Below are 144,179 nucleotides of genomic sequence, written 5' to 3' on the forward strand. Positions count from 1 at the left end.
CATATTATAAGCAACAGCGTTCTCTTTGCTGATGATGTAAAACTATTCAACACCACCGACAATACTGCTACCCTACAAAAAGTCCTTGACTATCTGTCAGAATGGTCAAACAATTGGCAACTCCGAATCTCAACCAACAAATGCTCTGTCTTACACATTGGCAAAAAAAATCAAAACACAAAATACAAGCTGGGCGGATACGACCTTGTAGACAACCCTCACTCTGTCAAGGACCTTGGAGTATTCATCTCAAATGATCTAAGTGCCAGAGCTCACTGTAATAGCATTGCCAAAAAGGCATTAAAAGTTGTTAATCTAATCTTGCGAAGCTTCTTCTCTGGTAATATTATATTACTACCTAGAGCATACAAAACATTTGCTAGACCAATTCTCGAATACAGCTCATCTGTCTGGAACCCGCACTGCATATCAGACATTAATACAATTGAGAGAGTCTAGAGATATTTTACAAGAAGAGTCCTCCATTCTTCTACCCGCAATAGAATACCTTATGCCTTAGACAACTTAAAACTATGCTGCCTTCATTCTGATCTAAGCATAGTACATAAAATTATCTGCTACGATGTCCTACCTGTCAATGACTACTTCAACTTCAACCACAACAATACACGAGCAAACAATAGATACAAACTTAAAGTAAACCACTCCAAACTCGATTGCAGACAACAGAGTGGTCAATGCCTGGAATGCACTACCTGACTCTGTGGTTTCTTCCCCAAACCCCCAAAACTTTAACCTTAGACTGTCTACTGTTGACCTCACCCCATCCCTAAGAGGGATGGGGCGTGCATAAGTACACTAGTGTGCTTACCGTCCCTGTCCTAATGTTCCCTTTTATTTGTATCCATCTCATGTATTCATAATTATGTCTATACTTATATATGTTATCTAATACATGCTTGATGAAATAAATAAATAAATAAATATAAATAAATAAACTGATTCTCAGACCATGTGTGGATTCTGTTAATATTTTAAGGGAAGATGGAAACAGTATAAACAATAAAATATATATCTGGATATAAAACTTCTCACAAAAGAAAGCAACCGAAGGGGGACCAGACAAAGATATTATATGTGGCATGAGGAATGTGGGTTGACACCAATTCAATGGGATGGTTGCAGCCATCATCTTTAGAGGTATTTTTGTTCACCAGTTACAAGCAGTTGCTCATAAGACAAAACAGGATTTGATCTTTTTCCATTCCCTGTTTCCTAAACAAAATTTAACAACCTATTTGCATGAACTGGACCAAACCATCTAGACCCGTGATGGCGAACCTATGGCAGTGTGCCAGAAGTGGCACACAAAGCCATATCTCCGGGCATGCCAGCTGTCACCTGTTGCTGTTCCGGCTTCCGGCGCACCAAGTGCCGAAATGAGAGCATGCGCGCTGGAAACTGGAAGAGTAGCTTCCCGGTGCACATGTGCGGGAGTGCCAGAAACCGGAAGAGTAGCTTCCTGGTGTGCATGCGCAGGAGTGCCAGAAACCAGAAGCTCAGCTTCCCAGCGCGCACATGCACACCACAGAACCAGTTCACAGGTTTATCAACACTGATCTAGACAATGAGTCAGCAATAATACGGGTGCTACATATACCTTCAAAACAGAAACTGACTCAGAGAACTCTATAGACAGTGAATCTGAGGCCTGCTCTAGAATACATCCATTGTTATTTTCACAACAGTCAACTAGGAGGGCTGGCTTATAAAAAGCCTGATTAACCATAGAGTTCTCTTAAGAAAAACATGGATATAAATGTTAATGATCAGTCCAGGTGCTCTAAGCTACATTTGTTTTATGCTGTATATATACCTGGTTATTATTATTATTATTACATTATTTTATTCTATTTTATTCATTCAGGGAACCAGGTGAAATAGGGAAGAAAGAAAACAAAAAGGTACATCCATCTTAGGAAGGTTGGGTGCCTAATTCTTCAGGTGTTTTAGATTGTCTCATCTTTCTCCATAGGGATGCAGTGGCTCAGTGGCTAAGACGCCGAGCTTGTCGATTGAAACGTCGGCAGTTCAGTGGTTCAAATCCCTAGTGCCGCGTAATGGGGTGAGCTCCCATTACTTGTCCCAGCTTCTGCCAACCTAGCAGTTCGAAAGCACGTAAAAAATGCAAGTAGAAAAATAGGGACCACTTTGGTGGGAAGGTAACAGAGTTCCGTGCACCTTTGGCATTTAGTCATGCGAGTCACATGACCATGGAGATGTCTTCGGACAGCGCTGGCTCTTTGACTTTGAAACGGAGATGAGCACCGCCCCCTAGAGTCGGGAACAACTAGCACATGTGTGCGAGGGGGAACCTTTACCTTTACATCTTTCTCACCATTGTTACAAGTTTCATTTCAGGCTGTGGATCCTTATTCAAATTCCAGGAATTTGAAGTCATAAAATGGGGGAGAACTCACAACTGTCTCACTTAGTAACAGAAATGTTGGGTTCAATTGTGGTCATAAGTCAAGGACTACCTGTCCCAAATCATTTCAGGTTTCTGAAATAACATGAGAAGGAATATATCCAAGAAGCACAGGATTAAGCAATCTCTTGAGGACCATACATAATACAGGTAGTCCTTGGCTTCCAACAGTTCATTTAAGGACCGTTTGAAGTTACAACGGCACTGAAAAAAATGACTTATGACCATTTTTCAGACTTACGACCATTGCAGCATCCCCATGCTCATGTGATTTACATTTGGATGCTTGACAACTGACTCAGATTTATGACAGTTGCAGTGTCCCGAGGTCTTCTGATCCCTTTTTGCGACCTTCTGACAAGCAAAGTCAATGGGGAAGCCAGATTCCCTTAACAGCCATGTTACTAATTTAAGAACTGCAGTGATTCACGTAACAAATGTGGCAAAAACAGTCGTAAAATCGGGCAAAAAAACCTTTAACATATTTTCCACTTAACAACCTAAATTTTGGGGTCAATTGCAGTCGTAAGTTGAGGACTACCAGTATTTTTAATGGAATAAGGGCTGTACTGGTAAGACAATGATGCAAAATGGGAATACAAACCATAAAGGAGCCTCGGTGGTGCAGCGAACTAAAGTGCTGTTAAGTGCTAGCACTTAGCTGCCAGCTGCCTGCAATTAGTGCAAGTTCGAATCTCACCAGGCTCAAGGTTGACTCAGCCTTCCATCCTTTCGAGGTAGGTAAATTGAGGACCCGGATTGTGGGGGCAATAAGCCAGCTTTGAATAGAACAAAATCTACTAAAGCCCTACTAAGCAGGTATATTCAAAAAAGTATGCAGGCTATTGCTATAATGCATTGTAAGATGCCTGAGCCTACGGAGAAGGGCGGCATATAAATTGGACTAATAAATAAAAAAATAAATAAATAAATGTTCATTTGGCGACTTTGATTGATTGATTGATTGATTGGCGGCTCAGTGGCTAAGACACCGAGCTTGTCCATCAGAAAAGTGGGCAATTTGGCGGTTCGAATCCCTAGTACAGGTCTCCTGTGTGAGCAGGGGGTTGGACTAGATGACCTCCAAGGTTCCTTCTAACTCGGTTACTGTTACTGATTGAATTGTGTGACACCTAAAAATGGCCAACTTGTGACAATTGGACAGCTGACGTTTCACAATGTGGACAAAAAAGGGATTTCGCAAAAGGATTTTTAAAACTTGCTTTTCTAACAGCACTTGAATAACGGAGATGGGGGGAAAAATCTTTAAAACCCCAGGTGTCTTTTCTATCTGGTTTAGATCAAAAAGTCCTAAAATCTCACTCTGATCTTGTGGAATTCAAACATTAACATTTCTCTTATTAACAGGACATACAATCCTTTAAATATTTTAAAACCTTCCAAACTTAAGCATTGCGAACCCTTTTTTACATTTTTTTCCCCTTGATATACTGTATGGTAGCATCAAAGGAATATCCACTATAACCATCTTCCAGGGATTTGGGGATTTTTTAAGAATTTATTTATTTATTTTTGGTGCCTTTGAGTCACTGCTGACTTTTGGTGACTGCCTGGACTAGAACATAGAACACAAAACATAGAATAATAGAGTTGGAAGGGAACTTGGAGGTCTTCTAGTCCAACCCCGTGCTTGAACATGACACTCTATACCAGGGGTCTCCAACCTTGGCAACCTTAAGACTTATGGACTTCAACTCCCAGACTTCCTCAGCTAGCTTTGCTGTCTGAGGAACTCTGGGAGTTGAAGTCCACAAGTCTTAAAGTTGCCAAGGTTGGAGACCCCTGCTCTATACCGTTCCAAACAAATGGCTGGCCAATCTCTTTTTGAAAATCTCCACTGATGGAGCACCCCCCCCCAAATCTTGGGGGTGCCTTTCAAAGGCAAATAAGAGATTACTGTTCCTACAACGTGCTTGTGTAGAACATTATTGAGAGCCAGTTTGGTCTAGTGCAGTTATGGCTAACCTTTTTGCCGTCGCGTGCCAAAAACAGGGGGAGCACAGGGGGTCATGTGCACATGTGCCCACACTGATAATTCAATGCATCCCACGCATGTGCATGTGTTTCCCCCATGCTCCGCATGCTTTGGGCACGTGATGGCCCGGTGGGCCCGTTTTTCACCCTCCCCAGGCTCCGGAGGCTTTCTAGGAGCCCTGGGGAGGGTGAAAACTGCCTCCCCCCTCCCCCCCGGAGGCCAAAAACAGCCTGCTTTCTGACTTCCGGAAGGCCTGAAAATCAACTGGCCGGCACGCACATGTGCGCTGGAGCTGAGCTAGGGCAACGCTTGCATGCCCACAGATTTGGCTCCGTGTGCCACCTGTGGCACACGTGCCATAGGTTCGCCATCACGGGTCTAGAACCAGGTGAGTTCTAATCCCACCTTGGGCATGAAAGGTGGATGGATGACTGTGAGCTAATCACCAGGAGATTGTAAATTCTAGTCCTTCCTTAGGCCAGCTGATTGTCGGGTGCACATGCGCACCAGAACCTGGAAGTTCAGCTTTTCCAGAGCATGATCCCTTCGTGTGCGCAGAAGTGCCAAAAACCAGCCTGCACATCTGCACCGGCCAACTGATAGTCGGACGCGGTGGTGGGTTCCTCCCGGTTCCGCCCGGTTCTGCTGAGCCGGTAGCGGTGACGATATGACGTCACCGAACCGGTTCTCTTTGTTCGGGAGCTGGGCCCTCCTTCCCCGCTCGCGTTATTCTTACCTTTTATTTGGCCCCGCCCCCAATCTATTCGCTGCCTCCCGAGTCCCAGCTGATCGGCTAGAAGGAAAAAAACTGTTTAAACTCTTGCCGCAGGGCTTCAAAGGGCCGCCCTATAGCTGATCAGTGTTAAAAGGCAGTGTAGTGGTAGACCGGTGCCTCCAAAAACAAATGGGTAGACCAGGACACTCCAAGAACAAATGGGTAGACTGGTACAGCTCTGCAAGCAGTTAAAAGCCTGGTAGACCAGTAGCTCTGCTAAATCCTAAAGAATTGTCACATGACCATCAAACCACAATCACAAAATAAGCCACGCCCACAGAACCAGTAGTAAAAAATTTTAGAACCCACCCCTGGTCAGGCGCACATGTGCACTAGAATTCAGAAGTTCAGCTTTTCCAGAGCGCGGCGCCGACGAGCACACACACTTGCGACATTTCTGCACGACTTTTTCGGCACTCAGTGCCGAAAAGGTTCGCCATCGCTGGTATAGGGTCTCCTGCATGAGCAGGGAATTGGACTGGAAGACCTCCAAGGTTCCTTCAAACTCTATTATTCTACAGTATGTACTATGGTCTTCGGCTAAAGGCACCCTTCTCTTCCTCCTTCCAGAAAAAAACGTGGAAACAATTTATGTATGCAGATGGCAATGCGCCTTTATTTACTTCCCATATGGTTCCTTGTCCTTTTTAACACCCTTCCTCTTTTCAACAAGATATGTGATCAGCCAGCTTAATAAACCTCTTTCCCACTGTCAGACTCGATAAAAACCTGTGCTTGTTTTCTCTATTAGCACCCAGAAATTAACATTCGGTTAATTAATACCTTTCCATTTCAAAAGCTGCCTCCTACTTTAGAGCAGGTTACACTTTTTTCAGCATTGTGAAATTAATGCTTGATGGTTTGTCCCCCTCTAGCAGTAAACAGGCCCATTATATTCCAAATAGATTAACTTTCAAAGGAACTCTCGGAACAAAAGGGAGCACAACAATGAAAAGACGATTGTTCCATTACTTTCCTTCGTGCCCGAAAAATGTTCCGATCTATTTATTAGATGGAGTCTTGAGGATTCTTATTTAGTGTGGTCTTTTCCCTAGAGAGTGAAACCATTGCAGAGGTGTTATTTCTCCTATTTCTTGATAAAACAAGGTATCATGGCAACAAAGACTCATACAAGAATGGAAGGGGGGAAATGGAACGTAAGCACTGCTTTGAAGTATATTAAGAATATGAGAAGATTCGGATGGTGGACATCTACCCTAATTTGAGTTTTGTGCTTTCTGCCTTGTGAGAGAGAATGTTACTTGGAGGGGATATTTTCTTTTCATCAATTTAACGGTAACAGTATAACGGAGTTTGAAGGGATCTTGGAGGTCTTCTAGTCCAACCCCCTGCCTAGGCAGGAAACCCTACACCACTTCAGACAAATGGTTATCCAGTCTCTTCTTAAAAACTTCCAGTGTTGGAGCATTCACAACTTCTGCAGGCAAGTTGTTCCACTGATTAATTGTTCTCATATCAGGAAATTTCTCCTTAGTTCTAAATTGCTTCTCTCCTTGATTAGTTTCCACCCATTGCTTCTTGTCCTGCCTTCAGGTGCTTTGGAGAATAGCTTGACTCCCTCTTCTTTGTGGCAGCCCCTGAGATATTGGAAGACTGCTATCATTTCTCCCTTAGTCCTTCTTTTCATTAAACTAGACATACCCAGTTCCTGCAACCGGTTTTATCCTCCAGTCCCCTAATCATTTTTGTTGCTCTTCTCTGCACTCTTTCTAGAGTCTCCACGTCTTTTTTACATCGTGGTAACCAAAACTGGATGCAGTATTCCAAGTGTGACCTTACCAAGGTGGTATTAACACTTCACATGATCTTGATTCTATCCCTCTGTTTATGCAGCCTAGAACTGTGTTGGCTTTTTTGGCAGCTGCTGCACACTGCTGGCTCATATTTAAATGGTTGTCCACTAGGACTCCAAGATCCTAGACTTCTAGTTCCAACCCCCTGATAAAACAGAAGCTCTGACACCATTCTGGACAAATGGCTGTCCACTCTCTCCTTGAAAACCTCCAGTGATGTATGCATGTGACAGCCCCTGTAGTTGAGGATTTGTCACAGAGAAGAGGGGATGGTCCTATTCTCCAAAGCACCTGAGGGAAGGATAAGAAGTAATGGATGGAAGATCAGGAAAAAGAGATCCAACTTGGAAGTAAGGAAAAATTTCCTATCAGTGAGAACAATTAATCATTTTAACTGCTTGCCTCCAGAGATTGTGGGTGCTCCATCTCTGGATGTTTTCAAGAAGAGATTGGACAGTCATTTGTCCAAATGGTATGGGGCAGGGTGTCGAACTCAAGGCCCACAGGCCAAATACGTGTTCTGGTCCGTCAGCAGCCTGCGGAGCTGGCAGCAGAGTCGGACAGTGAGGAGGCTGAGGAAGAACATGGGCCAGTCCTGGAGGCTGGGGAAGGCCCGGATGAGGGCTCTGTGTTGGAGGCAGAGATGGGGCCAGGAGCATCAGGGAGTGATGTGCGGACTTTGGAGCCTCCAGAGGCTGACAGTAGAGAGGCAGAGGAACAGGAGAAGCCTGTTCCTAGTGCATGTATGAGAAGAGCTGCCAGAAGGCAGGAGCAGCTAAAGCAGAGAGGACGACTCGGGAGTAGGGCCAAGAGATGATTGGCCCCTCCCATAAGGCTTATAAAACCAGCAACAGCTCTTGGCCTCTTTGCTGGAAAACAACCGTTGAGAGATCTACTTCGTGTTTGGATGTATTTCTTTCTTGTCAGCGTCTTCTGTTCCTGAACTGTTGCCAAGAAAAGCCTTTGGCAGTTTGCCTAATTATCCCAAGGTCAGAGATAAACTGAAGAACGGTGTTTTGAGGACTTTGCTTTCATTTAATTTGGACTACAGTGAGAATGAGTTAATTCTCAGCTGTTTTAATAAAATCTGTTTGTTTTTTGGAACTGTTTTGCATTTAATACTAACTACATGGGCCTGGGTCACATTATGGCCCATGGAGTGCTTAGACCTGGCTCGCAGGGCCGCCCTGGAAACAGCGAAGGACCGGCCCCCAGTGCCTCTGCCAGCGAAAACGGTACTTGGGAGGCTCTCCCAGACTCCATTTTCAGCCTCAATGGCATCCTGCAGCCCTCTGCCAGCGAAAACGGAGCTCGGCTGCACATGAGGGTTGGACTAGACGACCTACAAGGTCTCTTCCAATCCTAATATTTTATGTTCTAAATCTCCAGAGCAGCGGTCACCAACCTCTGGTCCATGGACCACTGGTGGTCTGCGAGAAAATGTTGGTGGTCCGCAGAAAAATTATTTGCATTTTTTATATTGCACTAAATATTATTTATCTTTTTTAAAAATTCTTATTAGTGGTCCGTGGGATTTAAAATTATGAATTTAGTGGTCCCTGAGGTCCGAAAGGTTGGCAACCCCTGCTCCAGAGAATACCCGGTTAATAAAGGCTGAACTAGCAGATGGATGACTTCGCCTTAAATTACAATTTTATCCAGATGGGGAAAAAGATTTGCGTAGGCCAATCCATGGCTGGATTTAGACAACATGCTTAACTGATTTAGGAAAAGATCTTGCAGCTGCTTTTGCTACACAAATTAACCTTGGATATTTATTTTATGGCTTAGACTGATGTGTAAACCTAACAGATTTGATAGCCTGAAGATTCAGAATCATTATGTAAATTATTAATTCGGTAACCAAGACAAACATGTCTTGTCTTTAAAAAAAAACCCTTCCCAACAAGCTGATATTCACTTAATTACATTTCCCAAACAACATGCAAAGAAAGCCTCACCTTTTTTTGAACATATATTTATTAATAAATGTTGCTATTCTGTTCTCTGACTCCCCAGAATGTCTTGCCTTTAAAAAAATTAATAAAAAACCCACACAGTAAATAGTAAAAATAATAACATTTTTTTTATTTTAAAATCTTTCCTTTTTCTAGAAAAAGGGAGGAGATTACAGGAGTAATACTGCAGAAATTTTGAAAATCATCTAAAGCTCTATATCAATAAAGTTTGTGATTATCCTGTTTTAAATTGCCTGGCTTTATTGTGAAGAAAAATATGAAAAACATATGAAAACATATGAAGAACAGTTGCAGGATCTGGGTTTGGCTAGTCTAAAGAAAAGAAGGACTAGAGGGAACATGATAGCAGTCTTCCAGTATTTGAGAGGCTGTCAGAAAGAGGAGGGAGTGTTGGAAGAAATGTTCATCTGGGTTCCGTTCCAAGTGGGGGAAAAGACACTGAATTCAGGGAAGTTGCTTGGAAAGAAGGTTTATTGATGAACTTGGCTTGAGATCCTGGGCAGAAAAAGGGGCAGAGATGCTGAGTATGCCTGAGTTTTGTGCTCTCTGTTGGGCTTTGAATTTGAGCTTGTATTCTGATTGGTCGTCAGACTCCCATGGGGCCATGCAGGAGCAACTTTGTAGATTGTGTTTTGAGTCCCAGGCTTTTTTAGCTTACATCCAGTGGTGGGTTACCCCCGGTTCGGACCGGTTCGCAAGAACCGATAGTAAAACCGGCAGGAGGCTCCGCCCACTGACCCCAATGTCATCAGGAAGCTTCTGCGCATGCAGAATGCATGGCCCCATTGCGAACCGGTAGTAAATGTAAGTAGAACCCATCCCTGCTTACATCCCATCATCTGTAGCACTCCGCAGTTCTTAAGTATAGCCTCCAAATGCCACAAGGTTGGCTATCCCTTCCATATAGGAATAATGGGGGGGGGGGCAGTGTTTCCCCTCCAGTGCAACTTTCTCTTCTGTTTTTGAAAAACTGTAGCTTATTCAACAATACAAATTCTGCAAAAAAAAAAAATTGGATTTCTCTGCTCAGTATAACATCCTTACTTTTGATAATTGGGCTGATAGCACCACCTATTGGCAAATTGAAGAATTACAGGCATAAATATGAAGTGCCGTAAATATATATTTATATTGATTGTTTATTTATATATACATGTATTAAAAATGCAAAGTCCTACCCTGGGGGGAAAAGTGGCTACGTCCATACAAAATAAAGATCCTGTTTGTTTGTTTGTTTGGAATTTTGTGGCTTAATACGTTGTCTAAAGATGAGCCCTTTTTGTGGGTTGATGTACTGTGTGGTCGAGTAATTTAATAACCAGTGAAATGGCTACAGCCACTGTAACTAGCATTTACTAGTAATTAGTCCCTAGTAATTCTTGATATGTAATTGGCCAGTGATTGATTTGCTTTTAATGTTCAGCCTGTATTTGAGAATACTCCCTAGAGTACTAGGCAGAATAACAGAATAACAGAGTTGGAAGGGACCTTAGAGGTCTTCTAGTCCAACCCAACCCACTCAAGCAGGAGACATTTTCCATTTGAGACAAATGTCCATCCAGTCTCTTCTTAAAAACCTCCAGTGATGGAGCACCCACAACTTTGAAGGTAAGTTGTTCCACTAGTTAATTGTTCTTACAGTCAGGAAATTTCTTCTTGGTTCTAGGTTGCTCTTCATTCAGTTCCTATCAGTTGCTTTTTGTCTTGCCTTCTGGTGCCTTGGAAAATAGGTTGACCCCAGCGGTGAAATCCAGCAGGTTCTGACAGGTTCTGGAGAACTGGTAGTGGAAATTTTGAGCAGTTTGGAGAACTGGCAAATGCCACCTCTGGCTGGTCCCAGAGTGGGGTGGGAATGGGGATTTTGCAGTATCATTCCCCTGGAGTGGGATGGGAATGGAGATTTTGCAGTGTCCTTCCCCTGTCATGCCCACCAAGCCAGACCACACCAACCAAGCCACGCCCACAGAAAAAAAATGGATTTCACCACTGGTTGACTCACTCTTCTTTGTGGCAGCCCTTCAAATATTAGAACACTGCTATCATGTCGCCCCTAGTTCTCCTCTTCACTTAGACAATGCTCCTCAACCTTGACAACTTGAAGTTGTGTGGACTTCAACTCCTAGAATTCCCATGTTGGCTGTGGAATTCTGGGAGTTGAAGTCTACACATCTCCAGGCTGCCAAGACTGAGTGAGAAACACTGGCCTAAGAAGTCAACCCTGCAATCAGTCGTGGTCATTCCCCTCATCTAGCTTCTTGATTGATATCCACAGCTACAAGAAGTGGGTTGCTAAAGTCTGTTCAGCCCTAATTCTCTAGGGCTGTCTTATGCAATCTGGGAAGAGACGAGATGAACAGCAGGGTCATTTCATCTTCCTAGAGGAGAAATAATTTGTTTTGGACCAGAAGTGGTATTCAGCAGGTTCGTATCGGTTCAGGCAAAACGATAGTGGAGATCGTGGATGGGTCCACCCACCCCCACAGCTCTATGACGTCCTATTTAGGGACTTTTTCAAGGCCGGGCGCATGCATGGAAGGCTCTTGAGTGTTGGAAGCGAGCATGTGCACACAGCGAACCAGTGGTAAGAATATTCAAAACACTGCTGTTTTGAACTCTCCACTACTGTCATATCTATGGCTATTTTATGGGGCTAGTTAAACTGTTTTCATCCCAGCTGGGTGTGTTTAGGAATTGCTCCTTAAAAACAAACACCTGAGTTTGCTTCTTCTTTTTTTTCTCCCCTCTACTGTCCCAACAACTTTTCCTTCCATGCTTTGTCTTTATATGATTGTTCTCCGGGTTCATATTTGTCACTCACTGATTTCCTAGCTTGCTAAAAACTGAAAGAGTTCCAGTGCTTCAAATAAGCCAATGATAGCAATAATACCTATCTGTGCTTCAGCCCAAAACCAATGGCAACAATAATAGCTATCCATGCTTAACATGAAATAATCTGCAGGATGACCCCATCCTTCCATTTTTAAGTCTTTAATAGGGCACCTACTGTAGATGTGCAACATCAGAAAGAAAAGAAAGGAGAAAAGAGAAAGAGAGGGAGGAAGGGAGGGAGGAAGGAAGGAAGGGGAGGAGAGGAGAGGGAGGGAGGGAGGGAGAGAGGAAGGGAGGGAGGCAGGGAGGGAGGAAGGAAGACCATTGCATAGAAACAGGGGAAAGAGGAAAAAGAACAAGAACAAAACAGAAGACAGAAAGAGAAACAAAAGTCAAGAAATAAATTACTTCTGAACTTCTTCTCGATCGATTTTTATAAACTTTGTATTTTTCCTGCCTTCTTGGATGCTCCATAAATCCTTTCAAGCCCTTTATTTAATCCACATCTTTTCCAATCTTCAGATCCATAAATCAGTGTTTCATTTGTCTCTTCCTTCAGCAAAAAGTTCACGAAAGGTTTCCGGACTTTCAAAGAAATGGAAGATAAAGTCCCTCTTTCCATTGACCCGATTTTATTTCATTTTAATTGCGTAGGATACAGGTTGTAAAGACAAAGCCATAAATCCACTTCTGTTCAAAGTTAAATTATGTTCTTCTGGCTTCACAGAAACAGCACTGCCGTTTTCATGTCAGAAGTTTCCGATTTAGCCCATAGTACATAGATCCCTCTCACTGTTGCTATTTTGAGTCAGGAATCATCTATTCTAAACCTGAGCATATACCTCTTTACGTTGAACTCTACAACAGGTTTATTTTACTAATTGCTTCATTAAATGTTTAGTTCTTATTTATAGTTTTAATGTTCTGTATATCATTTTAATTGTATGACTGTAAGCCTACAGTCGCCTTGACTAAGTGGGCGGCACAGGACTTTAATAATTATTATATTAATAATTACTAATAATTGTAACTAAATAAATGTCCTTTCTTCTACCTTTGAAGCATAATGTTGGCTGGCGTGCAACATGAAGTTTGACATTTGTAATGGCTCTTTTGAATATTGGTATTATCTCTTCTAGCAATTCCACAGGGAGGATCTCTGGAGTTAAGATGACTGTCAGATGGAATGGGACTTTTAGGCTCCTACCCTTGGCCATGCCTTCTTCTCCACCAGGGTCCCACCTCTGTCCATTAACCTCTAGCTTTTCTCCTCGGCTGGCCCGCCCCTAGCTGTTTACTCTGGCCAATTGTGAGAGAAAAATTCCCTCACAGTCTTAGTGTTGCCAGGTGTCCACTATTTGAGCGGACAGTCCGCTTTTTTCACATTCTGTTCACTATTTTTTTTTTCACAAAATAGTGGACATTTTTTTTATTCAAAAGCTTTATGATGAAATTAAAATGTAATTTAATATTTTACATATTATTAAAATATGTTTGATGTTTTGAATTTTAAGTAAAGTTTTGAAGTGATTATTTTAATACGTGTTAAAATGTTTGTAAGAAAATATATAATTTAATTGTAAATTTTTTTTAAATTTTTTTACTACTTAACACACACACACACACACACCGCTTGTCCGCTATTTTTTGGAAGCAGACCTGGCAACCCTACTCACAGTTGCTGTGCCTATTAATGGCCTTTGGCTTAGACAATTAAATAAGCCAATCAGAGAGCAGCTCCTGGCTTTGAATCTCCCGGGCTTTTCTATGCCCTCTCCTAACTGCCAATGTGACAGTATAAAAGGAGATGCTTGCCAGCAGACGTTTTGGTTCGCGGTTCGGGATCAGAGGCAGAGCTGAAGTCACTAAAGCCTCTTCTTTCTGAGGAAGAAAAGCCAAAACTCTAATCGCATAGAGCGATTACACCAGAGAACTGACAGGACTCTTAAGAAAGAGAATGACATCTAATATTCTTTTTGAATAGACCTTGTTTTATTTTATGTAAATAAAAACAGTTTAGTGTAAACTACTTGTGAGGCTCATTTGTTCTAGTAGATTGTAAAAGAGATAAGGTTACAGTCCATTGAGGCCCCTTCCATCACACCAATGGGTTGCGGCCCCTCTGTCCCACACCCTTTGGCATCACCCATTCACCAAAATAGATTTTGTCCTGGGCTTTTGGCTGCCCGGGACAGTTAGCTGCCAGCTAACTAATTGGCTAATTGCTAATGTTGGCAGCCAGAAGCCACAGTGCGATTGATCACAGGAGCTGGGGGGGCTTTGGGTGTGGGACAGAGGGGCCATGGCTCATTGGCCTAGGCAAACAGTTATGGGCGGGCCAGCTGAGGAGAAAATGGAGGAAGGTTAATGCATGGAAGCAGGACCCTGGCGGAGAAGCCGCCAAGGGGAGGAGCATAAAAGTCCTAGACCCCTGCCAGAAAACAAACAAAGATGATTAGGGTACTGGAGGCTAAATAATAATAATAATAATAATAATAATAATAATAATAATAATAATAATAATAATAATAATAATAATAATAATAATAATAATTTTATTTCTATACCGCCCTTCTCCCGAAGGACTCAGGGCGGTGTACAGCCAATTTAAAAACACAAGATACAACAATAATTAAAAATTAAAATAATTAAATAGATTTGGCTGATTTAAAACTCTAAAAATTAAAATACCCCAATTTAAAATTATTATATTAACAGCCCTGCCTGGCGGAACAACAAGGTCTTCAATGCGCAGCGGAACACCCGGAGGTCGGAGATCTTGCGTATTTCCGGGGGCAGTTCATTCCACAGGGCTGGGGCTCCCACAGAGAAGGCCCTCCCCCTGGGTGTCGCCAGCCGACATAACTTGGCTGATGGCACCCTGAGGAGACCCTCTCTGTGGGAACGGACTGGTCGGTGGGAGGCTATTGGTGGCAGAAGACGGTCTCGAAAGTACCCGGGTCCTATGCCATGGAGCGCTTTAAAGGTGGTAACCAACACCTTGAATCGCACCCGGAAGACCACTGGGAGCCAGTGCAGCTCATGCAGGAGGGGTGTCACGCGGGCACAGCGGGTTGCGCCCATAACCACCCGCGCAGCCGCATTCTGGACCAGTTGGAGCCTCCGAGTGCTCTTCAAGGGGAGCCCCATGTAGAGAGCATTACAATAGTCCAGCCGGGAGGTGACAAGGGCATGAGTGACCGTGCGCAAGGCGTCCCGGTCCAGAAAGGGCTGCAACTGGCGGATCAGGCGAACCTGATAAAAGGCCCCCCTGGCCACGGCTGTCATGTGCTCTTCTAAAGACAGCTGTGCGTCCAGGAGGACACCCAGATTGCGAGCCCTCTCTGTGGGGGGCAAGGATTCACCCCCAATATTCAGCGATGGCACCTGCTGACTATATCGGGACGCCGGCAACCACAGACACTCGGTCTTGGATGGGTTGAGTCTGAGCCTGTTCCTCCCCATCCAGGCCCATATGGCCTCCAGGCAGCGAGACATCACATCAAGGGCATCGTTGGGGTGGTCTGGGGTGGAGATGTACAGCTGAGTATCATCAGCGTACAGGTGACACTTCACCCCAAAACCACGGATGATCTCACCCAGCGGCTTCACATAAATGTTGAACAGAAGAGGCGAGAGGACCGACCCTTGTGGCACTCCCCATGTGAGATGCCTCGAGGTCGACCTCTGCCCCCCTGCCAACACGAACTGCGAGCGGCCGGAGAGGAAGGAAGAGAACCACCGCAAAACGGTGCCCCCTACTCCTAACCCTCTCAACCGCTGCAGCATGATACCATGGTCGATGGTATCAAAAGCCGCTGAGAGATCTAATAGGACTAGGACAGAGGAGCAACCCCTGTCCCGGGTCCTCCAGAGATCATCCACCAACGTGACCAATGCCGTTTCTGTGCTGTGCCCCTGCCTGAAGCCCGACTGGTACGGGTCTAGATAGATAGCTTCATCCAGGTGCCTGGGCAGTTGTCGTGCCACCACACTCTCAACAACCTTCGCCACAAAACGAAGGTTGGAGACCGGACGGTAGTTAACTAATTCAGCCGGGTCCAGGGAAGGCTTCTTGAGGAGGGGCCTCACCACCGCCTCTTTCAAGGCGGCGGGAAAGGCACCCTCACTCAGAGAAGCAGTTATAATCCCTGGAGCCAGCCTCGTGTAACCTCCCGGGAGGCCAGTACCAACCAGGAGGGACATGGGTCCAATAAACATGTGGCGGCACTAATCCTACCCAGAACCCTGTCCACATCCTCGGGAGCCACAGGATCAAACTCCTCCCAGATAATATTCTCAAGACCTACCCTCGTCTCCTCCCCCGGACTCGCCCAGTCGGAGTCTAAGACTTCCCGAATCTGAGCGACTTTATCGTGCAGGAATTGCACAAAATCCTCAGCTCGACCCTGCAAGGGATCCTCCCGCACTCCCCCCCGAAGAAGGGAGTGGGTCACACTAAACAGGGCGGCTGGGCGGTTCTCTGCAGATGCGATAAGAGCGGAAAAATGGTTAGATTTCGCCGCTTTTATCGCCACTAGGTAGGTCTTGATATAAGACCTCACCTGTGTCCGGTCGGAATCAGAATGACTAGTCCTCCAAATGCTCTCTAGGCGTCTTTTCTGACGCTTCATCTCTCTCAGCTCCTCAGAGAACCAAGGAGCCAATTGAGATTGGCATGCATCGGGTCAGAGGCTGCAAAGGCACGACACGATCCAAAGCTCCGGCAGCCGCACTCTCCCAAGCAGCCACCAGCTCTTCAGTCGAGTCGTGTGTCAGGGTCTCAGGAAACGGCCCAAGCTCCATCAGGAACCTTTCTGGATCCATCAGGCACCTGAGACGGAACCATTTAGTTAGTTCCGTCTCCCTGCGGCGGGGGGAAGCGGTAGGAAAGTCCAAGTGAAGGAGCGAATGATCTGTCCATGACAAGGGTTTAATGTCTAAGTCCCCTCTACCAAGATCATTCAACCACTGACCAGAGATGAAAATCAAGTCCAGAGTGTGTCCTCCTATGTGAGTGGGGCCTTGAACTAACTGGGTCAGGTCCATGGCCGTCATGGAAGCCATGAACTCCCGAGCCACCTCTGACGCCTCACCCGCGGATGGAAGGTTGAAATCCCCCATGACAATAAGTCTGGGGGTATCCACCGCCACCCTGGCGATGACGTCGAGTAGCTCGGGTAGAGTCGCTGCCACGTGGCAGGGAGCCAGGTACGCAGTCAGCAAATCCATCTGCACCCCACGGCCCCACTTCACAAAGAGGGACTCACATCCGGCTATCTGAGGAACAGTGGTCTCCCTCGGACAAAGACTCTCCCTAATAATCACCGCCACTCCCCCACCCCTCCCCTGGGCCCTTGGCTGATGAAATGCACGAAAACCTGGTGGGCACATTTCAACGAGGGGGACACCCCCCTCTTGGCTCAAGCAGGTCTCCATAATACCTGCCAGGTCCACACACCCCTCCAATATAAGATCACAGATGAGGGGGGCTTTATTGACAACCGACCTGGCATTACATAACATCAGCCGTGGACCCTGGGCCTGAGACTCTGCACAACCCAGGCCACGAGATGCGCATTGGGGACCGGAGTGCGCAATTGCTCGTAAACAGCTTATGCGCACCCCCGGCACATGATATAGTCCCCTGCGCCCGTCATACCTGCCCCTCCCACTCATTATTTCAATTGCATTGCCCTTCTTGTTATCCCCCTGCTCCCCGGATAAATTTTCTTTCCTGACCCCTCTGCTGCAGCCAATCAACCTGTCACCCCTGCTCAGTAGCTATCTGGACCCCCCCCAGGTCCACTTTCACAACCCCCTCCCTTCCTCCCGGGTCCCCTTAAAATTTTCTTTAAAAATTTAAATAAAAAACCCCTCAACCCCTTCTTCGCTGCATGCCATCTCTCGGGATTCCAAAATCCGTCATCAAGATAGGCCCTCGATAGCGTGGAAGGCCAGACCTGCGAGAGGGGGGAGTCTCGCAGCGCAAGGAGTTTGGCGGCCGAGTGCATCAAGAACCGGGAAGGGTGAAATATCCTCTGGCTGAGGTTCCATAGAATAGTCTAATCGTCCTAGGGCATGGAGAGGCAGCAACTCAAGACATGGAAAAACTGGGATCCACTGTCCTCTCACGACAGTGGACGAAGTCTCGCGTGATTTTGACAAAACTCAGAAGGTGCTCTCTCCAGGCCATACATATGAGAGAACGGTTTCAGGAATTGGATATATCTAGTTTGGTGAAAAGAAGTAGGAGTGACATGACAGCAGTATTCCAATATCTTAAGGGGCTGCCACAAGGAAGAGAAGGTCAACCTATTCTCAAAAGCACTTGAAGGCAGGACAAGAAGCAATGGATGGAAATGAAATATTTAACCAGTTTTGGTTGCCATGATGTAAAAAAAGATGTTGAGACTCTAGAAAGAGTGTAGAGAGGAGCTACACCGGAGGCTAAAACATATGAAGAACGGTTGCAGGAACTGGGTATGTCTAGTTTAATGAAAAGAAGGACTAGGGGAGACATAATAGCAGTCTTCCAATATCTCAGGGGTTGCCACAAAGAAGAAGGAGTCAAACTATTCTCCAAAGCACCTGAAGGCAGGACAAGAAGCAATGGGTGGAAACTAATCAAGGAGAGAACCAACCTAGAACTAAGGAGAAATTTCTTGACAGTTAGAACAATTAATCAGTTGAACAACTTGCCTCCAGAAGTTGTAAATGCTCCAACACTGGAAGTTTTTAAGAAGAGATTGTCTGAAATATAGGGTTTCCTGTCTGAGCAGGGGGTTGGACTAGAAGATCTCCAAGGTCCTTTCCAATTTTCTCTTCTCTTCTCTTCTCTTCTCTTCTCTTCTCTTCTCTTCTCTTCTCTTCTCTTCTCTTCTCTTCTCTTCTCTTCTCTTCTTCTCTTCTCTTCTCTCTCTCTTCTCCTCTCCTCTCCTCTCCTCTCCTCTCCTCTCCTCTCCTCTCCTCTCCTCTCCTCTCCTCTTCTCTTCTCTTTTCTCTTCTCTCTCCTCTCCTCTCTCCTCTCCTCTCCTCTCCTCTCCTCTCCTCTCCTCTCCTCTCCTCTTCTCTGAAGTCTTCAAAGAGATACAATAGCTCTCTTCACCTAACTGAAGGGCGGCCAGGTAGGAGGTGGGGCAAACTTGTTCAAAGTTGTTCCAGAAGATTGGCTAAAGAAGCACAGGCTTAAATTTCAGGTAGTCCTCAATTTACAACCATTCGTTTAGCTGCCATTCAGAGTTACAACAGCACTAAAAGACCAGTGACTGATCCTTCAGCACTTACAACTTTTGCAGCATCTCCACCGACGTGTCATCAAAGTTTGGGTGCTTGGCAATTGGTCTGTATTTATGGTGGTTGCAGGTTCCCATGGTTATGTGCTCACCATTGGCAAATTTGCCAGCCAAGTTTTGCCGAGCAAATTCAAGGGAGAAGCTGGATTCCTCTAAAGACCCTGTGATTTACTTCACACCTGCAGTGATTTGTTTAACAACCATGGCCAAAAACAATTCGTAAAATGGAGCACAACTCACTTAAAAATCACCTTGCTTACCAACAGAAACTCTGGTCCCGATTGTGGTTGCAGGCTGAGGTCTACCTGTACAAGGGTGGAGAAATCAGTTGGACATTTTTAAAAAATTGTCATGGCGTGAGAACTGTTCAAAAACAGAAGAGACTTTTTTTCTGGACTCTGCTTGATGTGTTCAAGCCTAGGCTAGATGGGCATTTTTCAGGATATTGATGCAACATGGATTTCTGCCATGGGCAGTGAATTAAATTGGATTATTACCAAGAACCCTTTACATTCTGTGATATAATTCTGTAAGGACGCTATTACAGAGCATCCTACCTTTGGAATATACTTTCCCTATGATGTCCTTATTTACAGCAGATGGAATGACCATTGCATTTTTTTTTTTAATTTGATTTATATGCCGCCCTTCTCCGGAGACTCAGGGCGGCTTACAATGCGTTAAGCAATAGCCTTCATACTTTTGTATATTTATACAAAGTCAGCTTATTGCCCCCACAAACTGGGTCCTCAATTTACCTACCTTAGAAAGGATGGAAGGCTGAGTCAACCTTGAGCCTGGCGAGATTCAATCTTACTTTAATTGCAGACAGCTGGTGTTAAATTACAGAGTTCTGTCTGTTGAACTATCCAATTTGATGTTTCGCTTTGAGTTTTGTGCAGGGGTGGGCTTCAAAAATTTTAGCAAGGGGTTCTCTGCCTGGTTGCTGGGTGGGCGTGGCCATGGTGGGTGTGGCCTAGTCGGCCTCCTGCATCATGGGGGGGGGGGTGTTTGCCCTCCCCAGGCTCTGGAGGCTTTCCTCAAGCCTCCAGGAAGGTGAAAATGGTCTCCCCAGGCTCTGGAGTCCCGAAATGGGCCTGTTTCTGGCCTTCCCAAACTTCTGATAGGCCTGTTTTTTGCCCTCCCCGAGCCTCCACGCGCACCGCTGTACTTACCTGCATTCAAAATGGGCCACGTGGGGACTCCTGGGAGGAGCAGGGAGGGGTGGGCAGGGCTAGCCAGGAGTGGGATTTGGGAGTTCTCCGAACTGCACAGAATCTTAGCTAGAGGTTCTCCTAAACCCCCAGGAACCCTCAGCAGCCCACTATTAACACAGAATAACAGAGTGGGAAGGGACCTTGGAGGTCTTCTAGTCCAACCCCCCTGTTCAAGCATTTCAGACAGATGGTTGTCCAATCTCTTCTTAAAAACTTCCAAGGTTGGAGCACCCACAACTTCTGGACGCAAGCCATTCCACTGATGGATTGTTCTCACAGTCAGGAAGTTTCTCCTTAGTTCTAGATTCCTTCTATTTCCTGATAGTGAGAACAATTAATCAGTGGAATGACTTGCCTTCCAAAGTTGTGGATGCTCCAACACTGGAGGTTTTAAAAAAGAGATTGGACAACCATCTGTCTGAAATTAATTAGCTCCAACTTCTCTCTTTGATTAGCTTCCATCCATTGCTTCTTGTCCTGTCTTCAGGTGCTTTAGAAAATAGGTTGATCCCGTCTTCTTTGGGGCAGACCTTCAAAAATTGGAACACTGCTATCATGTCACCCTGGTCCTTTTCATTAACCAGACATAACCAATTCCTGCAACCGTTCTTCGTATGTTTTAGCCTTCAGTCCCCTAATCATCTCTGTTGCTCTTTTCTGTATGAGTCTCAACATCTTTTTTTATATCGTGGCAACCAAAACTGGATGCAGTATTCCTAGTCTTACTAGGGCATTATAAAGTGATATTAATGCTTCACATGATCTTGATTCCATCCCTCTATTAATGCAGTTTAGGAATGTGCTGGGTTTTTTTGGCAGCTGCAGCCAATCATCTTTAAGTGATTGTCCACTAGGACTCCAAGATCCCTCTCACAGTTACTACTGTTTAGCCAGGTACCACCTATTCCATAACTGTGCATTTGATAGGGGGTTTTTTTTGCTTAAATATAAAACCTTACTTTTCTCTACACTGAATTTTATTTTGTAGATACTAATATAGGAAAATAAGTTCAAAATGCTAAAATCTAGGGATGTTATTGCCGAGGGTTTTTTTCTAATGCAGAGTTTGTAAGCCTATAAAAACCACTCTTTCTAGTCCTTTTTAAAATCAATCTTACTGAAGTAAATAAAAGCCTAAACTATTAAAACCTGGATTTGTTTTTTTTTTAAATATTTATATAATTTTTATAAATAACTTAAAAGACGGCAAGCATACCTTCCTCCTCCTATTTTCTCCACAACCACCCTGTGAGATGGGTTGGTTGAGAGAATGACTGGCACAAGGTCACCCAATTGGCTTTCATGACTAAGGTGGGACTAGAACTCACAGTCTCCCAGATTTTAGCTTGCTGTATTAACCTATTGACAGGCTCTGTATAATAGCAAACTGGGATATTAGGTATTTTTCCTGTTCTACAAGTTTACAGAGGTTGACGTGGTACTTGTCTGTCTTCTCCTTCTCTGATGAATTTGAGTGAGGAACAATGTTTGGTCATAGCGATTCATTCATTCAAGAATGAATTAGAACTGCAAGCCAACCAAATTCACTAATTGCAATAGGCTATAGAGAATGCTACATCTTTTCTATCCTGCTCTACGGAGTGGAGAGTTGGTCTCTTGACAGAAAGCCCCTTGAAAAGACTAGAAGCATTTGAGATGTGGATTTACAGGCGGCTGTTATATAAGTTGGGTTGACAAAATCAGAAATAAAGGGGTGATAAGCTGCCTGGGAAAGCCACAAGGAAAATCATCAAAACCATAAAAAAGTGAAAGTTAGAATATTTTGGACATGTGATGCGACAGCCAGAAAAATACGGCATACTTCACTTAATCCTCCAAGGAAAGACTGAAGGCAAATGAGGTCCAGACAAAAGAAGAACATCATGGCTTCAAAATCTAAGGAACTGGTTTGGACAAAATTCAACAGCACTTTTTCGTGCAGCTGTTGATAGAATCACCAACATGATCGTCAATGTCCGATAACGGATATGGTACAAGAAGAAGATAATGGATGGATGGATGGATGGATGGATGGATGGATGGATGGATGGATGGATGGATGGAATGGAATCTCATCACAGATCTCTGTGAAATATGCCTAGCGTTCTAACCTAGGTATTTCTTGGACTGGGATACTCCATTCTCCCATACTTCAATTTCTTCCAAATTTCTACAGACTGTCAACTTATTATGGAATATTGGTAATGTCCAAGGGCTTTGAAAACTCAAGAGCAATCATTCGGAGTGCTGTCAACCACGTTCTAACCATTAAGTCATGCTGACTGGAGCAGAGATGCAAAAGGAACAGGGTGAAGTACATGTTGGAAGGTTTACACAACTGGTAAATTTATCCCATGTGCAGATGTTTCCTCAGTGCAGTTTGCGCAGGGCTCTCAAGCTGTGCTTGTTATATTCTTCTTTTAAAAAGTAGTAGTATTCTAGATTGTGCAGTGATGCCAAAAAAAAAAAGAAGGTAGGGTTTAAATAAATCCAGAGACAAAAAAATAGTTTATAGATCAAAAATACATAGTCAGATACAGATAAATTTGTTTTTAATAAAGGAGTTAATTTTCTTTCAATCCTATATAAAACAATAGCAATTAAAAACTTCATTTTTGAAAGTAAAATATTTACATATGAACAAGGGACTGTGCAAAATTTACATAAAAAAAATGGAAAGACAGGATTTCTCTTTTTTTTTTTCCCTAAAAGACAAATAAAAAGGTGTAACAGTTTGTTGGATGTTGATAAAAATACTGATCAGCATTCAGTTTTTACACACACACACACACACACACACAAAAGAATAAAAGGTTCAAATGCACTGGAAACTCTCCTTGCACAAGGCTCTGTTCAAATCAATGCCAGTTCGTGCACAGCAAACCTTCATTCCAATAGGATTTGCACAAGAAAAGTTCCCAGTCGCTTCTGCCCTTGAAAATCTAACATGAGAGTTCACACAAAGAAAACCGACATATTTACAGTCATAAAAGTACTATCAATAGACAATTTAATACAATAACCTCTGAAAATATAAAGAACCAATTAGTATATTTGTAATAAAAAAATAGGTAGAAACGGGGGAATTTTGCTCTGGACATCTTTAAAGTAAGCCCATAAGCTTTGCATACAGTCTTTTAGCAAAATAATTATAGTTTACATAGCCATTTTTTTTAATGTTATGTGCCAAAAATTATGTACAATTACTGACAAAATACACCAACCATTTTTTCAACACTTGATTTCACACTGAGAAAACTGCCTTTTTTGATGATTCCTCTTAACTCTGATTTTTTTTATTTAATCTAAGCTTTCACTTTCGCTAAAAAACACAGTGCAAGTAAAATATATTTATGCTGAAAAGGTATTTTTCTTTTTTTCCTTTTTTCTTTTTTTGTTTTAAACTTTACAGCTTTACAAACTATAGCAAATAAATGCATTTCTTTTTTTCCTTTTTTAATTTTTTTTTTTTACAGATGCTGATAAAAACATTCAGAAGGAACTCTCCTTTGTGAGTCTTCAGAGTTAGGGTGGGGGTGCCTCTAATAAGCAAAAAAAAATAACAAGATTAAAAAAGAATTTTTGAGGTTACGCTTAAAAATTAAATGTCTGTGTAGAATTTGAACCATCTCGGGCAGGAAGGAAAAAGATAAATATTTATTAAAATCAATTTATTTCCGCTGACTTCTTTTAAAAAGCTAAAGTAAAATGAGGTCACCTGCTGTAGGCATATATATATGTGTGTGTGTGTATATATTATATACCTAGATGATTTGAGTTAAAGTACAATTGAAATAAAATGCACAATTAATGTTGAATTGCTACAGGATCGTCTGACACAGAGTAGCTGGTTATTTGCTAATGGTTCCCTCAGTCTCTATAATATGGCTTGTTTGACAAGAAGGCCACTCAGAGAGATGAGTTAAACTTTCAACTGTCCGCATATTGTCTCCTTTAGGCCTTTCCACGTCTCCTCACTGTCAAAGAAAGGTATCTCTCACACACACATCAAAGGGTTAATGATCAATGGGAATAGAAAAACGGCTCCTTGCCAAGAGTTGGCTGCCTCAGGGCGGTGGCTGTTGATGGGGGGCTGTTCTGATTTGGATTTAGAACAATATCCCATAGGCTTGTTACAAAAAGGCGTAATCTGCAAATATATATAAAAAGTATCCCCAGGGTCTTCTTTTTTGCCAAAAAAATACCTTGATCTTCTCCACTTCTATTTAAGGAATGCTTTATAGAGCAATAGTGAATGGCTCGTCTCTCGCTCGTTTTCTAAACAAAATATTAGGTCCCTGAGGTTCACCCGCGTTATCCTTTGCCGTGTAAACTGTCTAGTTGTTCCGATTCCAGAGCATCCTGGTACTGCTACACTCGGACTGGATCCCTGGGGGAGGGGAAAAGAAAGAGAGAAAAGGATGAGTTTCTTTTTAATCCTTCAAGCAGAATCCCTTTTGCAAAATTGACCACAGGTAGTCCTTGACTTGCAACAGTTCACTTAGGGAACAAATGCCCTAATTAACTCATGAGCCTCAAGCCAAGTTTCAAAAGAAATCCAGTTATTTATTAGGAGCAACCTGTCGGCAGCTTCCCAAGTGTAGTCAACTCTGCCACATGTAATTTACGGCTCAATTAAGACCCTGTTTCTCCCCTCCTCTCAGGATGTGTCATAAATCACATTCTCCAACGAGGCACTTTCGCGGGCTGTAGAAAATTACGCCTCATAAACTTGCTCTGGTAATCTGAGTTCCAACCTTGGAGGAAGGTTTGCACGGAATGTGGCTGCTGAATTGCTCCGTCAGTTCTCCCTCCTTTCTGCCCATGGCAACTCGAGAGCAGATTAGAAATGCTTTGTGAGTTGACAAGTAACTGACTATCATTTTTTCACACTTACGACAACCGACTCATATTTGTGACGGTTGGAGTTGTCAACCCTGAAGCTGGCCTGGCTGAGGCCATTTTGAGACTTCAGTGCTGACACACTAGAGAAGAGGGACAAGGAAGAGGGAATATAGATAGATGGGGTGTTGTAGTCAAAACAAAATACTTTCCCTTGGGAACCAAGGACATTCCTGCAGGTGCTCGGAAGGAGGGGACTGGAGTCACCTAGCAACCGGACAGTATCCCGATTGGACCATGCGACTGATTGTTTTGAGAAAGTGACAAACTTTTACTTTTAATTAGGTGAAAACCATGGGAATAATCAGTTGGTTTTCACCAGCCTGTGCCAATATGACATATCCAATAAATTTATTCTTTGAGGAATCTACCTGCCTCAAGAGTTTTGTTTGCTACAGGTATGTTACTTGGAACCCTGACAGGAGTGTCCCTGGGTCATGTGATCCCCTTTGGTGACCTTCTGAAAAGCCAGATTCACTTAACAACCGTGTTACGAACTTATCAACTGCGGTGATTCACTTAACCACTGTGGCAAGGAAGTTCGTAAAATGGGGCAAAACCGACTTAAGAACTGTCTTGCTTACCAATGAAAATTTTGGACTCAATTGTGGTCGTACGTCGAGGGCTACTTGAGGTCCCAAATGAAGATAGAAACCCGCCCTTTTTCCATTCTTGTTGCCCGGCATTTAAAGGCATTCTGCCCCCAACCCAGAGTCACTCTGAATCTTTATGATCAATAGCCTTTGGCGGAGCTGAACACCGTGAGTTTATCCCATCTTCCTTTTTGCCATCCAAGTCAGAAGTCCTCACTATGAAGCTTACAGTTATGGCTTCCACGGGTCAATTGTGTGCTGCATGAATAATTCCCTTCTTTTAATGTTGAATAATCCCTGATCTTGGATCTTTTAACAGAGAAAAAACATCTTCCTTGTGCATCTTATTTATTTATTTACCAAATTTAGAGACAGTTCATCTCACTCAGAAAGCGACAGTTTTCTCCAAGTCATCTATGATTTTAAACACCTTGATTATGTAATTCCTCTGTCACCTTTCAACCTGTAAGAATCCCAAATGTTCTGGCTTTTCCTCATAGGGGATGTTTTTAAGCACCATTATTTTTTTACTGTCAGTTGTCTGTTTACTCTAGACCAGGGGTGTCAAACTCGTGGCGTCACGGCAGCATCACATGATGTATTGGGACTTTTTTCCCCCTTCGCTAAACCAGGCATGGCCATGGCCAGTGTGTGACGCATCCGGCCCGCGGCCCGTGAGTTTGACAGCCCTGCTGTAGAGTATCTGGATTTAATCTACTTCTATTTCATTCATGACACAGTGTTCTTAAAAAAAATATCTGCATAGTACAGGTGGTCCTTGACTTACGACCACAATTCAGCCAAAAAGTTTGGTTGCTAAGTGAGAACTTTTTGGAACTTTAGAAAAAACTTTATTGTCACTTTGAATGTACACTAATTGGCATACATTAAAATGAAATTTCGTTACATACAGTTCTCAAAGGGTCACCAGCTCCAACATACACTACATTAACAGGACTGACTGATTAAATAAACAAACAAATAAATAAATACAAAATTATGCATATACCCACATATATTATGACACAGGGAAACAACACAGTGTATACATGTACATGAGGCAGTTGTCCATTGAAAAAACACCTTTGGGACAACCAACACTTGGATGACTGAGAATCTCCATAGACAAGTGAGTTGTGCCTCATTTTATGACCTTTTTGGCACAGTTGTTAAGCGAATCATGCAGTCGTCAAGCAAAGTTGGCTTCCCACATGTTGGAAGTCAGCTGGGACGGTTAGAAATGGTGATCACATGACTTCAGGACACTGCAACCATCATAAACTTATGCCAGTTGCCAAGTGCCTGAATTTTGATCACATGACTGTTGGAATGTTGCAATGGCTGCGAGTATGAAAATCGGTCATAGGTCATTTTTTTTCCCAGTGATGTTGTAATTTCAAACAGTCACTAAACAAACGGTTGTAAGTCAAGGACTATCTGTATAGACTTCTAAAATTACATTACTTTAAAAAACATCTTTACTAATCTCTGAATACTAAAATGCAATGTGTCACCATGGCATTTTTTGATTCATACATCTACATATAGTATTTTATTACATCTACATATAGTATTTTATTAAAACACAGATACCATATAAAGAACAGTACTCTGCATAGTCAAGTGTGATACAGTTCCTAAAGTTTGTATCACAGACCACCTAAAAGTGCCTTTGTATATTAACCTTCTGTATAATTAAAATTATAATTATAAAATCTGAGTCCTTCGGGAGTAGGGCGGTATAGAAATTTGATTAAATAAATAAATAAATAAATAATAAAATTAAGGGAAAGTGGGATTTGTATAATAATGTCACAGATATAGAAGTCCTAGCTTTAAATCCTAATCAAGTCAATTCAGACTACAATTTTTATTTAGATGTTGAGATATTGTTGAGATATTGGCTCTTCTGGAATCAGATTTTCAACAATTCAGAAACTGCCCAATTAAATGTGTGTCACCGCACCAATGCAAAAGAAACAAACAAGCAAAAATTCCTCAAGAATAGGAGTGACTTATTATGAAAATATATGGAGAACAGTAAATAACTGTAACCAGCAGGTGGCACATAAAGACCAGAAAACTAATTTCTATTTCAACTTTTTAAAGAGTGGGAGTTAAAGATATTTAGAAGTAAAAAAACTTTTGAGAGTTTACGCATTCATTGTGCAAATACTTGGCCTCTTAAAATATTCAGTAAAAATCAGGAGGAGCAAGGTTAAGAAACTAGGACTGATTAGTACAGAGGTGAGGAATTATGGCCCCTTTATGACTTGTGGACTTCAACTCCCATGCTTGCTCAGGAATTCTGGGAGTTGAAGTCCACAAGTATAAAGGGACTATAATTTCCCGTCCCTGGGCTAGTGAAACTGAGATGGGGACATTTCTCTTATCTGAGATGGTGGGGCATTTCTCTTATCTGGAATAGAAATGAAAGGAACAGCATGTTCAAAATGAACATAAGCAATAAAAATCGAGATGGGATTACACAGCCTTTTTAAGAATAAACATATCTCCACAGAAATCCAAGGGAGTGACCTGGGTGATGCTGTTGAGACGGATCTGTTTAAAATAAGGGCAAGATGAAATTAAAAGCAGTCTGTAAACCATTATTGCTTTTGCCACCAACCACCCAACCAAGAAGGTGAGTGAGGATGGCTTCCTTAAAAGTAATCTACAGATCTTTCAAAATGGTATGAAGCAACAAAAATGGGAAACTGTGGAGTCCTTGGTGCTCTCTGAGCTTAGTTGTTTAGCTCAACTAAGTAATATCATCAGTATTAGGGCTCACTCTCCATTTATCTATTTACAATGAAGCAGAAAACAGTACTCTAATTAAGGAGCTACCAAGAAGAAAGCCACATCCCTACCAAAACTAGCAATGCAAGCTGCTGTACATAATCAGAAAGCAAATCCCACACTCACTCACACTGATTATGTTACCTAGTTGGGTAATGAAACATCTCCAAGCTCAGGGAGCATCAAGGACTCCATAGTTCAACCCTGTTACAATATTCTATTTTATTGGAATGATGGGAAACTCTAATTAACCCAACATATATTAGGATACAAATCCTAACAAGTATGTCCTCCTATGACTGTGATGGCGAACTGTGGCACACGTAGCCATATCAGTGGGCATGCCAGCTCAGCTCTGGTGCACATGCGCACGTTGGCCAGCTGATTTTCAGGCCTTCTGGGCCCACTAGAAGTAGGGAAACAGGCTGTTTCCTGCCTCCGAAGGGCTTGGGGTGGGGGGGGGGGGAATGCCCGTTTTTCTTTCTCACCTGGCTCCAGATCCTCTCTATGCATCTGGGGAGGGTGAAAACAGTCTTCCCCACTCCCTCGGAGGCCCTCTGGAGGCCTGAAACGTGGGACAGGAAGTGATATTTTTTGCTTTCCCCAGCCTCCAGAGACTCCTAGAGTCCTAGGCTCTGGACGCTGGGGACAGCAAAAAACATCACTTCCTGTCCCACCGGAAGTTGGGAAATGGGCCATTTCAGGCCTCCGGAGGGCCTCCGAGAGAGTGGGAAGGCTGTTTTCACCCTCCCCAGATGCATAGAGAGGATCTGGAGCCAGGTGAGAAAGAAAAACGGGCCTACCTGGCCATCGCGTGCCAGGAGCGGGGGGAAAGAGGGGGTTGCGTGCGCATGCAAATTATGGGTGTGGGCATGCGCACGAACTTCCTCCCCCCTCCTGGCACGCAATGGCAAAAAGGTTAGCCATCACTGTCCTATGACATTCATAACTTGTCTTCATTACCCCTTTTTCATTCTTAAAGTAGAAGACGGAAGGGGATCAATTATCCTAACTTAGTTTTAACCACAGAGATGCCTTACTAGATTAAGTGGATGTACCAAAGGTGCTTTTTCAAGAGGTGACTGGACTTTCTTTGTTTTTCCTTGAAGATGTTCCAAACAGAAGAGGTTTCTTGGATGAGAAGCGAAACGTCTTCCCAGGAAAAACAAAGGAAGTCCAGTTGCCTCTTGAAAAAGCACCTTTGAGACAACCATGACCTGGATGACTGAGCATCTCCACAGACACTAAATGGAAGTAGTAGGAAGACCGAAGAAGTGACTATATAATGCTGGAATTCTGGATTTCACAAGAAAGTATAATAAGATCATACCTTAAGACTTTTTTTTAAAAATGCCAGATTTTAATAAACTCAGAGTAAGAATTAGTAGGATGCCATGCCAAGAAAAACTAATGGAATGAATTAAATATTGGTAGAATTTCCAAAACTGCAAACATTTCTAATAAAGAAAAATGCAGATACACAGAAGAAGCCAATATCCTTACTGACAATCACAAAGAATATGTGTAAGGAAGAAACGGGTAACCAAGAGAGATTGCATATGGGTAGATTTCTTGTGCAGAGATGTGTTAACAGAAAAGTTATTAATTCAAGATGACTTTAGCAAAGGATGCTAAGAACTTTTGCTTTTAAAAAAAAGGTAGATTTGTTCAGAAGAACAAAAATCACTATACCAACTCTTGAGTAAGCAAAAGGTTGATCAAAAAAAGGCATACCGTATTTTTTGGAGTATAGGACGCACCTTTCCTTCCCCGCCCCCCAAAAAAAGGGTGAAAATCTGGGTGCATCTTATACTCGGAATATACCCCGCCCAGCTTCTCAAACGGAGGTTTTAGAGGCTGAAAAAAGCATCAGAAACGAAGCTTCAGAAAAAAAGCCCCCAAACAGAGCTTCTGAAAAAAAAGCCTCCAAACAGAGCTTCAGAAAAAAAGCCTCTAGAGCAGTGGTTCTCAACCTGTGGGTCGAACGACCCTTTCACAGGGGTCGCCTAAGACCATCTGAAAACACATATTTTCAATGGTTTTAGGAATAATTTTATGGTTGGGGGTCACCACAACATGAGGAACTATATTAAAGTTCGGAAGGTTTTAGGAAGGTTGAGAACCACTGCTCTTGAGCTTCAGGGGGAAAAAAGCCTCAGAAACAGAGCTTCAGAGGCTTTTTTTCTGAAGCTCTGTTTCAGAGGCTTTCAGAGGCAGGAAAATTTTTTTTCTGAAACAGAGTTTCAGAAGTTTCAGAGGCAGAAAAAAAAGCAAAAAAAAAAAAAAAAGCAAGGCACAGAACTCACAACCAATGAACCTGTTGCTAAAATTCACTTCTGGGAACAGCTGATTGGGAGTATTCCGGGGGGGGGGGGGGCGATCCACCCGCCAATCAGCTTTTTTCTTATTTTCCTTCCCAAAAACTAAGGTACTTATACTCCGGTGTGTCTTATACTTCGAAAAATAGGTAACTACTGGTAACCTTCGACTTACCACCATTTGGGCTCATTTATGGTCATAAGTCAAGGACTACCAGCATTCACTTCTATTGTAGCTTGGTCTTCTCCGAGAACGTAACTCTTTCATTTAGTAATTATTCTTTGCCATACATTCTTTTGCCCTTCTAAATCCATGTTTCTTTGATTCATGTTAGAGGGGTCATCTTGGCTTCCTTGCTTCTAACACTGGACTAGAACTGATATAATTCCACCTCACTTTTCCCTGAACTGACCTCCAAGGAGGAATAACTTCAACATCCTGTTCAGTCATGCTTTATCTGAAGTTATCTACCTCACGCCAAGATTTACCTCCTGCAGACAACAATCACATTGAGAAAGCCACTATCTGCAGGAGGCTGGTAGCAGATATCAGCAGGACTGAGTTTTATCCAGAGCACTTGAATGGTTCAAAGAACACCTAGAATTATAGAATAACAGAGTTGGAAGGGACCTTGGAGGTCTTCTAGTCCAACCCCCTGCTTAGGCAGGAAAATATACCACTTCAGACAAATGGTTATCCAATCTCTTCTTTAAAACTTCCAATGTTGTTCTAACTATCTTAGTTCTAGGTTGCTTCTCTTCTTGAGTAGCTTCCCCCCATTGCTTCTTGTCCTGCCCTCAGGTGCTTTGGAGAATAGCTTGACTCCTTCTTCTTTGTGGCAGCCTCTGAGGTATTGAAACACTGCTATCATATCACCCCGAGTCCTTCTAAATGTGGCTTAGTTCGCTCCTAAATCTATTTCGGAAGGATTCTGGAAAAAAGCTTGTGCTTCAAATTACTGCACCTTACTGCCTTAAAAAAAATCTTTCCTAGTCTTCAGTTATTGGCTAATTTTCACCAGCAATAGTGCTTGGCGGGCAGATTTTTAAAGAAAATTTTATATCTCAATTTTAAAACAGAAAGAGAAAAGTAAGTGGAAGGCAATCTGCTAAAAAGAAAGCAGAAAATATTTGAGGAACTTGGATAAGCCTTGAGATATGTAGAGCAATACATCTCAAGGCCCAACCAGGTTTTCCTCGTTTAGCAGGAAATTTTGGGCTCAGTTAAAACCAATTGGTAGATGTTGTGCCTGGAATGAATCTAAGAACAGCCATGCTGGATTGGGCCAAAGCTCAATTTAAACCCACCCTTTTTGTTATATGAGCCAAGCAAAGATGCCTGAAGTACGGATAGTCCTCGGCTTACAACAGTTCATTTAGTGACTGTTCGAAGTTACAACGACACTGTTTTTCATATTTACGACCTTTACGGCATCCCCGTGGTCACGCGATCAAGATTCACGTGCTTGGCAACTGACTCATATTTATGACAGTTGCTGTGTCCTGAGGTCATGTGATCCCATTTTGTCACCTTCTGACAAGCAAAGTCAATAGGAAAGCCAGATTCACTTAATCACCCTGTTACTAACTTAACAACTGAAGCGATTCACTTAACAACCGTGGCCATAAAGGTCATAAAATGGAGCAAATTTAGTTAACAAATGTCTCACTTAGCAACAGAAATGTTGGGCTCAATTGCAGTCGTAAGTCAAGGACTACCTATATAAATACAAGATTTACACAAGATGAATACAAGATAGGGAATTGGAGAGTCTAGCTTCCATAGAACAGTTTGAACATGCCTGAGGTGAAACTTGATCTAAAACGTGTCAAAACCTATCAATACTGCTCTTACAGTCTGCAGGTAATGTCACATATGACATGGGCATACTAAGGTAGTAACGTAAACCACAGGTAGTCCTCAATTTACGACCACAAATGGAGCCCAAAATTTCTGTTTTGCTAAGTAGAAATATTTGTTAAATGGATTTTGTCCCCATTTTACGACTTTTCTTGCCATGGTTGTTAAGTGAATCACTGCAGTTGTTAAGTTAGTAACATGGTTGTTAAGCGAATCTGGCTTCCCCATCGACTTTGCTTGTCAGAAGGTCACAAAAGGGGATCATAGGACCATGCAAAACTGCAACCGTCATAAATATGAGCCAGTTGTCAAGCATCCAAATTTTGATCCCGTGACTATGTGGATGTTGCAATGGTCGCAAGTGTGAAAAACAGCCAAAAGTCTCTAAATAAATTTTGAACAGTCACTAAATGAATGGTTGTAAGTCGAGGACTACCTGTACATCTTCTCTCCTGGAAAATGTTATTGGAAACCTTTTATTGGCCAGAGCCACGATGGGTGGCAGAGATCTATATCAATGTGCTCATCGGGGGACAATTATGCTGCATAGAAGCCAGCAATTTGGAATGCAAAGGAGTAATTATCACTAAATTAATGAGTGAAAAAAAGACCAAAATTTGAGATTGGCTTTTTAATTCAGTACAATCAATTAAATGCACTAAAGTAAAAGCAGAACGGGTGTAGGAAGAGAAAATAGAAACCCAGCATGAAAGAAAATTAACTAATCAGCCAAGAGAATGAACCAAGCACGAACATGTTGCTTGGATCAAAGGATTACATTACAAAACGCACCAAAAGTGTGTAGAGTTGCATTAATGGAGAGTAAGAAGAAGAAAAAGAGTGTTTCAAAGACTTAGACTAAGTGGAAATAGTAGAACACTGGGGAAGTGATTGTGTCATGCTGGAGTTCTGGATTTCATAAGAAACTATAATGATGGTTAAAATGGGCAGCATCGAAATTTAATAAATTAATCAATAATCTTATGCCTTCAACTAAAAAACTCAAATCAAAGAAATTCTGTTTAATAGGAAACAGAGAAATAATCATTGCAAGTTATACTGAAATTACAAAAATATTAAATACATGAATTTATGTACCTATGTAGAATATTTATTAAAGATAGCAATAGCAATAGCACTTAGACTTACATACCGCTTCACAGTGCTTTACAGCCCTCTCTAAGCGGTTTACAGAGTCAGCCTATTGCCCCCCCAACAGCCTGGGTCCTCATTTTTCCAACCTCAGAAGGATGGAAGGCTGAGTCAACCTTGAGCCAGTGAGAATCAAACTGCTGGCAGCTGGCAGTCAGCAGAATTAGCCTACAGTACTGCATTCTAACCACTGCGCCACCGCAGCTCAGAGTGGTGAGCCATGGGAAAAGATGGAAAAATAACATTTTAAAATGTTGGCAGATGCTGGCAGAGAGACAGTGGACAGCATATTTTTTGGTCACCATGATATTTAAAAAAAAACTGTTGAGATTCTAGAAAGAATTCAGGGAAGACTAACAAAGATGACTGGGGTCGGGATGCAGGCTAAAACATATGAAGAATGGTTGCAGGAATTGGGTATGTCTAGTTTCATGAAAAGAAGGAGCAGAGCAGGGGTGCTATTCAGCAGGTTCTGATAGGTTCTGGAGAACCAGTAGCGGAAATTTTGAGTAGTTCAGAGAAAGAGCAAATACCACCTCTGGCTGACCTCAGAGTGGGGAGGGAATGGAGATTTTGCAGTATCCTTCCCCTGCCACGCACACCAAGCTGCACCACGCACACCAAGCCATGCCCACAGAACCGGTAGTAAAAAAATTTGAATTCCACCACTGGAGCAGGGGTGACATGACAGCAGTGTTCCAGTATTTGAGGGGCTGCCACAAAGAAGAGAAGAAGAGGGGGTAAACTATTCTCCAAAGCACCTGAAGGCAGTGAATGGAAACTAATCAAGGAGAGATCCAACTTAGAACTAAGGAGAAATTTCTTGACAGTTAGAACAATTAACCCGTGGAACGACTTGCCTCCAGGAGCTGTGAGTGCTCCAACACTAGAAGTTTTTAAGAAGAGACTGGACAACCATTTGGACAACCAATTTTTTAATTTTTTAATTTTGGCTGTTCACCGCCCCGAGTCTTTCGGGAGAGGGGGCAGTATAAAAATTTAAAAAATAAATAAATAAATAAATAATAAAATAAATAAATAAAATGATATAGGGCTGTGATGGTGAACTTATGGCACGGGTGCCACAGGTGGCACACGGAGCCATATCAGTGGGCACGCGAGCATTGCTGTAGCTCAGCTCCAGTGCGCATGTGTGCACCGGCCAGCTGATTTTTGGGCCTTCCAATCCCACCAGAAGTTGGGAAATGGGCTGCTTCCGGCCTCCGAAGGGCCTCTGGGTGGGTGGGGAAGGCCATTTTCGCCCTCCCCAGGCTCCTAGAAAGCCTCTGGAGCCTGGGGAAGGTAAAAAACGGGCCTACTGGGCCCACCATGCCATCGCGTACTAAAAGAGGGGAATAGGGGGGTGCACGCGGATGCGCGGGGTGCATTGAATTATGGGTATGGGCACGCACGTGAGCGACCTCCCCACGCTCCCCATGCTTTTGACACGTGACGGCAAAAAGGTTAGCCACCACTGATATAGGATTTTCTGCCTGAGCAAGGGGTTGGACTCGAAGGCAGGGGTGAAATGCTACCGGTTCAGACCGGTTCGGCTGAACTGGTAGCGAAGGCGGCGGGTTCGGAGAACCGGTAGCAACGGCAGCGCAAGGCTCCGCCCACCCACCTGGTTGTTGTTACTTCCTGGTTTTAACTTGCACTTCTGAACCAGTAGGGAAGGTAAGTAGATTTCACCCCCTGCTCCAAGGTCCTATCCAACTGTTACTCTGTTATAAGGTCAGTGGGCATTTACATAAAAGAAATGATTCTGCCCACTTTGCTATATGTGACAGCAGTATATGCCAAGCCTGTAGACATTCTCCGCCATCCAGGTCATGGTTGTTCCAAAGGTGCTTTTTCAGGAGGCAACTGGGCTTTCTTATTTTTTTCTTTTGAAGACGTTTCGCTTCTCCTCTGAGAAGCTTCTTCAGCTCTTACAGGTTAGTGGGGATGAGAAGCAAAAGGTCTTCAAAGAAAAAACAAGAAAGTCCAGTGGCCTCCTGAAAAAGCACCTTTGGGACAGTATATGCCAAGAGACAAAAGAAATACAACGACAATGGAAGACACAGGGTTCAGAACAATTCAGTACTACATGAAGTACAAAAGTGAGTCATCAGTATGAAAAGAGTGTTTTGTGGTGCTTTTTCAGAAAGTGAGTAAGTGAATAAATTATACGTGGAAGAGTGAATGGGCCAAGAAGGGAAATACTGAGAAAGTTGGGATCGGATGGTGGTAAGATCTTCATGAGGTGATGAATTAATGAAAAATTAAAGGCACTGAATGTATGGAGCAAAACTCTTCTTCAATATAGAAAGGTATGAAAAGGAATACTGAACAATTTTGGTGCAAACTACTTTTATATTTTTGTTCTGTTCTTTTTTAAAAAAAAAATATTTATTTTATTAAATTTATTTGCTGCCCATCTCGCCATGAGGAGACTCTGGGTGACTTACAAAATTAAAACATTAAATTCTTCTTACTGGTGTCTTGTTGTGTGTGCTTCAGGGGTGGGTTCTACTTACCTTTACTACCAGTTCGCAACGGGAGTGCACGAACAGGAGAGCTTCTGCACATGTGCAGATCATAAATTATGGCGGGTGGGCGGAGCCTCCCAGTGCTTTTACTACCAGTTCTAAAGAACCGGACCGAACCAGGAGCAACCCACCACTGGTGTGTTTGTAGAGGGCCATGTGTCTTTTCTCTGCTCTGCCTAACATTCCTTATCCCAAAAGACATGATTGGATTATAGAGATATATATGCAGAAATGTTCAGACAACCAACTTTCTACAGTAAGAACAAGGAATTATTTTGCCAAGATAGAAAATCAGTATTTCATGTTCCCTCTGGTATTTGAAGTCTTGCCAATTTGTTAATTGTGTTAATAAAATGGATTCTCTCGTTCATGGCTGATTGGTTGGGATTCATTTAGTAGCTAAATAGATCCTGAATGGCCCTGCTTAAAGGTGATTTGTATATTCTTAACATTCTTTGGACATTAGCAAACCACTGGCAATACACTTTCTCTTCAAACAACAAACAAGAAACAAAAATGCACGGGCCCATTAAGATAGACAAGGGAAGCTCAGTGTGCAACAGCAGCCAGACAGCTGTGAGTTCATTAGAGCCAAAGCAGCTGGTTCTTAATTAAACAAACAAAAGTTTCAATTCAGGCAGCCTGCACTTCATTTGGCTATCCGGGAACTGATTAATTTAAAGAAACTCAATTAATCAGTTTGTTGAAGTGCAAGCAAGACTTTGGGGAGGGGGGGAATCAAAACCAGGTTTTAAAAATGGGATTTTAAAGTAAACACGTCCATGCGCAGACTTGCATAGGGTTGCATCCAAACTGAGCGGCACTTTGAACAAACCCTAATATTTGAAACCAGCCAGACAAATTTAAAGAACTTATCCTCTGCTTGAAGGACAGCTATCTTGAAGCCTGACTTAAGGGCAGGAGAATGCAAAACTTTTCCTCTGGAAAGAAACAATGATCAAAAATTCTGGAACTGTGTATATCGAGGTGAGCTACACACCAAAACAGTTCTCCCCAGACGTACTCTGGTGGTATCTGGAAACACAGTAATATTGTTTCTAAGATTATTCCAACTCTGAATTTAGAACAGATGGAAACTGCAAACTTCAATGGATTTAATGGGAAGGAACTGCTCCTTCTCCCATCTAACAATTGTTTTTGTTGTTCAGTTGCTAAGTCACGTCTGACTCTTCGCAACCCCCATGGACCATAGCACGCCAGCCCCGCCTATCTGCCACTATTTCCTGGAGTTTTCCCAAATCCATGTTGATTATATCAATGACACTAATCAACTCATCCTCTGCCGTCCCCTTCTCCTTTTGCCTTCAATCTTTCCCAACATCAAGGTCTTTTCCAAGGAGCCCTTTCGTCTCATTAGGTGGCCAAAGTATTTGAATTTCTGCTTCAGCAGCTGTCCTTCTAACAATGGGTGGCTCAAATTCCAGAAGTAAAGGAAAATAAATCCTCTCTATGAAAATGGGGCAGGAAACTATTTTATTAAGTAGAGGGGTGAGAATTAAACAGGAGTAGTGGATGCCTTCTTGCCTATGGCGCTGAAGGGAAGATAAACGGAAGGGGTAAGAGAACTGGTCCCATCTTTAATTCAAGTCCCACACACATATGCACACATAGGCACTGCAGAAATGATATCTAGCAAGCGTGACTCCAAACTTCGTTTCCTGTTACATTTTTTTTTAAAAGCTGGAAACTGCCAAAGGAATACAAACGAAGAAGCCATCTCAATGCCGATACACCTTGAAATTATCAAGGCCAGCTTCTATTCTATTCTTTGGACAACCTTATGGGTCAAAAACCCCTTAAAAGCTAAGCTTCTGCCTATCAAAACTTAAACCCACAGTTACCGAAAAGGAAACCGCCAGCCCTTAAAAGCCTGCAATAATTAATTTTGTTGGGAATAAAAAGTGTGTTTTCTGTTCAGTTGAAGGTAAGAAGACGGACTTGAACTCCTGAAAAGTAAGGTTTGGAAGAGTGCAGGTGTTTGCAAAGAGAATTCTTCTCTCCTACCTCTGTCCCTGATCCAGACCCTGGAGAATCCAGTTTCCTTTTCCTTCTGGGTCCTATTGCAGCCAATGCAGTCAAGTTAGCATCCCTCTGTCGCATTTGTGCTAGTTCCTGTTGTTGCATCTGGGTTTGGCAAAACAAAATTATCATTATTTCCTTGCAGTTTTTATTCTCACTTACCGTATTTTTCGGAGTATAAGATGCATCTTTCCCCCCCCCTAAAAGTGGGTGAAAATTTAGGTGCGTCTTATAGACTTAAACCCTCTGCAGGCAAAAAACGGGCCCGTTTTTGGCGAAAACAGGCTGTATGGAGCACTGCAGAGTGCTTCTTGGGGCCTGGGAGGGCAAAAATCCGACACGCGGAGGCCAAAACTATTTTTTTCTTGTTTTCCTTCTGTAAATTTAGGTGCGTCTTATAGTCTGAAAAATACAGTATATGCATTTTTTTTTAATGCAATCATTCTTACATAATTGAATGTATGTTCTGGTTCCAAAATGGTAAATATAGTTTAAACATACCTCCTTGGCCTTTTGTTTCAATCTAAGCTGCTCCGGATCTTCTTGTCTAGATCGAGACTGTGTTGATTTTAAAAAATGGAGAAGAGAAGAGGGGGGAGGGAAGAAAGAGAGTCTTTTAAAATAATGTTTAAAGTAATAGTCAGTACGTTTATAAACAACGTCCACTCACATCGTTACAAGTAATCCTCAATTTATAACCGTAATTGAGCCCAGAATTGCAATTATTAAGCTGTTGTGGTCATAAATTGAGATATCACATGGCCAGATTCGAAGTTACAACTGTATTTTATGATGGTCATTAAGCAATTGTGGTGATCATTAAGCAAATATAATGATTGTTAAGTGAATTCATTTTCCCCAATGGGCAATTTTTGCCAGAAGTAAATGCCAGAAACCAGCAAAAAAATGTTGCAAATCATTGCCACATGACCCGAGACATTGCAAATGGCCATAAAAGTGAGTCAGTTGCCAAAAACTCAAAATGTGATTATGTGACCACTGGGGGCGGGGGGGGAGGGAGATATTTGCAGCATTCGTAACTCCAAAAACTGGTTGTAAGTAACTCCGGAGTGTTTGGTTATAACTTCAATCATTAAGTGGCCAGTCGTAAGTTGAGGACTACTGTAAATGAAGTAGGACACCTTGAGCTTTAAGACTAGATTAATGGGGCATTTAAAAACAATTATGTCATTAATGACTAATCAGGAGAAGAAAGTTTGAATCCAATTGATTCAGATCCAGCCGTCCACCAACCCAGTCATAATTTGCCTCTTCTTCTTCCTCCTACTCCTTCCCAGATTAGCCCATATAAAATCATTCTTTTTTCTGCCATTCAGAATGCTTCAGAGTTTCATTTAACATACAACTGTAGTATTTCTTTTCGCCAAACACTTTTTAGAATGAATGTGACTCAATTTTGCCCAGTGCTTAAGGATGAGAACAGGTGCTACCGAGTCCATCAAATTCCTTTTCTGTCCTTCCAGCTAGGCGTTTAGGAAGGCCAGACGATTTTTCACAACAAGTCAATGGAACAAGGCTACAGACAAAATAACTGGAAGAAGGAATTTGTGGGATCCAATCATAGTGGAAAAAATTCTTTAAAGGGAAAACATTTCGCACGTGTTTTACATGGTGAGAACTGGACATGACTATTTTCAAGTTTCAGAATGCAAGCATGCGGAAAATGAAGGTATGTTTTTCCTAGGAGCATGAAGCAGTGAGGAGAGCCATATATTATTTTTTTCTTGGTAACAGATGGCTTATAATTTAAATAAATCAGTCTGAAATATCAGAAAACCGAATAAAGGAAAAAAATTAAATGCTAATGATTCATTAATGTTAGTATTTTTGTCATGATATTAAACTGAAAAAGGTAGAAAGATCAAACTTTCCTGCAAGGTAAGATTGTGAATAAAAGGTTACTAGTGTACTAGTATATCTAAATAAAAACAATATTGTAATACTTTTATTATGCTTATCCATGTTTAATCTGCAGCCATAATAAGAACCTTCAGACTGAATTTTATGTTACACAAAGATGATCAAAGAGATAGTAGAAGTACGGTATATATAGCAGAACACCTACAGCGTGGGCTAAGTTGCAATTTCCAAAGTGTAGATAATTTAAATTCAGAATTACGATAGGAATTTATGTTAATTCTGACTCATTAGACTATATAATCCTAATCTTTTTAGCCTTCTGAATTTTCAACTTTGATTTTTACTCGTAAATTTTAACTTGTTCTTAGATTTGTTTTTAATCTGTGCTTTTATTCAGGTGCTTATATTGTTTTAATATGTTGTTGTAAACCGCCCAGTGTCACTTAAGTGGCAGATGGGCAGCATAGAAATTTAATAAATAAATATAGATTTATTAATCTATATATTAAACCACCAGTTTCAAGATTCACCATTCACCATGTACCTGCACCTTGTTTGTATCTGTCTCCCTTTGTTCTCTTTCAATAAGACAGAGGCAACATATGAAATATAAAACAATTCCATAACCCTGTCCAAATATATAAGGTAAAGGTAAAGGTTCCCCTCGCACATATGTGTTAGTTGTTCCCAACTCTAGGGGGCGATGCTCATCTCCGTCTCAAAGCCAAAGAGCCAGCACTGTCCGAAAATGTCTCCGTGGTCATGTGGCCGGCATGACTAAACGCCAAAGGCGCACGGAACACTGTTACCTTCCCACCAAAGGTGGTCCCTATTTTTTCTACTTGCATTTTTTGCATGCGAGAAATACTAGCATTCGAACTGCTAGGTTGGCAGAAGCTGGGACAAGTAACAGGAGCTCATCCCGTTACGTTGGCACTAGGGATTCGAACCGCTGAACTGCCGACCTTTCGATCGACAAGCTCAGCGTCTTAGCCACTGAGCCATCACGTCCCTACAAAGTATATACAAACTTTGTATGTACAAAGTATATACAAACACTTAAATCCACCAGAGTGAGTAAGGGCCAGTTTGGTCTAATGGCTAAGGTACCAGGCTAGAAAGTGGAAGACTGAATTCCAATCTTGCCTTAGCCATGAAAGCCAGTTGGGTTACCTTAGACCAATCACCAAGAGGCCAACAGTTCTAGTCCCACCTTAGGCATGAAAGCCAGCTAAGTGATTTTGAGACAGTCACTCTCACTTTATTGTGGGGCTTTCTTAAAGTTGGACAACTCTCCATTGACATTGTCTAGCATTAGATGCTGCAGAAAGCAGTTTTCATTTGGAAATAACTTCCAGACTATCCAACAGCTACAGTAGTGGCCAAAATTGTGGAAACCTTTTGGGAAAAGTGCATTTTCTAAAACTAGCTAATAACACCACTTTTATTTGGAGTAGTACCATAAAATTATATTTAATGGAAAGATAATTTAATCAAGAATGTAATGCAATAACTTTTATGAAGGATTTGCTATTAGAATAGCAGTTACAGTATAAAGAAGAAAAGTGAAACATGTAGAAAAAATGAGATACACAAAAATTATCACCATAGAAAAAACGAGATATACAAAAGTTATCATGTCAGTTAATACTTAGTTGGGTAACCTTTAGCATGAATTACGGCCTTACAACGTCTTCCCATGGAGTGAACCAAGTCTTTTAGTTCTGCAGGTGTTATCATGTGAAACCAAGATTGAATGATTGCTTCTATTAACTGGGTTTTATTGCTGGGTCGCTTCTGACAAACAAGATTCTTTAGTTGGCTCCAAAGATTTTCAATTGGGTTAAGGTCTGGGCTATTCCCAGGCCATTCCAGCAGTGGAATAGGATTATCTTGAAACTCCAAAAAAAAGTGTTGTTATTAGCCATCAAATCTCAAAAATATACTTTTCCCAAAGGATTTCCACAATTTTGGCCACTATTATAGTCCCCAATTTATGGTCATAATTGAGCTAGGAATTATAATTGTTAAGTCATGCCAATCATTAAAGAAGTCACCATGTTATCACGCCTAATTTTTCAATCTTAACGCTAAGCGATTGGTTATATAAATCGAGGACATTTGTGCTTCTTATGAAGCACTTTCATGACATGGAATTGCAGGCGGCATCTCAACAGAAATTGCCGGTATCCAAGTTTTAAACAAACAAAGCTTCCTTGTCCTTTTTTCACATTCGGTACAAAAGAAGGACTTCTACTCTTCCAATGACAAATGTGACACTTGTTTCATCTATTAAGGATAACACCCAGGAGCACTTGCCTTTGCTGCGCGCATTAATATTTCCCTTTCTTGTTCATCTTTCCGTTGTTTTTCTATTTGATCAAGTTGTTCAAAGAATTTGAGTTGTGCCCGGACGTCGCTTGCCTGTTCGTATCTTTCATCATCCTGAAAACAAGGTGATTTGCAAAAAAAAATGAAATTGTGATTTCTCTTGCCCATCTTTTATTTTTAAATTGCACAGTTGGAAAAGAATGGAAGTTCTTTATTGACTGTGAATTCCCATTCTCCTCCAAAGTTGAGTCCAACCAACTGGGAATCCCCTGCCTTTAGATCAGGGGTGTCAAACTCAAGGCCCGGGGGCCGGATCCGGCCTGCAGGGTGCTTAGATCTGGTCCGCAGGGTGCTTAGATCTGGCCCGCTGGAGACAGTGAAGAACCAGCCCACAGTGCCTCTGCCAGTGAAAATGGAGCTCATGAGGACTACCCACGGCCCTCCCGAGCAGCTCGCGGTGCCTCTGCCGGTGAAAATGGAGCTCAGGAGGGCTGCAGGTGGTTGCAGGAGGCTGTCGCAGCCAAAAATGGAGCTTGGGAGTCCGTTTTCGCTGGCAGAGCACTTGGGCCACTACAGGCGCCCCCGATACAAGTGACAGCAAGCTGTCCATGCCCCCCTGAGGTCAAACACAACCCTGATGCGGACCTCAATGAAATTGAGTTTGACAACCCTGCTTTAGATCAAGATAATAGGCCCCTAGGTCTCCCTTGGGACACCAGCGCAAACTTTTAACCATTATGCTTATCCAGAGTGACCTGCTGTTGCTGGAAGAGCCACCCCCCATCATTGTGTGACTACCAGATTCCTCAGCTGGAACTCATAATTATAGATTAACAACTAATTCAAGTGCCCCCAGTAGAATATTTAAAGGAATCCTTCCTCCAGGGAACAGCTTTGACAGATCAGTGAGCCCACCTGACCACTACAGCTCAAAATATAAGAATTTCACAGGAATTAAAAAAAATAGCTATACAGTCTTCTCCTCACCTGTGCCCAAGGGGCCAGCTAACTAAACATATGCAAGAGCAGTAGATCCTGAGTGAGTTCATTATCATATTAGAGCTAAGGAACCTCTAGGGCAGTGTTGGAGAAACGGGAGCATGCGTACCGGAAACCGGAAGAGCAGAAGCCCGGTGCGCATGCGCGCGCTGGGAAGATTATCTTCTGGTTTCTGGCGTGTGCATGCGCACCGACCACCTGGTTTTACGGTTTCTGGCATGCATGCGCGCGCAAAGATCAACTGCCCAGTGCACATGCACACGCCAGAAATCAGAAGATCATTATCCCGGCACACGCATACAGCTGTTCTTCCGGTTTCTGGCGCTCCCATGCGCATGAAGACCAGCTGGCCGGCGTGCCAGAACCCGGAAGAGCAACAGGCGATGGCTCACATGCCCAGAGAAAAGGCTCTGTATGCCTCTTCCAGCACATGTGCCATAGGTTCGCCATCACGGCTCTAGGAGATTCACTTTTTGAAGCTCCTCTCAGTTTAAGAGAAAGCATTGACTTTATATTGATAAATAAAAGTATGAATAGAAAACTCGTTCTTGCTCTACAAATTTTTCCCAGGGAAACCAATGCAGCTGTTGAATGGCTTCCAGACTGTGGGACAAACATGCCAAAGTTGTATATTCTTTGATCTGATGAGACAGTAGACACCTTTTTGCCAAGTGCATGGTTTTCAAGGATACAAATAGTGAACAGTCCTGTTTGAATGGCCTCATTCTACAGGTTTGAGACCTGTAGAATGAGGCCATTCTACATTCTACATGAGGCCATTCGACCTCCTAGAGAGGTTTCTCCTCTCTAGGAGAAAGTGGAGCACATAGAAGTCATTATTAGTTCATGGACCTTGCAGAATCTGGAGTTCACTCTCAGGATGAGGGGCAGATCTGGGCTAAAGATTATCTTGTTCTTGAAAGCAAACAACGTTTGCCATGGATAGGACCCCCAACTTAAAACACTTTGAAGACAGAATTCTGTTAGAAGTTAACACCTTGAAAGAAGCCATCCCCAAAAACGTAATGGCCTCTTGAGTGTTAAGTTAAGAGAGGCACAGTACAGATCAGGAGGGTGTGCAGAAGTGTGAGGTTCCGGAAGAGTACGCAACAATGCACAAGTGGCCAGAGCTATGTGAAAGATTGAACTTGATAACAAATTTCAGCAATCCAAGGAAACAATTCCCTATTTGTTTGTGAAACTGATACACCCATTTTACAGGCAAAGAAATTCCTGACATATTGATTAAAATAAAATCATTCTTGTGGTTCAAGCTATTTTTTTTTTTAAATTGCTAGACAAGTTACTTTGAGATATATTACATATTAAGGACATTTATCGGCAATAAATTGTGCCTACAACAGAATCTAATTGCTTTGGGCCCACATTGCATTTAAAGCCATTACTCAAAGTGTTTTCGTTGTTGTTGTTGTTAAGGCATTGCCAATAGCTTCACAATAAAGAACACACCAGTTACCTTGTAAGAAATATTCCTTTGTTGGGCAGTCTCCGATACTTTCTCCACCAGGTTTTGTAACCTTTGTTGCGTCGCATGTGATACATAACTAGCTACGTCAGGATGGATTTCCGTTATCCCATGCTTTTTACCTGAGTTTCCAAGGGGGGAAAAATGGCATTGATGAATTAGAGCTAGCTCCTTTACCAGTGGTTGCATGAACTGGTTTTTCTTTCCATGAGTTGCAGATGAGCTGCTACTTTCCATGAGTTTGGGAGCTGCTACTCCCAAAGTACACTGCCATTCATGCGAATATTCTATTTGGAATGATTGATAGAAGAACTATGGAGGAAATTATAGCTGAGGTTTGTACACCAATGCAATGGCAAGTGAAAAGAAGGCTTCTTCCAAGCACCTAAGTCAGGGGTGTCAAACTGGATTTCTTCGAGAGCTGGATCAGCATTGTAGTTCTCCTCCCGAGGCTGGCGGGGGGAGGGGGGAAGACGAGGGAGAAGGAACGGACGCCTCCTGCAGCACCCTGCTGGCCAAAATAGGGCATGGGGGGGGTACACACAGCCCCATGCACCCATTTTCGATCTGGTCGACCTCCTGCAGCACTCTGCCAGCCAAATTGGGGCAAACGGGGACCGCACGTGCCCCCACAACCAGTTTTGGCCAGCAGAGTGCTGCAGGAGGCCGACCAGGTTGAAAACAGGGTGCGGGGGCCACACACGGGCCCCCCACGCCCCGGTTTGGCTGCCAGAGGCACTCCAGGCTGGTCCTTTGCTATTTCCAGGTCAGCCCCACAGGCCAGATTTAAGCATCTCATGAGCCAGATCCTCCCCGCGAGCCATGAGTTTGACACCCCTGATCTAAGTGTACCAGAAGAATTTCCTTGCAGGTGCAGAAATCCCATATCTGTGATGCCCAGCGACCACTGAGAATAAGTGACATATGAAAGGTTCTTTTATTCACTGAAATATACACAGCCCAGAGCTCCCTCTCTGAGGGAGATAAATGGTTATGAAGTGTGAAATGTAAACATAAAATATAAATCAATAGCTGAATAAATACATGCAGGAATAGGAAAACCTATTCCAATTTCATTCACACCACAGTAAATCCCATTCTTTGGCCCTTACTGCTATCCACACCAATGTTGAGCCTATTAACATGATGCCTGTGGAACATCATCCCTGTTTAAGTAAGACTGGCCTCCAGCTTGATACACTTTCAAAAGGCCCTGGAGACCTGGTTTTGCCTGGGGACCCCAGGGTGATATGGAGCCCATCACATGGTTATTACGACTGTTGCTGCGAGGGGTGTGGCGGTATATTGGGTTTTATTTCTGTAAGCCATCCATGGTCACCATCAGTCAGTTGGGCAACCATGTAAATTTTCTTAATTAATAAATAAACCAATTAAAAAATTAATGTTCACAGTTGTTTCCCAAAGCAGTAGGACATGCAATCATAACTAGGGTAAAGTTCTAGATCAAGGGTCTCCAACCAGTGGTGGGTTCCAAATTTTTTACCTCCGGGTGTGGCTTGGTGAGCATTGCATGGCTTGGTGGGTATGGCATGGTGGGTGTGACAGGGGAAGGCTATTGCAAAATCCCCATTTCCTCCCGATCAGCTGGGACTCAGGAGGCAGAGAATAGATGGGGGTGGGGCCAGTCAGAGGTGGTATTTACCGGATCTCCGAACTACTCAAAATTTACACTACCGGTTCTCCAGAACTGGTCATAACCTGCTGAAACCCACCTCTGTCTCCAACCTTGGCAACTTTAAGACTTATGGACTTCAACTCCCAGACTTCCTCAGCCAGATGGGAGTTGAAATCCACAAGTATTTATAAGTTCACACGGTTGGAGACCCCGTTCTAGCTCATTCAAATCTTCATTTCGGTCCACATGTTGGTAGAAATATTTACAACTTCAAAACAAATCATTTATCTGATGTTTTATAATTAGTATGAGCTACAGGATTATTATCCAGGGAAGGAAATGGCCACTTCATCAGGTCTGTTGTTAATTCAGCCTGCTTTTTTTAAGAGTAATTTCTAAGGCATCATAACATTTCAAAAATTCTTGTTCAATTGAAAAACAACCAATTAAAGAGATTTTAATGTCTGCAACCTTGAGTTATACTCACCAGACAGTAAAGACTGACTTCAGCTTCTTAGCAAGGAAGCCCATTGTCAAAATCATGTTTGTTTTGGGGTAATACGTGGAGCAGCCTTCCAAGTCAATAAATGATACAGTGCTAAATACATTTCCTATTAAAAAACACAGGTTGCTACAAACTACTAAATCACACTTTTGGTGGAAACCCACCTATTTCTAATATTCTTCTTTGCAAGGGTGTTGAGAGAAGAAAAGTTTCATCTTTACACGACCTTGTTAAAGTGCCTACCAATTCAGAATTGGTGGCCAATATACGTGCGCTTTCTTCCGATAGATTGACTCCTGCCATCGAGGCAACGTCATTAATATCATCGTCATCCCTTCAGAGAAAAAAAAAACATCTTATTAACATCTGCAAAAAAAAAAATGCTATTCATAGGCCAAGAATTTATAAAGTGTTTGGTGAGGCTAAATTAAAACAAAAACACTTTTTTAAAGGACACGAAGTGAAAAGTACTCCTGGTGTACACAGGACCTCTCCTCTGGCTGGAACGACGCTTGTCAAAGTGTCTGGCGTGTGGGAAATGGTAAAGTGTGGTCCAAGGCAGATGGGGAGTGGGAGGGAAATTCAGCTCACTAAAGCAGGGATCTCCAACCTTGGCAACTTTTAGATTTGTGAACTTCAACTCCCAGAATTCCTCAGCCAGCAAAGCTTGTGGACTTCAACTCCCAGTCAGCAAAGCTGGCTGAGGAACTCTGGGAGTTGAAGTCCACAAGTCTTAAAGTTGCCAAGGTTGGAGACCCCTGCACTAAAGTATTCAATGGCCAGCAAGGGGTGCTATTTCCTAACATGAAAAGTAAAAAAATAAAAGAGAAACTATCTGGTCCTTTTCTAGTTAATTGGCATTAGTAATAGTGTTTAAGACTTACATACCGTTTCATAGTGCTTTACAGCACTCTCTAAGCCAGTGATTCTCAATCTTGGCAAATTTAAGTTGTGTGGACATCAACTCCCAGAATTTTCCAGTCAGCATAGCTAGCTGGGGAATTCTGGGAGTTGAAATCCACCCAATTTAAAACTTCCCAAGGTTGAGAAACGCTGCTCTAAGCGGTTTACAGAGTCAGCCTATTGCCCCCAACAATCTGGGTCCTCATTTTACTGACCTCAGAAGGATGGTAGGCTGAGCAGGTCAAGATCGAACTCCTGGCAGTGGAATGCAAAGTTAACCTGAAAGACTGCGTTCTAACCACTGCATTAATTAGTATTTATTTTATTATGTTTTCATTTATTAAATTTATCTTGTCGTGGGGATACGAGTATGATCTTTTCCTCTTCCTTTCCCTTCCCACTGGCAAAAACCATCAAATATACTCCGGTGGACTATCCTATAGCCAAAACATGTAAATTTTATTTCAAATGAAACTGACAAGGGAGGTCTTTATGAGTGGAAGAGAAGACAAGAGAGAAAGCACCTGTTTGCTACTGGGAAACTCCATTTCTGGTGGCCGGAGTTGGGAAAAGTTTCCCAAGTTTTGTCATATTTATACAAAAATGAATAAACGAGATAAAAATAAAGAGGAACAAGAATTCCTTGGGATAACAGTAGCCCAGATTCATTACACATCCTGAACAGTATATCAGTATTGATCTCCCTCAGCTTGGAGATCCCTTACTAAAAGTATGTAAAAAGAGACCACTTGATATATGACTTTTTCCTACTCTCCTTTCCAGAGTTACACAATTTTAACATTATTTTTAAAATCAGAAAGCATTTAGGCAATGTCACTTAAAACACTTCCCCGTCTTTATTTTTTAGTACACATGCTTATGCCCACATCTTCTCCCTCCAAAGTATTCAATGCATCCCTTAAGTGTTTTAATTCCCAGATGTGGGAATGGAGGATTTTAACATCCTTTTGCTCTAATCTCCAGGCCCTTATGTAAAATCACAGATAGCATGAATTAACCCAGCTTTCTCCAAACTGGCACTTTCCAAGTACATTGGACTACAACTTCCATAATTACCAATCAACATAGCCAGTTTATCTTGGAAAAACCAGAATAACAGAATTACACAGTTGAAAGGGATCTTGGAGGTCTTCTAGTCCAACCCCCTGCTCAAGCAGTAGACCCTGTTCTATTTCAGACAAATGGCTATCAGATCTCTTCTTAAAAATCTTGTGATGGAGCACCCACAACTTCTGGAGATATGCGGTTCCATTGATTGATTGTTCAAACTGTCAGGAAATTTCTCTTTGGTTTTAGGTTGTTCCACTTTGTTGACAATAGCCCCAATTCCACATAATCAGAGGAAGACAAGTTAAATTAAATGTTGAAAAATGGAGCTGAAGGTAAGCCGAGTAACCTTATCTTTTTATGAGAAATCATCAGAGTCAAGAATTTACTCCCTAGCATTACAAATTCTCTTTTGCTGAGGAAGCAAAATAAATCAGGAAAAGGGAATACACCTCACGGTTTTTCTTCAAGAACAAATAAGATCACTTACCGAAAAGAGCCTCCCCCAGGTTCTTTGAGTTTATTTTTTTGAGCAATTGCAGCTTGGGTTGAAAGAGTAGAAAGAGCTTTGGTTCCTGGTAATACTGTTTGCTTTACCACGGGGACTGTAAGAAAAGGAAACCAGCATGGGTGCTCCGTAGGCGAGATTAGCACACCAAAAACTGCAGAAAAATCTATGCAAATTGAAGGCGAGGGATGTAAACTTGTTTATTGCTCATGATTTTAGGTAGCTCACAAATTCTGTACAGAAATGTATATATCTGTACAGAAATGATGATGGAGAAAATACAAAGAATAATGAAATAAGAGCTATAATCAGAGCTTACAATGATCCTAATTCTAAGTTTATTCAGGATAGAGGAGGGGAGGGGAGGGGAGGGGAGGGGAGGGGAGGGGAGGGGAGAGGAGAGGAGAGGAGAGGAGAGGAGAGGAGGGGAGGGGAGGGGAGGAGAGGAGAGGAGAGGAGAGGAGAGGAGAGGAGAGGAGAGGAGGAGAGCAGAGGAGGGGAGGGGAGAGGAGGGGAGGGGAGGGGAGGGGAGGAGAGGAGAGGAGGGGGGAAGAGGAAAGGATTAAAATACACAATTCAGAATTTGATCGGGTCAGTAAAATAGCAGATAATTCATTCTGTTCATCAATAGCCCAGACCATCTCTCTCAGCAGCATATTTTGATTTATTCCAGGTCAAAAAAAAAAAAATCAATCCTACAAGGGGCTTATTATAGAAGATGAGGAGGCTAAGCCTAAGGGCAAAGTTAAATGTATCAAAAGTTTGGAGTCATTATGTTCCCACAAGAGACCCAGGTTCAGCCTCCTTACCCTCCCATGAATTCTGTTGACCCTTATATAGCACCAATTTGGCTTGAGCAATAGAAGATCAGATTCTCGTGTATAGATAGGGGTGTAATAAACTTCTGCTGCTCTGGACTCAACTCTCGTTCCTGGTTACTTGTGCCTGACATTTGATGAATCAAACACTATTTCCAGGCGCAGTTTTACCAGCGAACACCAGATGTCACACTGAGAACGCCTAGCTCTTACCTGTCTGAAGTGCATTCAGCTGAATTTGTTGAGGAGCGGTCAGCATAATACGGTTGTGGGGTGGCCGCAAAGCCACCATGGGCGTCTGGGTCAACGTCACCTGCGGAGGCCTAATTAATGTGCCTTGTTTTTGAGACTGCTGAATAACCTGCAAAAAGTTTTGGAGAAACAACCATGGCATTATTCCATTATACCAGGACAAGTTTGCTTCTCAAAAGATTCAACAATGGCTGTTCCTCCACTAGCTTCTTTGACTAAGCCTGGCGCTAATCAGGGTTGTTTTGTTGTTGTTGTTTGAACAAGGATGGCGCAGTAGCTCAGTTATTAAGACACTGTACTTGTTAGGTAGAAAGCCCGCAGCCTAGGTTCGAGACTTGAGCACCACATGAACGGGGTGAGCTCCCGTCCTCGCCCCAGCTGCCAACCTAGCAGTTCGAACGCATGCAAACTCTAATATGTATCCAATCATTCTCTAATATGTGTCTTAGACTGGTACCAGCGTTCTGCTAACGTTGTTTGTTTTTAACTTTTCTATCAAGAAGCTAGATCAGTGATGGTTAACCTTCTTGTTGCCGAGTGCCCAAAGTGCACGAGTGCGCATGCAAATACATGTGCGCATGCCTGGACCCCCAAAATGCAATGCGAGAGCCCCGCGCATGCGCCCCGCCCCTCATGCCCCATTTTGGCTTCCAGGTTGGTGTAGGAAGCCTTCTAGGCCTAAAATGGGGTGCGGGAGGGCGTGCACACGAACCCCCAAAATGCAATGCAAGCATCCCCCAAGCATGCATCCCACCCCCCATGCATGTGCGCACATCCCCCGTATGCGTTCTGCCCCCCACGCATGCGCAGCAGAGACCTGGAGACTAGCTGGCCAGTGGGAGGCATGCACGCATGCGCAGTGGAACTGGGCTGGGATGATGGCTGGCGTGCCAGGCGACATGGCTCTGCATGCCATTTCGGGCAAGCATGCCGTAGGTTCACCATCACAGAGCTAGATTCTCAAGTAAAAGCAGACAACTGTGAAAATGTAGTTTAAATCAAGGCAAAGAAACTACACAAGTGGCATGGATATTCCTTATGTGATTAGCAGAACGGTGGTACGAGTCTAAGACACATATTAGAGAACGAATGGATAAATATTAGAGTTTGCATGCTTTCGAACTGCTAGGTTGGCAGGAGCTGGGGTGAGGAGGGGAGCTCACCCCGTCGTGTGGTGCTCGAGTCTCGAACCTGGGCTGCGGGCTTTCTACCTAACAAGTACAGTGTCTTAACAACTGAGCCACCGTGCCATCCTTGTTCATATGGAGCAAATTGTAAAAGAAGCATAGAGTGAATGGAAGATCAGTCAATGGAGCTGATGAAATCTCTTAAAACGAAAACGGTACAGATTTTAAAGAATAAGAGGCAATGTATGAACTGGTATCCAGAAACAAGAATGATCTGCAAAGTCACACGCTTGTGAAGAAATACAGTGAGCGATGTTCAGCTATAATCATTCTTTTTTCTTTTCTTTTTTCTTTTCTTTTCTTTTCTTTTCTTTTCTTTTCTTTCCTGACATGTTTCATTCACTTGGCTTGCTTTCACTTATGCCTTTTCTGCGCTCTACATAATGATGCAGGGTCCTATTATGCCGTTCCCTCCCAGCTCAACATAATAATGTTGAGCTGGGAGGGAACGGCATAATAGGTTTGTATGAATGAATGGACCACTCTTTCCCCCTTATTGGTAAGCGTCTGCAACACAGCCAGGATAACTTTTTTCAGCAAAAATACGGCAGGGGCGAAAAGATTAAAATGCGAACCGTTTGCATCTTTGCTGACGATGCGCTTTGCATGGGTGGGGGGGGGGGGAGCTAAGCAGGACCGCAGCCAAAAGAATGAAACATCCATCATGTCTAATTTGATACTAAATGGGCAGAATACAAGGATGTGTAGCTTTCGTATGGTAGATAAATTGTTGTTTATACATGTGTTACTGGTTTAGGTTTATAGGAAGGAAACAGCTGGTATGTGCTGGGAGACCAAAGAGAGACAGGAATCCAGTTCGATTTACACACCACCTGCGTGGGCTGTCCCTGCTTGCCAACTCCCACTTGGGTTGGCTGCGTTAGGCTGATGACCGGCTGCTGCAAGGTACTCGTGGCTGTGGCGGTGGTCTTTCCCGCCGTACGCTGGACCGAGCTGCTCAACATCACGGCGGTCAGAGCGGTCGTGGGCTGCGTCAAGGGCTGCTGCTGCTGCTGCTGGCTTTGCTGAATGAAAGCGGCCGAGTCAGGAGTCAGGTGTCTCAAGGCAGGTAAGCTCCGCTGTAAAAGAGACGGGATGCAAAAGCTCTTAGCAACTTAAGAGAACCATTCAAATCACAACCCAGCCCAAAAGAAATTCCCCTTCTTGCATTGTTTGTGCCAACTGGCAGGGGAGGTAGTACCTAAAGGTGTGGTACAGATAGTCCTCGACTTACAACAGTTCATTTAGTGACCGTTCAATGTTACAATGGCACTTTTAAAAAATGTGAGTTGTGACTGTTTTTCATACGATCATTACAGCTAATGTGATCAAAATTCATACACTTGGCAACTGGCTCATATTTATGACGGCTGCAGTGTCCCAGGGTCATGTGTGCACCTTTTGCGACCTTCTGATAAGCAGAGTCAATGGGGAAGCCAGATTCACTTAACAACTGTGTTACTGACTTAACTGCAGGGATTCACTTAACAAGTGTGGCAAGAGAGGATGTAAAATGGGGCAAAACTCACTTAACAAATTGTTCACTTAGCAGTAGAAAGTTTGGGCTCAATTGTGGTCATAAGTCAAGGACTACCTGTAGATTCAAATAACAAAAACTAAGATAAATGGCACTTTAATGCACTATATTGTTATGCAGGGAATATAAAGTCTGCTATACACAAGTAGTCCTTGACTTATGACCAAAATCGAGCTTGGAATTTTGGTTGGTTGGTGAGTAGTTGCAATCGTTAAGCTGTTCACCACATGACCTGAATTGATTTTATGACTACTTTTCCAAGGGACATAAGTCACTGTAGCTGTTGAGTGAATCATGTGGTCATATCCAATATCCATTTTTTTTTTCCTATTTTTCTGCCAGAAAATGGCGGGGGTGGGGGGAATCACAAATTGTGGTCCCAGATCGTGGGATGCCGCAACTGGTCATAAATGCAAGCCAGTGGCCAAGCGCCCAAATGCAAACACATGATAGTGGTGCGAGAGAGGCAGCCGTAACTTTGAGGATGTATTGTAAGTAGCTTTTCTGAAATCCAGTGCAACTTCGACCAGTAGTTAAGTTGTCATAAATTGAGAACTTGATCTCTAATCTTAAGTTAATTTTAGGCTGTTATTTGAAAGGGAGGGTGGGGGAGAGAACTGCATATAAATGAACAAATAACAGAATCCTTCCTGAACTTAATAATTCACAGGATAGGCAATCCTCAATCGATTGCAAATGAAACCAGAATTTCCTTCGTAAGTTGCTGTGGTCATAAGTTCTTATGACAATTTTTACGGTGTGTTAAGCAAATCACTGAGATCATTAAGCAAATCTACTTTCCCAATGCACTGTTTTGTTTTGTTTTGTTTTGTTTTGTTTTGTTTTGTTTTGTTTTGTTTTGTTTTGTTTTGTTTTGTTTTGTTTGTTTTGTGAGATCAGCAAAAAAAAGGTTGAAATCATCACCACGTGACTGCAGGATGCTGCAACCGGTCATAAATGCAAGCTGGGTTGCTAATGTCCAAATTGTAACCACGTGGCAGCGAGGGTGGTATATTGGCCATAAGTATTATTAGTAGAAGTGGGAAGTCACTTCCATAGCCATTGTAACTTTGAGCTATCATTAAACAAAGATTGTAAGTCGAGGACTACCTGTAGAATTTTTCTCTAGAGCAGTGGTCCCCAACCCCCGGTCCGCGGACCGGTGCCGGGCCGTGGAGTACCTGGCACCGGGCCGCGCAGCGGCCGGGGGACATGAACGCTGCAGCGCAAAGGCTCCTGGGCCGTGCGCAAAAGCTCCTGCGCGCGCTCAGCGGGCCACGGTAAAATTATCAAAGGCTGATTGGTCCGCGGCGATAAAAAGGTTGGGGACCACTGCTCTAGAGAATATATATAGGGAATGAGTAAATGAACTCTTTTAAACTGAATCCACAACCTGGCTGTAATTAGTCCCTCGCTTGTGCCCATGTTATTTTTCAGTTCGTTTCAACCACAGATTTACTCAATAGTCCCCTATAAAGAAATGTCATGAGACCCACCTGTCAAAAGCCGTGCACTCCAAAAAAAAAAAAAAAAAAAAAACCACAGCCAATTATCGATTGAACTGATCATTGCTAATTAACGAAAACTGCCTGGAAAATAAGATATCCCATTCATAACATGTAATTGATTTCCTATCTGCATATTACCAACGTTCAACAGGCAAAGTCCTCCCTCAAACCATGTTTTTAGCAGCAGCACCTCCAGTCCTCAACTAAATTATTTTCAGTAGCTCTTCTATTCAACAAATTTTAAAACCCCTTCTCCTCCATAATGAGCTTCCTCTGCTTTTGACTTAGCCATGGTCTCTGAAACACAATGTGTGGACTCAGAGATCACACTAAGTCAAAATAAAAAGGAAGCTCGTTTCCGGAGTAATCTCTTCTATGGCAAGATCCAGACCAGAGTCACACATTCATCAACCCCCACCTACCAATCAAAAGCACATACTGGTTTCTGCATCCATTCTACTGTAACCATCACAACAAGCATTTCATTACGAATAGGCTTCCGAGTGCAAAGTCTTAATTATCCGGACAAAGAGAGGAAACTGTACAAAGATTAATTAAGGGATAAATGCAACTCGGAAAGCCAGCTCATCAACTATGCTGTTCAAAGATCCACTTATTCAAAATTGTCAGGACAATTAAGTCTTTTGCTAGGCTCCCCCTACAGAAGGACCAAGAGACAGCTCAACTATTTTCACCCGACCATACAAAGTAGAATCATAATTACTCTTCCTCACTTCTCTCAAGTCATCTTACGGGCGTTATTGAGGTATCAAATAGATGGATTGTATGTGGCTGCTCAAATTCAGTAACAATCAATAAAACAATCACAACAACCAGTAAAAACAAAAGGAGCATTGCATACATGGAGCAAAACACAACTGTCAGTAAACTAAAGAAGTTCACCCGATACTCAGGCCCAAAGCCCAAGAATGCCTTAAATAGCTGGCACAATCAGGGCCATCAGAATCTTATGTTGCACCACTGGGCAGGTGCCATAACAGAGAAGACAACCTTGAGGGTCCAATTAAGTGACATTGCTTGACAGAAGGGACATAGAATATGCCCACCCTGCCAGATTTCATGGGACAGTTGAAGACAGACTGTCCTACAAATAACCTGGTTTATGGGGCTTTATAGGTGATAACTAACATTCTGAATTGCACTAGAAATCCACTAAGAACCAATAAAACTTGCAGAATAAATGTGGCTACATAGGTGAAATGAAGTAGTCATGATTATCCACACTGTTGTGTTCTAGACTAGCTGAAACCTCATCACAACCACACCCTTAAAGTCCTTACCCAGAAAGGCACAAACATTTAAACAAGTACCAGAATAGATTAAATACCACAACTTATTAATAGAAAACTTTTATTTATAAACAAAGCATTTACCACCATAAAATATTTCTTTTTTTTTTCATTATATGTTTGCACAAATTACAAAGCATGCACTGATGTTATTAAAGGGATTGTTCATAACTTATTAAAATATTCATATTTTTCCACCCACAAGGGCCATCTATGCTGTGGGGAATTTTAAAAATAAAGAAATAAAAATTAGTATGTCCATAGACATACAGAACAAAATTAGTATGTCCATAGTTTTTAAATTGTTTTTCTTTTTTAAAAATTTTTTTGAAACTTTCTACATATTTTTCAGTATTCCCAATGTGAAAATGGTGTATGGAAATCAAACACGAACTAAAAGAAAAGCCATCCTTGAAAGGGTGAGCTGGATTGGAAAAATTCTATCGTGCACACAGATAGAAATGCTAAGATTCTCCAATTTTTCACAAGGAATGGCTTCCGGACGTAAGCACTGTGTCCTTCTTAAAGATAGCCTGGAAATACTATGAATTTTATTACAATATTAGGGGGATTCAAACTAAAGTAGAAATCTATACTGCACTGTAATTTGAGCCTTTACTACACTGCCCTAGGAATAATTCACAAAATTGCCCTACCAATGTCCTAGATTAGAGAGCCATGGTGGCACGGTGGTTAGAATGCAATATTGCAGACTAATTCTGCCGACTGCCAGCAGTTCAATCCTGACAGGCTCAAAGTTGATTCAGCCTTCCATCCTTCCAAGGTCGGTAAAATGCGGACCCAGATATGTTGACTCTGTAAACTGCTTAGAGAGGGTTGTAAAGCACTATGTGTCAGCACTCAAACTTATGCTCTCTTCCAGTGCTGTCATGAAGACCAGAAGCGCTGAATTATTGCTGAGATGAACTTTTACCTAGTTTTCTGCATGCAAGAGATAGGGTTTTCTGGGGGATGAGGGTGGGGGTCACATTCCTGTGAGAAGTACGTGCCAGGACGGAGAGATGGATTGGCTAATGGCCAATGAGAAATCGGGTTGGAGAGCGGAAGAGGAGGGGGTTGGAAGGAGGGGCCAGTTGAGCTGCAATTAGCCTCAGAAATGTCGGCTATCTCTGTTCTTAATAAAGAATGATTCATTAGAGACTGCGCTTGAAAATGAAACTTATTTTAAGACAGAACCGAAACCTGACAGACCCCTGGTATCGAGACAATCAACATCTCTTGACAAAAAGAGATGAACTAGCATGGAGGGGGACAAAGCTCTATGTGCCACAGAGTTTACGCATCCTGATTCTCAAGAGGAGCCACGATGTTAAACCAGCAGGACACTTCGGGTTCCTAAAGACTCTGCACCTAGTACGGAGGCAGTTCTGGTGGCCACATATGAGAAAGGACGTAGACAGTTATGTAAAAAGCTGCACCATTTGTGCCACGATGAAGACAAGGCCAGGGTGCCCGCCTGGATTGTTGCAACCAGTAGCTGAGCCAACAAGACCATGGGAGGAGATTGCAATGGACTTTATAGTAGACCTACCGAGGAGTAGTGGAAATACAGTGATCTGGACTGTAATAGACTTATTCTCCAAACAGGCACACTTCATTCCTTGTAGTGGACTGCCTTCAGCCCGTCAGTTGTCCAAACTGTTCCTGAAACACATTTACCGCCTACATGGAGTCCCCAGGAGAATCATTTCCGACAGAGGGGTCCAGTTCACAGCAAAGTTCTGGAGGGAGTTTCTACGATCCATAGGTTCATCCCAAGGGCTCAGCTCAGCATTTCACCCGAGTACCAATGGGGGGGCAGAAAGACTGAACGCTATGATAGAACAGTATTTAAGATGCTACGTCGACTACCAGCAGTCCAATTGGGCAGACCTCCTATCTTTTGCGGAGGTTGCATATAATAATGCTGTCCACAGCAGCACGGGGCTAACCCCGTTCAAAATAGTGAGTGGCATGGATTTTGTTCCCATGCCAGAATACCCGAGGGAGCCCCCTTCCTCAGTCAGTTTGACCGACTGGATGGCAATGTTGAGACAAACTTGGGAAAATGTTAAGAGGGCGCTGGCAAAGGCGGCTCAATCTTATAAGGACCAAGCAGACAAGCACCGAACTCCCCAAAGACCATTTCAGCTGGGAGAGAAAGTTTACCTCTCCACCAAGTACTTGAGACTTAGACTCCCGAGCAGGAAATTGGGCCCAAAATTTATAGGACCATTTCCTATAATAAAAATAATCAACCCCGTTACGGTGCAATTGCAGTTGCCACGGCTTTTGGGGAAAATTCACCCCGTTTTTCACAGTAGCCTTCTAAAACCTGTAGTGGGGTCTACTTTAAGGCCAACACCACGTGAACCCCCTGGGCCCCTGGTTGTTGGGGGCCAAACGCATTATGAAGTGCAGCGGATTCTCGATTCAAGATGGCACAGGGGGCGCCTTCAGTACTTAATTAAATGGAAGGGTTACCCATTGTCAGAGGCTTCCTGGGTGAAGAGCGCAAACATCCAAGCTGATCGCCTTATAGCAAAATTCCATGCAGACCACCCGGGAAAGCCGGGAGGAGGGGGTGCACAGCCAGGGAGGGGCTGATGGGACTAATCTTCTTGTGTTTTCCCTATGGGATAGGTGATGTCGCAGAAGTGAAGGGAGAGGGGCCGGATGTCAGCACTCAAACTTATGCTCTCTTCCAGTGCTGTCATGAAGACCAGAAGCGCTGAATTATTGCTGAGATGAACTTTTACCTAGTTTTCTGCATGCAAGAGATAGGGTTTTCTGGGGGATGAGGGTGGGGGTCACATTCCTGTGAGAAGTACGTGCCAGGACGGAGAGATGGATTGGCTAATGGCCAATGAGAAATCGGGTTGGAGAGCGGAAGAGGAGGGGGTTGGAAGGAGGGGCCAGTTGAGCTGCAATTAGCCTCAGAAATGTCGGCTATCTCTGTTCTTAATAAAGAATGATTCATTAGAGACTGCGCTTGAAAATGAAACTTATTTTAAGACAGAACCGAAACCTGACACTATGAAGCGATATATAAGTCTAAGTGCTATTACAATATCAAACTTGTATACTAACTATACATTATACCAGGGGTGTCCAAACTTGTCAACGTTAAGACTTGTGGGCTTCAGCTCCCAGCATGTTTGGCTGGGGAATTCTGAGAGTTGAAGTCTACAAGTCTTAAAGTTAACAAGGTTAGACATCCCTGCATTATACAGTTCTAGAACTCTAGCTCTTACACATGTACATACTCCGCCATACACACCGTTTTTTTAAAAATGAAGTATATGTACTCATTACGTATACAATAAGCACTATGCCAGTTACATTACAGCTTGTTACTTTATCCAGCATATGACACTTCCAAACAGTCAGCATATGAATTTGACCTTAGTTTAATGTTCTGCTTACTACTATTTCTGAACTCAGTAATTAATTTTCTGTACCACCAAATCTTCCTATGAATTCTCTACAATCTTGTCACGGAAGAGAGAATAATTGTTCTTCCAGTCATCATTCAACGATTTTTATTACTCATTTCTGATTCCTTTGTTTGCAGTAACTTTCCTAAGAAGGTCCAAGTTTATTGTTGCAGGAAATACAAAACTAACGAAAAGGCATTATTACCTTCAAGAAAGGCACAAGGTATGGTTGAGGTGAAGAATTAAGTTCCCGGTACAACCTACTGGTGAAGTCTTCTGCTTCAATCTTTCCATCCTATGAAAAACATGTCAAATTTAGGGAATAAATTACAATACCAAATCTTCATATGTTTAAGCTCACAAATAAAGATACTGTAATGTAATTCACAGCAACATTACAGAACTTTCTTTCATTAATTAATTTAAACAGCCTTTTTATTAATTCAATTAAATATCTGTTTCTTTATGGGTGACACCCAGGGGTGGGCTGCTGGGGGTTCGCAGGGGTTCGGGAGAACCTCTAGCTAAGATTCTGTGCAGTTCAGAGAACCCACATATCCCACTCCTGGCTGGCCCCTCCCACCCCACCCCATCCTCTTCCAGGAGTCACCACACAGCCCGTTTTGGATGCAGGTAAGTGCAGGGTGTGCGCAGAGGCTTTGGGGGGGGGAGGCAAAAACCGGGCCTACTGAAAGTTCGGGAAGACCTCCGGAGGGCTATTTTCGCCCTCCCAGAGGCTCAAGAAAAGCCTCCAAAGCCCGGAAAGGGCAAAAATGCCCCCCCCCCGGTGGTGCAGGCCGACTAAGCCACGCCCACCATGGCCACGCCCACCCAGCAACCGGGCAGAGAACCTCTTGCTAAAATTTTTGAAGCCCTCCCCTGGTGACACCTTATGGACTTTATTAAAATGAGAAAGGGACTGCTGGATAAGTCAAAAGTTGGGGAGAAGAAGAAACCTGCCATAGTTCTTTTTTAGTCTCTCAAACAAATCTCTCAAAGTAACCCATAAAACTTTCAAGATTTGGCTCTTCCAAGAAACTATATAAGATTTAGGATTAGATTTAAGGTTAGGGTTAAAAAATGTAATCTTTAAACAATATTGTGATTTAATTTTTTTTTTTTAAATGTTCTTGTATCCACAACACTGCTTAAGATCAACCATGGTTGCAATAATTATTTGAACAGGCCCTCTTACCAGCAAGTTCTGGACTAGCTCTTTCACATTAGCTGCAGTTTCTGTCGACTGCTTTCCAGAAGAGGCCAGTTTTATTAGCGTTGAGAGAAAATTCTTGCATTTCTTCACATTTTCCATGGTTTCCTATTAAAACAAATAAAACAGGTCAGCTTTTTTTTTTTTTAAAGTAAAGATAGGAAAAAAGAAAAACAGGCTCTGAGATCTAAAAGGGTGACTGAATAATCAACTTGAGGAAATGGGCATAGCTGCAGGCAGCTCTTTGACCCTCAAGCCATTTGTAAAGGCTTGAAGTGAGTAAATTTAATAGTAAACAACAACAACAAAAAAATAACCCAACATTAGCATTTAAATAGGCAATATATTTCTTTTATAAAATTATCAATTGTAGATTTTGCTTATACACATGGTAGGTCATTTTAGTGAATAATTTAGCGCCCAAGTAACTTTTATATTCGTTCCCGTTGGCCTCACAACAGTCAGGTAGTCCTTGAATAACAACTGTTTGTTTAGTGTCCTTTCAAAATTGCAGCGGCACTGAGTAATGATTTATAACTTGGTCCTCACACTTACAATTATTGCAGCATCCCCAGGGTCAGTGATCAAAATTCAGCCGCTTAGCAACCAGCATGTATTTACAATAATTGCAGTGTCATGTGATCGCCATTTGCCAGTCAATTTCCAACAAGCACCGTAAATGGCGGAAGCAAGATTCGCTTAATGACTACATGGTTCACTTAACAACTGCAGTGATTCGCTTAACAACCGTGGGAAAACAGGCCATAGAATCGGGTGCGATTCACTTAACAACCCATTGCTTAGCAACGGAACTTCGGTTCCCAATTGTGATTGTTAAGTCAAGGACTACCTGACTCAGGGACTGTAGTTTCATACTTCTAAAATATGTCATAGCCTATAGCAGTGGCCCCCAAACTTTTGGGCACCAGGGACCAGTTCCGTGGAGAGAGGTTTTTCCACGGACCAGAGGAGGCATGGCTGCCTGCATCCTGCAGATGAGACTTTGCTTGTTTGCGCAGCCCAGTTTCTGGCATGCCGCAGACTGGTATCAGTCCATGGACTGAGGGCTGGAGACTCCTGGTCTTACCAATAATCTCATATTCCATACTGAACATTTATTTGAGGAGAGATTCTGCTCTTGGTGAGCTAACAAGATCGGTCTTTTTGCCTTGCAGCAAATAGCAATCAGCGTCTTACTGTGGCCGCAGTGGAGGTTGCTGTGGCTCCTTGCACCGTCCTTTGAGGGGTTCCAGTCTGCACAGCAGTCGCTGTTCCTAATGCTGTTGTTTGTGCAGGACTACCCAGAACAATCTGAGGCTGCAACACAAAGATGTTAGATTGGAGGTGGGGAGGGAGAAGAGGAAGGAAGAGAAATAAGAGCAAATTCATTACGATCAGATTGTCTTCCGTGGTTGATCTCCCAAAATAGACACTGCTTTTTAGATACTGTTTAATGCCATTTATAAGAAGGACCGCCAGGTGGCACAAAATCCCATGCATTCAACTGAAAACCCGGGAAGTGGATTTTAAAAAGCGCTGGTTAAAAAAAGGAGAAGGTGGTAGAATTTGCACACAGGAGTGTGTAAGCCATTGGTTACAGCTCACCGCTAGAGCCAATAAACTTGTTTCGCTTTTGCTTCTTAAGAATTGCCCCCAATTGTGGGTCTGCTGAGCAAACAAGCACGTATGAGACATTAATCATGGACGGAGAAGGTGGGCGGTAGGTGGGAATGTTTGCTGCCATGTCCCAACAGTAGCCTAAAAGGGTAACTTTTAACCACAATTTATGAAGGGAGGCAGAAAAATGTATTGGGTAGTTTAAAAGATATTATTTAAGGGAAGAGCTGAAACCTATTTCCAGCCTCCTTTGCCTCTTGCCTGACAACTATTAAAAGTCCAAATATCAGGAAATAACTAATTTACAAGCATTAATCTAAACCATTTGCAACATTAGATATATTAAATAAATTTGAAAAGGGAGGCATCTGTTTAAACAGACTTCAACACAGGATGGATAAATATTAAGTAGGTGATAGCCATGCAGTCACAATAATGCCTGCATTAACCAGATACAGACAGACAAATCCAAGTTTGCTATTTCTCTCCAAGTTTTCAGGCTTGTAATCTATCGGGAATATTTGCTGCTGAGAATTTATTTATTGTGAACAATATTCAAATGTATGATCTTATGCTATCTAAATCAGAAGACTTCGTGATTTACTGTAATTTAAAAGCAAATATCTAAGAGGGGTTTCTGAAATATTACTTGCAATGTGTATGGAATTCCAGCTGCAAGAAGATAATCTTACAAATCTAAGATTACATTCCAATAAAGCGCCCAACAATCCTGATCCCGATCTTCAGAGAAGACTTTTACCGATCAAGAAATCTTATGAAGTTTCCAATGAATTTCCTTGTTCGGGATCCACTACTATTTCAAGAAGTCAGCTGCAATCCTTTGTATATGGCTTAATAGCAAACCCATTTTTTACAGTAGGACTCGCCAATCTATTTGGGAGAAGGTTCGCTAATCTCACCGAGGCATTTTAGCAGAATAGAAGTCTATAGAGAGCCTGAGTCATCCAAGTCATGGTTGTCTCGAGGGTGCTTTTTCAAAAGGCAACTGGCCTGTGTTTTCCTTGAGGAAGAAGATGATGTTTTGCTTCTCATCCAAGAAGCTTCAACAGTTGTGGGATGAACTATCCTTCCATCCCCTCACCATCCATTCACAACTGATGAGGCTTCTTAGATGAGAAGCAAAATGTCTTCTTCTTCCTCCACCTCCTCCTCTAGGAAAACACAGGCCAGTTGCCTTTTGGAAAAGCACCTTTGAGATATAGAAGCTCATATTGTTTGTAGGTAATAATAAATAATGAAGTGGTGAAGAGCATGTGCTGGTTTTCTCATCTTCGTTTGCAGTTTTCAGAAAGATAACCACTACCCTAACTGCATCACAGTATTTGGCTAATTGCTCCCTTCAGTACACAGAGTAGAGTAGGCTAGGGTAGGAAAGGGTACGGTAGAGTAGAGTAGAGTAGAGTAGAGTAGAGTAGAGTAGAGTAGAGTAGAGTAGAGTAGAGTAGAGTAGAGTAAAGTAGAATAGGACTGGACTGGACTGGACTGGACTGGACTGGACTGGACTGGACTGGACTGGACTGGACTAGACGAATTTAGAACAGAATTCTTTATTGACCAAGTGTGATTGGACAAACAAGGAATTTGTCCTGGGTGCATAAGCTCACAGTGTACATATAAACAGCAAATAATAGGTCATAGGTCATAATCACAGTTACAATCATTAATCATAAGTTACAAACAACAATGGATTAATCATAAGAAACCAATAGGAGTAGTAATATTTATATTATTATTATGATAGTATCAGAAGGAGTATCTGCTGGCTTTAAAAACAAAAATAAAACCACTTACCTGGACTACAGGTGGCCTCTGTAACGTTGTTGTGGGTTGTACAGTTGTCTGTGCCTGAGACACTTGTTTGATTATAGTGGTTGGTGCTACCTGCCGAGCAATTATGGGAGTTCCCGGTGCCTGGAAAAGGTACATTCACCAAAAAGCAGTTAAATATAATTAAATAAAAGAGGACTCACAAAATAATTTAGCAGAAGGAGGGGTGGGGAGAACGGTGTTTTGCGAAACTTGACTTAAAATAACTTGTGCGCTTTCTCCAGCTGCTTCTCCTTCAAAGTATGTCTATAGCCTGATTCAGTCATTGCTAACTGCTATCTGATCTGTATTCCTCATTTCGAAAATGTGGTTTTTGACATATTTTGTTGATGTTTAAAAACAAATCCTTGCTTATACAAAAATTGCCTGTAACCACACAATCATATAGAGCATTACAATTTTGCAAGCTAATTTTTTTCCCTACTGGGATGCTAGAGGTCACTGAATAAATATTTTTCACATTAAATACAATTAATATAATAATAAGCATACTAAGAACAGAGAACTGTTACATTCAAAGGTGCATTAAGTGTTATTGTGATGATGAGGACAAAGTGGCTTGTGACAGTTTTTTGTTAAGTTGTGATGATGTCACAAATGGGCTCTTAGATAGGGTCTAGAAAAAGAGGATTGGAAAAATAAAGCCATCAGGAAGAATTCCAGCCCACTAGGAAAACTAAGAATGAAAAAAAAAACAGAGAAGTAAAAGTATACCATGGCCAGTTACTACTAGCAGACCTGTAGTATAATTCTCCTATTAAGAATTGTACATTGCCCAAAGTCACATGTGGCAGCTTTATAAAAATATAGGTAGTTCTCAATTTACAACCACAATTTGAACTGGAACTTCCATCACTAAGTGGGGCAGTCATTTAAGTGAGTTGTACCAGATTTTATGTCCTTTTTTGCTATGGTCATTAAGTGAGTCCAGCTTCCCCCATCAACTTTACTTGCTGGAAGCCCCTTAGAAAAGTTACAAATACAATCAAGTGACCTGCGATACTGCAACCGCCATAAATGCATGTGGGTTGCGTTTTGATCACGTGACTGCAAGGATGTATAAACTATAAGGATTGGTCATAAATCACTTTTTTTTTTTACCTCTGTCATAATTTTGAATGGCCATTAAACAAGTGGTTGTTAAATCGAGGATTGCCTGTTTATAAAAATAATCCTAACCCCAAAATTGAAATGGCAAATTGCAAAGAGACCCTAAGAAGGTAATCAAAATCAAGCCGTAATTGGAGTAAAATTTGAAAGAGGTAATGTGCATGATTGCTGGAATATTTCAACATTCAATTACGGAAAATCAAATCACAAAACCTCTGCCTTAAAATGTAATGCCAAAGCGAATTTCATTTCAGAAATGCTGCCTTGATTCTGAGACCCTAAGCTGTCAGTTTGAGTTTGATGGACATAAAGCACTTTTACAGGCTGCAAGAAGTGTGATGGCCTTAATATTAAGTAAGGATGCTATTATTTTATATTAATAATATAAAAGCTGTATATACGCAATGTGAAAAACAGTTCAGGCACAACTGGGAAACAGAATATAATTAATTATTAAACGCAAAACTCTCAGCTAGGTACTTAAAGTGATCCGCCCTAGCTTCCATCCCCATCTCAAATGCTTTCAACTGCTTGTGTCCCTGTGATACAACCAAATACCCCAGTATCTTTAAAACCTTAAATGCATGGATTTATAAAATTAAAAAAAAAAAAACCTAAACAAAGCACACAGTTTTTTCTTTTATATTTTGTGGACGTTTGAAGAAATAGTATCTTCTTAAAGAAACTTGGGCTGTTAAAAGCCAAGGAAAAACAAACAAATCAAAAATTAGTCAAAAAAACCAAAAAGTCAGGGAATACACTCAAAGTTCCTGATTGCGGGAACTTTGCAATGTTTGCCTCGGAATTAGAAAACGCTCAGCACCAACTAAGTATGAACAGGATGTCCCCAACTGGCTCTTCTGATTATTAATTACTATTAATTATTATTCAATATTATCATTATCACTGAAAAGTAATCACAAGATAAATGGGATTGAAGCTTTGATATTCAGTGATCACAGGTTTTTCCTAAGCAGGTATCAAAAGAAAATCAAAATAATCTTTAAAAGTAATTAGAAAATAAAACCTTCAGTCTACAGAAAAAAGTAGCACTTTCTTTTCCCTAGCACAGAAATGTTTAACTCTTTCGTCCACAATTTTTTTTTGATTCAGAACTATATGACTGAGTTTTTCATCTGTTGAGAAGCAGAAGATATACAGTTTCCTTCACACTATCTATCTATCTATCTATCTATCTATCTATCTATCTATCTATCTATCCCGTTTCCCCCAAAATAAGACATCCCCAGATAACAAGCCCAATCAGGCTTTTGAGCGCATGGCAATAAGGCCAAGTGCTTATTTCAGGGTTTAAAAAAATATAAGACAGGATCTTATTTTCGGGAAAACATGGTATATATTAGAAAGAGAGGGAGAGGGAGATAGAGATAGGAAATTATCAGGGGAGCAATTCTGAAGTGAGAGATAGTAAAGTAAAATAGGGAAACTACAGTATTTATTATTCCTTTTAACTTCCCAGGGTTCCTTCCCACTTATTTAAAATTGGAAGCACAACAATCAAAACCAAGGATTAGCAACATATTATTTTTAATTGACAATATATAAAGTAAGTATGTCCTTAAAGACTGATGACAAGAGTGGTCATCTTGGAATTTGTTTGACTTTCTTCTAAACTTTATCAACATGCAATTCTAAGGGGAGGAAGGAAAAACAGATGGATGACTTCTGTGTTAAAATCAAAGCAGGTAAGAGAGTGCTAGCCATAAATATAATCTGCTGGAGATTTCACATGGTGAAGAAGGTGGGATTTTTCATACAATTACAATCAATATCAGCATTTATTCTCACACATAAAGTTTTTAGACATTTTGTAGTCCCTCGCTTATAAGAGAAACGGAAGATTCGGTTTGACAATAATACTGTGCATGCACACAAAATTTGTCTTCACTATTTTGCCACATATTTGGGCCTTTCTGTTTGAGACTAAGGCTTTGCTCTTTCTTAATACTGTGTGGGCGGTTACATTTTGAAGCAAAATTGCTTCTGGCGGAATTTTGCAGAAGGAACGTAGGTAGATTCCAGCAATCCGCTGCTTGTTTTCAATATAACATCTTGTAATCCACTGGAAATTTAAGATTTGATTCCTGAATGACAAGAAGAAGAATGCTTGAATATTATAGGGCAGGGCAATATCTGGCCAGCATGGCAAATACTTTTCAGGGGATCCTAGGACAAAAACAGGGTATAGGGCAGAGGTTCTTAGGCAGAGCAACAGAGTGAAAACAGCCAACTCTGATAATGTCCGCCTCCCAAGTAGACCAAATAGGAAACATGACAAGATGAGCAAAATTCTATTTTATTATAGAGGCTACATCTTAGCAGAATCTTGAAAGTCTGAAAGTGCAAATCTCCCGCCATCTCTTTTTACCCCCTGATCAGTTAGGGCAAGACACTCTTTCTAAGTTTCTTTCTCTGCCCGTTATTTAATTGTGGGCTCCTCCCCCTTTTATCTAAGCATTCCCTAGGCAGAATCTCTTCTCCCCATCTTCCAAGGTCATTCTCGCATTCCATTACAGATACCTTCAACATAAGAAAGAATTTAACGTGTTACTTTACTTACATTTCTCAGGGAACTGACCTGCACAGTCGAGAGCTGGACCGGTGAAGCACTGGTAGATGTGGCAGGGCGAGGAGTCATGGTAGTTTGAGACTGGGACTGTGCATGGGCTTGGGCTTGCATTTGCGCCAAAGCATGTTGAGGGATCATCAGTAGCTGGCCACTCTCACTACGTACAATGACCATGCCTGACAGAAAACAGAGAGAGCATCCAATCAAGAGTTGGTTTGAGAAAGAAAATCAACTCCAGCTGAGAAGGAAGGAAAATGCAACAAACATAACTGAACACGCTAAGAGAAACGTCGGTTGAGTTTTGATTAAGACACGAAAAAGGGGTTACTTGCCCTTTAAACGTTATACTTCACCTCATAATTTGAAAGCAAATGATATTTATGTAGAAAGCCAGCTTACAAAATTTATTTTGACCCAGTTTCAACAAAGATTAAAAGCTGCTGGACAGCTCTTAGAACAAAAACAGAAATTTTCTTCAACAACGCTTCCGTTGATGCCTTCTGAGTTTCAGTGAGCAGCAATACTGGTCGACAACGCTCCTGTCTCCTATCTGCAGCAAAATAAGTTCTACAGCCATTTAAAAGGTAAAATACATGTATGAACACCTAAATCTTTGCCAAAAAAAAAAAAAATTACCGGAGAGGTATTTTTGTCTTGGAAAATTACATCTCTACATAAGATCCTTCCTTCAAGATGCCCAACCTAATGTACATGTGGATCACCCCTGATCACTGTAGAATAACTACACAAGATAGCATTAAGTTGAAGAATGGTTGAAAAGTCTTAATGAGGGACAACTTATTTGTTAGTAGATTTAAATTCCATTCTTCCATCTGCCATACAAGCTCACTATATTTTGCTGGTTTCACACAAATGTTAAATTGTTTGTCTTGGAATGCTGTCCCACTTTTCCAACACTTCACTCACTTCTGAAAGAGCAATTGGAGGAAAAACCTGACACTGAGCATGGCTTTATTCAACCAGCCTTAAAAGCCACCAGCCAATTAAATGCAAGTTTCAGAAATAGAAACACAAATTGTCTAACTTCTAAATTAATTTTCCATAACAGTTTTAGTCACAAAAGTGGTTATAAAAACCATAACTGCCCTCCAGTGCATCTGTAACAGACGGTGCAGCACTGAATTATATCCCCTAAGAAAAATTAAAGCCTTCCATTCTCTGCTCAGCTTCATAGATCTACAGACTTAGCTTACTTACTACAACAGTTATGGGCAGGGAGAAGATTGAAAAACTTAAAAAGTTCATGCAGTGGCTCCAATTCCTAGGAGCAAAACTGGAATATGACAAAATTAATATAGTTAATCCATTTAAATGGAAATAATTTAAAACTGCATATTTATTAGCGTGGGAATAAAACAGCTATTACGGACTGAATTTTTTATCCCTTCAAAGCACAATATATTTCACACGTTCTACACAGAAAGAAGTGAAGCATAATAAATTGAAGTTTATCAGCGTATGTACAAACAACAATCTAGAATTTTCAAGCAATGGAGAAACTATTCATTTCACGCAGATAACAGTGATAACAAAATTGGCACCCTAAGAATACCTGCTTTCATTTGGAAAATCAAAATATTTTAGAATGCAAAAGTTTAGTAAGAGAGAGATAGCTGAATGTTTGCAAATTTTCTTTTAAAAGTGTGCTTATTGATAAGATCTTCTTAGAGAAGGGGCGGGGCTGATGAGTTTACATCTTCTGAATTGAAATTGGGTTGTTCTAACTTCTGACAATGCTCCGAGATCAAAACAACCTCCCTGAAACCTCAACTTGTTGAAAACACAACAGTCTGTTTTAAGCTTTATACAATCATATACAGGTGATCCTTGCTTAACAATTCCTCATTCAAACTTGCAACGGTTGCTGAACAAGAAGTAATTATGACTGGTCCTCAGAGTTCTGGCCATTGCAGGAACCCCACATTCACACAGTTATGCTGTGTGATCTTCCTTGCCAACTCTCCACAAACAAAGGCAATGGGAAGGTCAGGAGAAAGTCACAACTCATGCACACATGAGGTCTTCACTTAATAACCTGTGCAGTCCACACTTAACCACAACAAACCAGGACTGCTGGAATTGCCGTCACTAAGAGGCATGGTCATGTGATGTCACTCTTTATGACAATCCTGGTCCCAGTTGCCACAAGGACTACTGTGTTTCTCCGAAAATAAGACCCTGTCTTATATTTTTGTGAACCCTGAAATAAGCACTTGGACTTATTGCCATGAGCTCAAAAGCCCAATTGGGCTTATTATCAGGGGATGTCTTATTTTGGGAGAAACAGGGTAGCTATAATATAAGGGTTGGAAGGAACTTTGGAGATCTTCTAATGCCTCAATTCACTATCACAGCCATCCAGCTTCTATTTAAACACCACTAACAGGCTGTTCATTGTTAAACAAGTTTTATTGTTAGGAATTGTTCTCTGGTGTCCAACAGAACTGTTTAAATCTCTTGAAAGTTATTTATTTATTTATAAGGTTCCATTTCTAGGGCTGCCCAGTTGAACATGGGCCATTATTTCTTCCCCTGCTTTCTGAAACAACTCTATAGAATCCGTCACGATCGCCCTTCAAATTCTTATCTAATATTGCATTTCCATTTTCGCCTTCTGCGCATGTAAACCTGCTTTCCACACGTAGCCATTTTTTTTGTCCTCTGGCCACACTCCTTGCTTAGTCTTTCCCTCACGCGCTCCTGCTACACTTCATTGTAATTGTGGATAGATTTTTTTTTTTTTTGTAGTAATGAATGAATAGGAAGTTTGCTTTGTAAATTGCTTAACTGCGATTCTCTCGTCTATTTAATCAAACTTTTTTTATATACCTGATTAATTCCTCTTATCGTTTACTTCTGTATTTTGTGTATATTCACCAGCCCTACATATGCAGCAGGTTCCTGTCTTTATAGTTAGTTAGTTAGTTAGTTAGTTAGTTAGTTAGTTAGTTAGTTAGTTAGTTTATTATATTTGTATACCACCCTTCTCCCGAAGGACTCGGGGCGGTGAACAGCCAGCAGATAAAATACAGAAAATACAAAAATTAAAACAATATTAAAAACCAATTAAATCAATTTGGCCCTCAGTTAAAACACCCCCATATTAAAACCCATAATTTAGCAATTTAAAATTAAAGCAATTTAAAAAGTATGGCCAGGTCAGCCCGGCTTGATGAAACAAAAACATCTTTAAGGCATGGCAAAAAGTGCGCAGATCTGGGATCTGCCGTATCTCTGGGGGCAACTCGTTCCAGAGGGTAGGTGCCCCCACAGAGAAGGCTCTCCCCCTGGGGGCCACCAGCTGACATTGTTTGGCCGACGGCACCCTGAGGAACCCCTCTCTGTGGGAGCGTATTGGTCGGTGGGAGGCTACTGGCGGCAGAAGGTGATCTCGTAAATACCCGGGTCCTAAGCTATGGAGCGCTCTAAAGGTGGTAACCAATACCTTGAAGCGCACCCAGAAGACCACTGGGAGCCAGTGCAGCTCGCACAGGAGAGGTGTTACATGGGAGCGCCAAGTCACCCCATCACCCCCCGCGCAGCCGCATTCTGGACCAGTTGGAGCCTCTGGGTGCTCCTCAAGGGGAGCCCCATGTAGAGAGCATTGCAGTAGTCCAAGCGGGACATGACGAGGGCATGAGTGAACGTGCATAAGGCATCCCGATCCAGAAAGGGACGCAACTGGTGGATCAGGCGAACCTGATAAAAAGCCCCCCTGGCCACGGCCGTCATATGCTCTCTGTCCCCGTCAACACAAACTGCGACCGATCGGAGAGGAAGGAGGAAAACCACCACAACACGGTGCCCCCTATCCCCAACCCCTCCAGTCGGCGCAGCATGATACCATGGTCGATGGTATCAAAAGCCGCCGAGAGATCTAATAGGACCAGGACAGAGGAACAACCCCTGTCCCAAGCCCTCCAGAGATCATCCACCAACGCGACCAATGCCGTTTCCATGCTGTGCCCAGGACTGAAACCCGACTGGAACGGATCTAGATAAACAGGAATGGGGTAACTGTCGCGCCACCACACTCTCAACAAAGCGAAGGTTGGAGACAGGACAATAATTTGCTAATATAGCCGGGTCCAGGAAAGGCTTCTTAAGGAGGGGCCTCATGACCGCCTCCTTCAAGGCGGCGGGGAAGTTACCCTCACTCAGAGAAGCATTGATAATCCCCAGGAGCCAGCCTCGTGTAACCTCCTGGGACACAGGTCCAATAAACATGTGGCCGCGCTAAGCCTGCCCAGAATCCTGTCCACGTCCTTGGGAGCTACAGGGTCAAACTCCTCCCAAATGACATTCTCTTCTCTTCTCTTCTCTTCTCTTCTCTTCTCTTCTCTTCTCTTCTCTTCTCTTCTCTTCTCTTCTCCCCTTCCCCTTCCCCCTCCCCATCCTCCCACTCTCCCTCGAGCTCCTTTCACAATCCAGTCTTGTCTATACAGTGAACCAGGCTCCTTAATCCTGTTCGAGGATAAACTGATGCTCACCAAGTGTAAAGGGAAAGCATATTGCAGGCGTGGAAAGCCACTTTAATATAGACTGCACTTTTGATGGCCATTGGAACTAAATTTTGCCTAACTAAAAAGCTCAGGTATAATTTGCTGATACTTAGAAATATGTATCTAAATGTATCAGTGGTGTCAAACTTGATTTCATTGAGGGCACTGATGCCACTCATTGAGGCTCCGTTTTTAGCCACGACAGCCTACTGGAGCCCTCTGCCAGTGAAAACGGAGCCCAGAGAGGCCGCGTCACAGCCAAAAAAGGAGCGTGGGTGGTCCGCGCACAGCCTCCCCAAGCTCAGTTTTCACTGGCAGAGGGTTACGGGAAGCCATCACGGCCGAAAACAGAGCCCAGGAAGGCCACACAGGGCCCTCCCAAGCACCGTTTTTGCTAGCAGAGGCACTGCCGGGCAGTCCTTTGCTGTTTCCAGGGTGGGGCAGCAGGCCAGAACTAAGAACCCTGAGTGTGACACCCCTGATCTAAAACTTCTGCTCTTAAAAGTGAAGAAACCCTTAAGAGATTAGTAAAGCTGAAATACCGATCCAAATGTGCTGCATTCAGAATTTTCTGTTTTGTTACATTTCGAATCCGCTGCTGCTTATTTCTTAAAACAGCAATTCACCAGCAAGAAGAGGAAGACTCCAGTGATTCAGAAAAGTGGACCAAACATGACAGCAGATTTAAAGCCTGCACTTTTACTCTTGCAGAACATTACCAGCATCATTTAAACATTATAACAGCAATACAGGTAGTCCTCCTTTAGAAACCATAATTGGGACAGGCAACTTGTTAAGCAAACCTGTTGCTAAGTAAACCTTGAAACTGGGTTTATGAAGTTATGTTTGAGGTTTCCTTAGCTTTACAGACCTGCAGAGTTCGTAAATGTCGTAAATTTTCTATTTCATCACTGTCATAATTTTGAACAGTTGCCAAACAAGACAGTCACTAAATGAGGACTTCCTGTAATTTATACATTGACTCACTTTCCAATAAGATATCAGTACTCCACTGCTTTTTTATACCGAAGCCAAACTGGCTAATCTATGAATGAAAGAATAGATGAGCACGAATCTCATATAAAATATGGTGATATCCCAGAAACAGCTGTACCTTCTATATCCAATTTTCCTCTGACTTCAGAAATTACTGTCACCACCACAATTACCCATTCATAAATATATGTGTATATACATGCATACATATTTGGTCACACATAAAAGGTCACACATTTGGCAGTATATGAAAGCTTATACTATTAGCTTTATAGAAACCACTGAAAGAATTCAGTGATAGTTGATATAATAACTTTAATACACACATACACACATACAATGTAATCTTCACACTAAGAGGATTTTTTGTTTGTTCTGATCCACTAGAAAAAAATTATTAATTTTCCTGGAGAAAATCACAAGAGTGATTATTTTTTTAGAATGCTAGCTAAATAATATACACTATGATTACCTGAAACCTCAGAAAAAAAGTTTTAACAAAAGATTTAAAAAATTAATCACTTTAGGAATCATATTTTTATTATGTTGATCTATATCACAACTTTCAGTAACAGTATAAACAACAACAAATAACAATTTCAAACAAGATGCAAACTATACAATATGTGTCATAACATCACTGCACACGTTATGTAAAAGCCATCATCCGTGAAATAACATTATTACACAAATTGATATTAATAGGTCTGAGGGAAAACTGGACTGCTTTGTGCCAAGTCCATTGCATCAGAGTATGGTAAACTGAGATTTTGCTGTCTCACAAATAGCACTGAAAGCAAAACACTCATGGCTAAATGTTCCCATTCCAGATTTTGATGCAGAAGTAACTTTATTTTGCTAGATTATGCTTACCAGGCGCAACCTAGTTGAGAGTTACTATAAACCAATGTTTCTTGACCTTGACAACTTGGCTAGCTGGGGAATTCTGGGAGTTGAAATCCACACATCTTAAAGAGTTCCTAAGGTTGTGAAACACTGCTATAAACATTTAAGAGCCTCTCAGTTCAAAACCTGGTGTCTTTATTCTAGGGTATATATAAAATTGCAAGGTACTTTCAGACCATTTTTATGTTGCATCTCTATTCTGAAACAGTGATTCACCACACTCAGAAAGGGGAAACCTGCACTTAAGAACAATATATCGAGTGCCACTTTTAAATATTGGTCACCAATGCAGAGGTTTGAGAGAGAAATGAGGAATTTTTCCAAAGGAAGGCATAAATGTCTCCCATGAGATATAATACAGGTTGTCTGGCCTCCCAGCCGGTTCAATGCAATCCTCCTGCTCCCCCAATGTTTTGCCTCTTCTTCTATCCTAGAAGCTTTATATGTTGTGCAGTTACACACTAGTAAAAGGTAAAGGTAAAGGTTCCCCTCGCACATATGTGCTAGTCGTTCCCAACTCTAGGGGGCAGTGCTCATCTCCGTTTCAAAGCCGAAGAGCCAACTTTTTTCAGTGCCGTTGTAGCTTCAAACAGTCACTAAGCGAACTGTTGTAAGTGGAGGACGGCCTATACATCTAAATGCTATTGCTATAAGTGTCCAACATAGCATAACAGGATACCATCGCCAGAAACCTGTTGATGCTCAGGAAAGTACACACACTAGCTAAAAAAAAAGGAAAACAGTTAAAACAGGCAAAGCACATATCGTCACACCAAAACACTGCCAGCATCAGCCAGCCTACATTTTGGGTTTTGTTCGTTTCTGAGGTTTGCTGGTTGGGCACACTTCAGAACAAACTGCTGAGCTGAGGTCAGCTATCACTGTAATTTATCTTCATCTATAAAAAGGTACTCTTAGCAGAGGAAAGATGCTGCTAGAGCTTGGAATTTACTGCATACTGGCCTCTCATATTTTTATTGCTTTTTTTTTTAGTATCATAATTTCAAATCTTAATCAAAGAATGGGGGGGGGGGGGCGCAGAAATAAGCGAGGTAGCAAAAAGAGACCTCTCAAGGCATACGGGTGTAATGCTGCTGGAAACTCAAAACATAATACATGCAGAAATACATAAATGTTTTCGTGAAATAAATACATAGCACTGAAAGTACTGATTTTTTTTTCAATCACCAATTAAAGGTAGAATCCGGGTCCAATAGCAAAGCAATAGCACTGACCCCGCTTACCTTTCAAAAGAACGAAAACATGATTTGGCCAATGGACCCAGGGACAAGGGAATGTGGTAGAGCTGGCATACTGGTTGTACTGAGTGTTATTATGATATGTGACTACCTTGGCTATGAATTTTTAAGGACATTTTTAAGACGCTTTTTTATTTTTTTAATCGTAGTGCTCTTTTCTGTTGTTTTTATATTTGTTTCAAGTCATGTGTGTGTGTGTGTGTGTGTGTGTGTGTGTGTGTGTACATATGTATATACATATACGTGTGTGTGTGTGTGTGTGTGTGTGTGTGTGTGTGTGTGTGTGTGTGTTTTTTTTTCTTTTAGCCAGGTTTTTCCTACGTAGATTTTTCTATGTGCTGCCTGGTGAGTCTGCCAGAAGAAAAAAGACCAGAATCGAGTGGATGAGAGCTAGGCTGTAGAAAAATCTTGGATACGTAGGAAAAACCTGGCTAAAAGAAAAACACACATAAAACTTACGAAGAGTAAGAATATGTATGTATGTATGTATGTATGTATGTATGTATGTATGTATGTATGTATTTTTCTTCAACCGGGTATTTTCCTATGTAAACCAAGTTTTTCAAATTGCAGCCATAGCTCAGTGAAATCACATCCACTATCCTAGGCTTCTTCAGACAGCAAGCAAGCATTTTGCTGCCTATTGGGAAATGCATGCTTGCTATCTGAAGAAGCCTAGGATAGTGGATGTGATTTCACTGAGCTATGGCTGCAATTTGAAAAACTTGGTTTACGTAGGAAAATACCCAGTTGAAGAAAAATACATACTTTTAAACCTACAGTCTTGGCATATTCGGGTCTTTTCCTGTGTAAGATTGAGAGTATTTTGGCGACGTTTCAACGAGGTCCCACTCGTCATCTTCAGGCTGGTGTCTTCGGCTTCATGCCTGTGCGAGCAAAGAGTGATCGGAGATGCCGTCTCTCTATAAATACTGGTGGGGAGGTGTGAAGTGCTGGCTCTGTTGCTGTGGGCAGGTTGGTTGGCTGTGTTGTTACATCTTGATTAGTTGATGGAGTTGATGTTTACAGATTAGTTGGCTGTTTCGTAACATCCTGTGTGGGTGAGGTCCTAGCTGTGTGCCCATTAGTCCAAGACTAATGGAATGGACATTAACAATTGGGAAACCTTGACCTCCGATTGTTCAGCTTGGAGGCTAAAGACGCAGCATGGCCTTCTCCAATTCGAAGAGACACTTGTTCGGCAGGCTGAGGCAAAGCGGCAGTCCCGGAACCAGCGAAATCTGGGGGCTGGGCAGGGGACAGAATGTATCTGCCCTCAGTGTGGAAGGGATTGCCACTCTTGAATTGGCCTTTTTAGTCACACTAGATGCTGTTTTAGGACCTCTTTCCAGAGCACGATACCATAGTCTCTTGGGACTGAAGGATGCCAATGATATGTATATATATAAATAAGTCATGTATGTATGTATGTATGTATGTATGTATGTTATACAGCTATATAAATTTCATAAATAAATTTAAAAAGCCTGAAAAAAACTATTCAAAGACTTAGTCTGATTCAGTTTTCAAAATTTCATTTGTGAAATTTGTTACAGCTGCATTTGTACCAAGAGAGCATCTTTCTCATTTTACTTTTACAACAATAATTTAAAATTATATTGAGCTGAGAAAGAAAATTTACTAGAGGCAACCAACGCATTCTATAACCTGAATCTTTATTTCCATATGTGATACAGGGAATCCCTGACTAATGACAAAAATTGGAACCAGAATTGCCATCATTAAGCAATAGAATCATAAAACATGATGGGGTTGAAGACTGAACAGGTTGTTAAGAGAGGGACTCATATGACTGCAACTTCCCCATTGACTTTGCTTGTGGAAAGCTGACAGGGAGTATCATGAATTGTGGTCATGTGAATGCAACTCACTGCAATGTCAAAAGCATGAAACCCATATGATTGCAGAGACTGCAATGGCAGAGGCTATGAGGACCCATCGTAAATAAACGTTTGTTGTTCTCAGCCTCAAACCTGGAATATTACGGGGTATGAAAAGCACCTGCTGGTCAGGAAATGAAAACTCCAAACTTGGACACTCAGAATTAAAAGTAAAATATCAATTTGTCAAACATCCATTTAACAGAGGTCAGTGGTAATTGATGTTTTAGATGGGACTTCACTCTGAAAGAAGGGACAGAACCTGCTTTTTCTTAAGCAGTCTGGAAAACTGATGTAACTTAACATCATTTGCATCACTGTATAATTGACGTTTTTATGCCAAGTGCATCCATTTACATAATTGGCAATTAAATATAAATTTAATGGAGACCCCTTTCAAACGGTTCATTAAACTGACGTTTTACTGTAGTGTGATTTGGTGGGTAATTGGGGAGAGGGGGTGATGTTGGAAATTTCCAAAAAAAATTAAAAAAAAGAAAAAAGGTTTATAGGTATAAGAGTATAAATTCTTCCACTTTCTTTCCACTTCAGTGTCTTTGTGTCCCTGAAATGTTATGGAAAGACTTGAACAAGCAAGTCATGTGAGGAAACCCACCAACATCCCTGAGTTTCAGCTCTTCTGCCAGGAGGAATGGGCTAAAATTCCTTCAAGCTGATATGCAGAACTGATCAACAGTTACCAGAAATGTTTACAATCATAGAATCATGGAGCTAGAAGGGACCTGGGAGCAGGAGTGAGCTACTGGGGGTTTGGGAGAACCTCTAGCTAAGGTTCTGTGCAGTTCGAAGAATCCCCAAATCCCACTCCTGGCTGGCCCCACCCACCCTGCCCCTCCTCCCCCCAGGAGTCCCCACGCGGCCCATTTTGGATGCAGGTAAATGCAGGGCGCCCACGGAGGCTCGGGGAGGGTGAAAAACGGGCCTACTGGAAGTTCGGGAAGGCCAGAAGCGGGCCTGTTTCTGGCCTCCAGAGGGCCTCCAGAGCCTGGGGAGGCCATTTTCACTCTCCCGGAGGCTAAAGGAAAGCCTCTGGAGCCCGGGGAGGGCAAAAACGCCCCCCCTGCCGTGGTGCAGGAGGCCGACTAGGCCATACCCACCATGGCCATGCCCACCCACCTGCCTTGGAGGTCTTCTAGTCCAACTCCCTGCCCAGGTCATGAGTCTTTAACCATTCTAAACAAATGGTAATCCAATCTTTTCTTGAAAACCTCCAGCGATAAAGCCACCACAATACTAGGAGACAAGCTGTTCCATTTATTATCTGTTCTTCCAGGAAATTCCTCCTTAGTTCCAGGTTGGATCTCGCTCTGATGAGCTTCTTTTTGTCCTGCGCTCAGGTGCTCTGGAGAACAAACGGCCCCCTTTTTCTAGTGACAGCCTTTTAAGGGAAGATTACTATCAGGCCTCCCCTAAACCTTCTCTTCATTAGACTAAACATACCTATACAGTTTATCCTCTAGACCCCTTATCATCTTTGTTGCTCTTCTCTGCACTGTTGCTCTAGGGCAGAAATGTCAAACTGGATTTCTTTGAGGGGCAAATCAGCATTGTAGTTCTCCTCCGCGGCCCAGCCAGGGGGGAGGGGGAGACGGGACAGTCACCTCCTGCAGCATCCTGGCGACAAAAACGGGGTGCGGGGGGCCTCATGCGGGCCCCGCATGGCCCGTTTTCAGCCTCCACGGCCTCCTGCAGCACTCTGCCGGTCTAAAATGGCCTGCCCCCATGCCCCATTTTGGCCGGCAGAGGCACCATGGGCCGGTCCTTTGATATTTCCAGGCCAACACCGCGGGCCAGATCTAAGCACCCTGCATGCCAGATCCAGCCCACAGGCCTTGAGTTTGACACCCCTGTTCTAGGGTCTGAGCATCTTTTCTGTATCATGATGTCTAGAACTGAACAAAGTACTCCAGGTGTGGTCTCACCAGTGTAGTAGAGTGGCATTATCACTTCTTATGATCTTGACCCTCTGTTGACGCACCCTAGGACTGCATTGGCTTTTTTGGCAGCTGCAGCACACTGCTGGCTTATACTTATGTGGTGATCCACCAAGACACCTGGATTCCTCTCACAGTTACTACTGTTGAGCCAGGTATCGCCTATTTGGTATCTGTCATTTGGTTTCCCACCTAAGTGCAGGACCTCACTTTTCTCATCACTGAATTGCATCTTGTTGGATAGAGCAATTAATTAAGACGTGCAATTAATTAATTGCAGTTATTGATATCCATGGAGGGCACACCAAATCAATGATCCACACACCTTTGTCATACGCAAATATGTAGCTTTGGATCATTTTCCTCAATAAATCAATGAACAATATAACGTTTTTGAGTCATTTATTTAATTGAGTTCTCTTTATTTAATTTTAGGACTTGTTTGGAGCACAGACTATGTTTTAGGTCATTTTTCTGCAAAAATATTGAAAATTCAGAAGGGTTCACAAACTTTTAAGCATCACGGTATACATGTTCGTTTGTGCTGTCTGACTAGATCAGAATAAATGTAAGATATTACATGACATTGAATGATACTAACACATGAATATGATAAAGATTTAAATTATGTACAGTTGAAATTTATAGTTCATATGACAAAAGAAATGAGAACTGTTAGGAAACTAAAGATCCAACCATTGAATGCAAAAATATTGCATGACAGCATATGCGAATACTAAATATGATTTCTTTTTTAAAACTGTTTTACAAATCCAGTAATGCACACACCATTGATTTTGTATCCTGATCGTTTCTATCAACTCATGTAAAACATATTTGTTTTATATCTCTCCATATTTTGAGTAATCAATATTCTGCATCCCTGAATATCTGAATATCTGAATGAGAAAGCTTCAGGGAAAGTATTTTGTTGTTTTTCAGTACACCTATTCTGATTATGCAGAGTTCTGGTGTTCATTTCAAAACAGTATACAGGTACTCCTCAACTTACAACAGTTCATTTAGTGACCATTCGAAGTTACAACAGCACTGAAAAAAGTGATCTATGGCCATTTTTCACACTTATGACCATTGCAGCATCTCCATTCGTGATTTACATTCAGAAACTTAACAATCGACTCACATTTATGACGGTTGCACTGTTCCAGAATCATGTGATCCCCTTTTGCGACTTTCTGACAAGCAAAATCAATGGGGAAACCATTCACTTAACAACTGTTTTACTAATTTAACTGCAGTAATTCACTTAACAAATGTGTCGAGAATAGTAGTAAAATGGGGCAAAACTCATTTAACAAATTTCTCACTTAGCAACAGAAATTTCGGGCTCAATTGCAGTCTATAAGTTGAGACTACCTGTATTACACAGGCCGGTGAGCACAACCACTATGTACAATTCCTTAAACCAGCTGTGCTCCAATATTAAACTAAAACTAGCAGTGTTCCAATATCTCAGGGGTTGCCACAAAGAAGAAGGAGTCAAGTTATTCTCCAAAGCACCTGAGGGCAGGACAAGAAGCAATGGGTGGAAACTAATCAAGGAGAGAAGCAACCTTGAACTGAAGAGAAATTTCCTGACAGTTAAAACAACTAATCAGTGGAACAACTTGCCTCCAGAAGTTGTGAATGCTCAAACACTGGAAGTTTTTAAGAGGAGACTGGATAACCATTTGTCTGAAGTGGTGTGGGGTTTCCTGCCTAAGCAGGGGGCTGGACTAGAAGACCTCCAAGATCCCTTCCAACTCTTGTTATTCTGTTCATAAACTGCATCTTTTCTTGGGATTGCAGGGCTGCTTTAAATAGGTGCACACATGTGATATGCTCATGCTCTAAAGCAGGTTTTCTCAACCTCATGTGTGGACTTCAACTCCCAGAATCCCCCAGCCAGTTGAAGTCCACATACCTTAAAGTGACTGAGGTTGAGTGTTCTAAAGTGTTTTTTAAAAGTCAATCTGAAGTGCTGCACTGCCCAAACTTCTATTGCATATTTATCACACCATCCCCCAATGTTTTAGAATACAGATTTTCTTCTTCTCCTTTTACCCTCATATGGCTCAGGTTTGTCACTTATTCCTTGTTGCCAAATTTCAATACGAGTCTTTTCAGTTCAAATATGGTATTCTATAATCCTGGTCCCAACTACCCTGTTTCCCCCAAAATAAGACATCCCCTGATAATAAGCCCAATCAGGCTTTTGAGTGAATGGCAATAAGGCCAAGCGCTTATTTCAGGGTTCAAAAAAATATCAGTCAGGGTCTTATTTTCAGGGAAACACGGTAGATGCCTTCAAAACCATTTATTATTATTTATCAAATCTGCACATGCCATTCCATTTCAACTTATAAAACAATAATAATAACCATGAAATAACGCATACTTAAAACAGATAATTAAAACATCTGTGATAAAAATGTAACAATAAAACATGCATTGTAGGCAGTATGGCACCAGAACTTTCATAAAAAGCAACATGAATAACATTTAAATTAATGTGAGCTATGACTTTGTGCCATCAAGTTAGTATTTTTTTAATGACCACACAGACAGACCTTCTCCAGATCATCATTAGCTACAAAAAAATTCCAATAAAATCCACACAGAACAATCTTATAATCGCATACAATATGATAATTCAGCTTACAGCCTGCTGGGAAAATGCAGGTTTTCATGCTTTCTGGAAAACTGTCATCAATTTCTTATCTTTACCAGCCTTTACTTAAAATCAACTATTTTCTAACACCAAAATCCAGGGCTAGAAGCCGTGGTTTTAAATGCGAATGATCGCAGAGAAATCATTATACCCTACAATCTGATCAGCTGTAGAAAGACTCCTAATATTCTATAGCTCAACAGGATTTGAACAGTTGACTGATTATGGCCTAGTTAAGGCGACCACCTTAGTGCAAAATTGCCTGATGCGCCACACTTATGCATATGTTTCTGTGCTCCAAGCGAGCGTCTATGTTCCAAGTTATCCGCAGGTTTTCAGTTCACACACTGTGCAAAATTTATAGCTTTGATGCCAAGATCAATCCTCCGTTTCCTCCTGTACCATCAAATTTTTTAAAAGCAATTAAATATACCGGTTATGGTTCGTGAAAAAAAAGAAAGAAAAAGAAAAATGACTCAACTTTAAGCTCTTCACTTTTGACTTAGCAGTCGTTTCTCTTCTGTTCCATATGTTTACAGTAGCAAAGCTTTTTGTCTTTTCCTCCTCTATTTATAACCTAAAATCAAGTGTCTCTCTCAGTTTTATAGCAAGGAGAAAATAATGCATTTGTTATTACACTTCATGCAGTTGGGCTACCCTGCTACTTTCAGGGTCCTTGCTTTAAAACCTCTCTTTATTTGTGATACCAATAAGGTCTGTATTTTACTGGTTCATATTATTGTAGCGAAGAAGAAAACAAATAGAATTAAGAGGTGGCTGGCCATTTGTAAGGATGAGATGACTTAAATACTTGTCACCCTTTTGAAAGAATGTAAAGAAAATGTTTTCATTTTCTAAATAAAGCAATTATATCAGAGGCTTTTGGAGCTTTCACCTGGTCACCATAAGTAATTTGGAATTTCATTTGAGTGCGTAAGCTTTCCAGAAGAAGCATAATTCTTTTGAACCATCTGCTGACAGTCTGTTGCATTTCTTTGAATCTAAAGGAGGACTTTTTGCTCCATCCATGACAGAAGCCAAGTCAGTTGCTGGCAGTTAACTACATTTCTATATAGGACATGCAGAAGCAGTTTTCTATGTGTTTAGCACAGAAATGCAGCAATCAGATGAAGAAGAGATGGACTGCTCCATTGACAGTCTAGAGCAGTATTGGCGAACCTTTTCGGCACTGAGTGCCAAAACAGGAGCGCGGGAGAGCCGGAAACCGGAAGAGCAGCTCCCCAGCACGCGCATGCTGAGCTTCCAGTTTCTGGCATACGCATGTGCACCAGTCATCTGGTCTTCCAGTTTCTGGCGTGCATGCTCACACGAAGACCAGCTAGCCGGCATGTATGCGCACACTGGAAACCGGAAGCTCAGCCAGAAGTGGCACGCAGAGCCATCTCTCTGGGCACACCAGCCATCACCCGTTGCTCTTCCTGTTTCTGGCACTCCCACGCACGTGAAACCGTCATGTATGTGCACCACAGAACCCAGAAGAACAACGGGAGATGGCTGGTGTGCCCGGAGACATGGCTCTGCGTGCCACTTCCGGCACACATGTGATAGGTTCGCCATCACTGGTCTAGAGTTACAAAAGATATGCAGCAGGTGAAGCTCTATATATCTAGCACAGAATGCTGCACACCCAAAGTAAACAGGATTGTGCAGGAAGGATCTCTTAACATAGACACCAAACAGTTTTTCAGAGAAAAAACCCAAAAATCAAAATCATTTTTTTTTCTTTTTTTGATCACGCATAATAGTTTTGAAATTTGGTCTTAGAGCTAATGACTTATACATTGGTTTAATGCCTAACTTGAGAAAAGCCTCTATGATATCAAATAATGATTTAGGCTTGTTTTTCTTCTGTATAACAGTATCAGAGTATGGTACATGTGCAATGGAGATCCTTTTGAGAGGCGCTTGCACTCAGAGCTTGTAACATTCACGTGTTCTAACTTCATTAATAAAAAAGTTACTGCTTTTGCTCTTTATTTTATTCCTATCCCAACTGAGGCTGTTATAAAATTAAAAGCACCCTAGACCAGTGATGGCTAACCTTTTTGCCATCGCGTGCCAAAAGCGGGGAGAGTGGGGGGGATTGCATGTGTGTGTGCCCATACCCATTATTCAATGCGCCCTATCCCCCCACACATGCATGCATGACCCCCCCTCTCCCCCCGCTTTTGGCATATGATGGCCCTGTAGGCCCAGTAGGCCCATTTTTTTGCCCTCCCCAGGCTCCAGAGGCTTTCTAGGAGTCTGGGGAGGGCAAAAACAGCCTTCCCCAACCCCCGGAGGCCCTCCAGAGGCCCAGATACAGCCCATTTCCCGACTTCCGATGGGCCAGGAAGGCCTGAAAATCAACTGGCCAGCACACACATGCGTGCTGGACTGAGGTAGGGCAACGCTCGCGTGCCCACTGATATGGCTCCATGTGCCACCTGTGGCACCCGTGCCATAGGTTCACCATCCCGGCTCTAGACTGAAATCTTGAACTATAGCTTCACAGATGCATCCACATTATTAACTTTGCAACAACATGCAAGTCATTGTTACTGGTTCCTTTGCCTATAAACGTTCAGATCCATCACACTATTCTCTCTTTAGCGATAAACAATTTAATACAAAATTGAAGAGAAAGAAAATGGTAAACTAAAGAAATTAAAAGTATGAGATAAGGAAACTAAATCTAAATCTAGTTTACACTAGGTACATGCTTTGCTTCTGATCTCAAGATAAAATGATCCACTGTAGCAAGTGTAACTAGAAAGAAAGCAAGTGTAACTAGAAAGAAAGCAAGTTATATGCATAATACCTACATCTTTTGAGAGCTGAATGCAACGAAATTTCATTTTAATACATGCTGATTAGTGTACATTTAAAGTGACAATAAACTTTATTCTATACTGTCATTTCATTCCATTCCATTCTCCTCCCTCAGGCTAAGCATAGTCATCTCCTACATCAGTGATGACTAACTTTTTCTGGACCGAGTGCCCAAAGCACATGCACACGCGCGAATGTACACGCATGCGCCCTAATGCCCAAAATGCAATGTGCGTGGGCCCCGCGCATGCGCCCCGTCCCCCTGCAACCTCCCCTGCATGCAAACGCAGCCTGCCCCCCACATGCGTATGCAGCCCTTTGCACGCCCCACGCCCCCCTGCACATAAGTGTGTGCCCCCCTGCACACATCCCGCCCCTCACGCATGAGCAGCAGAGACCTGAAGACCAGCTGGCCGATGGGAGGTGCACGCACATGCACAGCTGAGCTGAACTGGGGGGAAGGCTTGCATGCCATCAGAGAGGGCGCTGTGTGCCACCTCTGGCAGCGTTGCCATAGATTCACCATCACGGTCCTACACAGTCACTTTTTCAGCACACCTTACCTCATTCCCGCTTATCCATTTATGTCAACCAAATTTTCCCCTGCGTCACATTAATTCAGAATCTTGTACTTTGCTTGTCAGAAGGTCACAAAAGGTGATCACATGACCCCAATTGTTATAAATATGAGCCAGTTGCCAAGTATCTAAATTTTGATCACATGACCAAGGGGATTCTGCAATGTTTGTAAGTGTGAAAAATGGTCATAAGTCACTTTTTTCAGTGCCATTGTAACTTTGAACGGTCACTAAACTAATGGTTGTAAATTGAGGAGTCCCTATAATGCTAAACTGTACTAGGTCAGGCCAATTTCAGACTCTTAAAACCAGGGTGGATTTGATTTAAATCAATTCGATTTAAATCATAATTTTTAAGGAACAACTGTCATCTCTGTCCTGCAGTGGATCCTCCTGACCTGCTGTTGACTCACCAACAGTCCCAATATTGCAGAATATATAGCTTCATGTTACATAACTAAGCTCCATTTCATGCTAAATAAACTAAATTAATATATCTTAAATAGAAAACTATATTTAGATAGATTTTTATTCAAAAAGCATTTTATTAAAATAAATTTGATAAAACTCCGATTTAAATAAAAAAAATCTATTTTTTTTATTTTTTTTAAAAAAATCATCTTATTTTATCCACTCTGTTTAAAACCAACAACAGACATAGTTTTCCAGAAAACCCATAAGCAGGGCACAATGGCTCCTATTGTATGTCCCACAAATGAATATTCTGTCCCAAAGATGTTGACATTAGCAATATAGTTTTTATAGGTAGCACAAATCAAGGGGGCTGGGAATTCTACAGAAATTCATATACTTTTTTTTTTTCCTGTCCTTGATTTGTGATTCATTGGGCAATACTTCATAGTTTTATAAACCTACTACACGATTTCTAGATTGGCTCACCGCTACCTCCGCCCCAAAAATTCCAACTGTACTGTATTTAGCTTATTTTGCATGGCTAAAAGGCATACAATACAACCTCATCATTTTAGTTTCTCTTTTCAAGATTATTACAATCTGTTTAAGATGAAGCAATCGCGGCTATTTGGAATTGTTGTTGTCTTTTCTTGTCCTTTCCTCTGTCCAACTGAATTGCATCACATCTATATTCAAGTTATTAGGCAGGCAATTTTATTTCCAATCCCTTTCTCCCATAATGCTTAGCACTGAGTTATCTAATTAAAACCTTATGAAATAAGGACTTTAAGCCCCATCATTTCAGACTTGTACTTTGACTGGGTCACCCGTATGAAATCTTAAACCCATTGTTTAAGATTATTTCTGGTCCAGATACCCCGTTTCTAATGGTAGGCAGAAAACAATTACAGATCTTTTTCTATGACCTAAGTTTCTCTGGAGGCATATAGTTTGTATATAGCCAATATTATGTTTCTGTTGCTACCAGATAAAAGCATGTTTATTCTGCATGGAGAAAAACTACCTATTCTGTATATACTCTTAAACAGATCCTAGATACTAGGGATACTAGATTCATTTAAATCATTGTTTGCTTGTACTGGACTTTCCCTGTACAGGTAGTCCTCAACTTACAACAGTTCATTTAGTGAATGTTCAAAGTTACAACAGCACTGAAAAAAGTGACTTATGACCGCTTTTCAGTTACGACCGTTGCAGCCTCCCCATGGCCACGTGATCAAAATTCAGATGCTTGGCAACTGGCCTCATATTTATGATGGTTGCAGCGTCCCAGAATCATATAATCCTGAAAAACAAAGTCAATGGGGAAGCCAAATTCACTTAACAACCAGATTACTAATTTAACAACTGCAATGATTCATTTAACAACTGTGGCAAGGAAAGTCATAAAATGGGACAAAACTCATTTAACAAATGTCTCAATTAGCAACAGAAATGTTGGGCTCGGTTGTGGTTGTAAATCAAGGACTGCCTGTATGGCATTAACAGGTTTTCTTCTTTCATGACCAAAGTAACGTATACGTCTGTGGATTTCATAGAAAAATAAATTTATTTTTGCAAGACGCTTGCTACTTTTATTTGGTTAGTCTTTATATTATTAAAACATTTTATCTTTTTCACTTCTACAGGAGGAATTGAAGATATATGTGGAACATCATCCCTGCACAAATAATAAGGTTGCCCCCCCCCCCTGGACATTTTTTCAAAAAGCATGAAGACATGGCTTTGCCAACAGGCCAGAGACCTCAAGGTACTACGGAGCTCACCAAGTGGTTGGTCCGATTGTTGTCGTCACGGGTGAGGTTTATTGTCTTTTGTATTGGGGTTTTATTTTTGTAAGTTCCCCAGAGTCACTGTGCGTTGGGCGGCCATATAAATTTCCTTAATAAGTATGTGCATTTCAACTCCATTTAAGACAGCAATTAACAAGCAGCATGTACACACCACTTAAGCCAGCTCAAAGCTTACAGTCCTGGGATGTATTAACCATTGCCTTACCAAAGCCAACTTCACTCATCCAAGACCCAAAGGTTTCCTCTTGGGAGGCTCCAGGCACTAAGATAAGATGGCAGGCATTTTGTCTAGCAGGCCCTGTATTATGGAAAAATATATCTTCCCTCAGAAACCCAAAGAAGTTCTTCTAATGTTTTGCAAATTTGTTAAAATGTTCTTATTTGATTGGGTACGCAGCTCCTTTTGAGAGGCTGTGGCAACCAATGAATTGAATATCTGTATATTTATGTAATTAAGTATTTGTACAATTAATTATGTAGAATGGTTCTAATTGCTGCCTTTTTACTTTATTTTTATTTTGCTGTATACCACCCTAAAACATTAGAGATCATACCCTGTTTCCCCGAAAATAAGACATCCCCCGATGTCTTATCGGGCTTTTGAGCACATGCGCTAATATAAGCCTCCCCCCCGAAAATAAGGCCTCCCCGAAAATATTTAAATGCAGAGCTGGAAATTAGGTAAGACGGCAATAGGAGTCCCATCTTGCTCCACGTGCCCCAAAATAATAAGACCTCCCCGGAAATAAGACCAAGCGCTTATTTCAGGGTTCAAAAAAATATAAGATAGGGTCTTATTTTCAGGAAAACACATTAAATACATAAATAAATCTAGTACAGGGATTTAGCTACTGTTACATATCATGTTATGGTTTTGCTTAACTTGCAGGTAAGGCACCAGGCTAGACACCAGGAGATTGTGAGTTCTAGTCTCGCTTTAGGCTTAAAAGTGGCTGGGTGATTTTTGATCAATCAGCAGGAGAGTACGAGTTCTAGTCCCGCCTTAGGCATTAAAGATGACTTTGGGCCAGTCATCCTGTCTCAGTACAGTTCACCTCACAGGATTGTTCTTGTGAGGAAAATAGGAAGAGGAAGGATTAGTTATGTTCACTGCCTTGAGTTACTTATAAAAATAATAAAGGCAGTAATTAAATAAATATTTTAAATCTAACTGGATAAATAAAACTAACATGAAATTCATTTTTACATTTACAGACAACTTTAATTCAAGGAACAAACACTCTAATTTTTTTTAAAAAAACCTCAGTGACATCTTATAGCTGCCCAGTCCACCTACCATGTTTCCCCGAAAATAAGACCCTGTCTTATATTTTTTTGAATTCCGAAATAAGCGCTTGGCCTTATTTTCGGGGAGGTCTTATTATTTTGGGGCACATAGAGCAAGATGGGGCTCCTCTTGCGGTCTTACCCGATTTCCAGCTCTGCATTTAAATATTTTCGGAAAGGGCTTATTTTCAGGGGGGGGCTTATTTTAGCGCATGCGCTCAAAAGCCTCACTAGGCTTATTATCAGGGGATGTCTTATTTTTGGGGAAACAGGGTATTTCATATATTATTTAATCTTATTGTAAAAACGTTATGATGAACTGCCCAAACAATAAATATTGTGAGAAGCCAAGCCAATACCAAACAGTTTTTCAACTAGTGAAACAAAAGACTTTGATTCTGTCCATGTAGCACCACTTTGCCCGAGAAAGACCAACCATTCCAAACCACTTAATGAGATCCTTTCGCACATACATAATACAAGTAATCGTCTAATTATGACGAAAATGGACCCCAAAATCTGTTGCTAAGTGAGACATTTGTTAAGTGAGTTTTGCCCCATTTCATGACCTTTCTTGCTTCAGTTGTTAAGTGAATCACTGCAGTTGATAAGTTAGTAACCCGGTTGTTAACTGAATCTGGCTTCCCCATTGACTTTGCTGGTCAGAAGGTCACAAACGGTGATCTCATGACTCCAGGACACCTCAATGGTCACAGATATCAGTCAGTTGCCAAGCATCTGAATTTTGATCACATGATCATGCTGCAAAGGACATAACTGTGAAAACTGATCATATGTCACTTTTTTTCAGTGCCATTTGTAACTCTAAATGAACTAGCTTGACTCTCTCATGAATTCATGAGACCTCACATAGCATCATCACTGTGATGGAGATTTAAGGAAAGAGTTACGTGACTAAGAGCACACAGTAAACTTCACAGATGATTTGAACCTAAGTCTCAAAGCTGTGTGCATTGTACCTTGTATGTATGGGCATCATTCTCAAACTGGTTTTGCTATGGCCTTTTATTCATATTTTATTTTATTTTTTAAATATACCACCTTGTTAGAAGGGACAATGAAATTTGGTCCACACTATTCAAGTAAAAGGTATGAAAATGAACTGCTTTTAAAAGTAAAGGTTCCTCCTCGCACATATGTGCTAGTCGTTCCCGACTCTAGGGGGCAGTGCTCATCTCCGTTTCAAAGCCGAAGAGCCAGCGCTGTCCAAAGACGCCTCCATGGTCACGTGGCCGGCATGACTAAATGCCAAAGGTGGACAGAACGCTGTTACCTTCCCACCAAAGGTGGTCCCTATTTTTCTACTTGCATTTTTTACATGCCTTCGAACTGCTAGGTTGGTAGAAGCTAGGACAAGTAACGGGAGCTCACCCCATTACGCAGCACTAGGGATTCAAACTGCTGAACTGCCAACCTTTTGATCAACAAGCTCAGCGTCTTAGCCAATGAGCCACTGCGTACCAAACTGCTTTTAGTCAGAACTAATAAAAAAAAAAACCTTTCAGTATAACTGAATTTATCAGCAGCACAAGTAGCAGGAAACAAAAGCAGAAGAAATGGGGGGGGGGGGAACACTCAACAGAAATGAACCAACTTACAAATTCATCAATAGTACAAGTGTAATGCATTTTCAAATACAGTGTTCCACTTATGTTTTTGCATTCTATTTCCATCTCAAAATAACACACTTGTAGATACTTAGGCCAATGGCTAACCTCTCAAAGGAACCCACTATATACAGCACTCAAAAGGAAAATTTCTAAAGAAAACAGTTTATTTTGATAGATGGAGAAGAGAGAGCAACCTAGCCTGGGAGAATTCCTGCAGTTAAATATTAATACAATTTAAAAATCTGAAATAAATTTAGCACAGGTTCTATATTCCCCCCCTTTAGCTGTCTAGAAATATTGTAGAAAACCTTAAATTTGGTCACCAGAGGCCAAGAAAAACCCCATTCTAGAAATCTTAGAGAGCAGATAATTCAGAGTCAACAGTAGAGGGCCAGCTCTGATTCAGTGAGTCAGGTCACAAATCATACTAACCACACCATATGTTTGCTTGATTTTGCTTTAAAGTGTTGTATGATCCCAACTACTCCGATTGGTTAACAATCATTTCTGGTTTGATGTTGCTTAAAAGTCGAGGTCTATCTGTAATAACAAATACACTATATAATGGAACATTTCAATAACTCTTCCTGTAATATCCTTCAAGGTCATCCTCCAACACAATAACCACAATAACTTTCAGTTTCAACCTAGAGAATGCACTATTCACCTCCTTGACATTTAGAGAAAATGTCACATTCTTACACAGCAATTAGATTGATGTGCCCCTTAGTTTAGGCCCACACCTCATTTTTAAGCCACACCTCATTTTAACACTTCTGAATGGACTTTATAAGAACAACAGGACAAAACTTTAATTTCATTTACAATTAAGTTGAAATACTATGATTACGTTCTAGTCATGTATTTAAGAATTTTCTTCTATCACTTGGTTTCATTGTTTTGGAAGTCTCCAGGGGAGCTGAGGGGTTCAGGTTTAACCTATGGTATGGGTGGTCCTTTAGTGACAGTTCAAAGTTACAACAGGACTGAAAAAGTGACTTACAACTAGTCCTCGGACTTACGGCCATCACAGCCTCCCCGCGGTCACATGATCAAAATGGAGGCACTTGGCAACTGCATGTATTTACATTGGCCACAGCATCCTGGTCATCATTTGTAACCTTCCCAGCCAACTTCCAACAAGCCAATGGGGGGAAATGGATTCGCTTAATGACCATCTCCAAAAAAAAAAAAAAAAAGGACATAAAATCAGGCCTGACTCACTGAACAAATACCTTACCTAGCAACGGAAATTCTGGACCCAACTGGGATAATAAGTAAAGCACTATTTGTATTTAAGTATGTTTGATTGAACCAACTACAGTTGGCTGAGTCTGCATAACAAGCTAACAACAGCGAGCAACTCAAAACAGCCAGGTTCATACAACAGTACAACACTTTAATTCAAATCCAAATACCCCAAAATGTAACTGAAGGGCAATGAATGAACCCAACAACGTCTCCTCTGGAACGTTGTTGGCTTTTCCCCTCCCTCCATGTAGATACTTCTTCACAACGTGAGCATCTATTGGGGATAGACCTGGGTTATATTTTCTGAAGTCTATTCCAAGTGACATATTTCTCTAGCACGTTTCAAAGTGCAGTACTTTAAAAGAAACGTTTGTAAAAATAGTGGAGAATCATTCTATGAAGCATGGCCAGTTGTGGTGGAGAGTTTTATTGAACACTGCAAACGGGCAAGATTCTGGTATCCCTTCGCTCCATTTATTATCTATTTATTCTCTGTCTATTACCTATGCTATTCAAGCATCAAGTGCACAAGACAAACAATTCTGCTCTTCTCATAGACTTCAAGGTGCTCTACAAGATTGTCCATGTTATGCCTACTATATTGAATCCACTTGAAATCCGTTCATATACAAGCAGTCCTGGACTTACAGTAGTTCATTTAGTGACTGTTCGAAGTTACAAACAGCATGGAAAAAGTGACCTATGACCATTTTTCACACTTATGTCCGTTACAGCATCCTCATGGTCACGTGACGAAAATCTGGACGCTTGGCAATAAATTCATATTTAGGATGCTTGCGGTGTCCCAGGGTCATGTGATCGCCTTTAGCAACCCTTTGACAAGCAAAAGACAATGGGGAAACCAGATTCACTTAGCAACCATATTATTGATTTAATAACTGCAATTATTCTCTGAACGACTGTGGCGAGAAAGGTCACAAAATGAGGCAAAACTCACTTAACAAATATCTCACTCAGCAACAGAATTTGTGGGCTCAATTTTGCTCATAAATTGAGGACTACCTGTAGAATGAAAAGTGAAATGAAAAGTCATTATGACCCTCTCTCTGGGTTCTTATACACGTAGAAACCTCCCTTTTGTTAGGGATCATTAATCTACCTCACTCTTCCTATTTAGCATTCACTTTGAAACCACAAATTAAAACAGAAGCAGAATATTCAGAAACTGACAGTAGCAATATATTATTAGCAAATAAGTGTTAAAAATTACATTTGGGAAAATACTCAAATTGCCACCCTTTCATTAAGGTATGATTCTAACAAGCCTGGATGCTCTGGCATTTAAACAGAAAATTATAAGAGCAGGAAGATGGTTGCAATGGTTGAAGGTTTTTCTATTGGATACGTCAATTTTCCTAGTCCCTACTGCGAGTCAATATTGTAATGACTCTTAAGGCTTGTTCTTAGATACCCAGCCTTTGAGCAGCTCGCTGCAAGAATGAATGTTACACTGGTAATTTGGACACACGTTCCAAATTCAATTCCTCTGGAAACACAATTGAAAGCTGTCATAGAAGTTTAATATAATAGTTCAGTATTTCTCAACCTTGGCAGCTTGAAGTTGTGTGGACATCAATTCCCAGAATTTCCTAGTCAGCATAGCTGGTGGGGAGGGGGGAAGTGGGGGAGAGAGATAGCTGGCTGGGGAATTCTGGGAATTGAAATCCACACATCTTCAACCTGCCAAGGTTGAGAAACAGCGGAATAGTTAATATACAAATGATATGAAGGACAATTCAGGGAAATGTAGGCTAATAGATTTATAACTTTACACATGTCCTGGTCTCTGGAAACAGCAATTTAAGGCCTCAATTTCCTTTTTATAAGGTTTTCCAGAGAATATAATTTATGATTAGTGGCAGTTAAGTGGATGTATACAATTTTGCAAAAACTAACTAGCTTTAATAATGCATGTCAACAAACAATTCAGCCTATTATTATAGTTATTTTATTTCTTCGAAGTCTATCTCGCCTTTTGTCCTGGAGCTCACAGTGGTTCAGATAGTGCTCTTTTGTCCAGTTTTGTCAGCAAGGCTTGTTTAATACAGTCAGCTACCATGGCTGAAGTAAACTTGATTCTGAGCCTCTGAGATACTGGTGCAACACCTTAACTGTGTTATACTGGTTGTCTGCTCCATACTTCATATTAAGACTATACAGCACAGGTCCCCAACCCCCGGGCCGTAGACTGACACCTGACCGTGGCATGCCAGAAACTGGGCTGTGCAAACAAGTGAAGCCCCATCCGTGGGATGCAGGCAGCATGGAAAAACCACACACCCTCCGGTCTGGGGGGGGGGGGAACCTCTCTCCATGGAACCGGCCCCTGATGCCCCAAAGGATGGGGGCCACTGCTACACAACCCTTCATATTTGATTTCCAAAAGGTGCTTTGAAGTAGGCAGAAGCCCAGAAGCCCTATATATAACATGCTTGTAGTATATAACGAGGGGACGCGGTTGTTCAGTGGGCTAAGACGCTGAGCTTGTTGATCGAAAGGTCGGCAGTTCAGCAGTTCGAATCCCTAGTGCCGTGTAACGGGGTGAGCTCCTGTTACTTGTCCCAACTTCTGCCAATCTAGAAGTTTGAAAGCACGTAAAAAATGCAAGTAGAAAAATAGGGACCACCTTTGGTGGGAAGGTAACAGCGTTCTGTGCGCCTTTGGCATTTAGTCATGCCGGCCACATGACCATGGAGACGTCTTCGGACAGCGCTGGCTCTTAAGGCTTTGAAACGGAGATGAACACCGCCCCCTAGAGCCAGAAACGACTAGTACATATGTGTGAGGGAAATCTTTACCTTTACCTAATATATAACATCTTAAGAGTAACGTTGTCTAATATTTCTCAAAGTATAGCTCAGTTATTTACAAAAGCACACCATTGCTCTGGCTACCAAACATCTGTGCATATTACATAAAATGCTTTCTCACAAGGCAACCAGTGTGGCCAAGTCACCAAGCTAGATTTGGACAGAAGACATTCAATTTTTTTTATTATTATTAATGGGGACATACCAACTGCTATGTATTGTAGGCATGTATGGCAGAATCGGTTATTGGCTGATTCAGCCTAACTTATAGTTTATTTTAATCATAATTTGCTAAACAAGCCCTAATGTCTTGTTCCATGCGTAACACATAAAGGCAGCAGATATTGACCTACTGGTTAAAGCACTAGGCTAGAAATCAGGAGGGTGTGAGTTCAAGTCTCACCTTAGCCCTGAAAGCTATCCGGGTGACTTTGGGCCTGTCACTCTCTCTCAGCCCAACCCACCTCACTGGGTTGCTGTTGTGAGGAAATTTATTTTTTTTTTAATTTGATTTATATGCCGCCCTTCTCCGGAGACTCAGGGCAGCTTACAATGTGCTAAGCAATAGCCTTCATCCTTTTTGTATATTTATACAAAGTCAGCTTATTGCCCCCACAAACTGGGTCCTCAATTTACCTACCTTAGAAAGGATGGAAGGCTGAGTCAACCTTGAGCCTGGCGAGATTCGAACCTGCAGTAATTGTAGGCAGCTGGTCTTAATAACAGGGTGCTTTAGACCACTGTACTACCAAGGCTCTTGGTATTGTGTTCACAAATTGCTGTTGTGAGGAAGGTATGTGGGATATGTTTGTCACCTTGAGTTATTTGTAAAAGCAACAAAGGAGGGATACACATAAATAAAATAAACCATGCCTTATGCAGAAAACACAATACCTGGGTTTAAAAACTACAACTAAGCTGAACAAATTAGCAGAGTCAGTGTTGGAATATTTTTTACAAAAAGGTCACACAGAATCATAGAGTTGGAAGCGACCAAGCTCTGGGATTGAGTCTCTCATTTAATACCTGAATGCAAACTAAAGCATCTCAGACATCTGTGTAGCCTCAACTTGATCATATCCATGGAAAAGGAACTACCCCTTTAAGAGTCAATGATCCCATTGCTAAACTGCCCTAAGAGTTACGGTCCCACTACTGATGGGTCTGTACTAAGCTCTTCTCCCCTCCAGTTTTTGGGGGAAAGGATGATCTGAAATATCAATAGAAGCTGCTCTAAAAGCAAAAAACACTTGTTAAAACCGCCTGCAATTGGCTTTCAAAGAAGATAAACAGGATTCAAAGAAGTTCTACTAACTTTTTATCACTTGACCAAGATATTTTTTTTAGTGTTCAGCAGTAAGAAATCACTGTGTATCTGAATGGAAGTGTTCTATTTGATCTGACAGCTCATTGTGCCCTCCTTCCAAGACAATAATATGCATTGCAGGAATAATCTGAAACCTAATATGATACACTTTAAAAATGAACCATATCCAATTATTCTGGATATCAATGAATTGTATTCCAAAACAAATCTTGCTGCTATCCATATTACTATTTTTTTTTCGTGCCTTGGTGTTAAAGGAAATCTATCCGAGAGCTACCTGCAGAAAGACTCCATATAAAAATCATTTGTCCAGCATTAACTACATTACCTGGGTGATATTAATCTGACCTCAGAGCATTTTCTGCCTAACCCTAATTAAATTAGAAGCGGGCTGCTCTTAACCTATAAATTCTCATTTCCCTCTGTCACTAATACGAAACAGGGTTCCTGCAATCAAGAGACAGGAACAGGAAGACTTTTAGGCACCTTTTATGGATTATGGTGTTTGTTTCCAAGCAGATTCTATATTAAAGTAGGTTGCCCCTTGGTAATCAGCCATTCAGGGAGGGAGGGAGGGAGGGAGGGAGGGAGGGAGGGAGAGAGAGAGAGAGAGGGAGATATTGAGATTTTCTCATTAAATGAGGTTGCAGGTATCTAGGTATCACTGTGACAAATATGAACTTCAAAATAACTATGTTAAGACATAGAATGATGTTTAAAAATATATGTTAAGATGGGAGAAACTACAAGTGTCATTGCTGGGGAAAATGTCAGTAACTTGCCTAGAAGGGTGTTTTTCTTTCAGACAATACCTGTTTTGACAACTGATGCACCATTTCAACAGAAGGATATATCTAAATTTGTGTGGCGGGGGGGGGAAACGTGTATTTTAAGTTAAATACAAGGTATTGCAAGATGCAAAGGAAAAAGAAGGACTGGGTTTCCCCGATTTGAAATTGTATTTCACAACTTGCTGTTTTGTTTGGATGAAAGGATGGGTGTTGGTGAGAATTTTGTTAAGGGAACACAAAATAAAAACAAGAGAACTAATGGCACAGGGATGTAGTTGTCAACAACTCTCTTATTTATAATTCTTAGGATTTAAAATAGGCAAAATAATTTATGGTTTTATGCGTTGTAAGACTGAGTCTGAAATAGAATTGTGGATAAGAATGTGTAATTGCTAAAATGTATAAACTTTTATTGAAATCTAAAATAGAAGAACAAGTGAAAGTATTATGATATAGTGGGCTAAACATTTGGTTATAATGTACAAATGGAGCAATGGGAAAATATGTGGCTGAAAGGATTGACATTAACACTGTCTTATAATCTTAAAGAGAATATTTATAAAATGATGTACCATTTGCATGTGTTATCAGAGAAATATACAGAATGTATAAAGGCACTTCAAATTTACATTGCAAATGTGAATAACAAGAAGAGATATTTTATCATGTTTGGTAGTGTATAAAAAGCAAGACAATTCAGGATTCAAATACAAGCACAGATTCAGAGGATTTTAAAAGATTAATATATTGTTGAAACCAGCAGTTTTCCTTTTGGATTGATGGACAAACAGTTGTAAAAAGTTACAGAACTTTGCTTTTCTACATGATAACTGCAGAGATATTATTATAGGCACAAAGATGGAAAGATTCAGCCCTACCCACAATGGAGGAATGGTTGGTGAAGATGATGCAACTTTCTGAGATAGCCAAATTGTCTTCTTCGATCAGAGAAAATATTTACAGTTACTGCTGAGAGGAAACCACTATCAGACTTTTTCCATGAAACAGAAAAAATAAACTTATGATTTATGGATTTGACGATTAGACAGGATAGATTATAGAAACCTCTGGGGACAAGTCGTTGCACTAATTAATTAGTCTAACTCGTCTTACACCTTTAGCTTTCTCTTTGATTTTGATACTTTTCTTTTTCTTACTTTATATTAGTTTTTAATCTTTTTGAAACGCCTTTAATAAAAATGACATCTAAAAGAAAATGAGGTGCGGGAGACAATAGTTAACATGATGGTGTTGGCTTGTGGAAAGTACAGCAGCAACCAAGAAATAATAGGTAACGCTAAATCCTCTCTAGACTTAAATGTCAAACTGAGGAACTATTTCATACATCTACTGTATAACTGCCTATCAGTTTTTGAACATTCTTAGGCCTTCTTTGCTTAAGACAAAAAGGAGAGTACAATATAAGTCATCAATAACATAGGAAAGTGTTTATTCAATTTCTCAGGAAAATAACCAGAACTGCAGTATGTAAAAATAACCACACTGCAAAATAAAAAACCACACAAACACAAAATGGATTGATCTTTTAATACCTTGTTTATGACACAACCCCACCTACATAAAACTATCACGCATTCTTGATTGTAACAAAACACAGAATATCTACCCAAGTTCTTCTGGTCTCATATATAGCTTTCCTTGCCATCTCTAAAATCTGCCTTTTTTTTTTTTTTATCTTGGCATTCTGGTTTGATAATTTAACTGTGTCAGTAATGACGGATAGAAAGGTGGTGCTGTCAAAATCTCTGCATAATCTAATGAAAAGTCTGCACCTTGCTAACATGTCTCATGTGAACACAGCCACAATAATGGACAGTTCTTTTATTTTTCTCCACAAAGATGGAAGATTCACAATCATCCTTTTTTTTAGAACTGAGAGATATTTGCAATATCTACCGGTAGGAGTCATTCATGTTTTTAAAAACCAAACTTTTTCTGACTTAACTACTAGAAGCTTATGAGACCAGGCATCTAATCTCTTTGGAGAGCTTGACTTGATAGCAAAAAATAAATAAAAATAAAAAGGTAACAAGGCCGGGGGGGGGGGGGGGAGCAGGGAGAGGTGTTTAAACTTTTTAACCTATATGTTAAAAATACACTCATAGTTAGGATCATTTAAGTAATGTCATGATTTACAAAAATATTTAAGAAAAAAAGTACAGTTGAACAAGCAGCTCCTGAATGAAATGTTAGCAACAAAAAGAGCAAAGAACAAAAGGAAGGGAAGGTCAAAAAATGAATGCAGGAAATGAATGCACATAATGGCAGAGACAGGGTAGCATACAATTTACTTACTGCACTACGCCACAATCTACTTAGAATTCTAAAAATCTGGAGTTAGGAAGGATCTCAAAGGTCTTCTAGTCCAACCTTCTGCCCAAGAAAAGGAATCACTTACTCATTGTGTTTTATTAAGCCACATATAGTTGAATTCACCTATGCCAACCACAATGATTGGGGTTAACAGAATAACAGAACAGAAAGGGACCTTGAAGGTCTTCTAGTCCAACCTCCTGTTCAAGCAGGAAACCCTAGACCATTTCAGACAAATGGCTGTCCAATCTCTTCTTAAAAACCTCCAGTGATGCAGTTGTGCACCCACAACTTCTGGAGGCAAGTCATTCCACTGATTAATTGTTCTAACTGTCAGGAAATTTCTCCTTAGTTCTAGGCTGCTTCTCTCTTTGAATAGTTTTCATCCATTGCTTCTTGTCCTGCCTTCGGGTGCTTTGGAGGATAGGATGACTCCCTCTTCTTTGTGGCAGCCCATATTGGAACACTGCTATCATGTCTCCCCTAGTCCTTCTTTTCATTAAACTAGACATACCCAATTCCTGCAAGCATTCGTCTGTTTTAGCCTCCAGTCCCCTAATCATCTTTGTTGCTCTTCTCTGCACTCTTTCTAGAATCTCAATCTTTTTTACATCCTGACGACCAAAACTGGATGCAATATTCCAAATGCGATCTTACCAAGGTATTATAAAGTGTTGTATAAAGGTTTATATAACAAACTAAACCTCAACCAACCAAACCACTTTCCAGGAATTAGGGAAGGGATGTAAGACTGTTTTTGAACAAATGACATTAGACAGCCATGTTCTCCCGACGTTCTCCAGCATCCCACACCATGATGTCATTTAAACCGATCTTCTTTCATCCATGTAGTTTTAATACAAGAGAAATCTATGGAATAAGAATTCATAATTCCACCTATATGTGAACACTGCAGAGGCACCTTAAGAGCTAATATAAATATGAAGTCAGTCACCTGTTTTTACTTCAGGTGCATCATTACATTTAAATTAGGCTGGAGAATGGCAGCATTGGAAAATACCAGGGAAGAGTAAGGAATAAAAGCTAAATGATTAAATGTTTCAAACCCTACTTCCATGAAAATATTAATAAATGGAATAAATGCCTAAGATCAGTGGTGAACCAAAAAGTGAACAAGGGAAATGCAGCATTCTATTAACATCACTGCCCTGAATAAAGTACAGGGAGTCTCGACTTAACAACAGTTCATTTACTGACCGTTTGAAGTTACAATGGTATTGCAAAAAGTTACTTATGACCATTTTTCACACTTACGACCATTGAAGCGTCCTTGTGGTTACGTGAACAAAATTCAGCTGCTTGGCAACTGGCATGTATTTATGACGGCTGCAGTGTCCTGGGGTCATGAAATCACCTTTTGCGACCTTCTGACCAGCAAAGTCAAAGAGGAAGCCGGATTCACTTAACAACTATGTTACTAATTGAACAACTGCAGTGATTCACTTTAACAACTGTGGCAAGAAAGGTTGTAAAATGGGGCAAAAATCACATAACTGTCTCACTAAGCAACAGAAATGTTGAGCTCAACTGTAGTCGTAAATTGAGGACTGTCTGTATTCTAATGCTTCAGAGCCCAATCCTTCAGGATTTTTACTATAAGGATGTCTAAGAAGAAATACTTTTCCTTTGGAGAGCACACAACTTTCGGTAGTTCAATTAATGGCTAAACTCCCAAACTTTATTGTACTCTCAAAACAGAATGAAGATATTATACAAGGATACTTAATCACATATCCAAAAGTAATGGGATAAGGCATATTTCTGGAAAAGGAACGGGAATGGTGCTATGTACAAAAGTGCTCTCTGCAACTGAGGAATTAAGACCACAAATCCTGAGATTTACAGTTTCATTTGCTGCCCTCAAAATATCCTGCAGCTTTACATTTACCAAAACTTAAAGAATCACCAACTTACTTCCTACTAACAGCAGAATTATATAAGTCTTACACAAGGCAATGCAGCAGTTCCAACCACATTAATTCACATCCTCCAAAATAAAGGATGTTATAGGAGGAGAGGAAAACAGACCAATGCCAGAATCTGACAAATGAAATGCAAACTGTCTGAAACAACTCACTTAACCTCCATGCTATGAAAAAAGATATCAAAAGCCAAAGAGACAGGCAGTCTATTCAGCTGGTTCCCACCAAAAACAAAATTCACCATTAATCATTTCCAAGGTATTATCTACCACTTTCATCAGCACAATGTCTTTCACTATTTTTGTTTTAAGGTGAAGGATATTCATGTCAAAAATATTTGGAGGATGAACCTGGACAAAGTAGGACAAGGTGACTAAATTTTTTTAATGAAATTAAAGAGAGAGAGAGAGAGAGAGAGAGAGAGAGAGAGAGACAGACAGACAGACAGACAGACAGACAGATAGAATGAATTAAAAACTATGTCATTTTTTTAATGTAATAAGTACTTTCAAGGGCGTTTTCTTTGCATTTTAGATTTATCCTTTATCATAGATTACAATAGAATCATTTCAAGATGGACGACAAACAAATTCAATTAAGTAAGTAAATTAAAATGAAGATAGTTATGTAATACATTTAAATTCCATTGAAGAATTAAATCATATGATTCCACCCAGAATCAGTTTGAAATTGGGTGGCATCTACTGTAAATTGAATTAAATAAATTACTTAGGGGATCTGGTATAGTCAAGTATCTCAGGTAAAAAAAAAACGTATTTTATTGTCAATGGGGTATTATTCCGGAAACCTACTTATTCTCCGAAGGAGGATAATTCCAGATGCATCGCAAAAAAGACCGTCTTCCTCCACATAAATGAACTCAAGTAAATCACTGCATAATATGCAAAACATCTGTCACAGATTGTTAAAAATATAACTAGATAGTAACCTAGTCTACACACTAGTTTGTTTAGCTATGGTTCTACAAGCCGCAACTTACCGCATGCACAGAACATGTTAGAAATGTAAACCGTGGTGATTTAAACCACCAAGACTGCACACACGCACAACGTATTTAAAGTTAGACTGAACAAGCCACTGCAGTGAGTGAACAGTCTAGATAACCAAGCCATAAACTGTTTAGGGTCTTATAAACCAATAATAACATAGGAAAATGGCACTGAGGTAAAAGCTTGGCTATAGACCCATCGTACATATGGTAAGGAGCCCTACTGAGCAACTTAACTGCAGCTTTCTGCACTAATTACAGATAGTTAGCTAGCAGTAATTTGGGAAGGAGGGAGGTACGACGCTCCAATCACAGCCACCCATTTTTCTTAAATCCCAATAAATGTCCAGGGTTGAGTAAATCTTGAATCTTATTTTGAAAACCGGCAATTTTCAGCAACGTCCTTCCTAATCTCTTCGTTTTTAAGTTCTTGCACCATTTGGGTGCAAGGGCATGAAAGCTTTTCCTCCAACGAGTGAGGACACAATTTGTCTTGGTAAGATTAGTTGTGTAGCTCATCTATTAAACTACAGGTAGTCCTCAACTTACAACAATTTATTTAGTGACTGTTCAAAGTTACAATGGCACTGGAAAAAAGTGACTTAGGACTATTTTTCACCCTTACGGCTGTTACAGCATCTCTGTGGTCACATGATCAAAATTCAGAGGCTTGGCAACTGACTCATATTTATGTGTCCCAGGGTTACGTGATTACCTTTTGTGACCTTCTGACAAGCAAAGTCAACGGGGAAGCCAGATTCGCTTAACAATCATGTTACTAACTTAATAACTGCAGTGATTCACTTAACAAGTATGGCAAGAAAGGTCGTAAAATGGGGAAAAACTCACTTAACAAATGTCTCGCTTAGCAAAAATTTGGGTTCCATTGTGGTCATAAGTCGAGGGCTACCTGTATGCAAAAGAGACAAAGAGCCTTCTGCAATCTGCCTCATGCTCCTCTCCTCATCCAGATTTTCTAATTCCATAGTGGAGGCACTTTACATTATAAAACTCGATAGCAATTAATGTCTTCACTATAATATGCATATTAGCTCAGCAAGGAGGCCTACAAGAAATATTTCCATTGAGAATTTAGCCTTGCTAAACTGCTATACACTCCAGCACTGAAGGTTTTTGTGCAGGTGTAATTTAGAACAGCCTCTTGATGCTGAAACATCTACTAATATTTTTTTTTTTCAATTTTTCTTAAATGATATCATTTGTCTTCAGGTGCCAAAACACAAAAGTATATTCCTCTGTATTGTATCCCAAATAACCCTCCATCTGACATCTTTACAATTCCTAGTTCTTTCAACTATATCCATTTAAGACAGAATCAGGTGCTCTAATATTGCACTCTCCAAACTGGGAGTGGAGGTGGGGGGGGGGAACTCTTGTTCTGAGTTGAGGGTTATCCTGATCCAGAGAGCTATTAAAAAGCACTGGTACATTGATATTATCTGGTTTTTATCCCTGATATTGCAAGTTTCTGCTACTTTTACACTTTTTGAATTATTCTTTTACAAACTTAAACCTCATGTTTAAAAGACGCATGTGTCACATTGGGCATTTTTCACAAAGTGCTGATTAAAGGTAATAAATATTACCAGCAATGAAGCTGATGGCCTACATGTGCAAAAGGAGTGCACAAAAATATTTCTGGTAAAAAATTATGCCTTTTGCATGCAGTACAAGAGATGCAAACCCCAATTCCCTGCATGTTTACTGAAGTGAATACAATGGAGCTTTCGGTAAAGTATGGACCTTAATTTTCTTCTTAAGGCTTTTTTGGTATTTTGCCATGATCACAAGTCCAAATATTCTATACCAGCGGTCCCCAATCTTTTTGGGACCAGGGACCGGTTTCATAGAAACAATTTTTCCATGGACCAGGGGAGGGGAGGAGGAGCATGCAACCTAGATCCCAGTTTTGCTCACTCACCACTCACCTCCAGCTATGCAGTCTAGCTCCTAACGGGTTGGGGACCCCTGTTCTGGACAGTAAACCACCCATTGGGATGTATTTAAGACACATGTTTGAAAGCTAGGAACTTTTTAAAAGAAAAAAAAAATCCTTCATTTTACAAAAAGGGTACTAATAGTCCTGTGTTTCTTCAAGAAGACCAAACTCACTGGAGCATCATTTTTATGTTTCAATAGGCAAAATGCTGTGCAGGAAGATTTTAACAATGGAAGTGTCCAAAGTTTTTTGAACTTGTAAAACACTAGATAGGTAACTTGCTACAATCTGCAAGGTAAAGATTATCAGACACTGCATACAAAATGCTGCTGCTTCAGAAGACTATAGCAAAAGCAATGTAAAATCCTTATTTCTTACATGATACGCCTATCAGTATAAGCATTTTGCAGGGTATATAGATCAAGCCAAATACTATTTTTGCTATTTAAAGACCCTTCAAAGAAGCACATTAAAACATATGTCACACACACACACACACACACACACACACACTGATCACTTCACCTTGCAAATAAAACATCTTACTTTCAATTACTCCACAGACACGTAAACCCAGTTAAAACTAGCTGGTTTAAGGATCCGGGAAAGCATTCAGATCCTTGCCATCCTCTTTCTGGAATTCAAAAGATACTTCTTCAAAATGTGAGAAAGTTGCCTATATAACACTCAGTAAGAACACATGCCTAGAAATTCATGTTTATCATTATTTTTTTAAAACAAATCTCAAACTAGTTAGTAAATGTGAAGTTTAGATATATTTCCTTTGTGAGCACATGGAAGCAATGAAATTCATTCAATCCAATTAGGTTTAGACTCAGAAACTCCCCGCCTAATGTTATCCTGGTCTTCAAACATGATCTTAGTGACTGCATGTGCTACAGCATTACACAAAATGAGGTGAGGTGAGGACAGAATGTAATTGGAATGTTACTGTAGACATGTCATATAGTCCCTGATAATTTTCAACTGACAGAAATTTTTCAAGACTAGTACATTGTACTAGTGCTCTTTGCTGCTTCTGTGGTAACAGCGTCAAGCTAAAACAGAGAAGTATGAAGATCTAGGCATATCCTAGGACAGCTCATCTTCCCTGAATATATTAACATAACATTTCATTTTATAGTAGGTTTGCTACTTTGATCACCCATGGAAAAATCTATCATGCCATGCTTTAGCTTAAAAGATTTAAGCCAATGTGCACCTAAATACTTACAATTGCTTAACGCATTGTAAACCGCCCTGTGTCTTCGGAGAAGGGCGGCATATAAATCAAATTAAAAAAAAAATACTGTAGATGTCATATGCTACTCTGAAAAAAAGTATCAATATGATTTACAGTTGTGTGGTTCATAGGTACTGTTAGAACCTGGATAATCTCAGCTTTCACTTCTTAACAAAGTTGCATTTCTAGTCCTCATGCATGCTTACACATCTAAAGGGAAAATCAACAGACTAAAAGTACTGGAGAAAAGCTCAGAATCTAGTCTCTTTCTTCAAAAATAATCTAAGAACAGCATCCAGTTAAAAATGCTGTGAAGTCAACACAAGATTTCTCATTAGTTCTTCTACTACAGGCAGTCCTCGACTTACAACAGTTTATATAGTGGCCGTTCAAAGTTACAACGGCACTGAAAAAAGTGACTTATGACAATTTTTCATGCTTATGGCAGTTGCAGCATCCCTATGGTGACATGATTTACATTTAGATGCTTGACAACTGGTTCATACTTGCGAATATGTGGGTGTCCCGGGGTCATGTGATCCTCTTTTGCGACCCCGACCAGCAAAGTCAATGGGGAAGACAGATTCACTTAACAACCGTGTTATTAATTTAACAACTGCAGTGATTCACTTAACAAATGTGGCAAGAAAAGCCGTAATATGGGACAAAGCTCACTTAACGAATTTCTCACTTAGCGGCATAAATTCTGGGCTCAATTGCGGTCGTAAGTCAAGGGCTACCTACGCTATCTATTTCACAAACCACTGCAAAACAAAATGCGGTTCCAAAGGCACCTCATCACACAAGCTATTCAACCGTGCTTAGAAGCAGAATCCCAAACGCTTTTATTTGAGCAACACATTCTCTCCAGTCTTTTCTTACCTGGTGGCAACTGAAAGTTCTGAATATTTGTTGGATTCTGAGAAGGCTGAGGCAGACGAGGTGCTAAAACAGTGGGAGTCAAAGTTGCTCGGATCCCACTGGTGGTTGCGGTTGCAGTCCTGGGTAGGCTCTGCGCCACTGTATTGGCAGCACCCTTAGCCAGACCAGTGGGAGTACCTGGAGGTGCAGGAGGTACTCCACCAGGATTAGGAGCTACGTTGGGTAGGCCAGCTTGCATAGTTTGCCCAATGATCATATTACCCCCTGTAGTACTAGGCTGGCCAGCTGCAGCCAGAGTTTGCTGTTGGGTGACCGCTTGCACAATAGTTTTAGGAGACTCCGCTTTGATAACCTGGGTGGTGGGTGCAGCAGCTGATACCCCAGATCCAGGCTGGCTGTTCACAAGAGAGGTCTGGAGCGACACCCCTGAACCAACCGTGGCGGCGGCAACAGCCGCAGTCGGAAAACCTCCTACGTTGATGGTCGAATTGATCACAGTACTGCTGCCGTTCTGGGTGGCGGCAGCCAATGAGGGTCCTGCCGCGTGAATGGGCGGCCTTACCAATGCTACTGTTGGCCCTCCGGTACCGATATTGGGGGGCTGTTGTGATGAGATCACCGTAGGTGAAGGTGAAGAGGAAGAGGACACTCCAGGGCCAAGGAAAGAAGTCTGGATGACAGTATTTGAAGCAGATGGCAAGACGGCATTAACGGTATTGACTTTTCCAATATTTCCAGGTCCATTGTTCACGAGAGGGGCAACCGCAGGGACCACGGTAGGATTCGCTGTCACAGGAGTGGCCGAGAAAGAAGCATGGGAATTCATCACCACGTTACTTCCATTCAAAGTCTGCACTGCAGTGGTCCCAATTTTACCATTCCTGGTAGATAAAGCTGTTGCCATGGTACTGATTACCACTGATTTGCCCTGATTGAGGGTCCCTGGGGTAATAGCAGCTTCAGAGCCACCTTGGACAGTTGTAGTGGTGCTGCTGCTAGTTGTAGTGGTCCCATCCAACGTAGAACCCTGGGACCTGGCATTATGATTGATAACACTCCCTTGCACACCACCAGTTCCTGCAAATAAAACAAAGTTTAATTACAATATAAAAGGTAAGAAAGAAAACAAAAGATTCTAAGGCTTGATAAGTCCAACACAAACCATATTGCCCATGTGTCAATACGTCCCAGTATTGGAACATCTGAAAAGGGGGGGGGGGTCTTATGATAGCAGTTAAGACTTTGCTACTGTTCCCTCTACATTGATGGTTATAATAATCTTCCATAAACAGCCAAGTAGTCCCACAAACAAATGCAAATCGCATAGACATGCTGCAAAAAATAAAAGTTTTCAGTCTGTCCCTTCCCCCTCTTTAGATGTTTATAATTCCACATTAAATGACATTTTACTACAAGTCTGCTCATGCAACTGTATCAGGTTGGTGAAAAAAAAAAAGGAGGGGGGGAAGGACAGGAAAAAGTTTAAAAAAAGGAAAACCCCATGGTCTCTCACCCTTCCATTTCATCTCCTCATCTTTTGAACAAAAATCCAAACACTATTATATTTCTTGACTAATAAAACAACACAGAAAAAAGTGGGGTTGAAGTAGTAGAGAAGTGACATAAGTGAAAAGATTGCAAGGTAGTTTAAGGGATGTCATCCTCCCTCTTAAAATCATTAAATCCTGCTGTTTGATTGCTGTGCTTTCAAAGGAAAACAAATACAAGCAAAAAGGGAGGGATTTTTTTTTTCCTTGCTGTCCCCAGAAAGCAAATATCCCTACCAAAATCTGCCAGTGTCACTTAAATCAGTCCTATCTCCACAGGCTCTGCATTTAGTAAACACAAACAGAAGGACTGTAGTCAGAAACACGGGGTCACAAAAATCAGGACTAAGGGAAGGTTATTTCTCTGAAACCCCACCCCCTTTCATTAACCTGGTGTCATGACAAGCAACAGCGTCCTTGTAATATTCCAGCAACTGGAAAGCAAAGTGGGGGAGAATTATATACGGAGGAATATAATTGGAATTGTGCTGGGGTAAATGGACCAGCATTGCCTTCCCTTTCTTAAAAAAGGCCAGTCTTCGCATGTACGGAAAGGCGGGATCCTGAGTTAGCAGACTCCTTCAGAGTGCACCGTCTTTTTACAAGGGGGAAAACATTTACAGATGGACTGTCATTCTTCCAGTCCCACAGGCAGTAGAGGTTGTGCTATGACTCTCTGCACAGCCCCAGACCTGGGCATATTATTTCAAGAAAAGCAAAAGGTTCAGGCAGGGCATAACCCCCTACCCATACCACCACAGAGGAGGAGCCGTTGTTAAGCGGGTGTGGTATTTGCAAAAGAGATCTATTTAAAAGGGGGTTCCTGATCCTCAGGTTCCCCCATCACTTCCTCTTCCCAGGGGAAGCTGCTGCTGCTGCTGCTGTGATTAATAACATTTCTTCTCTCTCTCTCCTTCTCTCTCTTCCCCCCCTTCCCATGCACTTCAAGGGGGGGGGGGGCAAAGAATTCAAGGCAGCCAGGGAATATTGAAATGGATAAGGAGGGCAGGGAGCACCATTCCTCTGATCCAGACTCCGGCAACGCGGGAGAGCAAGGTGGCACAGAAGTCCAAAGGTAAGGTCTCTTCTTTCCTCGTCCTCAGGAGCCCCCCAAAACACTCCAGCCTCTCGGCAGGCAAGAGAGAGAGAGAGAGAGAGATGACAGAATGAAGAGCAAAAAACCCAAGGTGAGGAAGGTGGGGGGGGGAGACACATGGACGACCACCCTAGCCAAGGAAGCTGGTTTCCCTAAAGGACCCACATACACACACTACTCCCTGACCATAACACTCACCCCCCCCATACACACACACACACACATCTGCTCCTTGCTCTAGGTGCAGCAGAGGCAGGAGGGAGATCGTCCCAGCCAAAAATAGGGTGTTGGGGAGGGAGGGAGGGGGGTTGGCATGTGAGGAAGGCCTCTATCTTCGCCGCCTCCCCCTCCCCAACTACATGCCACCCACCCACCCAACCCCTGGCACCTTCCAGTTGCTGGCCCCCACCAGGGAAAGTGGGGGGGGGCAGGGGAGAAAGAAAGGGAGCCCAGAGATGGGGGGGAGAAGACCCCCCCATTCCTGAGGGAGAAGGACAAGAAGAAGAGGAAGAGGAGGCAACCCTCCCCCCCCCCCCACTCCGCCCCGGCTTGCCTCGCCGGGTTACCTGGCTTGGTGATCTCCGGGCCACTGAGTCCCATCTTGGCGGCGGCGACGGTGGTGGTGGTGCTGCTGCTGGTGCTGCTGCTGCCGGTGGTGCGGCTGCCGGGGCTCTCTGTTTGGACATTAGCATTGCCTCCTACTCCTCCTCCTCCTCCTCCTCCTCCTGGGCTAGGGCTAGGGCTGTTGCTGCTGCTGCTGCCGCTGCTCACAACATGGTTCCCCAGCAGCCCCCCGGCGACCCTGAGGGGCTCCTGCGCCTTGTGGTGCGGGTGGTGGTGGCCCGAGGCCGCCAGCTGAGACTCCAGGGAGCCCACCAGGTCGCTCACCACCTTCTCATCCACCTCAGCGTTTAGGAAAACCTCATCCAGCAGATCCGACCCAGCCGCCATCTTTTTTCGGAGGGTTCCTGGCGAGCGGCTCCCTCCCGCCCGCCGGCCCCCCCCCTCTCTCTTCACTCCTCCCTCTGCCCTCCTCCTCCTCCTCCTCCGCCCTCCCTCCTGCTCTCTTCCCCCCCCTCCTCCCCACCTCACTCACTCATTTTACACATACGCCGCGCTCCCCTCCCGCCTCGGCCTCCGCCACGGAGCATGCGCGACGAAAAACTCCGCGCGAGCGGGCTGGGAAAGCTTGCGGGGGGGGGGCCCGTCGAGGCGTCACCTCAGCGGCCGGAGAGGGATTCCGTCGGTTCCTGATTGGTCGGCGACGGGCTATAAATACTGAGGCAAATGGCTGCGAGCGCTCAGACAGCGAACGGGCGGCAAGGGCCCGGCTGCGGCCTAGTAGCGAGAGGGGCCGGCCGCCGAAAGTCGGGCTGGCCGCACGCGCTGGTTGCCGGCCGAAGGGTCGATGTGGGGAAGTGGAGGCGGTGCTACGGGTCGCAGCCGCCGACGCCTCGGGGCTGGCCGCGGCGGTCGCTGTCGTCCTTTGTCTGGCGAAGCCCAAAATGGCTGCATGCTCCGCGGTGGCGGCTGGGTCGCCTCTCGCCAGCGCGCCTGGGGCTCCCTGGCCGGCTCGAGTCTGAAGGACGCCCCGCACCTGTGCCAGTTTATGAAAACAACCCGCCCTCTGGACGGGGAGGCTGGCGCAGAGCGCGGGGCCTGCTACACGGACAGGCCGGCCGCGTCCCGACCTAGCGGGCGTTCCCCACGCTGCCCATCCGTAACCAGCCGGGCCTCGCCGGAAAAGACCCGCGACCTCCTCGCTGACCGGCCTCGGGACGCGGGCCGGGAAGGAGGTCAAGGCTCTTGCCGCGCCCTTGAAGCCCGGCCTGAGCTCGTCTCCGCGTTGGCTTGGCTTTAGCGAGGCTTTCCTCCTCCTCGCCTCCACACTCGTGCCAAAGTTTGGGTGGCCGGTTCTGCCGGACAGTGGCCCGCGCACCCCGAAGAACCCCTTGCTCCCCCACCTCTTTTTTCACTTCGGCTGTGGCCCGTCACACACACACACACACACACACACCAAAAATATAACCCCTTTTTTTCTGTTCCCCCCACAAAAGAAACGCTGCTGCCGTTTCGACGGGAGCTTCGGGTGTCAAAACAGCGTCCTCTCCCGCCTTTCCTTTTCAAGCGCTCAGCTACTTCCTTCTTTTCTTCCGTCAAGCATCGCTTACGCGTCCAGCCGCCTTTTTTATTTATTTATTTATTTATGGCATTATTATACATACTTGCACACTTCAGGGACTAGTTTGCGAGCAGCTGAAAATGCGTAACGCAGCCATGTCTTCCTACCTTCTCTGCCACGGGCAGTCAAAAATAGACTCCGTCGTGCAAAGATAAGATACAGCTGCTTTATGGGTTTTATTTTTAGGGAGAAGCCAGGGTAGACGTCCTGAGAAGTATCAGCCAAAAGGAAGAGAAGGGAGCATCTCTTTTTTTTTTTTCTGCCTATAATTCTTTTTTTTCTCTCTCTGAAATTGTTTTACTTTTTCATTTTGATTTCCTCAGCTTCTTTCCAAATACCCCTTTTCTGATAGTGCCAACCTGATTTTTTTCAGCATTGTACCAAACAATTCTGCAAAAAGAAAAAAATTTCAGGGATCCCTTTGCGTGAACAAAACCATCTGCAAAAACGTATTTTTATTTTTTTTTTTTAAAAAAAGGTTAGGTTATTATGTTTTAAAATTGTCTATTCTGGTCCTCGCTGTCTCCTCCCTTCTCCTCCCTTCTCCAGACAAGCAAGAATGCAAAATCAATACTTCACAATGTCAAATCAATTGAATAATAGATCGTTCAGCACACCCTTTGTATTCCATCCCTTCTTTTCTGTTTTATAAGAGTGAAATTGAAAAACATTTTGGGTTTTAATAAGCGCTATCTCCCTTGCAGAGATACCTTATGTTTCTTTTGCCCTTTATTAATTATTTCTGTCTTTTAACCTGCCTCATCCTGAGGAGTCATATTGGGTGGCAATACTTTATAATTTATGCTTCTAGTCAGGCTTTTAAAATGGTGCAAATTAGAAAGGAAGTAAACATCTATTTAAATTGATGGTTTACTTTAAAAATCAGTGCAAATCGGGGAGGGGGGGCTTTTAAAAATTTATGGAATATTAAGCTCTTGAATTCAAATGAGTCCCATTGCTAAGACAAAAGGAGGGAGTTTTCTTATTTTATTCTTAAAAAGTAGTAATAAGATTGAGATTTGCTGTTCCTGACACTGCACAGCATGGATTGTAAAGGTCTCTAGTTGGGCAACTGGAGAGGTTAGTGCTCCTTGCAGGAGATACATTAACTGATTTTTTTTTTTTTATTAAAAAGTGGCTAAGAATAACGAGCACATTATTATATACAAGGGAGCTGCTCATTGTTGTGTTGTCTTTTGTCAATTTTGCAGATAATTGGAAGCTAGCAATGGTGTACATTTCAGGCAGTGTTTCTTATCTTGGGGAGTTTAAAATGTGTGGACTTCAACTCCCAGAATTCTCCAGCCAGAGAGCAGGAACAGCAACAGAGAAAGTATATCTCCCAGGTATCATGAAATGACATTGTTGATTATATGAGATGCAAAACACGCCAACTCTATCAGAACTAATGGGAACAGCAGAAACTGCCCTGGAAGAAGACAGTGCTATAAATGTCCTGTGCTTTACAAATATTTACCTTCAACGTGAATTGCACCACAAGGCCCACTATAACCTGTGCGACTTAAGTAGCAGAGAGGCTCAATTACAGATAATCCTTGATTTATGACCACAATTGAGGCCAATTTTTCTGTTGCTAAGTGAGACATTTGTTAAGTGAGTTTTGTCCCATTTTATGACCTCTCTTGCCCCAGTTGTTAAGTGAATCACTACAGTTAAATTAGTAAAAGGGTTCTTAAGTGAATCTGGCTTCTCCATTGACTTCACTTGTCAGAAGGTCACAAAGGGTGATCACAGAACCCCAGGACACTGCAACTGTTATACGTCACTTGCCAAGCTTCTGAATTTTGATCACGTGAACATGGGAATGCTGCAACGGTCATAAGTGTGAAATCTCTACAAAGACTTTTCTAGCCACAGTCGCAATTCGTTCGAGTAGAAGCTAAAAGTCCAGGAGAACCCTCAAACTGAATCACACTTGACTCTTCCTGAGTTTATAAGGTGTGTCAGGTAATTTCTTGGAACATCATGAAGTGCAGGAGAGTGCCATTGACATATTTCAAGATTTGACTTTGCATTCTAGTCAACACCAAGATTTGCAGGTGGTCTCTCAGACAAATAGTATCAGGGCTAGTTCATCTTAGCTTCCTAGAACAGCCAAGATGGACTAGATCCGTGATGGCGACCTATGGCACGGAGCCCTCTGCAGGCACACGTGCCATTGCCAGCTGCTCTTCTGGTTTCCAGCACACACATGTGCCCTGGCCAGCTGATCTTCACGCATGCCACAGCCCTGGAAACCTGAAGACCAGATGGCTGGCATGCATGCGTGCACCAGAAACCCAAATACCAGCTGCCCAGCGCGCGCATGTGCACCGGCCAGCTGGTCTTCGGGTTTCCGGGACTCTGGCGCATGCGAGGACCAGCTTGTCAGTGCGCATGCACACACTGGAAATCAAGACTAGGTTTCCAGGGCTCCAACGCGCATACGAGCACATTCCGGTTTGGACACTCAGTGCCAAAAAGATTCGCCATCACTGGATTAGATGCTTGGACTTCCACATTATATATATAATTAACTGGGATATCAAAGCTGAAAATAATATGCAGGTAGTCCTTCACTTATGACCACAATTGAGCCTAAAATTTCTGTTGCTAAGCGAGACAGTTAAGTGAGTTTTGCCCCATTTTATTACCTATCTTGTCACAACTGCTAAGTGAATCACTGCAGTTGTTAACATGGTAGTAATATGGTTGTTAAGTGAATCTGGCTTCCCCACTGATTTTGCTTGTCAGAAGGTTGCAAAAGGATCACATGACCTCAGGACACCGCAACCATCATAAATACGAGCCAGTTGACAAGCGTCTGGATTTTGACCATGTGACTGTGGGGGTGCTTGCAATGATCACAAGTGTGAAAAACGGTCATAGGTCACTTTTTTTCAGTATTGTTGTAACTTCGAACAGTTACTAAACAATTGGTTGTAAGTTGAGGAATATCTGTATATTGCAAACTTGTTTACAATCTTCAATGTATTCTAATAGATAGTGTTTCATAGCCTCCATCAGAGATACATGTAGATACCAACAGAAGAGAGATCTTGAGGTCCCAGAAATACAGTAATTGACCACTCTGCAAACTATTCTACATTTGCCCTCATTTGCTTAGTAACTGCTAGAGTCTTACATTCGTTGAGATCTTGCTTCAGAACCATTAAATTATTAATTCCAGGTAGTTACGAAGGCTTCGGGAAAAAAAGAACCATTAAATTAAACTGAATTAAGATATGTATGGTAGAAATGCTGTAGTACTGATAAATAGGCAGTACTGTATGCAAATTACCAAAATCCAGGTTGGCTAGGAACAAGTTACAAGTTGTCAGTCATTCTTTCCTACATAATCATGTACTTCCTTATTTATGCTTTCCTTTACCTTTGTCCTATCTGCTTTTGGTACAAAGCTATTGCTAAGCTTCCAAGCTAAAGCATTTTGCCTTTTCTGTCACCTGCTCTATGTGTAGAATAATTAGTAACATTTGTAATTGGTCCTCAGAACAGGAAAACCAAAAGAACATTTACATGATACAAAATATTTCTGAAGTAAACTTAACTGTAGCTTATACAGCAACAAGGATAGGATAACACGCATGCTTATGATTGCTGCTCAAAGTCCAGTCCACTGTCAAGGAAAGTTAGTTCAGATACAAGCATGAGGTGGACCATGGCCTACATGTGTCAGCTGTCCGTTTCCTATATCAAGGAAAAGGAATAGCTTGGGGCCTGGGAATACATTTGGAATATTAAGAGCATGTAGTGGCATTCTTACCATATGACTGCTAAGGGAGAGTTTGACTATCACAGTACAGTATTACTACTGTGATAGTCACTTTTTTTGCCTTCTATTCATATCTGATTGTCAGGCAGAATTTTCGAACAAGTCCCTGAAATTTTCTTGGCAAGGCTTTGCAGAAGTGATTTGCCCTTGCCTGCTTCCTAGGGCTGAGAGAAAGTGACTGGCCCAAAGTCAGTAAGCTGCCTTCAAAGCGGAACTCAAACTCATAATTTCCCTGTTTCTAGCCTGAAGCCTTAACCATTACACCAAACTGGCTCTGTATGGTAGTCACAGCTAGTCATAAAATATCTATTTCCTATACAACAAACAGGTCAGGTTGCTTCCTGTTGCTTGTTTTCTGTGACCACAACATCTGTAGTTTGTCCTTTCTGTGGGTAAGCGTGCACATTGCCAATCAACACTGGGTTGTTGTAGCTGTCCACCATTTTTATTTTCTTGGTATGCCTCTGGAGTCTGAATTTGAAAGCTTACAAAAAAATAAATCACTTCTGGGCTGGAGATTTGTATCATGTCAGCTTCTATTTAGTTAAAGGAATCTAGAACACATTAAAAGAATCAGGCTTGGTACTCATTGGGATAATTGTAATGAATAATTTGATTTGCTCCAAGAAAGTTTTTCCTGAATGTATATTTTAACTTTGTAACTTTAAAAAAAAAGTCTTTAAAAACTTTAAAAAAAAATGTTCTTTTTTAAAAGAACATCTTCCATATAACTGCATTCAGGCTACTCCAAGTCTAAGCATAGATTATTTTAATTATTTTAACCTCATCATTTAAAAACAATCCAGAATGAAATAGCCACAGAAGTTTTATTTATAGTTTGGATTAATATACATACATACATACATACATACATACATACATACATACATACATATATATAAATGTGTGGCTTATACTTCATTGAAAGCGTATTTGATATAGAAGACAAAACACAAAAAATCTAGCTTTGTTGTAGTTTAATACCTTAAATATTGTTTAGAATAAAAATAGATGGAATATTTATCCTACCTAAGTATCCTTAATGATTAGGAAGCATGTTCTAAATCATGGGTGTCCAATCTTTTGGATTGCTTGGGTTGCACTGAATGAAGAGGAATTGTCTTGGCTGCATATAAAATATGTAATACATATCACACAATCAGAGGTGGGTTTCAGCAGGTTCTGACCAGTTCTGGAGAACCGGTAGCAGAAATTTGGAGTAGTTCGGAGAACCAGTAGTAAAAATTCTGACTGGCCCCGCCCCCATCTATTATCTCCCTCCCAAGTCCCAGCTGATCGGGAGGAAATGGGGATTTTGCAGTAACCTTCTCCTGGATTGGGGAGGGAATGGAGATTTTACAGTATCCTTCCCCTGCCATGCCCACCAAGCCATGCCACGCCCACCAAGGCACACCCACAGAACCGGTAGTAAAAAAAATTGAAACCTACCACTACACACGCTAAAAGTTTTACAATCTTGTGGGGCCACATTACTAACTGTCCAGCGCCGCATGCAGCCCATGGGTCCCAGGTTGGACACACCTGTTCTACATTCACATTCTGTCTCTAAATTCTTTATTTCATTATACTCTCCTGAAGCTGTAAAAATTAAAATGCCTCTAATATAAGAACATTGTCTTCTATTAAAATAAATCAATTTTATTTATTATTTATTTTTATTTTATTTTTTTAGATTTCTATACCGCCCTACTCCCAAAGGACTCAGGGTGGTGCACAGCCAAACAATAAAAACACATACAATACAAAATTTAAAAATAGAATAAAATCAAATTAAATAATTTTGGCCCCGACAAATTTAAAACCCCAAACTTTTAAAACCAATTTAAAATTGAATATATAAAATACTAAAAGATACTTAAAATTTTAAAAATCTTTTATAAAAGAGGGGGAAAATTAGGCCAGGCCGGCCTGGTGAAATAGTAAGGTCTTTAAGGCGCGGCGGAAGGTGCGCAGATCCGGGATCCTCCATATCTCTGGGGGGAGCTCGTTCCAGAAAGTAGGTGCCCCCACAGAGAAGGCTCTCCCCCTGGGGGCCACCAGTCGGCATTGTTTGGCTGACGGCACCCGGAGGAGCCCCTCTCTATGGGAGCGTACCGGCCGGTGGGAGGCTATTGGTGGTAGTAGGCGGTCCCGCAAGTACCCGGTTCCTAAGCCATGGAGCGCTTTAAAGGTGGTAACCAGAACCTTGAAGCGCACCCGGAAGACCACCGGAAGCCAGTGCAGCTCGCGCAGGAGGGGTGTTACATGGGAACGCCATGTCGCTCCCATTACCACCCGCGCGGCCGCACTCTGCGCCAGTTGGAGCCTCCGGGTGCTCCTCAAGGGGAGCCCCATGTAGAGAGCGTTGCAATAGTCCAGGCGGGAAGTGACAAGGGCATGAGTGACCGTGCGTAACGAGTCCCGATCCAGAAAGGGACGCAACTGGCGAATCAGGCGAACCTGATGAAAAATCCTCCCGGTCATGGCCGTCAAGTGCTCTTCTAAAGACAGCCGTGAATCCAGGAGGACGCCCAAGTTGCGAGCCCTCTCCGTGGGGGCCAATGATTCGCCCCCAATAGTCAGTGATGGCGTCAACTGACTATATCGGGACGTCGGAAACCACAGCCACTCAGTCTTGGATGGGTTGAGCCTGAGCCTGTTCCTCCCCATCCAGATCCGTACGGCCTCCAGGCACCGGGACATCACTTCAAGGGCATCGTTGGGGTGATCCGGGGTGGAGATGTACAGCTGGGTGTCGTCAGCGTACTGATGGTACTTCACCCCGAAACCACGGATGATCTCACCCAGCGGCTTCACATAAATGTTGAACAGGAGAGGCGAGAGGACTGACCCTTGCGGCACCCCACATATAAGGGGCCTCGGGGTCGACCTCTGTCCCCCTGTCAACACAGACTGCGACCGGTCAGAGAGAAAGGAGGAGAACCACCGCAACACAGTGCCTCCCACCCCCAACTCTTCCAACCGGTGCAGCATGATACCATGGTCGATGGTATCAAAAGCCGCTGAGAGATCTAACAGGACCAGGACAGAGGAGCACCCCCTGTCCCGAGCCCTCCAGTGATCATCAACCAACGTGACCAATGCCGTTTCCGTGCTGTACCCGGGCCTGAAGCCCAACTGGAACGGATCCAGATACGTCGTTTCATCCAGGTGCTGGGGGAGCTGTTGCGCGACCACACTCTCAACAACCTTCGCAACAAAGCGAAGGTTGGAGACCGGACGATAATTTACCAACATTGCCGGGTCCAGGGAAGGCTTCTTGAGGAGAGGCCTCACCACCGCCTCTTTCAAGGCGGCGGGAAAGTCACCCTCACTCAGCGAAGCGTTTATAATCCCCTGGAGCCAGCCTCGTGTCACTTCCCGGGAAGCCAGTACTAACGAGGAAGGACACGGGTCCAATAAACAAGTGGTTGCGTTCAGTCTACCCAGAATCCTGTCCACGTCCTCAGGGGTCACAGGATCAAACTCATCCCAGATAACATTCTCAAGACCTGCCCCTGTCTCTCCCCCTGAGACTACCCAGTCGGAGTCCAAATCTTCCCGAATCTGAGTGATTTTGTCATACAGATACTGAACAAAATCCTCGGCTCTACCCTCCAAGGGGTCCTCCCGCGCTTCCTGATGGAGCAGGGAGCGGGTCACCCTAAAGACGGCGGCCGGGCGATTATCTGATGACGCCATAAGAGCAGCAAAATAACTACATTTCGCTGCTTTTATCGCCACTAAGTAATTCCTAATATGGGATCTTACTAGTGTCCGGTCAGATTCAGAAAGACTGGCCCTCCAACTACTCTCTAGGCGTCTTTTAATAATATATTGTACTTACACATTGATCATGTAGTAACATGAACCCATTTTTATTGAGTTGTTCGGTTGGTTATGGACAACATGGCCTCTGGCACTTTTTACACTGAAAATACAAAGCTATATGAACATACGGTAGTTTGTCCCCACAGTAAGGCAATATGCTTTGGAGTACCTAGGAAAATGTTGTCCATCTCACTCCATGTCTGTGCATGGCGATATTGCCAGGGTGAAGAAGTGATAATGCTAATTCCTTTCTCATGAAGACTTCTAACATCATTCAGTTTTACAGAGAGAAACCAGACAGAGAAGTAAATCCTTTGTTCTTAACATAATGAACCTGGACAGATGATCCATATGTGAAGACGTACACTGGATGCAAGATGAGGAGATTTTAGATTGTATATTTGAAACTTCCAGTGGGGGTTTAAAAAAAAATCAGCGCTCCATTTGAAATAATAAAATTCAGTATTAAACACTAGGAAGAAGATTCTACTACCCCATTCTATAAATCAAATCTAAATCAAGTTATTGAGAAGATGAAGGAAGCAATTCTAGAAACAGAACTGGCCAGCGTCTTGCCAGCACTATGTTCAAATGAACTGCCTGACTTAGTACAACAGACTGATCCATTCAACATACTAAGATAATGGTTAGGTTCATCTAGCTTGGTGAACCACAAATTAGCAAATACATTTTAGCATGTTGTGTGAACTTAAGAGTTAAACATGTTCAGTTTTACTAAATTGAATAGTTTTGCTGTGGAGTTTATTAAAATAAACTGCTTGCTTCTGGTTGATTGAGTCATTTTTTACTGTTTGTTTTTATGTCTTCTTTCATTAGAGCAGTTCGTGTAAGTAAAATAGTATAATATGCTCATACAATTATAGTTGTGAACAAGAGACCCATTTTGGGTTAGTGGTTAAGACACCAGGTTAGAAACCAGGAGACTGAGTTCTAATCCTGCTTTAGGTATGAAAGCCAACTGGATGACTTTGAACCAATCATCAGGAGACTGAATTCTAGTCCCACTTTAATAATGAAAGTTGGATGGGTGACTGATCCAATTACCAAGAGACTCTGAATTCTACTCCACCTTAGTCATGAAAGCTGGCTGGGTGACTTTGGGCCAATCACCAGGCGACTTTGAGTTCTAGACCCATCCTAGGCAGGAAAGTCATCTGGGTGACTTCAGATTGGCCACTTTCAGCCCAAGACATCAAGCTTGGATGACAAGCCAATCGCTCAATTCCTGTTGCAACCAATATACCCTGTACTTGTGGAAAAGTGCTAGGAAGAATTGTTATTATTTTTTATTGATTTTATTATTAAAATGAAACAAAAAAATTCAAAATTAAACAAGGGTAAAACAGTGTAAATTGTGACCTAAAGGAGAGTTTAGTTTTTGAAATTCCTTTTGCAAATGTCTGTGCAGTCTTCAACTGCTATTTAAAAGAAGGCTGTAAGTTTCCTTTGGGAGAGAGTTTCTTAACTCGGGCACTGCTATGAAGGCCTTATTCCTGGTCAATATGATGAAGGGCAGACCAAATTCTGGGACCCTAAATAAGTCCTCTCCAGGATCCAACCTGAGTCGGTCACTGGGACCAAAGGTTTATTCTTCCAAGCTTTCTGGTTCATGATGGAGCCCATCATCGGGGAACTTCTTTTTCCAGAATACGCACTGGGTGGTTCTACGTATTGAATTTATATGGTTGCTGGTTGTGTGTAGTTTTCAGTTGTAAATTAAAGCTGTTGTTGGCTGACTTTTTAGTTAATTGTTTCCTTGTGTCACCTTGGATCCTAAGTATCTGTAGGCTGGTAGTAAGTCAGCACTCCTATTGATTGACAAGGGGCCCGTTTCCCAGGCTTCAATCATTTCTCTGGCCATTTTTGACCCTGCTCGGCCAACAATCATAGTAGCTGCAAAATTAAATACCTGTCCTTATTCCAGTATCCTGGGACACATATATTTACATTCATGAGGTCCTCTTCAGTTGGTCTTACTGAATAGCATTGGGAGAGGTAATCTTATAAGTACCAGGATCCCATGTGCTTTAAAGCAGTATGTCAAAATGTCAGCATCTTAACTTGGGCTCATTAGTAACTATAGTAATGCATCACTTTGCATCCACGTTCTGGATGATCCTATTTTACATCCTCCCAACACATCAATATTCCAACAGGTGTGAACTTTGGTTTCTGAGTTTCTGGACCATTTTTAAAGAATTTCGCATAAATTGCAGTAATCCAGTTATGAAGCTATTAATGTATGAATTGCTGAAGCTAGGCTATGCCAGTTTAAGATATCCAGTCCCCACCTGCTCAAAACTTGGTCAACACTTTCTTGCTACTAAGGCTACCTATATATACCAATAATACACCTGCTCCTTTAGTGAAATTGTTATCTACCATATGCCATCTTCCTAATTCCCAGGCCGAGAACCGCCTATTTACATTATCTCTGTCTTAACTGCTTCAGTTCTTTTGAAATTTCTAAGCAACTCTTAATAGAATAGAATAGAATTCTTTATTGGGCAAGTATGATTGGACACACAAGGAATTTGTCTTTGGTGCATATTCTCTCAGTGTACATAAAAGGACAAGATACATTCGTCAAGAATCATAAGGTACAACACTTAATGATAGTCATAGGGTACAAATAAGCAATCAGGAAACAATATCAATATAAATTGTAAGGATACAAGCAACCAAGTTACACTCATACAGTCATAAGTGGGAAGAGATGGGTGATAGGAACGATGAGAAGATTAATAGTAATGCAGACTTAGTGAATAGTTTGACAATGTTGAGGGAATTATTTGTTTAGCGGCGTTTGTGAAAAAACTGTCCTTGTGTCTATTTGTTCTGGTGTGCAGTGCTCTATAGCCTCGTTTTGAGGGTAGGAGTTGAAACAATTTATGTCCAGGATGTGAGGGGTCTGTAAATATTTTCACAGCCCTCTTTTTGACTCCTGCAGTATACAGGTCCTCAATGGAAGGCAGGTTGGCAGCCATTGTTTTTTCTGCAGTTCTAATGATCCTCTGAAGTCTGTGTCTGTCTTGTTGGGTTGCAGAACCAAACCAGACAGTTATAGAGGTGCAGATGACAAACTCAATAATTCCTCTATAGAACTGGATCAGCAGCTCCTTGGGCAGTTTGAGCTTTCTGAGTTGGGGCAGAAAGAACATTCCTTGTTGTGCTTTTTTTATGAGTAAGTGTAATTTATCTATTGATTCAATTTTATGCCACACAACTCTCAACCACTCTAGGTGGCTCACAATACACCAAAAATAATATCAGAACAATATAACAGGGACTAACCACAGGCTTGGACAAAGAAGAAAAAAAGAGCAAAATGGCAACCCCCCAAAACATCCTGCAACTGACATCCAATCAGGGTTCATCAATCCCTCTAAACTAACACAAGGGCTAGGAGGACAGCCAGTCCTTTAAGGCTTTCTGGAATGAAAAGGGAGGGACCCATTCAGATTTCGGGAAGAACTTCATCCCAGAGGACTATTCTGACCTAGGCTTCCCAAGAACATGAAGCAGACTCCTTGTCCTGACAAAACCCCCTTTTTATTCACATCCAGCAAGGTCTTTCAAGGGAGAATTTACAGTCACAGACCTTATCTGGCTTGGAGAGCTGCCAGGCCGATACCTTCAAAACTTGGCAAGAAGTCTCTGCGAGTCACGAACCAATTAAGTGAACTAATTGTCTCCTGCAATCTCTTCTCCCCTTTCGCTCCTCTTTATTCCCTATAGGAGGAGCCATTCACTGTCCACCTTTACTCCCAAGTCGACCCTTGTTCCTTAGCTGTTCCCTTCTCCTGGCAGCTCTGCGCGTGCACACATCAGGAACAGGCTGCAGCTGTTCTTCTGCCCCACTGATGTCCGACTCCAAAGGCAGCTAACAACTGTCAGACGGCCCTGGCCCCATCTCTGCCTCCCGATGCAGAGCACTCATCAGAGCCTTCCCCAGACGCCAGAACGGGCTCATGTTCCTCCCCAACCTCCTCACAGTCTGAGTCTGCCACCAGCTCCGCTGGCCGCTGGCAGGCCACAACAAGGACAGGTGCTGCAACAGGGAAGGGTCTTTTGTCATCTTTAAGTGTTAACCCAAGTGTATTCCTAGAGACCAGTTCTATTATTAATGCAGTTCCGATGGCAAATTCTTCTGCAACGTAATAAACATGCCTAACAGAGAAATAAATCTGATGCAAAAGGTATCCATGTTCTTTAAAACAGCCTGGACATTGCAAAAAGACCAAATGGGATAACTGAATTGGTGAGTAATGTGTTTATAGAATGCCACGTCAGTCCCGTGTTGAAACAGCTGCAAATCACGAGTTACTAATGGATCCAAGCCAAGGTGCTCCCTGAAGCATATTAAAACCTTACACAGGTAGTCCTCAACTTAACAACTATCGTTGGAACTACGTAGTATTTTCATAGCTCAGCAAGGAGGTTGTTCAGTGAGTCATGCCTGAATTTACATCCTTTTTTGCCATGGTTGTTAAGCAAATTGCTTAACAATTTGGTTCACTGAACTGTGGTTCAGTGAATCACAGAGTTGTGAAGCAAATCCAGCTTTCCCCGTTGACTTTAGCATAGAATAACAGAGTTGAAAGGGGCCTCGGAACTCATCTAGTCCAACCCCCTGCTCAGGGAGGAAACCCTATACCATTTCAGGCAAATGGTTGTCCAATCTCTTCTTAAAAATTTCCAGTGTTGGAGCATCCACAATTTCTGAAGGCAAGTCGTTCCACTGATTAATTGTTCTAACCGTCAGGAAATTTCTCCTTAGTTCTAAGTTGCTTCTCTCCTTGATTAGTTTCCACCCATTGCTTCTTGTCCTACCCTCAAGTGCTTTGGAGAATAGGTTGACTCCCTCTTCTTTGTGGCAGCTCCTGAGATATTGGAACACTGCTATCATGTCACCCCTGGTCCTTCTGTCACAAAATCACAGATTATGATTCCTTGACCCTGGGACACTGCAGCCATTGTAAAATACATACCAGTTGACAAGCGCCCAAATTTTGATCACAATACTAGGGAGGGTTAATAGTTGTAAGTACAAGGGCTCAGGGCCATTGTAATTTTGGACAATTGCTAAATGAATGGATGTAAATTGAGGACTCCCAAACACTATGACTTAACGCTGAGTTGCAGGACTTTCTCCTGCCATACAATCTATCCATGCTGTTAGATTTTTCACCTATTTTTTTTTTTGGGGGGGGGTATTAGAACTAAACTTGGCCCCCTCCCAATCTTTTTTCTACAATTTAAGATGAGGCTAAAAACAAACCCAGGCCTTTTCATTTAGAGTTTATTTTTGCTGCTGGGTTTCAATGTTTTTGATCATTACTGTTTTAAATGTCTTTTTTTAAATTGAATTTTGGGTGTTGCAAGCCATTTAGAGCTAAGCAATAAGAGAAGGCAACATAGATATTTGAAATAAACGTGAAATGACAAACGGTTAGTTAATAAACACACAACACGCATGCATACCCGAGAAATACGTACATACCACTGTGTTTCCCTGAAAATAAGACCCTGTCTTATATTTTTTTGAACCCTGAAATAAGTGCTTGGCCTTATTGCCATGCGCTCAAAAGCCAGATTGGGCTTATTATTAGGGATGTCTTATTTTGGGAGAAACAGGGTAGTTGTGTATAAAAACAAGGCAGTTGTTCTCAGATGCATAACATCTTTCCACAGTATATTTCAAGCTATTAAAAGAAATAAAGGATGTAATCCAAAGGTGGGTTTCAGCAGGTTCTGACCAGTTCTGGAGAACCGGTAATGGAAATTTTGAGTAGTTCGGAGAACCGGTAGTAAAAATTCTGACTGGCCCCGCCCCCATCTATTCTCTGCCTCCCAAGTCCCAGCTGATTGGGAGGAAGTGGGGATTTTGCAGTATCCTTCCCCTGCCACGCCCACCAAGCCACGCCCACCAAGCCATGCCACACCCACCAAGTCACGCCCACAGAACTGGTAGTAAAAAAATTTGAAACCCACCACTGATGTAATGATATGTGAGTACTGAAGGAAAGAGTAAAGTACAATTTTTTAATAAGTTGGTATAAAGTACCTAATGATTTGGGGTTGGCGGAATAAGAATGTTTGATAAATCAATTTATAAGTTTATCCTCATACAGTCCTAACTGCAGCACAAACAAGCATTGTCTCGGTTCCTGTTGACCATTGTATAGATAATCCTCAACTTACAACCATTCATTGAATGAGTGCTTGAAGTTACAATGCACTAAAAAAAGTGATTTACAACCAGACTTCATGCTTACAACTGTCGCAGCTTCCCCGTGGCCACATGATAAAATTCAGGTTGTGATTCACTTAACAAACTTGGCAAAAAAAGTGGTAAAATCAGGCGCAACTCACTTAACAAACTGCTTTATTTAGCTTTGCAAATTCTGATCCCAACTGTCATAAGTCAAGGACTACCTGGAGGTATGACCACTCCCTTCCAGTCAATGGGAACTACCTTCTATGGACATAGGCTGCTGAAAAGACTGGACAATTAGCTCATGCAGAATGCATCTAGCTGCACTGACCACATAATATTATAGTATGCTTAATGCATTGTAAGCCTCCCTGAGTCTCCGGAAAAGGGCGGCATATAAATCGAACCAATAAATAAATAAATAAATAATACTTGTCAAATCTTATATAGCCATGAGGGTGAACCTATGGCACGTGTGCCGCAGGTGGCACACAGAGCCCTCTCTGCAGGCACGCAAGCTGTTGCCCCAACTCAGCTCTGGCACCTCTCACCGGCCAGCTGATTTTCGACCTTGCATGCATGGGGGGACGCATGCAGATGAGTGCTCATGCATGGGGGGCGTGGCAGTGTGTGGGGGTTGCGTGCACATGTGTGGGTGGGTGGGGCGCATGGGAGGGTCGCGCATGCATTGCATTATGGGTTATAAGTGCAGGGAGGCCTACTAGGCCCAAAATGGGATGCGGGGGGAGCACAGGAGAGGTCACGTGCGCATGCATGGGGGGTGAGGGGAGTGCAGCGGTGCGCATGCGCAGGGGGCAGGGAGGTATCGCACATGCATTGCATTATGGGTCCGGGCGCGGACACGCTTTCAGCACACGACAACAAAAAGATTAGCCATCACTGTTATATAGCCTCCTTATAAAGATAAGACTTGGTGGACTTTTGAAATCCATTAAAACAAATGGGTTTAGCACTCTTCTGAAAGAGAGCTAGGTCTGTGCTTAAAAATAGGTTTAGCTCTCCCTTAAAGGTATCCTAATCGTGTCCTTTGCAGAACGTTATTTTAAACCACAAGTACAGCTGGGGCCTAGGGGATTCTGCTAACTGTGCATTGCTGCTTCTGTGACCATTAAAGCAGTGGTGAAATCCAATTTTTTTTACTACTGGTTCTGTGGGCGTGGCTTGGTGGGCGGGGTGTGGTGTGGCTTGGTGGGGGTGGGTTGGTGGGCGTGGTGTTATGGAATGAAGGGACCAAACAACACTCCTGGGTCAGCCAGAGACAGCCAAATCAGAACCAGATTTGTATCTGCAATTCTGAACCAAGAAGAGTTCTGATACAACTGCTTTTATACATCTCCAAGATAAAGGATTTTGCAAGCAAGCAGTTTTCCATATATGGTTAACATACATTTGTTACATTATAATTGACACTTTCTAATTACTAAATTCTTTCATTATTTTCTAGTTCATAAGATTATCTTAGCTAAACAACCTTCCTCAGTTCTGTAACTGCTGATGCGTAGATTCATGGCTGCTTTTGGATAATAACTTTTTGTTTCAGATGTAACTTTTTGTTTCAAATGGATGTCTTTGCATGTCTTTGCATCCTTGACAGCTAGGCCCCTCAGAAGATATATATTACATATGGATGTCCTTGCATCCTTGACAGCTAGGCCCCTCAGAAGATATATATTACCAAGAATGGAATTTAGCTGACCTAGTGTAATTTCTAAACAAGCACATTTCTTTCTTTCAATAATGTGAATAAAGAGGGTCCTTCAGTGTTCATATAGCTGATCCTGTACAATTCCTACATCATTCACATTAGTGGCAGGGGAAGGATACTGCAGAAACTCCATTCCCACCCCACTCTGGGGCCAGTCAGAGGTGGTATTTGCCGGTTCTCCAAACTACTCAAAATTTCCGCTACCGGTTCTCCAAGACCTGCTGGATTTCACCCCTGCATTAAAGGTTTTCCATTAGAATATTATACGGTGTGGGATGATTGGTACAGGTGGATTGATAACCGAATAAAGAATAGATAAAAGTTAATACAAATTTTAAGATGCATATAGGAATGTGGAACGATGAAATGTAAAGGTAGAATCAATCTAATCTGTGTATAAAAATAACACTGTCTGATTGTATTGTATTGTAATATAATAAATTTCAATAAAAAATTTTTTAACAATAAATAAATAAAGGTTTTCCATTGCTTTCACCACTAGGATTTCAAATAGTCGCTTTACTTTTTCTGTTTATTACTGTTTATTACTTTGGTGTTTAAGGCACACTATTTTATCTACAGGTAATCCTTGACGTAGAACCATAATTGAACCCGAAATTACAGTCATATGTCATTCCAGTTATTAAGCAGGTAACCATTTGACTGTATCCGTTTTTACCATTCTTTTCGTGGTGACTGTTAAGCAATATTAAGCAAATATGAACCAAATTAATTGTCCTCAACAGGATGGATTTGATTTAAATCGAGTTGATTTAAATCACAATTTAAATCATGATTTAAATCACTAGTAAAAAGGCTTGATTTAAATCAACTCGATTTAAATCATAATTTTTAAAGAGCAACTGTCATCTCTGCTACTCCTTTGACCCACTGTTGACTCACCGATAGTCCCAGTGTTGCAGAATATACAGCCTCATGCTACATAACTAAGCTCCATTTCATGCTGAATAAACTAAATTATTTATGTATCTTAAATAGAAAACTATCTTACGATAGATTTTTACCTCAAAAGTTTTTTATTATAATAAATTCGATAAAAATCAAAAAAATCCGATTTAAATCAAAAAAATCCGATTTAAATAAAAAAAACTCTGATTTTTTTTTTGATTTTTTTAAAAAAATCATTGATTTTTATCCACCCTGGTCCTCAATGAGCAATTTTTTTTTTTTTGCTGAAAACTGGAAGCAAACACCAGTTTCCAGCAAAAAAAAACAAAAACCCAACAATATTGTAAATTGAGGTCATGTGGTCATGCAAATAGCCATATATACGGACTGGTTGCCAAACGCTCCAAATGAGATCACATGACCAGGGGTTGAAGAGTGGGTCAAACTATTCTCCAAAATGCCTGAAGACAGGACAAGGATGGAAATTCATCAAGGAGAGAAACCATCTAGAACTAAGGAGAAATTTCCTGATGGAACAATTAATCAGTGGAACGACCTGCCTTCAGAATTTGTGGGTGCTCCAACACAGGATTTTTTTAAAAAAGAGATTGGGCAGCCATTTGTCTGAAATGGTATATAGGTCATTTGCCTGAACAGGGGGTTGGACTAGAAGACCTCCAATGTCCCTGCCAACTCTGTTATTCAGTTATTCTGCCTGCTTCCCCTTAGTGAACCTTAAGAATAGAGTCAGGTCGGAGTTCAAAAAGTCATATCTTGTGATATGGGTTCACCTTTCCCCTTGCTTTTTCGAAGTCCCATTCATACATCTGATCTCTGTCTTTGGGTTTGTATTACCCCAATTTTTCATCTCCAGATAAATCAAAAATGTCTACTCATCTCTAATGATCTAAGTGCCAGAGCCCAGTGTAACAACATTGCCAAAAAGGCATTAAAAGTTGTTAACCTAATCTTGTGTAGCTTCTTCTCTGGTAATATTGTACTGCTAACTAGAGCATACAAAACATTTGCTAGACCAATTCTCGAATACAGCTCATCTGTCTGGAACCCTCACTGCATATCGGACATTAATACAATTGAGAGAGTCCAAAGATATTTCACGAGAAGAGTTCTCCACTCCTCTGCTCACAACAGAATACCTTATGCCACCATACTTGAAATTTTGGGTTTAGACAATTTAGAACTATGCCGCCTTTGGTCTGACCTAAGCGTAGTACACCCAATTATCCACTACAATGTCCTACCTGTCAATGACTACTTCAGCTTCAACCACAACAATAACCGAGCACACAATAAATACAAACTTAAGGTAAACATCACCAAACTTGATTGCAGGAAATACGACTTCAGCAACAGAGTGGTCAATGCCTGGAATGCATTACCTGACTCTGTGGTTTCTTCCCCAAACTCCCAAAACTTTAACCTTAGACTGTCTACTCTCGACCTCACCCCATTCCTAAGAGGTCTGCAAGAGGCATGCATAAGCGCACCAACGTGCCTACCGTCCCTGTCCTACTGCCCCCTTTTATTCGTATCCATTTCTTGTATTAATAACCATGTTTATACCTATATCTGTTATATAAGACGTGCTTGACAAAATAAATCCATAAAATAAAATTAAATAAATAAAATATTTCATATGCTAGGAAGTACCCACCTGCAGGGTAACAGAATTAAGAACTCTGGATTTAAGTAGGTCTGCTATAGTTTGAAAATGAGTTTGTAACTTCAAATCCAGGTCATAAATAGCCATGAAAGTGTTCTGTCATAATTTCAAATATAACATGTAAGTCATTCCTTCTCCATGATGCCCACAAGCTCATTTCTAGGTGCTACCAAGAGGAAAACAATTAAACTCCCTGCTAGCATTGCTATTCCTTGCAACTCTATCCAAGGACTCATAGCTTCCTCTCACTGTTCCTTTTCTACACCTGTGACTGCCAGCCCAATGATATTTGGACATGGTTCAATGCGCTTTCAAAAGAGCACTAAACCCACCTTCAGAAACAAAACACCTGATAAGTACTTGAGCCATAAAATCTGTTAATCCAGTAATTTGACAGGTGGCCAAATGTGTCATTTCTTGCACAAACACTCACCCAATTCTGCCCCACCCCTGCTAGGGAGAGTAATCAGTAGTGGTTTTCTGTTTGACAGGCAATGATTGATGGGAAAGGAAGCAAAGGATGGGAGAGCTATTTAATCACTTTTTAAAATTTATCTCACATTAAAACAGTAAGGACCACGCCAGTTTCCATCTATTTATTGTGCTCAGCAATTGGGGAACAAATTTTCTGTTGACATCATTTCTGCCAGCTCAAGATCTGGTGGATTTTAATGCAGCCATCAGTATCTGCCTAACTTAATTTACAGACTTAATCCATAAAAATATTCTGAAATGTGTTGACCTATTTTTGTAATTCCATTGTATTAAAAAAACTGTATTGCTGGTAAAAATCCTTACCGTACGTTTTCTTAGCATTACAATTCACCTTCCTATTCGTCAATGCTTGGCTTTGTCCTTTCTTTACAAATCTCAGATTTGATCAGGTATTTATTTTCCTAGGCTCCATTCTGATAGAATAAAGAAATTCTCCCTAATTGAGAAGTAATCGGAGCCAATGATAGGCCTATGTTTTCATGGGCAAAATCCCAGCTCAAAATCCCAGTGATTCAGAAAGACCTACAACTTAACACCCACAAGAAGATCCTAAAGCAGTGATGGCTAACCTTTTTGCCATCGTGTGCCAAAAGCGGGGGGAGCATGGGATGGTCGCATGTGCGTGTGCCCACACCCATAATTCTATGTGCACATGCACATGTGAAACCCCCCTCCCGCACTCGCCACGCTTTTGGCATGCGATGGCCCAGTTGGCCTGGTAGGCCCGTTTTTCGCCCTCCCCAGGCTCCAGAGGCTTTCTAGGAGCTTGGGGAGGGCAAAAACGGCTTCCCCACCCTCCCAGAGGCCCTCCGGAAGCTGGAAACGGCCCGTTTGCTGACTTCCAGTGGGACCGGAAAGCCCGATAATCAACTGGCCAGCACACGCATGTGTGCCAGAGCTGAGCTCGTGTGCCCACCGATATGGCTCCGCGTGCCACCTGTGGCACGCGTGCCATAGGTTCACCATCACGGTCCTAAACAAACACTTTAACTTTGTGTAGTGAAATTTCGGTTTCAAATATACCACCCGTGTTTAAAATTGGAATCCATACGTTTTTAGAACAAAAGTACATTTAGATGTACTTTACTGGCCTATAACATATCATAGAAATATGTAATGTATTAATGCAGGTAGCCCTCGACTTACGACCATCCCTTTAACAACCGTTTGAAGTTACAACTACATTGAAAAACAGGACTTATAACTGGTCTAGCTTAAAACCATCACAGCATTCCCACAGGTGATCATGATTCAGGACAGGTGCTTGGCAACCATCACACAGGTACAATGGTCACAGCAACCTGCAGTCACTTGATTGCCATTTGTGATTTTTCCAGCCAGCTTCTGACAAAGTCAGTGGGGAAGCCAGCAGGAAAGGTTACAAGTCACATCACACTTTAAAAACCGTGGCAAAAAAAGTAATAAAATTGGGAGTAGTTATGTGCTGCCTCACTTAATGGCAAATTTACCGGTCCCTGTTACGATCATATGTCAAGAACTATTTATAGACAATATTAGTTGACTGAAAGGAGAGAAGAAATATAAGCTTCTTTTTTCATGTGGCGTAGCAAATTCAGACAACATTCAAAATGCCAACATGGCTGTTCATAGTGATGATTACAGCCTGAGGCCTAGTTTTCTAATTGAGATGTATCAGACAGCATAACATAAAATTATTTTCTTATTCATTAGATTTATTTCCCCCTTTTGTTCAGAGGGAGTATATGTACTGTGTTTCCCCAAAAATAAGACTTCCTCGGATAATAAGCCCTCCCCCAAAATAAACCCTCCCCTGAAAATAAGCTCTCCCCCGAAAATAAGCCCTCCCTGAAAATATTTAAACGCATGTGCAGCTGGTCCCCACCATTTCCTCTGGTCAGGGTTAGGGAGACAGAGCTGGAAATCAGGTAAGATGGCAAGAGGATCCCTGTCTTGCTCCAATAAGATTTCCCCCTGAAAATAAGGCCAAGTGCTTATTTCGGGTTTCAGGATCTTATTTTCAGGAAAACACCATATTATTTCCTCCTTCCACTTTTCCATCCCGTAACAATTCTGTGGGGTAGACTGGAACTGCAAAAAAAAACAAAAAAACAAAACCCGATTGGATCAAAATCTCAAGTCACCCATGAGTTTCTGCAGAGGAAATTCATTCTCAGTAGCAATCCAACACCTTAACTACTACACCACAGTACAAGTAACTCTAATCTAGCTGTTAACTTCGAATTGAATCTGGCAGAAGCCATTTTTCTATTCCTCAGTTGCCATACAAAGTGGGGAGGGGGAAAGGAAGATGGAATGCTTTGCTAGACACAACACAGATCTTTCTCATGGGAACCAAGGTCATCTCTGCAGTTGATGGATAGAGCCAGGGAGGAGTGCCTGGAATGCCCGCCAATTAACCTAATTGGCCAACGTGACCTGAGACTGTCGAGGCGGGAATTATTTCTTATTTTAATTATACTGAAACCACGGGAAACATTTAGAGTTGGTTTTGCATTTGATCATGTCAATATGATGTATCCAGTAAAGAAGTTCTTTGAGGAAGTCTCTAGTCACAAGGTTCTGATTTGCTTGGGTTCGTTAGTCAGAACATTGACATTAGCTAGCCTTCAATCAAATCCAGAATGACTATTGTCACCCTTCTACAGTATGATCGGGGCCTGGATGAGGTGAAGGAGATTGTGCGGGTAAATGAAATCGTGGGCTATGTTATCAGACACGTATATTTGCAATAGTGGTGAATATCTGTAGCTCGGGTGTAGGATGAGGGTAAAGGTTCATTCTCCGAGATTGTGGGTTGGTTTCCGAACAAGCAATTCCAACATTAGACATATCGACCTACAACCAGCCTACGGATCCCTCAGAATCCAAATCAACCGCACAGCCAACCAGAGGCAGCACCGACCCTCAACCAACCCATGCAATTCCCCACCACCACCAGCAGCTCACCTCCCAAGAACCCTGACCTCATGTAATCTCCTTATCACAAGACCAGAAGTGGTATTCAGCTGGTTCGGACAGGTTCAGGCGAACCGGTAGCAGCGACTGTGGGTGGGCCTGCTCACCCACCCCAGCATAATGCCGTCCTATTTAGTCATGTTTTTGAGGCCGGGCGCATGCGCAGAAAGCACGCGTGCGTGAAGCGAGCATTTGCACATGGTGAACCGGTGGTAAGAACATGTGAGACCCATCACAAGACTCACTGATGACTCATCACAAGACCCTCACATGACACACCGACACCTGAAGCCTTTATAAACAGAAGAACACAGATACTAATATCCTGCTGAAGATGTTACCTAGCCTGGTAACAAAATGTTCGGAAACTTAACCCACAAGTTCGTAGAATGAACCTTTACCCTCAGACATGTATATGTCCAGAAGGCCATGATGGATACCCCAGACTAACACTGATCACATCTGCCAACCCGCATTGGACCGGCGTGACAGATTTATAGTCTATTCCTTCAACATGTCAATACAATCTCAAGAACGGCTCCCATTCCCCAATGATCCAAGGCAGTGGTGGGATTCAAATTGTTTTACTACCAGTTCTGTGGGTGTCATTTGGTGGGCGTGGCTTGGTGGGTGTCATGTGACTGAGTGGGCATGGCCAACTCAACACACTTAAGGCAAAGTGGGCGGGCGGGTGACCTAGTGGGCAGGGGCGGAGCTAGCCAGAGGTGGTATTTGCCAGTTCGGCAGACCAGTTAAAATTTCCACTACCAGTTCTCCCAAACAGATCTGAACCGGCTGAATACCATCTCTGCCCCAAGGGCAACGGGAAGACCAGCCCGAAGGCAGAAGGTGCTACCCAATTGGCAAAGGAAAGCACAAGACCGTATTGGTTGGGAACATGCGGACGAGGCCTTCATCCTGCAATGATAGACAGTGACTAAAATGATGACCATTAGCATTTTCCTTTCAAGGCATATAATATATGACCGCTTGCTGTAACGGATTTGCTATCTGCTCAATTCTGAGTATAGTCACACATTTAAACCCCATGAACAAGATAGTCTGGACAGCTGGGTGATAGAAAAGAACAATTTGAAGACAGTATTTCCTCTTTACGTGTTTTACACTATTTGAGCAATTGATCCATCTTCTAATGCATGGCACATCTAACTTAGATGGATTGAACAGCATCAGTAGCTTGAGAGGCACCCTAATTTTTTGAATACAGGTAAATCCTCGAGTTATGACCAGTCACTTAGCAACCATATGACGTCACAATAGATCCCTCAAAAGCAACTTACAACTCAGTTTCAAAGTTTTGACATCCAGCCCTCCCCCCCCTTATCACATGACTGTATTTTGGGCACTCAGCAACCAGCCCACATTTATGGCCATAGTCCCATGACCATCGCAGGTAGTCTTCGGCTTACGACCACAATTGAGCCCAACATTTATGTTGCTAAGTGAGAAATTTGTTAAGTAGGTTTTGCTCCATTTTATGGCTTTTCTTGTCACGTTTGTTAAGTGAATTACTACAGTTGTCAAATTAGTCACATGGTTGTTAAGTGAACCTGGCTTCCACACTGCGTGTCAGAAGGTTGTAAAAAGTGATCATGTGACTCCGGGACACCCTGCATAACTGTCATAAATGTGAGTCAGTTGTGAAGCATTTGAATATAAATCATGTGACCATGGGGATGGTGCAACGGTCTTAAGTGTGAGAAATGGTCATAAGTCACTTTTTTCAATGCCTTTGTAATTTTAAACAATCACTAAATGAACTGTTGTAAGTCGAGGACTACCTGTATTTACAATATTTGTGCCAAAAACTGGTGTTTACTTCTGGTTTCCGGCAAAAGACACCCCATAGCGAACAATTTCCTTAACAACCGCAAAAGTAAAATTGAATCTGGTGACATGATACTTTGCTTTACAACCATCACGACTTACAACCATATTTGCAGGGCTCCCTGGCAGTCATAATTCAGGGACTAAATGTCTGTGGAGATTCTCAGTCATCCAGGTCCTGGTTGCCACAAAGGTGTTTTTTTCAAAAAGCAATTGGACTTCCTTGGTTTTTCCTTGAAGAGGTTTCACTTCTCATCCAAGAAGCTTCATCAGGTCTGACTGGATGATGGGGGGAGGGGATGGAAGGATTAGTTCTGAGAGGTTCTTCCTTCCATCCCACTCACCATCTAGTCAGAACTGATGAAGCTTCTCAAATGAGAAGCAAAATGTCTTCAAGGAAAAACAAAGAAAGTCTGGTAGCCTTTTGGTAAAAACACCTTTGAGACAATTCAAGGACTACCGTGTTTCCTCAAAAATAAAACCCTGTCTTATATTTTTCTGAACCCTGAAATAAGCACTTATTAAGTCTTATTATTTTGGGGCACATGGAGCAAGATAGGGCTCTTCTTGCCATCTTACCTGATTTCCAGCTCTGCATTTCAATATTTTCAGGGAGGGCTTATTTTGGGGGGGGGAGGCTTATTTTAGCACATGCGCTCACAAGCCCGATTGGGCTTATTATCAGGGGATGTCTTATTTTCAGGTACCTAATACAATTACTGTAGCATTTGAAATAACTATATATTCTTCCCTTCCTAGACTTCTTATTACTTTTGGCTAGCTGCAAATTGTTACTGTAAGCCACTCAGTCTAAAATTGTTTGGCAGCATGCACACTTAATAAATCTGAAATACCTGAGCAGATTGCACCTGGAATTAGCAGAAATGCCCCATTTAAATGGCTGCTTCTAACACATCTGTAGAACTTTAGAGTATTAATATACCCATAAACCCCAGATATAATCATTGGACATAAACTCACAATCCCCAGTCACATAATATGTTTGCAATAGTGATGAATATCTATAGCTTGGGTGTAGGATGAGGGTGAAGGGTACCCATTTGCACTTACAAAACCTCATATATTTTTAAAAACCTCAACTAAAGGCAACATCGCACAGAAAGCATGTAAAAGAAACCTAAATGCAATAATCCTTACCACTGTGTTTTAATCAGGAAGAAAGAAAATAATGGATATATGGAATAAATTCATGAAAATGAGCAGAGTTATATAAACATGCAGGGCTAATTATACATATTTACCATGCAATCCTATGATTAAAACCAGGGCTGTGATTCCACAACTAACCACCCAGGGTAACTAGGGCAGGAGTCAGCAATCTGCGACTCTGGAGCCGCATGTGGCTCTTTTATCCCTCTGCTGCGGCTCCGTCGCTGGTCTGCTCCACACTTGATAGGGCTTTTGGTTAGGGCAGGTAGAAGAAAAAGGATGCCGCACTAGGAGAAGATTCTATGGTGGGGAAACTGGACTTCCGGTCGGCTCCAGAATTGAATGTAGGGCTTCCGGTTAGGACCTTTGCGGCTCTTTTGAGTGTTTAAGATTGCCAACCCCTGAACTAGGGTAAAAGCAGTTTGGTTTAATGGTTAAGGCACCAGACTAGAAAGCAAGAGACTGTGAGTTCAAGTCCCACCTTAGCCATGAAAATTACTGGATGATCTTGAGCCAGTCACTCTCTCTCTCTCTCAGCCCAATCCACCTCACAGGGTTGTTGTTGTTGTTGTGGGGAAAATCGGAGGACGGTGGTGTGTTGGGTATGTTAGCCACCTTATTTGTAAAAATAATAAAGGCAGGAAATAAATAAATAAATAAAAAGTAAATGACAGTTTATTTATTAATGCCGTTGCATGGGTTTGCAAAGCATACGGGTAGTCCACAACTGAGCCCCAAATTTCTGCTGTTAAGTGACACATTTGTTAAGTGAATTTTGATCCATTTTACGACCTTTCTTGTCACAGTTGTTAAGTGAATCCCTGCAATTGTTAATATTGTTAAGTACACCTGGCTTTCCCATTGCCTTTTCTTGTCAGAAGGTCGCAAAAGGGGATCACATGACCCCAGGACACTGCAACAGTCATAAATATGAGTCAGTTGCCAAGTGTCTGAATTTTGATCATGTGAGCATGGAGATACTACAACGGTTGTAAGTGTGGAATATGGGCGTAAGTCACTTTTTTCAGTGCCATTGTAATTTTGGACAGTCACTAAATGAACTGTTGTAAGTTGAGGACTACCTGTACATACAAACAAGTCAACTAGCCACTAGTCTTATAAGAAGCTTATAAGAAGCTTATGTACCAGCTGATGAAAGTAAGGCAGCCAATTATCAAATTCTCTAAGTAGACAAATTATTTGGCTTGCAAAACTCCAGATGACCACTAGGAGACAGCAAAGGCCATCGTTTTTGTGCCACCTAATGGTCATCTGCCTCAGGTACGATGAGCCTAGATCAGGGGTGTCAAACTCAATTTCACTGAGGGCACCATCATGGTTGGATTTGACCTCGGAGGGGCTGGGGTGGGCGTGGCCAGGGTGGGTGTGGCCAGCTCAATGTCACTCATGTCAGGGGCGCCTGTGGTGCCCTGAGCACCCTGCCAACGAAAACAGGTCCCCGAGTTCCGTTTTTGGCTGCGACGGCCTCCTGCAACGCTCTGCCAGCAAAACTGGAAGTCAAGAGGACTGCTCGCGGCCCTCCCGAGCGCCGTTTTCACTGGCAGAGGCACTGCAGGCTGGTCCTTCGCTGTTTCCAGGGCGGCCGCGCAGACCTGATCTAAGCACCCCGCAGGCCGCATCCAGCCCGCGGGCCTTGAGTTTGACACCCCTGGCCTACATTCAGGCAGTACAATAAGTAAGTCTTTGACTTACAACAGTTCACTTAGTTTTCAATTTAACATTTTTATTGAGTTATAAAATAAAATAAGATACAAAATACAAAAGTAAATAGGAGAGCAGTGGGGAGTAAGGGGGGGAAAGAAAAGTAAGGAAGGGTTAGGAAAAAGAAAAAGAAGTGTTGACTTCTGACTCTCTCTATTGCAGTAAAATAAGGCATTAATATCAAACCACAACTTTTTGGTTTTTTCATAATAATATAAACTAGCCCTTTCTATAAGGCTCTATCAATCTAATCAGTAAAGCCCAAAATCAAAGTTTCATTCTTTTCCACTTCAACCATAAAGTTCAGAAGTGGTCTCCATGTGGAAACAAAAGCACTTATATTCTTTTCTTTAATCAAAAAGGTCAATTTTGCCATTTCAGCCATCAGCTTCTGCAGCCATTCGTCCATGGTAGTGCAGGAAGTTAGCACCCACCCCTTTCCTAGAAGAAAGAAATATTTTGGGAAATATTAAAAAGTCAGAATATTATACCTCCCTGGTTGAGAAATGGAGAAACATGTTTTTTTAGGCAGGAAGCAGACTCACTCGCAATAGCCCACAGAAGATGTCAGAAGAGATAAAGAGATAGCTAGGTCTATTCCAGTGGTGAAATTCAAATTTTTTTACTACCGGTTCTGTGGGCATGGCTTAGTGGGTGTGGTGTGGCTTGGTGGGTGTGGCAGGGGAAGGATACTGCAAAATCTCCATTCCCACCCCACTCCAGGGGAAGGATACTGCAAAATCCCCATTCCCACCTGACTCTGGGGGCAGACAGAGGTGGTATTTCCTGGTTATCCGAACTGCTCAAAATTTCCACTACCGGTTCTCCAGAACCTGTCAGAACCTGTCAGAACCAGATTCCCTTAACAACAGTGTTACCAGCTTAACAATTGCAGCGATTCGCTTAACAATTGTGGCAAGAAAATGTTGTAAAATGGAGCAAAATTCAGTTAATCGATGTCTACCTTACCAACAGAAATGTTGGGCTCAATTGTCGTCAATCGAGGTCTACCTGTGTAGCGTTAACAGGGTTTTCTTCTTTCATGACCAAAGTAATATATATGTGTATGGATTTCAATGGTGACTTTTATTTATTATTTATTTAGGGAATTTATATTGCCGCCTATTCGCACATGGTGACTCAAGGCAGCTTACAGAATATAAAACCTCATATAAACCCCATAAAATTAATAAAAGAAGAGTCATATAATAAATTAATATTATAAAACCACACCCCCACTCACCCCCACCCCAGTGACAGCAGATCACATGAGCCATTTAATGGGGTCCATCCCGTTCTGGGTTCCCCAGGCCCGATGGCAGAACCAGATCTTCAGCGCTCTCTGGAACAGTATTAGAATGGGGGCCATTCTAATCTCTGGGGGAATGATGTTCCAGTCAGAAGAGCCACCACAGAGAAGGCCCTTCTTCTGGGTCCCACCAGGTGTATCTCCCTCAGAGATGGGACCTGCAACATTCCCTGCCTCTCCGCTCTGATGGGTCAGGTAGATGTGACCGGCAAGAGACAGTCCCTCAGATAACCTGGTCCCAAGCCATGAAGGGCTTTAAAGGTGACAACCAGCATCTTGAATTGCACCTGGAAGCAAATCGGCAGCCAATGCAGCTCCTGCAGGAGAGATAATACATGTGCACACTGGGGTCTGCACAAAACAATGCAGTTTGCTACTTCTAGATGCTCTTCAAGGGAAGCTCCATGTAGAGCGTGTTCAGAGGTGGGATTCACATACTGTAGCAACTGGTTCACCCAGCACCAGAAACACAGCAATTCACTCGCACGTGCCGTCCACGCATGCATGCAATGTCAACAACATGGCAATTCGCTCGCACGCGCCATCCACATGTACTTGCGGCGTCAAAAACACAGCGATATAGGACGGGATTGTGCCTGGGCGGGTGGGCGGGCACCCCCACCCGCAGGTCACCACTACTGGTTTGCCCAAACCGGTCCGAACCAGCTGAAAACCACCTCTGAGTGCGTTGCATGCAGATTGTAAGTCAAAAACCACCTGCACATTAAACCATTGAGGAATAAGTCACAACCGGCTAAATTTTAAATCTGACTTTTCCTATTTAAACCATTAAGTCAACCTGTAAAGTCAACAGCAAATATTAGTGCTCACTAAGCCAGTGATTCTTTTATTTCTTTCAAGCGGAAGAACACCAGAGTGTACCGAGTCTCTCTCACTTCCTTAGCCGCCGATTGTTACAGCTGTAAAACATTGCTTATGCCTATAGCATCGCTTTTATTTGTGCATAATCTAAATGTGTACATAGAACCACCACACGTCTAGAAAAAGCAAATAGGATAGCGCAGTGATGGCGAACCTTTTAGACACCAGGTGCCCAAACTGCGTCTGTGCATATGTCCAAACTGAAAGGTGCACACGCGTGTGTGAACGCACACATGTACGGACATACACAGACATGTGCGCATATGCAGCAGAGACCCGAAGACCAGCTGGCCGGAGGGAGGTGGGTCATCCCAACACCGGCAGCGCAGCAACAGGTAAGATCTTTTTCTTTCATGAGCTTCTGTTTCGTCATTTGCAGGGAAACAGAAGCTCATGAAAGAAACGCCACAGAGATCTGACCTGGGGCGACGGCGCGCGTGCCAGCAGAGAGGGCTCTACATGCCACCTCGGCACACATGCCATAGGTTCGCCATCATGGAGATAGCGTGTTTTCACAATTACAGCAGGCAGGAGAGGAAGAAAACCAATTTCTTCAGGGTGCTTGCTTCCGGCTTTCAAATTTACACAGCACAAATTGTCTATCAACACCTTCTCTTCTGGTAACAATCTCCTACAGGTAGTCATCAACTAAATGACCACAATTGAGACTGGAACGTCCATCGCTAAGTATAGGTAGCCCTCGACTTTTTGTTGAGGTCATTAAGTGAATCATGCTGTCATTAAGCAAATCCAGCTTCCCCCATTGACTTTGCTTGTCAGAAGCTGGATGGGAAATTTGCAACTGTGATCACATGACACCAGGATGCTGGTTGCCAAATGCCCAAATGCTACGACAGGCGAAGTTGGACCAATTGTCAAGGATCAATTATAAGTCACTATTTTCAGGACCATCCTAACTTTTGAGTGGTCGCTAATGGTCATAAATTGAGGACTACCTATATGTCCCAGCAGAATAATAGTGTGAGCACCAGTGTGCCTACCATCCCTGTCCTAATGTTCCCTTTAATTGTATTCATTTTATGTATTCAATTCATGCTTATACTTTTATTTATTTATTTGTCGAGAACACATTCGATAATATATATATTATCAAATGCGTACTCGAGAAAGAAAGAAAGAAAGAAAGAAAGAAAGAAAGAAAGAAAGAAAGAAAGAAAGAAAGAAGTCCCTAATTCCACCCTTATGAGAATTTTGGTGACTTCACTGGTTAGAAAATCTGTAATAAAGCTACATCTCGTAAGGCAAGATGACAAAAAGAAGATAACTTATACTTGCATCCCACTAAGTTATGGAACAAGCCCCAGCTGGTTGTCATAAAACATTTTAGGTCCATGATGGCGAACCTATGGCACGCGTGCCCAAAGTGGCACATGGAGCCATGTTGCTTGACATGTGTGGCGTCACCCATTCCTCTTCTGGGTTTCTGGCGTGCATGCATGCGTGATGATCAGCTGGCCTTTTTGCATGCGCCAGTGCTGGAAACTCGTATGGAAGACCAGCTACGTGAATATTTCCTGCGTGAATATGCACGCCAGCCAGTTGATCGTCGCATGCGCATCTGCGCCAGAAACTCAGAAGAGTAGCTGGTTGAAACCAGGAGTTCATTAGCTGAAACCGGAAGTTCATTTTCGGGCGCGCACATGCGCCCTGGGCAGCTCCTCTTCTGTGTTGCAGTTGTTCTGCCCCAGCTACGGACCCCAAAGAACACAGTACACACAAAGTTTGTACAAAACTTAAATTTACTAAAATAAGTTAGTCTTTTCCAAACAAAGGCTGTTAAGAAACTTTCTTAACAGCCTACAAGAAACCAAAGATAAAGTAATCACAATCTTACTAAGGTTGGCAGAAAGCCCAGGAGCAATTTGCAGAGAATCCAGACGCGAAGGAGAATGAACTAAAGTTGTTCCCTACAACTTGCTTCAGTCGGCGTTCCTCCTTAAATAGGCTAAGAGAGTGGCCAATTAGCCCCAAGCCTTACTCTCAAGGAGACCTCCTCCTGAGGAGCCACTCCTGCCTTTTGCTAGCTCTGCGCGCCCATGCATCGAGAAGAGGCTCCTCTTCATCCTCTTCACTTAAAGGAGATTCTGGAGGTACTGAAGGCCCTGGCTGAATTCCTGCCTCTGGCACCACATCTTCTCCAGCCTCCTCATTGTCTGACTCGAGTACCAGCTGCCCAGGCTGCTGGCGCAGCACCACACCAGCCTCCTTGGTATCAGAATCAGCTACAATTTGCACAGGCCGCTGACGGGCTACAACAGCGGTCCAGACACGTACATGCTCCCTTTTCAGCACTCGGTGCTGAAAAGGTTCGCCATCACTGCTTTAAGTCATAAACCACCATTTACAAAAAAATAATGGAATCAGCTGACACAGCTTGCAAAACCAACTAATGGAAAAAATATTGGTTTGGTGGGATGTGTGAACTCATTCTGGATCCTGAATCTCAATGGAACTTCCCAGACCTTATCTGGAGATGCTTCAACTCTGGAACAACTACAAGCAATTTCCCAAAGGTGGGGGGGGGGATTCCCAGCTTCCTATTTTCTGGAAGCAAGGACAATGAGGATATACCAGCTCTCAGAGGTAGGCAATTTCAATCTTCGAGTTTTACCCTTCTCCTTTAAAAATCATTTACACTGGCAACCAGACACCAAGTTTTCAGAATCTAGCTGTGGAGTCAAATATGACAAAGTTATTCCTGAGCTCTTTTTATTAAAGCAAAATAATGGAGCTTTACTCCTGATCCCCTTGCAAAGGTCGGTGGCTGTGACATCTGTTGTACAATCGGTAAGCTTATGGTTTTGTTAAGAATGATTGGTATTTAACTTCACTTTTTATACCTTGCCTTTTAAAAAATGGCTTGATTGATCCACATAAATTATTTAAACTATTATCTGTGTAAATTTTTCTATTATTTCAATCCATGTAAATATCTAAAGGCAAGTCATTAAACTGTAAATTAAATGCTATTACTTTCACCAATCAAGCCAACAACTGCAAAGATGGGAGACTGATCGAACTGTTATGTCTTATCTCACCAAAATAAGCTGACGTTGAAATACAAACGTATTTATTTTATAGTACCTTGTTATACTTCACTAGCACTAACAGCTCTCGCTTCTAACATGGGTGGTTTAACTTAAATCTCTTTATGTTCTTTTTCAGTGAGACAGTCAGCGTTGACGATGTTACCTGGTTTAGGTAATGAAAGTCTGCAAGAAAACAAGCCAGCTCAGAGAGCACCAAGGATCCTTCATTTCAACCCTGAATTAAAAATATTCTCTTTTATTGGTTCTTTTTCAATTCAGTTATCACAATACTTCCAATGGTCAGCAATTACAATTGAAGCTCTGTATAAGGGAGATTTAAAAAAAAAACCACACATTTAATAATGGGCAGAAAGGGGGAACAATGTAGTGGTATAGGCTGCTATGGGTAAATAAAAAACATGATCTGTGTTTATTTCTTGTAGCATTTGTTAATAACTGCAATTTTAACAATATAATGCCTAAAAGTCAAATGAATATGTGGGAAATTCAGTTAATGCTTAATAAACGAAAACAACTCTTATGAATTAAGCAGGTTGATATTTTTTAATTACTACAAATAATTTTAAAGATAACCCCCTAAATATACTATTTTTTTTTATTTAAAAAATCTTAAAATTTGAGGGCATGATTAATAATGTTCCTAACATTTTATTAGGAGTAGCAAAATGCATAGAGCTGTCAGTGGATGTAACATTCTTTTTATTGGCATGTTCAAATCACGCAGTAGTGTGGAGAAGGAAAAACCCCATGTATGAGAAACAACAGGATAGATATTAAGCTGTCCCTTCGGTACTGCTTGAATAATTCAAAGGGAAGCTCCCTCTCTGGTTTCCACAGATCTACCAGGAGTGTCTACAAAAAGGTACCCAATAACATCCACTGGGAAATGAAGGGAAATGACCCACAACAATGATGACACATGGTGACATAGACTTGTGTCTCCATAGCAACATTCCTACCATTCCATCCCTCAAGGCAACCTATGAAAACTGAACATGCACTTCAGCAGCAAATCATAGGTGGGGAAAATGGAAGAATATGAAAGGACACGTGTATCAAGATCACGTGAAGTGCTAATATCACTTTATA

At 42.0% G+C, this 144,179-nt stretch overlaps 1 protein-coding gene across 1 annotated transcript; it reads right to left on the minus strand.

The window, feature by feature from the left end:
• Positions 1-22,889: 22,889 nt before the first annotated feature.
• Positions 22,890-110,223, minus strand: TAF4 (TATA-box binding protein associated factor 4). Its single transcript, XM_070940108.1, has 16 exons — positions 109,839-110,223; positions 106,630-107,706; positions 68,283-68,467; positions 64,556-64,675; positions 62,324-62,443; positions 61,112-61,234; positions 60,122-60,211; positions 52,955-53,203; positions 50,899-51,046; positions 49,850-49,964; positions 47,553-47,722; positions 45,239-45,369; positions 42,751-42,876; positions 39,052-39,108; positions 38,536-38,655; positions 22,890-24,744 (listed from the first exon to the last, which is right to left on the minus strand). The coding sequence occupies exons 1-16, from the start codon at positions 110,221-110,223 to the stop codon at positions 24,577-24,579; spliced, it is 3,384 nt and encodes a 1,127-aa protein (XP_070796209.1). The 3' UTR covers positions 22,890-24,576.
• Positions 110,224-144,179: the final 33,956 nt, after the last annotated feature.

The sequence above is a fragment of the Pituophis catenifer genome, unplaced genomic scaffold (assembly GCF_029215685.1).
Source record: "Pituophis catenifer annectens isolate HBS135680 unplaced genomic scaffold, rPitCat1.0.hap2 SCAF_3, whole genome shotgun sequence".
NCBI lineage: Eukaryota > Metazoa > Chordata > Lepidosauria > Squamata > Colubridae > Pituophis > Pituophis catenifer.

Coding starts and splice junctions, on each gene's coding strand:
- TAF4 (XM_070940108.1), bottom strand. CDS start 110,223: ATGGCGGCTGGGTCGGATCTGCTGGATGAGGTTTTCCTAAACGCTGAG. Junction 60,212..61,111: donor AGCTAGTCCAGAACTTGCTG/GTAAGAGGGCCT, acceptor TGTTTTTCATAG/GATGGAAAGATTGAAGCAGA. Junction 24,745..38,535: donor GGTCTGGATCAGGGACAGAG/GTAGGAGAGAAG, acceptor CCCCTCCCCCAG/GGATCCAGTCCGAGTGTAGC.